General features: G+C 42.4%; 1 protein-coding gene across 1 annotated transcript; it reads right to left on the bottom strand.

Moving 5' to 3' along the window:
* Window positions 1–29,013: 29,013 nt before the first annotated feature.
* Window positions 29,014–142,293, bottom strand: trps1 (trichorhinophalangeal syndrome I). Its single transcript, XM_036555279.1, has 7 exons — window positions 142,271–142,293; window positions 110,786–111,774; window positions 104,991–106,066; window positions 96,423–96,718; window positions 96,061–96,380; window positions 41,176–41,298; window positions 29,014–30,268 (listed from the first exon to the last, which is right to left on the bottom strand). The coding sequence occupies exons 2-7, from the start codon at window positions 111,770–111,772 to the stop codon at window positions 29,096–29,098; spliced, it is 3,975 nt and encodes a 1,324-aa protein (XP_036411172.1). The 5' UTR covers window positions 111,773–111,774; window positions 142,271–142,293; the 3' UTR covers window positions 29,014–29,095.
* Between the last annotated feature and the right edge of the window lie 1,886 nt (window positions 142,294–144,179).

The following is a 144,179-nucleotide window of genomic DNA, read 5'->3' as shown; positions in this document are numbered from 1 at the left end:
TGGGAATATATTTGGTCAAATTTGATTATCACATCAAAAAAATCTTTCACACCAATTAATAAATTTTAAAACAATTCATAAAGCCTATGCTACGCCATACAAAAGATTTAAAATGAAGCTCATCCCAGACTACAGCTGTCATGTATGTCGAAGCACCTCATCTGGTACCTTTCTATACATGTTCTGGGATTGCCCCAATATATATCCACTTTCTGGACATACTGTATGTGAACACTGTTACAGCTGAACTTACAAAGATACAATTTGTACCAAGCCCCTATCTGTGTCTGCTTAATGATGACTCCTCTCTTGGGCTATCATTGATTCAAAAAAAAGAAAATATTTGCCTGTTTCACCTCTGCTATAAGAAAAACAATTCTGAGATTATGGATTATGCCTGACCTTCCAATGCAGAGGTACTGGATTCTGACTCTTCAAGAGGTAGTCAATTTGGAATACAGTACCACAAAATTTAACAGAGCTAAAGCTTCAACGGTGCAGGCATGGAAAGAGATGTCTTCAACCATCACAGACTTTTTGCCAGTAAGGTTTTAACTAAGAAATGATCTGTATATTAGGTAATATAACATGCTGGATTGCTGTTAATGTGCTGCCCTTTATTTATTTTATTTTATTTTTCTATTTCCTATTTATTTTCTTTTTATCCCTTCTCTCTTCTCATGCTATCCATGTTAGCATCCTTGCTGATGTTTCCTTAATAAAAAAAAAAAAAAAAAAAATTGATCAAAAAAAAAAAAAACGTGGCATGTATGGACTGCATTAGAGCAATCTTCCACTCTATTTAAAATGCACCTTTATTTAGCTGCTGCCATCTGTAATACAAATTGATCCAGACATTTCTTTCCACAGTAGAACACAAACCAGACACTTTTTAATTTTTCCATTTATCACTGTGCTGATGGAATATATCTCACATCTTATTACAGATGGCAGGAAACACAGCATGGGTACTCAATGTAAAAGGTGGTTAGTTTATACAGGAGAGATGTTAGAGATATATGTTAGCTTTCACAGAGAATATCAGAGATCCAGTTGAAAACACACAGCTATTCCCTGGTTCCTAGGGACACTGGTAATGCACAACTGTTCATAACTGAGGCAGGCAAAACTGCTGCACAAGTGTTAGAGTGAAACAGTGAAGTTAATGCATATACCAGTTATGAGAGAGCTGAGACTTCATGAGGCCCATAGTAGGTGGAGTTACCTCCATGACCGTAACCAGGGTTTGAAATATAGTGAGGTTCGGGGGGGGGGGTGGGCGGTAGCGTTTAGGTTTTGTCAGTGTTGTTGTTTGGGGGGGATGGGACACCTGTTGCTGATTCAAAGAAACAAATTTTATTTCTGTTTTAATTGTAAGGTGCACCATCTGAACTGCATTGTACTGAATAACCTCTCATGTGTGGAGCTTTCATATTAATATGCATTGCTGAATGAATAATAAATAAATCGTAAGAACATTACCTAGAACATCAAAATACATAGGTCTATGGTATGAACCATGATAATTAAGCTAAGGTTATTTGTAACCCTAGCTAGCTATAAAAATAAAAGACAAATGCTTGAGAGTAACACCATTACAAGCTAACACCATTATACACTTATATTCATTTCCAAATTTGGCTTTGAAATGTTTTGTAGGCCTACTATTATTGATTCCGTCACCTACATAAGCTGTTTATTAATCAATGGCGTTGTGTGAAACATTAGCTAGCCTACTAATATGAAGGAAATAGCCTAGCCTTCATCATGGCCAGAGTACGCATATTTAACATACTTCACACAACTGCCTTTACTCCAGACACTGTACCAGGTTACTGTTTTGAACGTTTCTTACAGATAATGGCATAATGATCACTGCTTTGTCTTACCGAATGGTATATTGCCAGTTCACACAAAAGCCACCTGCTGCTGCCAATGTGCGTAAATTCCAATTGCTGCTGTCAGTGGAAGTCAGCGTTGCCAGATGGGAAATGTTAAGGTATCATAGCAGAGGCTTAAAATTATTGTATTTTGAGGAAAATTATTGTATGCGACTCATAACCAAGAAAACAAATAGGCATAAATGTGTACTTTCAGAAAACATTGAGACAAATGACTTTTTGACAGCTCATTTAACTTGTAATATTATAACGATAACTGCATTGCACTGGGTAAACATAGTACTGGCCCATAAGTTACTGCATTCAATATAAAATACCTAAAATTTCTAATTTGTAAAGAGGATTTGATTAATAGTTTAGGTAACGACAGCCATGCTCACATTCATCATCACAACAAGCATGATTGGCTGGAAAGACGTCACGTGACGAGGTGCGTAAACACAGACGTGGGATCCATATTTCACTATCCTGATCATGTTGGGAAATGAATTAAAATGAGATAGCCTAGACTGATTACAGCTACCAATACTAAGTGTCACAAAATGTATGCAAGGGGCTGTGCTCGTGCCCTCTCTTAAACTCACAACTCTCCGTAACTCTGGTTACGGGCATAGTTACCACTACATGTGCTTTCAATCTTTGACTAGGAAGAACCAATAAAAAGACTTAGGTCAATACAGCAAAACTGTATAATTGGTTCAAATAATTCAACTGTTGGTAGCACGTTGGTAGCTCCGTGCATTTTGTGTTTCTCGAGGCCTTTTTCTTCAATAACAAGTGCTTGCCTATCTTTCTTCTGAATGTATCCTGTTAAAAAAAGTGTTGTGGTTTAATGCATACTCATTTTTGACCCAGTGTTGAACTTGCAATTATAGATTTTGTCTAATATTGTTTTCCAATTGTCTCATGTATTGTAAGTTGACACAGATAAGTATGTGCACTAAATTACATATAATTGTAACTGTCATCACCATCACAGTAATAATCACTTCCATCAAAATATGCACAGGTCCAGATGACATGCTCCCACGAATGCAGGAATAGGAAAAACAGCCTATTTTCAGTGTTATTATGAAACACAGGAAATCTGTTTTACCGTCCAACAATGGCCTCACAATCAGTGGCAATCAATCAGGTAACCTACCTGAAGACCCAGAAATGTTCCAGACTCAGCCCTCAGACACAATTCAAACGAGCAAGCACAACACACATCAGTTTCCTTTAAACATATGCTAATGCTACAAGGAAACATAAGCTGCCAGCCACAGTTACATGTGCACATTCTGCATAGACAGGTATGGAAACTCAAGGTCAAGTTATTTCAAGTAGTTTCCATTACTAAGAGAAGAAGTTAGCACAAGATCATTCCGGTTTTCAGAAAGCAACTTAACCAATTTGTGTTGTTCCCTGTAATTTAAGGCTTGATTCCCTCTGTCACAAATCATGAAAAAATAATGCACTCTTAATTATATTTTCTTGCAATGTAATTTTAAGGAAAAGGGGTCTCCTTAACTATTCAGGACACTCCCAAGAACAATGCAAACTTTGTGAGATGATCTTGTCTAAGTTCATGTTGATTTTTTTCCCTTACCACCAACAGATGGATCCAAGAAATGAATGGAAATCAAATGACTGCACTGAGGGGATTTGTGAGAGAGCTTTGTTGGGTTGCTTTAGATCTGGAAACATATCTGATCCCAAGTTTAACAAATCCAAGCTTTTGAATCCCCAGAAAAAAAGGAAGTAAAAAAAAACTTTCAGTTTTCAACATTTTTATTCCCAAACCAATTTTCTTGAAACCCAGACCATAAGAAAAGGGACTTTAATGTTAAACCAGAAAATCAGGAGTCAGGCAGCTGTAGCAGCTTTCTGCAAAATCTACCTGGGGATGAAAATAGTCAAATCAAAGATAAATTTGGTGTGGCATGTTTCTGCAGAAAAAGACACTCAGTGACATCGGTTGACATTTCAAATAACACACGTCTTCTCTAGCCATGATGCTCACCATCTAGTGTTCCTGAAATTACACTCAGTCTCTGTAAAAAAGCCATCAACTTGAAGGAGAATCATTTCTCACTGAGCATGTTGTATTTTACTCCATATCCACCTGAAATTGCTTCTAGTTCAAAGTCTTCAATGTGTGCATCATTTGAGTCTGTAAGCCTCTGCAGTTGCCTTTTTGAACTTGTGGAGCTTTCTGGCTTTGATTTAGTGTCATCCATGGGAGTGGACTGCCACAGTCTTAATGCTCTCTCATTCTGAAATGATTGACCCATTCCTGGCTCCAACATGCCCAGAGTCCCTGATGCATTACCGTCTGAAATAACACTAAAGTTGAGACATCCAGGTTTTACACCTCAGTCTTCTGTGAGGTGTTTCATTGTCTCAGTCCTCACTGGCAATTATTGGTCTCCTTCACTTCTTACATTCTCATACACACAGACAAGCCATATGATTGGTTGATTAATTGATTGATGAATTTAAGTCCGCAATTATTTCACATTGCCACATAGGGGTAGTGTATACACTTGCCTGTCAATTAAACTTTGATATATAAAATGGCAAAAAGTGTTCATTCTTTTACATCCATACACTTAGTGCACTATATAAATTGATGAGGGGGGTTTGTTGTACACAAGGCAAAAGCAAAAACTCCACTGTAAATGCATCATTGAAGGTTGAGAAATGCTGAATGCAGACTCCACATTTTAATAAAACATTCATGGTGCTGCTTTCCAAAACGCATGCATGATGCACCCTGCGTATTCCACAGCACGATTAAGTCAACAATATTTTTACTTTTGCCCTCCTTATTATCTGATGATGCTCTAAATTTTATGCATGACATCATGCTACAGTGTAACACCTCTATTTATGTAATGGCTCTGTACTGTCCGCGTGGAGGAGAAAAGGCATTTCCAATGTCTACTATGAGGCCATGGGTAGAAAAAAGCACTATAGATACAAAGATTCAACATCTTTACAACACTGTAATGAAAAAGCCTTTTGTTCATGAATTGTAATAACGGCTGAGTGAACTTTAAGTTTTAGAAGGAGCTATCATCCGAGCAGAACAAGTGGGTGATTTTAATTACTATTTATTAATGCTATTAATTAATGCTTAATCAGAGGTTATCATTGTTCTTCTCATTATGAGAAAAAAACCTCACACATCATGAGGCAAACTGCAATTATTTTGTAAATACTCTATGTTTACCAGGCAATCTATTTGGAACACGTGTCTGTGGCTCACTTAACTGTATGGATATTCTGAATAACTATAGCTTTAGCCATAACAATGTTCATATATGAGACCACTACTGCATCCTTAACTGAAAATGATCATTTCATTGACTTACATAGCAAGCTAGCTGCCTCAAAGAGGCACAAACACATTGATAGCTCACAAGATCTTTTTGCTCTTTGCTGAATTGGCCTTTTTTCTCATTTATTGTCGGCAAAATATTGCTGATGTCATTAAAATGTTAGCCTGTTAGCCAGCCACAAGACAGTGGAAGCATTTTATATGCAGTCACATTACACTTATAATGAAGGTGTTTGACCAATGCAGGTACTTTTGAAACTTTTGAAAGTGAAATATTACCAAAGTAGAATTTTCCTTCATTCTGTAGCGGAAAAAAACACTAGGCTACCAAATTAACAAGCATTTCTGAACCTCTTCTGCAGAGTGCACATTTGAATATAACAGGAATATTTTCCTATTAATATGTTAATGATCTGAAGCATGAGCTATGCCAAATGCCCTCTTCCGCTCATCACACCCAAAACTAATACAGTCCATCCACACAATTTCCTTGGACATCTATTATCAGGAATTTTGATAAAAGTTTTAGATGTTCAAAGTTGTCTTGATTGTCAAGCTAAGAATCATGTTAAGAGACAAAAACACTATAGAGCATCAGATATTAAGCATGGAGCAAAGCTGGTAGACAACTTGGAAAAAAAGGAGCAAGTCTGAGACCTCTCGACCATGCTCAGCTGTCAGAGGACTGGCACTTGTACACTGAATGTACTGTTTATGAACAGGGAAACAAACTGTTCAGGTGAAGCAGGACTTTGATTTAGAAATTTTGCATTTGCATAACTGAATTCACTAATGGCATGAATGTTGCAATAAAATGTCAGGCCATTATAACATTGTGAAAAGACGGTATGGCTCTGTGGTTGCCAAGCACCAAGTTTATTGTGAATTTCCGATTCACCATTTTAACCATGCAGGGAGAAGAAAAAACATTGATGCCAGCAGGGGAAGGAAAACACAATAACATGCAACTGGATAATCCTTGGAAGACCCCCCCCCCCCCCCCCTCCCCCCAAAGAAAGCAAACCGGGAGCAGAAGGCAGAAGGCAGATCTTTGATGACCATGCTCCCCAAGGAATGCTGGGGCTCAATTCAAGAATGCAAGTCAAAAGTCCTTGAGGGATGCCACATGTGGAGCATATTCAGCATTTTGTGACTAATCTAAACCACTGTCAGCTACCAGCATTGGGTGTGCCCCTTCCTGCCACCTCCCCCTACACGGAGAAATCACCACAGTCATAATCTGTCAAAGCACTTCACATTATCAATGTTGTAATGACTCTGAACCTTCGGAGGCAGGGCCACATGGCAGATTAATCACCCACAGTTATTTATTTATTTGCTTCCCTTCTCTCCAGCACCGAGCAGTTTTAATTAATGTTACTGAAGTGATCCCAGAGAGACACAGCATCCATTCAGGCCAGGCTGTTCAGGGTTTGGAGTCAAACTCCTACAGACAGCAGACAGCAGATTAAATCCCATCTACCCAACTGCCTTAATTTTTTCTCTTTCATTTCCTTTGTTCCTGCTGTCTTAACTAGCTGCTGGTGTTGCGTGCTCTGTACATAGTTGCCATCTAAAATGGGTGGTTGATGGAGCATGTTTGTGTCTATGAGAGAGGGAGATAATTCATAGTTTCCCTGGAGTCTAGATATCAATGAGCCACTGCAGATAGTGTGCAAGTAAAAGACATTTTGGTTCGGTCATCTGACAGTGTGAGAAAGAAGGCCCAGCCTGAGCAGTTGGATCTGGAGTTATAATCTGAGTTGTGTATACATCTGTGCTTTGATCTACATAAAAATGTCAAACCTGATGCCTCTATCTTTTCAATGTACTGTCCATTCACTGTGACAAAGGATATGTTTCAGGTTTGTTTTTTGTTAGATCTTTATTTTGCTCTCAGTAGTTTGATTTTTATGTTGATAAATACAAAAGGGTACAGAAATATCAAATTAAATTGGAAATGACCATCTTGTTTTAACTTACAGACATGTTATTAGTCTGTACCTCAAGCAAAAATGGCTGTTCAATTATTCAGTACTACTAGACAGCAGAGCACGCCATGGCATCTTTGAGGTTATCATTCATTTTAGACTGTTCATAACACAGAGGATATACTATCCATTATATGTTGCTCAAGGAAAACAAAACACTTCAAAACATCAATGAAAAACCACCTGAACATGCACTCTGGCTTTAGGCCATCTATTTCAGCCCTAACATCATGCCACTACTATAATTATTCAAAAACAAAATAATTGCATAGTTTCTGCTGTATGAATGTACCCCTGACCTTTCTTATGCAGCTCCCTCCGTTGTGCATGCATTTAGAATTAAATATTAAATATGGATGGAAGGGTCACATGATGCACATCCTCTCCTGTTTCATTTCACCAAAACAGTTATTTTGATCTAGGGGTATGCTTTTTAGTCATTTATCCATGTTTATGTAATGCTGTCATGCCACTGAGGCTAAAATCTCGTTTTCAGGTGATGCAAACTTTTGGTACACAGAAGCACAGCGTGCACTGCAGTCCAAGATAACAACTGCCTGCGTCTCACACAAGAGCCTCTGGCCCTTACATCCAGTGTCCCTCCTAGTGAGTGAAGGGGATTTGAAGCCCTTCCTTGACTCATTTCCATTCCAGTTTGGTTTCTGTGAGGGTAAGTCAAATATGAACCAGCAACTGTGAGGTCTGAAAGCCTCAGGATTATGGGAAAGAGGACACAGATGTCAACAGAAGCTTCCAGATGTAATTGAAACCTCTTGATCTATTTGGCATTAAAACAGACACAGGTTATAAATACAGAATACGGATCTGGATACATTTAGGCCTCAGGAAGGAGTGAAGACGCCTACAGATAGAGGTAGCACTAGCTTGAAAGGCAAATGCTACTCAATGTAAAAAATATCTCAGAGGCCTTGACTGAGCAGCACCACGACTCTTAAGTTTTTCCCACCAAATGTACTAGCCACCAAATATTGTTCATGTTTTTAATCACACGTTTGACGTCTTGTAACTATGAAAATCCAGCACTCCTGACAGTAATTCCTTTGCAGTGCAGTGTAGCATAGTGGTTAGGAGCAGGACTCATAACCGAAAGGCTGCTGGTTTGACTCCGTGCTGGGGCACTGCTGTTCTACCCTTGGGCAACATACTTAACCCAGAATTACCACAGTAAATATCCAGTTGTGTAAATGGGTTAACATGTAAAACCTATGTAAATTACTCTAGATAAGAGTGTCTGCTAAATGCTTATAATGTAATGTAATGTAGTGCAGGACTTGGTGTTTTCAGTCAAATTGACTGGTTACCAAATGTTTATTTACAAAACAAACCTGCAGAAAATACAGCACTGTATCATATGCCCACCATGTCCAGAAGTTGAAACTATGCTGCCCAACTGTCAGTGTTTTCTGAAAGTACTCAGCCAAATACTGTATTCTGTATTCTGTATAAAAAAGCCCAGATTTAGAACATAATTAAATCTGGCAAAAACAGAGACTTGCTTTTAGCAAGTCAAATTACTCACTCATTCCCCGACCATTTATTTGTTGTGGAAATCCAATTTTCTTTTTATTTAGGCCTGGTTAAATTTCATGAGTGCATTCTTATAAATGTTTAAAATGTATACCCAGTGTTATTCAATCACTGTGGAAAAAAAAATCTTTGGGGACAACAACAGCATGAAAAAGATTATAAACAAGAATTATAACTTGTTTATCATATCTGAAGTTGTCAATCACTTTCTGATAATTTGTCTGCCTCTTTGAGACCTTTCATCTACTCTCGTTATTGTTTATCCCCGTAACTTTTAGACAGGGACTGATGATCTCACGGAATTTGAGTCATTTTGTCAATCTTCAGAAAATTCATCTGTGATTTTTATTCCACATTGCAGGTGGATGACAATCGGCATGCTTCAGGAGAAATGTGAGGAAATGCATTGTAAATACTGAGTAACATTAAGTGCTTAATTATGTCTCAGCCTAGTGATGTAAGACATTAGTCAGGCCGCAGAGATGTCATGGAGATAAATGAGATGTGGATTTTTAAAACTTTGTCCATGATAACTTCTCATTAATATGGCTCAGAATTAATGTTGGCATCTAGTTCACAGGAGTAACTAATGACAGGGTGCATATCTATTCCAAAGTGATGGGAAAGTAAACATGAGTAGACTGCATAAAATATCACACTTTAAATATCATATGTTACTCATGGGAGGGGGGGTTCTTTTAATGGAGGGGACCTAAATCATCAGCTATTTATCTTCTGATATTTGAAAAAGTAAGTCGGTCGATATTTTAAATCATGAATTTCAGTCAAATACTATGTCCATGCTCAAGTGTTGTTTACTTTCCCTAATACCAGTCAGATAATCACACCACCAGCAAAAGTATACTCATCAGAGGATTTTCGGTGGATAACGGCCTGCCTATAGCCATAAACGGTATGCATAAGGGAAGCGTTTTAAATGACCTATGATTCCCTAAGCCATTAACACCTATTGATATTGTATCCCACAGTACATGCAGGGTAGTGGTTGGTGCAATGAGTGAAAGTGCATGAACACCATAATGGGTGAAACTAAAAAGTACTCTAAACCATTGACTTATATGAATCAATCAAAAGACTTTGCTCTCCACAACAAAACGCTATAACTGGTTCAAAATGGACAGATCCATGAAATTGACATGTTCACCCGTTCTAGGGTTCCTGAAACCTTGCTTTCCTTAATCTATTGCAGGGCCCTCCAGGTCCACATCCTTATTATCCTTAGGACGCACACAGAGGGTTAGAGTAGGCCACCACATCTCCACAGCTCTCAGCCTCAGCACTGGCTCCCGTCAGGGCTGTGTGCTGAGCCCCCTGCTCTATACCCTCTATACACATGACTGCACCCCTGTCCACTCCTTTGTCAAATTTGCCGACGACATCACAGTGGTGGGGCTCATCTTAGGGGGTGATGAGTCCGCCTACCGAGACGAGGTGGAGCGGCTGTCAGTGTGGTGCAGAGACAACAACCTGCTCCTGAACACGTCAAAGACAAAGGAGTTAGTCATCGATTTCAGGAAGGAAAAAACGGACATTCAACCCATAATCATCAGCGGGGACTGTGTGGAGAGGGTTACAGACTTCCGTTTTCTGGGAGTCTACATTGAGAAGGACCTGACATGGGGTAAGAACACCACTGAACTGGTAAAGAAGGCACAGCAGAGACTCTACTTTCTGAGGGTCCTCAGGAAGAACAACATCGCCCAGAGACTGCTGGTGTCCTTCTACCGCTCCACCATAGAGAGCATTCTCGCTTACTGCCTCTGTGTGTGGTTTTCCAGCTGCACTGTGGCACACAAAAAAGAGCTTTGCAGGGTCATCAAGACTGCTGAGGAAATCATCAGGTGCCCTCTCCCCACCTTGGAGGACCTACACAGTTCCCACTGCCTCAAGAGAGCCCATAACATCATAAAGGACACATCCTACCCCGGTCACTCTCTGTTCGAACTGCTACCTTCAGGCAGACGGTATAGAGCCATTAGAACGAGCTGTACAAGCTTTAAATGCCACAAAATAATGTTCACATTCACTGTGCAATAAGGGATCTGTGCAATTAATGCTCAGGGTTCTTCACTCTGCAACAAGGGATCTGTGCAATCTTTCTGATCCGTGCAATATTTCATTGTAGATATCTCTGTGTGTTTTTACTTGTGTTCTACCTTTTTTACTTGTTTATAGTCTACTTTTAAATTATTTTTATAGATTATTTTACTAGTTTTTTTTATTGATGTTTGCACTGTTGAGGATTGCACTCAAATTTCGTCGTACATGTTACAATGACAATAAAGAAATTCTGATTCTGATTCTGATTCTGATTATTACGGATAAGTAGCCACATCATACTGTCTGTAGTTACACAAGGAGGAAGTCTGATGGATGGCATGAATTACCCAGAGGATCTTGAATAATTTAATATTGACTGTCACAGGCCATTTCTTTTTGATTGTTTACTTAATACTGTATCCACAATCCACAGGTCAAGGTGGCTTCAGCCTCCCAGCACACATACAGATGGCAAAAAGAGAGAAAATGAGACATATTTCAGGCTGTGATTTCCTATGAGGTAATTATCCAGAAAAGTAACCATATTTGCCATTCTGATCCTAGTCTCAGTTTTAATTCAAGTGTGAGCAACTGGCTTCATGATGTGTTTTTGAAGTCAGCAATTAGAAGAGAAGACATCCAGAAGAATGAAGAGTTTGATTTTTAAGGACATCTTGATTTAACTCACCAGGAGGCTGGAGAAACAACCCTCAACACTGCAATGCATAGCCATATTTGCATTTTTCTACTGCAAAAAATTAATTTTGCACGGACACAAAGGAACTTAAAAAATTGTGAATGAGTGGAATTATCATGGAAGGCAGACCCTTTCTAATGGACCGACAATTATTTTCTGCAAACATAATTTATACCCCTGCTCCTCTCAAATGTCAAGCGTGTATACGGTGCAGTGGAAATGCATGTTTCCAGTCATTTTTCACAAGTGCGTTTGTGGCCTCTGGAAAGCCAGATAAACAGGTCAACACCACAGTACGGCTCTCCCCTTCATCACAGAGATCAGAAAACCCATTAACCATCCACAGCCAATAAATAAGAAGCTCACAAAAATTGATTTGTTTTAAATTTGAATGTAATTGCAAAAGAGAAGAAGGAGACATGGCCGTTCCCTGGAACGAGAGTGATAGGCCCTCCTTAATGATCTGCACACAGGCAGGGCTGACTGATTCAGCCAGATGAAAGACTTCTAATGACTTCAGCAATGATATTGCACAGGCCTGAACATATCTGACAGTCAATAAGGTAGTCTTGTAATCTAATTTAAGGATAGAGGTGAATGAGAGAGAGAGGCATATGGAGGAGGATGGTGGTGGAGAACAGGCAAAGTTTTGCCGCCTCTCTGTGGTTAATGGATATCGTCATGATTCCAAACATGAATACCATTAATATGAGGAAGAAAAAAGCAATAAAAGAAGGATTTGAAGAATGTCGTCAACAGAGCTGGCTTAATTACTGAATATTGGTTGAGATGTTAAAAAGCATTGTGGAGAGAGGATGCATTCAGATTAGAGAGCATGGGCTACCTCGGCTGACATTGTGATGCATAGAAACAATGCCACTACAATCTCTCACAGGAACAGAATCATTGCTTTGGTGACTTCATTTTAATATGCAATCTTAATCATAGTGAGAAGTGCGAAATTAGATTTTGTGCAATATACCTAGCATCACTGCTGACTTTGTATGGTGTAACAGTGCTGGCCAATGCACTGCACATTAAACAAACAAAAGGACCAAAAAAGTACAAGCAAGAAATCATTAAGTACAACACTAAATTAAAGAGCCAGGCAGAATAGTCACAGCAAAACTCACTGCTGAAAAAATTGGGCTCCTCTCCAGTCAAACACACGTATTAAATTAGGTGTTGATTGCACAGGTAAAGCTCATTAACCAATTGCTGGCTTACAGTTACAAAATTTAAAATATACCTCATACACATTGCTGAAACATCATAGTTTTGGGGGACTGGTGAAGGCTCCTTTGCAATGAAAACACAGTGCAATAACAGATGAACAGTCAAAATGGTGAGATGCAGCCCAAAACAGAATCCTCCTAGAGGTTTATAGAAAGGGACTCTTTATAGAAAGAGTCTGGTACTAAAGTCCTGCCACATTATTGTCATAGCCATCTTTAATCAGTATGTTCTTCAGCCTTTTCAACAATCATTTACCTTAGCTAAATGTAGTCTCCATTCAATCAGTGGGTAGGTTCTCAACCTTCATCATACAGCCAATATCCACACTGGGCAGGTTATTGGTGGTCCATCAATACTTGTGTTATCTAATCACACTGATAATGCTTTGAAGGTCCAACACATTAAACCAAAAAAAAATATTCTGTCTACACTCACCCAACTCTACTGTGAAAGAGAAATTCACATATAGTTGCCTAGTAGGGATGAGACCAACATATGTAAGGGTGTAGATTTTGTGATCTCTCCTTATGAAAACCTTGTGGAGATACACCACCCAGTTAAGCACTGACAATAAAATCTGTTGCTCATTTAAGAGAATAATGATGTCTGGCATTCTAATGGTATCCAGGTGTATAAAGCTCTAAGACATATTTAATTTGAATGGATGTTAAAGTCAATTTTAAAATAAATGTGGTTGGCTACGTCCAGCTAGTTTTATTGAAACAAACTGCTGAGCTGTTTCATGGTAATCGTAAGATAGCAAGCCAGCAAGGACAATCATGTTATTCTCCGCATGTCTTACAGATTTAATGCAAATCCCCTTCTTTCCAAACTCTTATCCTAACACTATCAAGAAATACAGCTCATTTTTTATGCATTATATTTTGCAAATCTTAATTTAGGGATGTTCAAAAAGTCCAGTCTTCCCCACATTTATACACCCTGTTTTAATCAACATGGATTTTTCTCCTTTTTTCAGTCTATAACTTAAAAAAAACAGGGTGCACAGATAAAGAGAATTTCAGTACTTATATTCATCCTCAGTCACTATGAAGAGGAGGCTGAAAGTTCAAATGTGTCAGCACATTGCCTTCATCAGTGAAAAGGTGTTATTCTGTTGGTGGCCTAACATAATTAACTCTAAAATGTTACAAACGTACACAATAATTAGAGAGGAATTGTCAGTCAGTGATGCTTGTACACCTGTGGTGGTATTGTATACTTAGGTATATACAGTTGCCATCGGAATAACAGCTTTTCACTGATGAAGGCAGTACACCAAGATGTTTGTATCTTGAGCCAGATCTTTACTGAAAAGCATTTCCTGCAGATATTATGAATAAAATTACACCCTGTTTTAATCAGGAGATTTACATGGTCTCTTGACTGGAACACAACCCTTCTGGCAAGGAAAAATCAATTCCTATAGACTCCCAACAAGACCTCCACTTCACCCTTTTAGCTCATTTAATAACTCCCCTCAATAACATACAAAACTTCTTTAAAAGCTGAATTTCTTTCTCCAGAATATGCTTGACATTGTTCATTCTGCTGGGGTACCAATCTCCATGGAGACCTGCCCACCTTGGAGGAATAGAGAGATATGTTGCATTAATGAGGAGAGAGCAAAGTGAAGTATTCAAATCAGCCTCAGACCCCTCATTAACTGAATCCACTGCTACGGTGATCTTTCCAGAGAAGTGCTCCCATTTTGCCACAAAGCTATTCCAACAGTCTACTCTCCTGGGGCCTGATTTATAAAAAAAAAAAAAAAAGTTGTGTAGAAACCATCCTACATTTCATCTAAGATCATTTCTGAAATGTGCGTACATGTGATTCAGAGAAAATGAACGCACGCACGCTCCCAGATGTGAAATCTATAAATCACAAATGATCTTGAAATTGTGCGCAGTTGAAGGGTTTAAATCTCCGCCTTATAAACGCCCCCTAATTAATTTCATTAGTTTATAAAGGAGCTCGAATCAGCTCGGCAAACGGTACTTGCTTATCAGCCGTTTGTCATCATGCGCATCAGACGTCTGCCCGATCTGTAAAAACTTGTTCCCTTCTTATTGTGCGATTGGCGATATCTTCAAGAAGTGCCAATGCTGCCATTCTTCCTCTTACAAACCACTGCATTATTAGACATTTTATAGCCTATAGATTGACCGAAATGTTTTACACGTCTGGAACCATAATATGTATATTAAATAAATTTCCTTCAAGGATGTGTCAATTATGCTAATAGGGGTAGTTTTGGAAAACCAATGTGTGTTTTTGTTTTGTTTTCCACAAGCAGCCTAGCTTATGTTGTTTTAATTTATTAATAACTTTATATTGTGCAAACCATTACATATAGCCTAAGCAATGTGTTCAATCTGGCAATACAACTACAACAGCATCTACTACTACTACTGCTACTACTACTAATACTAATAATAATAATAATACAGTAGTCCCCCCCTTATCTGCAGGGGATATTTTCCAAGACCCCCAGCGGATGCCTGAAACCGCGGAACCCTATATACTATGTTTTTTCCTATACACAAGTGACTAACGGGCAGGTAGCATATACAGCGTGGATACACTGGACAAACTGACTTTTCCACGTCAAAGACCGTTTTTATAATGTGAACTTTGGCGTGGATTTGAGCATACGCACATTCTAAGATCAAATCTGTGCATAAGAACGTTTTATAAATGAGGCCCCTGATCCCACTTGATTAAAGTTGTTGCTACTGAAGGTGCAAGACCCAAAAAAATGACCAACTTACACTTTGCAGACAAGATTGCCTCAGACCTGTGCCCTACCAGTGCAAAATGAAGGGCTCCTCCCATTGGTTAGTGGGTAACACTCCCCAGACAAGTGGTTTCTCACTTTGAAGTCACTACACCAGATAACTGTGTAACATTATGCTGAAGAGTTTCCCTGAAGGGTATGTGTACGAACAGACACAACAAAAGCACAACATGATACCTGGCATAAACAAAAACAGTCATCAACATTCATTGATATTTTGTCCAACTGATATGAGGTGACATGAAGGTCCAGTATGTCACTTTCCAAGGTAAATTGAGTTTATAATCTATCTCAGATGAATGGAGTTTCAATTGACTGTAATAGAGGCAATGTACAAAAAATTCAAAGTTAAACTCATGTGGCCCGTTCCTATCCTGATGTTTGTATCTTGCCAAAATAGCATGAAACCCTTTTATAGATGTAGTTCCCTTACATTTTCCTGAGCCCTTAAAGCAGTCTGTATATGGATGAATGTGTGGAGTAGATAGACAGATAAACATTAGCCTCCATGGCTACATTATGGAAATTGTTTTTATAATTGAAACAGCGAATTTCTTACTGCCCATAAAAATAGGTGGTGTATTGCTAAGGCGAAAAATAAATAATGCTGGACTTACGTTTTGTTCTTGTTCGCCCACTCTGTTCCATCTTACATCTTGCTAACCTTACCTGCAGTTTTCCCCCTGCCGCCACAGCCACCACCAGATCAGAGGGCCAGGTTTAATAAAGCATTGTGTTTCACAGTAAGTGGGGAAGGCCTGTAAATACACAGTATGTGTGGAATTTACAAACCAATCAAAATGGACTTTGTGATTATTACGGTTTTTCAGGCTCTCAAGTGGCTAAGTTAGCTAAGGCGCTCCTTCTGAGCAGAGGCAGTCCATCTTATCAGCCAATAATGAACGGGAGCCCTGGTGGGCAGAAAAAAATTGCCTTCACTGTGCTGGGGTAGAGGTGGGTTTGTCAGCAGGGTTTCTCTCCCTGCGCCTTGCCAGGTGCCTATGAACCTCTCAGATGATGTCAGTGGAGCTGTGCCTGTCCACTAATGGCCATTCGCTCCACTCTGTTACACTGTGGTATGTGTAGTGTGAAAACTAGTCAACTGTATAGGAGGATTGCTTTCATTAACCCTCACACTCCTGAGCAACTGCAGAGGTTGTCATGGTGAACAGGCCTAATGTGGAATTGCCAATTCCTTTCTCTTGGAAGGCACTATGAGGTTTGTGAGATTTGGGATACACATATATAAACCCTGCTTAGGTGTTTCCACAGAGAACAACAGTGACAAGCAATACAGTGGAATACAGTAGCAAACAAACAGCAACAAAAACCGGCCAGATAGCACAGAGTGCCAAGAGAGGTTTCAGAGAGGTCTCAAGAGAAGTGCAAAAAACTGTCTCAGAACAGAAAGTATTTAGGACCACTTTGCAGGCTAGCTAGCTAATCTACAGCAGAACACCCACAACCTCCTCCCTATCACTGTCCAGGTCCTTCAACCAGTTCCTTTGTGGGGTGCTATGGCACACAGATACCATCATAAAATTTCTCTACACTCAACTTTAAAGTGACAGTTTCATATAAAGAATTCAATAATAACAAATATTGTGATTCATACAGCTGTCATTCATGAACAAACATTTATATTTTCTACTGTTTTTGCTGTGTCACCTACCTGATGAATAATCTGAGAGAAAACTTCAATAATAATATGTTGTGGTGTTTTTTGCTGTTGGTCCTCTGTGTGCCGCCAGAACAGTGCCGACCCGCTTAGGCATGGACTCTACAAGACCCCTGAAGGTGTCCTGTGGTATCTCGCACCAAAACATTAGCAGCAGATCCTTCAGGTCCTGTAAGTTGCGAGGTGAAGCCACCGTGGATAGGACTTATAGGTCCAGCACATCCCACAGATGCTAAATCAGATTGAGATATGGAGAATCTGGAAGCCAGGGCAACACCTTGAACACTTCATCATGTTCCTCAAACCATTCCTGAACAATGTGTGCAGTGTGGCAGGGCGCATTATCCTGCTGAAAGAGGCCACTGCCATCAGGGAATACCATTGCCATGAAGGGGTGTACCTGGTCTGCAACAATGTTTAGATAGATGTCACATGTCAAATTGACGTCCACATGAATGGCCGGACCCAGGGTTTCCTATCAGAACATTGCCCAGAGCATCACACTCCCTCCACCGGCTTGTTGTCTTCCCACAGTACATCCTGGTGCCATCAGTTCCCCAGGTAAACAGCGCACACGTACACAGCCATCAATGTGACCTAAAAGAAAATGGGACTCATCAGACCAGGCGACCTTCTTCCACTGCTCCAAGGTCCAGTTCCGATGCTCACATGCTCATTGTAGGCACTTTTGATGGTGGACAGGGGTCATCATGGGCACTCTGACCGGTCTACGGCTACACAGCCCCATACGCAGCAGGGAGCGATGCACTGTGTGTTGTGACTTGTGCCACAGTAGATCTTCTGTCGGTTCAGACCAGACGGGATAGCCTTCGTTGCCTTCGTGCATCGATGAGCCTTGGGTGCCCAACACCCTGTCGCCAGTTTGTGCTATGTCCCTCCTCGGACCACTGTCGGTAGGTGCTCACCACTGCTGACCAGGAGCACCACACAAGCCTTGCCGTTTCAGAGATGCCCTGACCCAGTCATCTGGCCATAACTATTTAGCCCTTGTCAATATCGCTCAGGTCTTTACTCCTCACACTACAGCATATAACCTACAGTATAAAACAAGACACCTCTTACCTGGTTTCTGGATGATACTCCTCCTTTTCCTTCCTGTGGTACAACTAATTATGTGACTAATCAGAATGTGTCTGTGTCCAGAAAATCTTTCTCCTGGTAGGCATGCCTGACTCACAGCCTAATATCAAATTATTCAGGAATTATTCCGGTGGCATCCAACAATACAGACATAAGTGTACATATATGCTTCAAATTAAAATAAAAATGCATTTGTCTTCTTTGTGGACTTTATTCTGTGCATCATTACAAACAAACAAAACTAAAACAAACTACAATCCCTATCATACAAAAAGGGCTCACTACTAACCCCTTAGCAACAAGACTGACCCGCTGTCAGAATGGTCGTCAGGGAAAAAGAGCTCCTGGTGCTGTAATATATGTGGCAAGAACACATCAAAAGAACTCACACAACCTTCCATCCTGGGGCTAATGCAATGACCATTTCCATTCGCCAGATCAACATATTTGTAGCCATATGGCAAAGAGGGGTCCAAGTGTTTGGTGCTGCATAATACATATCCACCCAGACTATTTGCAAGGTTATTCCATTCCATCAAAGCACATCAGATCACAGACACATGGCTGTACTGTACTGGATAGAGCTGAATTTGTAACCTTTCAGGAAACAGACTCATCTCCAATACAAAGTTTACATATGATCTGTTCATACAAAAGGAAAGATTGCATGCCTCTGGTGGGTAGTTCTATAAAAGTCTAGAAACCTATTATTTTGTGGTCTTAATATCAGCTAATGGAGAAAGTATATGCTACAACCTGCCACTTACAAACGCACTGAAAGACACATTGTTCTGCCTTGATTAGGCACTCAGGAGCTCCGGGTCTGTAGGGGGTTCTGATTTTCACTCCTTGGCTCACAGCTCCTTCACCAAAGTCACTGTTTGGAGACAGATTCATACAGCCTGCTTTTAATGCATCTTAATGAGTTGTTAATTGAAAGCTAGCACCTGCGGGGAGATACGTGTCCCCCACGGAGATGAACGACACAAATGCGGCAAAACGGGGAAAGCTTTTCCGCCAACAAAGGGAAACTGCCAGACTGACAGACGGCGCTTTCAGTCAGGGCACCCAATCAATTGCAAATTAATGTTTCACACAAACCACAGCGCTACGCCACTTTGCACTTTGGCACCAAGTATCATGGTCGGTTGGGGTGAGCCATTTATATTAGGCAAACTTCAGCGGTACCTTCATAAGATAGCTTAAAGCTGCTGGAAGAGTTTCATTTTCCTGATTTCCAACAAGGAAACTCATTCTTCTGACAATTATCCTCCTCTTGTAAGAACTGTGTAATGTGACCAAATGCCTTGCTCTACACATTCCCTGCTGAAAGAAGTGTCAAGGTTTCCTCCAAAAGCTACAGTTGGATCTTAAAGAGCACCGGCGGTTGTTTATGTCTGTTATGTCAACAACCGTCGGTTGTTACTGTGGAGTCTATTATTTGTGTTGCGTCCCTCACCCATACCCCTGGACACCATTACACGCAAGAATCCCATTTACCAGATGCGTTGATTACAATGACTGTTAGACAATCAAAGAAGATTACAAAATAGACTACTTTACAGCACCTCTCTTTGCCTGCCCAGGGAGATGGTATAGGAAGTGGCAACAGATGCACTGCTGCAGATTTCATTTTCCCAAAATAAAGACATTTTCTAGACACAACACTGATCCAATGCAAAATTCTTAGCAGCAATTCCATTCCTGTATATTTTCTCCAATTTGATGTCATTTAGCTAGACTGTAATTAGGTGTTGGATAGTGATGTTGTTTGACTCCATACAGCTCACTAGTTTGAGCACTGTGTATTAGTTGGGAGCCAATACAGTGTTGTACCAAAGAAAATGTGGATAAGTCACAAAAACTTGACACTCCCAATAGTTGATTCATGGGAATCATTGGGACTGCTGTGCAGTAAAACTAAAGTGAAACTTTGTCACTGTAGCGAAGGGCAAGAGCAGTCACCCCACCTGGCCTCGTACCAGGTCTACGGGGTACCAAACATGCAACTTTGACCGTGACACCAAAGAGCCAGGCTCGTTGGTATGGCAGTTACAGTGCATACTCCGTCACACTGCCCTCCCCTTCGGGAAGCGCGCCCATGCGCTTCACGCATTCTCTTGCCGTATTTCTCCCATCCCAGGGTGCCCCATTCACCAATGCTTCACCCATCTCTGGGGTCCCTCACACCATGCTTCACCCATCTCTGGGGTCCCGCACACACCGGGGTCAACTGAACCTGGGGGTCCCTCATACAGCTCACACACCAGGCACATCTCTGATGGCCTCGCGGCAAGCCATCCCACTACTGACACCATTTGTAGCGAAGAGCAAGAGCAGTCACCCCACCCGGCCTCGAACCCGGGTCTACAGGGTACCAAACATGCAACTTTGACCGCGACGCCAAAGAGCCTGGCTCGTTGGTATGGCAGTCAGAGCGCATACTCAACCGTAGTGACGGCACTCTGTCACAGTCACCTAAATTACTACAATGTCACAGAATAACTCAGAGAGGTGGAAGAGTTCTAATCTAGAGACAACAAGCATGTATACTCATCGTCTATTACAGTGTCATTTAGTATAATAATCTTTCTAAAACATGCATTATCAATACACCAAAAGGAACATGCAAGAACATTGTAGATTCAGAAATCAAAAAGCAAAATTCAATAAATTTAAGGACTTAAGAAGTGCCATTGATTTATACATTTTTAATAATGCTGGAGCTGATAAAATTTCACTCTAAAGCATATCTTGGTTGATTGTGTCTTAATGGCTAAATGAACAGCACATCGCATAACAATATTCTTTGCAATTTGCTTGCTTAATATTTCAGCGAGTCATCCCAAATTAAATCACTTAGTTGATGACCACACCACTTCTTATACCAAGTTAAGTGTTAGTATGCCTGTCCAAGGTGATTCACACACTATGTTTCCAGGATTCCCATTTATCCAGCTGGATATTACTGAACCAAATGCACTTGAACCAAGGCTAAAACAGCAGTGTCCCAGTGAGAATTAAGAACCTGCTGACCCAATGACCTGCTGGCCCCACTTCACAGCACTGATGGGTCAGTGTGTTGCTTTGAGATGAAGTAGTTGTAATGCAGCACCCAAATGATGATGACCCTGACCATGCAGTGTAGGAGGTAAAAGGTCACTCATTTGTGATACCCTGCTCTGGTAAAATAAGTAAATAGTGCACCTTATAAAGTCCTGCCATAAAATTGTTACACAAAATAATATAAGGAGATGCTTGGCAAAAATATGAGTTGACATTGTATCACTCAGAATTTTTTGCCCATTTCATTTAGCCATACTGACAAATTGACTAAAGTTGTGAAGAAAAGGATATGGACAGTGACAGATATTAGCTGATTGGTTGTAGTCTTGTTTACATTTCTTTTGAGAATATACTTTGAAAAGGACCCATGCAGGACTCTCATTTGGTATTAGCGACTCACATGTGTATTAGCGACAATGCAGATTTTTAAAAATAGAAACGGCATATTTCATCGGCATTTTCATGTTTCATTTAGTGACGCCAATATGCCAATGTCTGTGTTTTGTTAACATCAACCTGATTTTATTATTTACGTTAAATTCAGAGAGCATCAAACCACTGAACTTGGCGTGGCATTCAGGCCCCTGAGGCAAAAAAAAAGACTCTGCAAATGCGCCTGAGATTATGTTTGAAGATCTACAATGAATTGCAGTATATTCATAGTTCCTTGAGAGAACTCATAATATAATCAGAAGCTTTTCAAGTCAAAACTGTTGAAATATACAGTATATAGGTATAATGTAAAAATGTGTATGTCTCCAACAGTCTAGAATCATTTGGCATGTGGATGTGACAAAAAGTTTGAAAGAGCATCTCCTGTCCTGATGGTAAGATACCAAAACTCAGGGCAAAGTTACATCTCAGGGATTTATGAGACATTTTGCAACATTGCTCTTGAGTGGCTGCCATGTTTTACACGAGCCACTGAAATGTCAATAAAGTATATTCAACTTATCATATCTGGGTGAATGGGGCTTGTCGGGTAAGTCTCGCAAAATGAAAGCCTGAGGGCATAAGTGATGGCTTTAGAGCACATCCTCATTTTAAGAAACCTTAACCTACTGTATATATGAGTAATAGGCTGGGAAAAGCAAAGTACAATTGTATACTAAAGGATTCTTTATTGCACTTTGCTAATTGTGAGCCATGATTAATCTCAAAATGAAAGGGCAATATGTGGCTATCACAAATTATATTGGGGTCATAGAGGCTGCAGAACTCCTTTGGAAAGCTTGTGTGTCAAAGTGGTTTATGACCAATTCAACCTCATGCTTTCAACCTCAAGAATATTATAGGTTAACTCTAGAAAGTATGAAAATACAGTTTTGTTTGCAAAAAGCATCCATTGCTTTGGGTACAAAATGATCACATAACAGCAACAGCATACGTCACCAATGGTGGTCATGAAAAAAGAGAATGGCTCTAGGGAAGACAAAAACACACTGTGGGGATTACATATTAATGTGATTTTAGTCACAAATCTAAGGAATTTCTGTAAAAAGCTCTTTAGTGTATGAGTTTCCTTAAGCTTCCCAGCAATCTAGTATTCCTTTCAATCATTAGCTCAAGCTCTGAACAGAATTACATGGCCAAGGTGGGGCTCATATCAACTAGAACATCCCCAAATGTGCCCACAACTGCAACGAGGTTATAGCAGCATGAATGTGCCCTCAAGATAACATTCTCCGGGTATATAATCAAAGCGGTTATGATAAAGAGGCCATTTGAATGAAACATCTCCGTAGTGTGTCATACTCTCTACAAATGAAAACTAAATAAAAAAATGAACAGAACACGTTCTTGGTGCCTTGTAAAGATGTTGGAGGACAAGAGTCTGAAAGTTGTTCTTTTCATTGTCAAGGAAAAGTGTTTTTGCCATCCTCATCATGAAACTTTCTAACCAGGACCTACGGTATGGTCTTTAATGAAAAATAAGACCACACATCTTCTCTCTTGTGACTGGGTAGCCATTAGCACGGGAATGATCTGGAGTACACATGTTTAAAAAGCAGATACAGGGATTCATAATGAGACTTTGGTAACTTCAGTAAATATGAATACAACTGAATTCTTCAGAATTTCCAGATGGTTTGAGTTGCTCTCACCTGGATTAGTTCACTGTAGCCTTTTCTATTAACCTGATGTTTATCATCTTTTTTTACATCAATTACATACAGTACACATAACACCATGATATATGTTCGACTTTATTTTTATGTCAATATGTGGCTGCTGCAGCCTACCTCAACATGACTCAACATACTGTATGATTGCGTTAACGTAGCCTTTGATTAATCAAGCAGCTAAACTGAATAGCTGTTCATCAATTTGCACGCACACAGTCACTGGAGCAGGAGTTGAAATTTCCCCCTAACATGTAAAGGACCCATCCCTACCCTCACCTAGCTTTTTCTCTATTTTCTCCACACATAATCATCAGTCCTGTCTAGTTGTTCCTGTTCTTCATTAAAAAAGTCAGTTGTCATGATTACTCTATTCAATCGAGCACTGAAATGATCAATTTATTGGCATGTTTCATTACTGAATATGTTTGTGTGTGTGTGTGTGTGTGTATTGGCGGGGGGAGATGTAGGGTGCTGGAGGTGAGGATATACTCAACTAAAGCTTTTCACAAGACGCAGATCTTACTTTGATCTCAGTCAAACCTTCGGAGATTAGTATAGCTGGCCCTAGCAGGCACTAGCCCCAGGAACAACGCAGCCACGCAAGCCAGTCCAGCTTCTTCTCAGATAACTAGGCCCAGGGACTCCCCTGGCCTCAGATAAGACTACAGGAGGGCAGAGGGGGAATTCAGCACTGACAGGACCAAGTAAGACGCTCAGGCGTTTCAGAGTGGAAACACTCTGGGATCATAAATGGTAAATGGAATCAAACACAATCTCTGATTATTCTCTTTACTGCAAGTCTGGGTCCACAAACTTAGTGCTCATTTCCCACTTCCTCATTCTTCTCAGTTATGTTCAGATATGAGTAGATTATTCATTACACAAGACGACATTTATTGATTAAAGCAGAATGTTTGCCTATGATCCCATTTTTGCCACTTGTGATGTGCTTACAAACAAAAACGAAAAACACCTGTGTTACAACTGTCCACAGTTACATCCAAATATGAGCAAATATGGGTTATTGATTATACAAGAAGACTGATTCATTGAGTAAAGCAGTACACTTGTTTATTGATTTAAATTTTGCCACTCGTGATTATTGTCTGTTAGCAATAAAAGCCTGAAAACCCTTGTAGGCAAAACAGAAGAAATTGGAAATTGTTCAAAAAATCTGTTTTTGTGTATGTCCAAGGTTGGGATTTAGAATGAAAGACATTGCGTGTACCAGATTAATTAGCATGAACATACGTGCACCTGCAAAAACATTTATAGCATTCAAGGTTTCAGTTTGCATCATTAACATGCACCAGTGACAAGTACCAGTGTTGACACATTCACGTCTTTTGGCAGTGAATGTGCACAGAAATGAATCACTGAATAAATATTCCAAAACTGACACGGATCCACACCAAACCGTGATGATACTTGTACTCTAGTGATGCTGCACAGACGCACCTCGGTCCAAGCATAACTGCATATGGTCATGCATCTGACATGGCCCACACCGGGTGGTGTTATTTGCAGGCTGTGGAAAAATAATGCAGCAAACACAGCCACTGAGATAAACCTTTTCAGGGTTTAACTCAGTGGGGCACATAACACTGGCAAAACAGCTTCAGGGTGCTTAAGTGAGAGAAGTCAATTGCAGTGACCCCAACCAGCTGTGTACCTCTGGACTTTTCTCACCTGACCAGTCTCTGACCAGATTAACCACCATACAGCCAAGGCCCACTCATGTATTTATGAAGACGAGATGCAGGCAGTCAGACAGCAATCAATGGGGATAGTCACAAGGTGAATTAAGAGGACGAGGGCTGAAGGTCAAGGGATTATTTAGCTGTTTGTGTCAAGTGGTCTGTTGCTCTTTGAAACACTCGACAACACCCCGCGCCCCCTTCCCTTAAGCGGCTCGGTTCATTAGGTTCAAACGTTTCCCGTCACTCCAAATTGAACAAAATGCGATCAATGGACCTGGGATCATCAGACTTGAACCATTAACCAGTGTGTTTGAACCTGTTCAAACCTCATTGTGGAAGTCAACTTAGTCGACCTTAGCAGGGAATTCCTAATTATGAAGGTGGTTCCACAAAGCTAATTAATAATTAATAATTAAGACAAAAAAGAATATGCATATGACATACATAGTATAACTGCAATCTTCATGGATGAAATGACAGTGTGAAATAAATCGGATTGAACAGATCCCCATATAGTCTCCATACAGGCATTCCAAATATATATAGAATGCTATTCTGCAGATCTCCTTTTGCAATATTCAATGATTTTCAAGTACAATCAATTCAATAAAATATGCAAATTGTCAAAAAAACTGTTTTATTATTACTTTATTATTATTCAAGTTTAGATGTAACAGACATCTTTGCTATCTTTGCTGATATTCGTTTATTTTTTGCATGTAGAACATACAAACACAATAATAATAAAAAAAAAGTTTAGGTGGCGGCAGGAAACAAATTAAGACAACCTAAAACCATTATCTATGCACTGTAAAGTGTAAAAAAAACAAAACAAAAAAAAAAAAACTAGATTTATGGTTAAAACATTTACATATTTTGCCTTTTGCCATGTTTGTTTCTTTACTGGCTTACAGTTCTCCGGAGTTCTTCATACAGATTCTTGTGTTTCTCGTTTATCAAGCCTTAAGGTAAGTCCGTTAAATATCACAATCACTTTTGCTAATTATGATGCAGTACCTGTATGTAGCATGCTAATTACACATTTAATCTTTCTTCCTTGGCAATACAAATGAATAACTGAAGTGCAAGCATTAACATAGTTTAAATTAAAACGTAATAGTTTGCAATTAAGAAAAAGAAAAAAAAAAGTTCCTTATGTTATTCGGTATCCTATAAATGCTCCTGTAAAATGCCGCTGTTGGTTTTATTGTTCAAGAGGGGACATTTGAGTATAAGCAGCATTATAAGGCTTTACTGAGTTTTGGGCTCTTCTCAGTGAATGCGACCCAGCAAATTTAGGAATCCCACAGTGCATTCTCTCCAGCATTTATGTTCATATACATATGAATGCATGCATGCAAACCTAGCCAGACCACAACTCCTACTGCTGTCTGCAATGAGGGGCAAAATCAGACCAAACAGAGGTCCCTCCGTGGTGGGTGGCATCAATCACTGACACACTGGGTATACGTGTATGCCATTTGGGATGTTAAACCCAAATAGTTCTTGCAAGAAAAAAAAAAAAAAACAAAGTAGCGGCACCCCTCTATACCCATGCTCAAGACTGTTCTCCGAAAATAAGGTCAGCCAAAGTGACAGGCTTGAAGGTATTTGCCTTCCTAAATGTTCTGCATTTACCATTCCCAGATAACAATACCCTATGATGCCATTCATATAAGAAGCCACCCAAAGGGAAAAGAATGGGCCTTGATAATGAAGGCTTTCTCTTCTGTCTGCTTTCAAAAAAATAGACCACTGCCTTCTACCCTCTGCACAATTTAGGGAAAGCATGGATTGCCATTTTTTCCTTGATAGGCCTCAGTTAAGTAAAGGCTTCTAGCATGGATGTCAACGAGGAGTCAAAATTACCAGTCAATAAGGAGCCCTATAACTCATCACAATGACTACAGAAGGGACCTCGGTGTTGACAGTCTACTCCACATCACACATTCCTCATGAGCTTGTAAGACATTTCAACCTGGCGTTTAGGGAGAGCCCCTAAGTCCAGCAACCTCTGAGATGTGGAAAGAACATCACCATCACCAAAACAGTTGGTCACCCAAGATTTGTGTTCAATCCCATCAGCAAAAAGAAATAATTGCAAATTTGATCATTGACGTGGAGTATCAAGCTGGTTGCAGTCTGGCCCTTGAAATAGTTGAAGTGTCGAATGCATGCGGCAAAGTGTCTGCTCTCTCTCCAAAGGCACCTGGATCACCTCTTGGTAATTGTTACCAGAACATTCTAGAGCACCAAAGGGTAGGAAGTGCACTGTATTCAGTTCAGAGTTGTAGTTCACTTCCAGTATGTATCATTCTTACACTGCCTTTTCAAATTCAGTGACGCATCCCCACATATAGGCAACTTTTAAAGTGAATATTAGAGTACTAAAACATTTGTCATGAGAAACAAAACGAATTTATAAGATTTTAAAAACCTGGACAACGAAATCGTGTCTGGTGTCAGAGAATGCTGTCGCTCAATGACAAGATGCAGAGGTAAAGGCAGAGGGGAAAAAAGGTGATTTGAGGTCGCAAAGCTAGGACTGCAGTCCTTGAATTCATTCTCAAATGTCATGTCAGAAAAAAATAAAATAAAAATAAATTCCATTACAATGAATATTGATACATACTATAAAGCATAACAATACGTACTGGGAGCTTAGGCATAAAGAAAGACATTGCTTGGAATGGATAGTGCGTTCACTTCCTCTGGCATAAAAAATATTTCTATTTCCTTCTTATCCTTCTTATAGACCTTTGACAAAGAAAAAAAGGCATCCATTTCTTGACAGCATCTCTCTCTCCTTTCTCCAAGAGGAGAGAAAAAAATAGTTTAAATTTTCAGAAATAGAAGTTTTGCTTCATCACCTTGCTTGCTACATTTGTAAATGTAAACAGTTACTCTGAGCCAAACATATGGCCCTTATTCAACAGATGTGTATTCATTGTTGCATATCAACATACCAAGTAGAAAATATTTAATACAATATATCAGGCACTGATATTAGGATTTCCTTATTAACAAATTAGAAAAAATACTTTTTTACGACTTCCTTTCCAAATTTCTTTAGTGATATAAGGTTTGTATCCCAGCAACTAAGGCAGCAGCTTAATGTCTACAATGAATTCTGTAACAAATGTCGTCCCTATGAGAGAAAGAAAACAAAACAAAAAAAAAAAAACACTGCAGACAAAATGAACACATCAATACACAAAAGCTTGGTTCAATGTTAACTTTCAACAGATACACAACTGAAATAGTGAATGCTTCTCATTCAGCTGTATGCATTCCCTGAGGGCGTTCTTACGACGAGAGTACTGAGTCATAATTAAGCCACTGTAATGGAGGTGTGAAAGCTGACAGCATGCCTACCCATCGCCACAACTACAAGCAGATGAACACATTCTCTCTCTCTCTCTCTCTCTCTTTTTTGTTTGGAACTACTCCATCAGTAACAGAAATGAAAATTTAATTGCCAAAGCAGGCGACCCGCTGAAATGTCTCTGGAACGGGGCGGATGTGCCTTGTTTTGCTGAACTGCCTTGTCAGAGTTAACATTTCAGACAAAAAAAAAAAAAAACATGAGCAATCACTTGTACCATTTCTTTCTCAAAAGCATATCCTTTTTTTTAAAAAAAGTGTAAATAGTCAATAGCTTTACATCAAACACCATATAAATGTTAAAAGGTCATTAGTTCCCTACCGTGGCAGCTACACAGCATAAGCCATCTATGCACTATTAGCAAACCTTTACACATTTGTTTATTTGTTCTGTTCTGCGTCATTTTTTGAGTTTTTGTTTGTCTTCTGTTCCTTTTGTTATGTTAGTTGTGCTAGGAGTGCTAATTCGTGTGGCTATGGTTCATTCCTTTGGGGTCTTGCCATTGGTGTCACCCGTGGCCCGGTGGAGCCCTCTCTGTATGTGCGTGGTGAAGTCGTATTTGTCCACGCAGGCATGCAGGCAGATGCTGCACTGGAAGGGCCCGCCGTCGCCATGGCAGCTCATGTGCAGGGCGTACATCACCTCGTCCAGGAAGACGATGCCACAGTGCGCACACTTGCTCGACAGCTCGTCCTGAGTGCTCCTGTCCGTCCTTTCTGGCAGGGGGGCGGCAGCCTCCGTTGCAGGCTCCTCCTCGTCTATGGCTGTCATCATCATTGGCAGTGGCAGCTCCCCGCCCTCCTTCTCCTTCTCAACCTCAGTGGACAGGGCTCGTTTTGTGGCGGCACCCTTCTCCTTAGCGGCGGCCGCCCCATTGGACGTGGGGCCTGGTTTGGAATGCCTAATGGCCAGGTCCAGGGGGATGTCGCTCTCTGGGCCTGGGGGGGGGAAGTGAGGGGGAAGGCCGAAGGCTGGATAAGGCACAAAGCTTTGGCAATGGTTTGGCAGGGCTGGGACGTGGCTTAGGTAGTGTGGGTTCCCCGGGACCGACATTTTGTACTTAGTCCAGAAGCGCAGCCAGTCTGCTTCACTCTGCAGGTCATTGTGGAGAAAAGGCAGGCTGAAGAAGGGGTACTGGTACTTCTCGATGGGGCTGCCTGGTGGGGAGTAGCTGGCTTGCTTGGCAGGCCGCATGTACTTCTCAATCGGGCTGCCTCGCTCTGAGCTGCCCTTGCCCTCGGTGGAGGCCAGGGCGCCTGCCCCATGCCCCACCCCATTACCCTCTGGCCCTCCGTCTGACGGGCTCTTGTGTATGTGCAAAGGCGGCATGCGCTTGTGGATCTCCAGGGTCTGGTTGACCAGGAAGGCGTGGGTGGAGTGTGGGCTCGGGTGGCCCTTGCCCCCAGAGGAGCTGTAGGCCTCATACTTGGCCAGAGAGGGTGGCAGCTCGGCCCGGGGGGCACCGTCGGTGCCGGGCTCCTCCGGCCTGCGCTCCAGGGGGCTCCCATTCACCTGTTCCTCACTGTTGACACGCTGTTGCTTGGAGCTCACGGGCTCGGCAGGGAGCGCATCCGGGTTCAGCCGCTTGCGGGTACGTCGGCGGATGATCTGCTCACCATTGTTCTGCTTAATGATGTTCAGCGGCCTGGGAGTCTGTGGGGGCGTGGGAGTGGGGGATGGGGGTGAGAAAGACAGAGAGGTTTAATTGGGGGGGCGGGGGGGGGGGGGGGGGGGGTTATTTGATGATGAAATCATTTCACTTTTGTTATTTCCTATTTATATTCCAACCTTGACTTTAGGGAGTAAAAATATATAATTACTGCAATGGTTAGAACTGTAATTCTATTGCAAATCTGTTGACATTATTATCATCATCAACCAATGGATGGCCACATTTTCTGCATCCAAAGCACTCGTCTGCCAAAATAGCAGCATAAAAAGGAAAACCCACAGACACTAAGGGGAAGGCAGTAATGGTCTACCAACATCCAGAAGAGCTCCATGACCCACCCAAAACAATCTCCATCCCCAAGCGGCCACTGCCAGGTAGATGGGATGCATGCCGGCTAGGGCCTTTGCCCTGAGCTTTGAGAGCAACGGACATTGGAGTGTTGTGGATTGCCTCTCATGGTTCAATTACAAAACAAATAAGAGCAGTATGTCATGCTCTCATGCTCGGGGAAATGCAGTGGGCAGAGATTGGTGGGCCGTTACATGCCAGTTTTTACAGTCCACCAGCAGCTCCCGGCTCAGAGCTGCAAACCCTGCTCTGGCTGGCTAACAAACCATGCTAACCATGCTAAGCAACCTGTGCCCTCTAAACCTGTGCTAATTTCCACTGCAAATACTTCAGGACACAGCTTATAACTCCAACCCCTGAAACCAGTGCCATGCTGACCCTCGTATCATTGTGTAATTAGTGCATCTCTTCACAGGTGGAAGCGTTTCAGAGATGTTAGGCCCTCCCTTTAATTAGGCCAGCTGCCTGTGCTGTGCTGTCACAGACATCTATCAATGCAGAAACAACACATTCTTTGTTTTCTCTTCATGTGTTTCCATTTTTATTTTTCCCTCATCCACTCAGAGCAGGACAGCAGTGACACTGACAACTCGGAGGCAGCTTTTCTCACAGTCCACAGACAGCGCGCGCATTCTCCTCTGCCTGGCCTTCTCTTTCTGCCAATTAACCCCTCGGAGGACAGCCGCTCAGAACAGGGGGCGCAGGTTCAGATGGGGCCCTCTCATTTTAAACAAGTCCTCCAGAAGAAGATGAGCTGTGCTTAATGCAAGCAACACTTCCCTTGCAAGGGCACCCAAATGAAGCCAGGCTTTTGAAGAAATTGGAAAAAAAATCCACTCTTAGATGCAGCAGTTGTACTTTTGTTTGTATCATAATGCTACTATCAGAAGCAGTATGAAGAAAGACTCAATGCTGTCCTTCTCATCTGTTTAAAAAAAAAAAAAACAAAAACACCTTTCATCATGTAAGCACTGTTTCTCCCTTGCTATGCGTGCACACAAAATAATCATTCTCAGCTTCACACAAATGTATGATTCACACTCACGTATACTGATTTTTGGATTAAAAAGCCTTTTTAACTAGCTAATCTTAAACCAAATCTGATCTGTAGAATTATTGCTGAATCACTTTTAGTTTTATATATACATTTTGAGGATGAGCGGAAGAGCATAGCAAAGACTTAAAAGGTGGAAGCCTGAGGCACAACTTTAATGGTTTGTTATCACCTTTCTACAAGATGCCTGGCATACCATTTCCTTACAAAACCATAGATACTTTCCAGATTATTCACTGCCACAAAGCTTTCACTGAAAACACACTGCAATGCCTTTCACGTCTAGAGTGGCAGCGGCAGCCATTGTTGCACTTGCTACATCACTAGTTGTTTTTCAATTCGACAAGTTCTGTCACCCTCTTAGGAGAGCTTTGGAAATGCTTCCGCAATGGCAGACAATGCAGCAGCAGAAGCAGAGCAGAATGCCGAACACGGAGCCTTCCTTTCGTTCTCTTGGTTCGTTTGGCTGTTCTCGTGCCGTCAGCCATTCCAAGTCGGCTTCCATCACATGACGCGGCCATCTGCTGCCACGCTCCTGCACCAGTCTGCCACCTTCGCAGACATTTTGCCTCTGCCGGGGGAATAAAAAAAACTCTAGAGATTTCTGTGGGAGCTGGCTGTAATGAGGAGAGCTGGGAAAGATGGAGGTGAAAACAGGATTTCACGTTGGGGAGGCACCGCTGTACGCGTACATGGGGAAAGAAGCAGGGAGAATCTGAATAAGAGACGCAGAGGCCTCGTCCCTGTGGGACCCTGAGGTGTAAGAAACGGCTCTGGAATCAATCCTGCACGGCTGCTCTCCTTGGCAATATGGAATTCGCTGACATATTTCTGAGCAAAAAGGAGACCAATTTTTTTTTTTTTTTTTTTTTTTTTTCAAAAAAGGGAGGGTGTGTGTGTGTGTGTGTGTGTGTGTGTGTGTGTGTGGAGGTGGGGCTGTGTAGCTCAGATAGGATGATGGGGATAAAAAAATCATTCTCAACCCCATCATAAAAATTGAACTGCAAAATAAAATCTGACTCCTTTTCATATTGAGAGTAAAAAGCATGTTATTAATAAAAAAAAAGTTTTCGAAGGATTAGTCTCATACTGTGTTATTGAAGCCCTCTGTTTGCTCTCGTGATTGAAGTGAAAATTCTTCCACAGCACAGCATAGGCGCTGAGCTGAGATTCTAGAAGAACCCTTTGAAAATGGGGAAAGAGCTCAGACCAAAAAGAAAGATCGCCCTCTACTGGTGGATCGCTCTGTCCTGCGCTTGCTGCTCTTCAGGTTTCTCCCTCCCTTCGTTCCTCTCTCCAGGGCCTGGTGCAGCACAACTTCACCCTCATTAGAGAAATGAAACCACAGCGAAGCCTCTCCCGGAGAGACAAAGGAAAAACTCCACATCCAGTGAGACAAGTTCTGTTAATACCTAGAAAACGAATGCGGGAACAACTGCCACGCTATCACTGAGCTGAGCAAACCCTAACCCAGAGGCAATCACATTGTTCCAGTGGCAATACATGGTGTATGCATGGTGTAGTGTGTAGGCTACAGAGAACATGCTGCAGCCTACTTTGTTCTATTCTTCAGCCATGGCAGTTACAGGAGATTATCTGACATGCTGCTGCAGTTCTGTCCTGGCAGAATCATTTCATTAGAACTTTACAATGTCATTCTTCCCCCCACCCCTCTCTCTCTCTCCTCAGTCTGAGCAGCATTTGTTGCTTCCAGATTTGAGAACTGAATAGTAAACTGGAAAATTACTTTGCATCCTCATTCCCTGACTGACAGGGAGAGCAGTGGGAAGCCAAGAGCGGACACAAGGAGGTGGCACAACACACCTGTGCACATGGCACACCTGCGCACACGGCACACACGCTCGCAAAAATTACGCTCCGGCTAAATTACGCTATGGCAAGCTATACACTATTGTGAATTATACACAAACAGGAACATTTGCTGGTCAGTTGCATTGTTCCTGGCGAATACTATGATTCTAGCTGGCAAATTAGCCAAACCATGATATGTCAAAAAAATCTGCCAGCTACCGGCACCAATGGCTCAACAGCAAGCTGTTCAGGTTTCAAGCAAAAACAACACAAAACCAACTTCAGCATGGCTGAAGCACAGGACTTTATTCAGTAATTTCAGGTTAACCCCCATTTCTTGCGTTTCAGAAAGGTGTGGAATAGCTTAATCATCCATTGTATTTCTGTTCAAACCAACAGATTTCCATCTGGGATGTCTGTCTCGAGTAGTCTGAGTCTGAGGCTGCTTCACACTGCCTCTGAATCACCCCTGCAAGTGGGAACCTGTGCATTTTCTTCTTTAGCGATCTACAGAATAATGCCCATGAAGGTCAGATAATCAGCTGATGCGTGGACCATGTATCACTGCAAATGGCTGCTTGAGAATTTGTGAATTGCCTTTTTGAAACCACTGCAGATGTGAGAGGCTCCCTACCCCCTGTCAGAGCCAGTGAAGCGCTGAGTCACTGAACACTAACAAAACATTTTAATGAAAACAACAATAGGAGAAGGCTGGGATTTGGTGCTAAAATATCCATGGGATAGTGTTAATGCAGTAAAGGCATTTTTGGGGGTGGGGGGGCAAGCCAGTTATTCAGAGGGCAGTGTGGTATAAACTACCAAAGACTTGGAAAATTGTGCAAGGCAAACGGATTCTAAACCAACTCTCATGTCAATTTCAGCATCAAAAAGCATCAAAATAGCCAATGTCAGTTTGGTGTGGTTGCAGGTGCAGATGCCATTAGCGATAGTATTGATTGATTTAACGCTCCTTAGTCTACAGTGTTCATATGACAGGCACAGGAAATGCCCAAACACTGAGGTAAATGAAATCTGTACTAATGTAATAAAGATGCAATCAGGGATGCTAGCTAACAACATCAGCTGGGCACTACAGGGACAGCAAGCTATTGCAAAAATGACCACCTGGGTTTACAGCCAGCTAATCTTGTCACTTGGCTAATTCAATAAATTGAGAACATATTTCTCTTTTCTTTTGAATTAAAACACAATGATTTGCTCACAATACCTTCAGCTCTGATAATGAAATGATTCAACCTTCTTCCCTTAAACTACAACACATAATTAGTGTTGCATGGAACTAACCCTGCATGCATAGCTCCACAATGCTTTGACATTAAATTCAAGCAAGATATAGACATCCCCATTGATAAAAAAAACTGTGTGCTGAACAGAGTACAAAGGGGGACGGGAATTACAGCTGAGTTCCCTCATCATTTCCTCTTAATCGCTGTTTTTAAATGGTATGTTATTGCCATACAGAAAGGAAAGATAATTGTAAATTTGGAATAAGCATAGCCTTTTGTCTTTAGTGGATCACTGACATTTCAATAATTCAAAGACCATGGTTTTATTCTGAATGTGCTGACATGTCTCTTGGAGCTATCTTTATTTACTGTATCTGTGTTGGCACACTATGCTAAGAGCTGTAATTAGTTCTTCAAGCAAAAGTTTACTGAAGTAAATCATTAAATCACTGACTGCCTCCTTCACCATGCTTTTCAACCCTTTTCACCACAAGTATAGTCGCCAGTTGTACTTTAATAAGCTCACCTCTCTCCCTACACTCATTATGCTTGCATAGGAGCCCTGAAGTGTCATGAATGTAATCCTCCAATACAGTCACACGCAGACAATGTCTGTTTTTCATACCACAAGTCCCACAATGCACCATAGTAAAGCAACTGCTGACTAGAGGACAAATGAAACTTCAGTGATGTCACCTGAACAACTCGCAGGTGCCTCAAAAGCCTGCCTAGATGGTGGCATAGCAGTGACTCAAATGGGCACTGGCTGATGAAATCCACCATACCCCAGAGCCACCATAGGCTCCTGATCATTGTCAGGGAATGACAGCTCAGACTTGAACCCAGGTCTCAGCTGAAGGGCTCAGCCTGCACTCTGGTACTCAGACTTCGTGAGTTCAATTGTTGGTTTGACAGCTATATATGCAGACCATGAGTTTCCTCTTACTAAATACTGATGAGGCTAAAGCTGTGACACTCTGAGAACACCTGCATTCCAAACTCAACTGCTTATCTCCTGATGTGGAGCCTGAAGTAAGGAACCTGGGACTATGGAGAAATGTATAGGGTTTGGGAGGTATCCTGGGTTCTCCTGATTTAGATACTTATCCAAAATCAGATCTTTTCTATTATCACTGAAGGCCACTAACAAAGTCATTTGTGCCTTCATTTCGTCTATTCTGAACAATTTCAATGCCATTTGTCCACATCTTGATAGCCATGCCCTGAATATCACCCCACTACCAACTGGAGTGTTGTATGGCGACCAGTTACATTTAGAGTATATGCATGCTCATATTCACAATTTTACAGCATGAGTGTGACTCTACATGCACCTCCAAGAATCCTCAGCACAACAGGAATGCTCTTCGGTTAAGGACCCCAGACCACGGGACTCCTTAGGGGCAGCACGTTTTATCGGTAGAAAGGGCATGGCTCAACACTGACCAAATTCTAGGAAAAAAAAATTATGACCCTGCCCCAAATGTTTACAAATGTGTTTTTTTTTTTTTTTTTTTTTTTTAATTTATGAACCTTGCTGTGTCATTGAAAAAGAAATGCATAACCCACCCTCCAGACACTCTACAGACAATATCATAACAATTGTGACCCCAGAAAACAGATAGCATTCCTCGATAAGGTTCAGACAACAATTATTTCACTGTAACCATGTGTAAGCGGTGATGTATTTCAAATGGAAAATACCAGAAGTAGAGACATACAAAATACACAAAGATTACAGCTGGCATATTCTGCCAGAGCAGCACACCTGAGGGGTAATTACCAAACCAGCAAATGAAATCAAAATAACATTTACTATAGTCAAAATTATCTTACCAAAACCCAATCCTTTCTAATAAAACTTGATACACTCAGTGAATAAACATCCATACAAAAGTAAATAAATGAAAGAATAAATAAATGGTATGTAATCGTCAGCAGTTTAATAAATGAACACAACAGTCTTTGTCCTTGTTGGGAAGACAATACAGTGAATAAAGTCTGTCCAAGTAAAGAAGTAAAAATTAGGAAAATTTAACACAACAGCTCAACAAGGGAATAGTTCTTTATGAGGGCTCTCAATCTAAAATAAGCTCTCTCTGTAAGTAAGTATGGAAATAAATGAATTCTCTGTTCGAGCTTGACATTTTTGGTAGTCTTAAAAATGTGAATTACCCTTTGTGTGTTCAAAATAAGATTTTAGAAAGCAGTATATTGAAAACCTAACAATGACCCTGACCTGACCAGAATCCAAATTCTATAATGCAACAATGGACCTGAATCTGACATGTTTTAAGGTCCTGCCAAGTTCATGTCGGGTGTCATGGCTTTGCTACCAGTGTATCACCCATGCACCATGGAATGGGACTATCGTTACATCATCCCAAAAGTCACTTATCACCCATGACAGCTGCACCATCACAGTCACCAGCAGCCAATACACTCCAATACAGACTTTCCCTGTCTGTGTCAAACAAATGCTTCCCACATAACGCATCTTCTATAGACAAACAGTGGGCATACATGGTGCTGATCAATCCATTTTCCTCAATTCTTTCTAACTTAATCTGTTTCACTTTTTTACAATAACTTTTTAATATTAAAAAGCAAAAAAATCCTTTGGATTACTTTTTGTAAGGCACTTACAGCATAACTGAAAGTACTGGACAAAGAAAGTATCCTTATTGTCACTGCAATGTTGCTTTAACCCGACGGACGCATTTAGTACCCTTAACTTTAAAGGGCTAAAGCACAATGCCAAACCTACGAAACTCCAGTCACAAGCCTAGTTCTCTGCCCCTGCTACTATTTGTTTGCATCCAGATGGCTTTACCATTGCTTATTTGAGTGTAAAATCTCTCCTTTCAACTTAACAGAGATGTCACTTGGACTCCATGTAAAATCTACTAATTAATGACCATGAAGACAAGGGGCCGCTTTGACAGACTCGAACACCACTGTTACATTGATTTTCACATACTGTATAAAGACACGCACACATGTGGTACACGCCTGTCAAGTTCTATTATTAGAAGATAAAATTTGAGAGACATTTATTGTCGCAATACGTTCTGGCATGGAGAGCGTAGGCCTCCATTAAGGACCCACTACAGCACAAAGTTTATGAGGTGCTATTATAAAATGATTTCTGTACAGAGTATAAAATTTTTATTTAATAGTATAAAAATACTTTCTGAATGTTTATTGCCAAGTCCTGAAGGATAGAGATCACTGGCCTGGTTTTTGCGGTGAAAGCTAGACCGAGGAAACGATCCCCCAGGGACCTCCGAAAGACAGTGATGTCATATCCTGTCTGGGAGAGTCAGGTGTCTTCCCATGACAGCACCTTCCCAGGTTGGAAAAAACTGCAGCACCATCTAACCTCTTCGACAATACCGAGCTTCCACTAAAGATGTACTAGCTTTGCCAAAATAACAAACAATAAATAGAAGACCCATAGCCTTGGAATCCCCTCTTTGTCTCATTTATTAGCTGCTAGTGGAGCATGAAGTGTATACAAACTGATGGTCTACTGCAGAGACTTTATCTTGTGGAAAACAAACACATAAGAAACAAGAACTAGGAGCAACAGCACATAAACAGGTCCCAGCAACAAGCAATATTTCTGGTCTTGCATGCAAAGGGAAATTAAGGGTTTATATACGCCAGAGGTTGTGGCATTTTTGAATATCAATGAGAAGATTGTTATATAAATGATTGCAAGTTATCTTGTTTCCTGCATTACTGTACATTGATGCACCTGGAAGAGCCTGAAACCATTACATATTGTCATTTATTTCAATCAGAAAAAGTTAACCACACTCACCAGATAAGCCAACTATTCAGGATCTGCTGAATGTAAGAGCAACACTGGGTTTCTAAAGGGTGAAGAGCTGTTCTAATTTTTATCTTTGACATTTTATAATAATGATAAATAAATATTAAATTCATTTTAATTCATTTTATTAAATTCATTTTATTTATTAAATAAATGAAATATGTGACTATGTAAGTAAAATGACTACATTTACATACTACATACTTAAGGGAGGTAAATCAAAACAACTTACCAAATAAATATGCGTGTATTGGATTTTTGCTCAAGTTTGTGGGCTCTCATAAATGCCAATGAAAATAAAGTGAATATTCAAAAATACAGAGATTAATCTTACAAACTGCATGACACAGAAACTCAGTTAACTCAAAGATGTGGCCATGTAAGTCCACAGTGTTCCCTTTCTGATAAAGTCCAAAGAATACAGGCTTCAGAACTGCGTGTGTTTTTGCTGTTGGTATCGGAGCCCTTGGTGCCCACATCTCGCTCTCTTCACAGGGGCCAAAGATGCTTTTAATCACCAGGTGGCTCAAACCCTCAAAGGGGCTCTTGTGGCAGAGCTGTCCGGGACTCGGCCCTCTTGCCTCATGACCACACGGGCTCAGGGAACCTTCTGTGCTTGGCCTTTGCCACCCAGGCAGAAAAATGCAGCCCATCCTCCACTCTGCCCGGTGGGAGACCAGAAAACTTATTTGTCCCAAAAAAAACACAAGAAACCACAAGCCTATTAAGATGCAATTATACACAGAAAAAAAACAAAAGTATGAAAGTGTAAAAGATGAACAAAATGACCCTTCTTTCTCTGCACGCAATGTATCAAAAGTTGTACAATTAGCGAGCCCATATTTTTATAATTTCTCCCAACAATATATCAAAGGAGAACTGAGACAACTTAGAGAAATGTGAATAGAAGGCCACATATCGTGAATTGCCAAATAACGCTACACACAAAATCCAATTTTAAAAGCCTTTCTGGGATTTGGACCATGAAGAATCTGGTTAAGAGGAAGAGCTCTTTTCAGCTTATTTCTTGAATTAAAATTTTATTTCTAACTACATACTATCAGGTTAAAGTGAAGTTTAGCTAGCATTGCCCAGTATTTTTTTCAAGTATTATATGACATAGCAAAATTTCAATTGTTTAAAATAGGGGCAGAGAGACTCAAACATTGTACATTTAATAAGTTACAAACATGCACTAGGCTAATACTTGAACTTACCATTAATATTTTAGCCATATTTTTGATTCAGAAAGTTGTATTAAAAAACATTTTTTTAATACTACATATTACCACTGTGCAAAGTGCAGCACAGTGGAATTCACTGAGGCATTTTTAGCAACATTATGATTCTATTTATTTGACATGTTCACTAAATACCCACAGTATTATCTCACTACATGCCATGCGAAAGTCTGCTGCAGACCATGTGAAACTGCACACCAGTCCTGTACAGCGATCCAGCCGCTCTGCGAGTCTGCATCATAGCCTCAGACCCCACAGGAGCACATCTGTAGACCAGCTGCTGGAGCCTTCACCTCCTCCTATGTGAGGACCGCTTTAAGAGAGTTGTGCATTGTCACGCGGCCCAAGAAACGTCATTCATTACAACACGACACAGCTACATCAGCCCTGCATCGTTTCTCACGGCAATGCAATAAAATAAAAGCTGAAATGTTTATTTACAGGAGGCACGTGTGAATAGAAACATCTTGATTCCAGTGGAGGTGCTCCCAGCATGCCGTATGGGCTACCGGACTGCTCTAAATAGCGCCCCCTGTCTTTGTGGCTCGGTACTGACTTGCCTGTGGTCTTTGGCTCTGTGCAAGCCCTAACTGGGTAGAGCAGTTAGTCAGCAGAAGGAACAATGGAACAGAGAAACAAAGGCTGGATTCACGAAAGGTTCATCAGACTGAAGTTCTTCGCATTTGCCATTTTTTTCCCCAACCTCAATTAAATTTCAGGAGGAACGTTACAAACCATCGGCTTTATCAAAAATGTTCTTGGCAACTTTTCCTTCCATTTTCCTCTAAGAAGAAAATTAACAACATATTTTTTCATGATTTTTTTTTTCTCAGAAATACCTTTGACATTTATGCCAGCTAAGTGCTTGCTGCAATAACAAATCATGGCATGGCATGACTGTGTATGTGTTTCATTAACAAATTACAATTTAATAAAAGCCTATGATATGAGCGTATAACACAGCTTGCACTCCAATAAAACAAGTGGGCTAACCTTGATTTTAATAATAAAAAAAAAAAAAAAAACATTTATCTTCTTTCGTACTTTAAACTTATTCTGAGACAAGATGTTTTGTCAACCAATGCTTAAGTCCCTTCAGTTAGGTGCCACTGAGATCCGGCAAGATTCTGGTGAGAGGCTGGGACCCAGGGGCTCCAAGCATGGGGGAGTATAGGCCCAACCCCAGAGGAAAAAGATGAACACATACTGTAACAGACATACCACCTCTTCCTTATGCACGTCAGCTTTTCTGGGAGAGACGGCAGGAAAGGAGAAAAGAGAGCCTGAAAAAATGACAAAGCAGCCCCTCTCCTCTCCTCCCTGTGGGTTTTTTTCTTTTTCCTCCTACCGAGTGAAGCTTCTGATAGAGGCCGCACGCGTTGCAGACGTATCCACCATTGGCGTTCTTCCTCCAGAGCGATGTCTTCGTGGTCAGGCAGTTGGCACAAAACACTCCTGAGCCCCGACGTCTCTGGAAGGAAAAAGAAACACAGGAAGGAGAAGTAAGGAGAAAGGTCAGTGATGGAGAGTCTGACCGCAAGGCCTGGCTTTCCAGCTTTGCTGGCTCAGCAGAGAGGCACCACGCTGACCAATCAGAAGGTCAGATCAAATGGTGATTAAGGGAACCCAGCTGCTTTTCATCAGAATTAACCTTAGAGTGATTAATGGTCCTTGTAAGATAGTGTTTTTCAAACTGAGTCAGATCAGGTTCCCTTTCAGCTTTCGATAATACACTACATGTATATTCGTTAATACATGATTACTGGCCATTTATCAGCGCCTTAAATATTCTGGAATCATCAGGCTGTTTGTTCCTTAACCTATGAATGAAAGGAAAGCCAAAAAGGAAAACGGATTAATGATGATCCCCCACATATAAAATAAAAGAAAATAGTATAAATAAACTGACAAGAAAAAACACTTGAGTATTCAAGTGCAGAGCACTAACCTCAATGGCAGAACAAGTGAATTTAACAAGCTGTTTTTGACTGGGAGGCCTGTAACATTGGAATTACCTAGATTATGCTCTATAAAACGTTTGGTGTAACAGAATTTGCACGATTTATTTAACTTCAGACGTCTGTGTAGGAGCATGCTCTCCTTGCCAAAAAAATACAATGCTTATAATTGTAGTCTGATACATTTAGGATGGAAAGCTTTCTGTAGACATAATTTTGGCTTCAAGGCCAGAGCGCTTTCTTGGCAGAGGAAGGGCATTTGATTCATCGGGTGTTTCACAATGTATCAGTAAAAACTTCTGGTGAGCAGCCAGTTCCCTATAGGGTAATTTTTCCATCCAGATGCAAGCTCTATTGGCGGCCCCTCGTCAGCTAAACTAATTATGATCCTGCATTTGCTGAAGCCTGCTCACTCTAACATTCGACATCGGCCATTAATCATTGATACAAGGAAAATGAAAGAAATGAAACGAAATGAGCGACGGTAGCCTGCACGGCCATAAAAATCCAAAACGACGGCGATAATTTAATGAGATTGGAGAAATGTTTTTAGTGAGCTATCAGCAAGTGCAAAGTTGGTCCGACAATTGCCCTTTTCAGCCAAGAGCGTAGCTGCCTGGGGTCCCATCAGCGGTGGCACAAACTCAGGGTCTTCCTCCCAGCGCTGTCTTGCCAGTTTGGTGGGGAAAGGTCCAGCCTCTCCCAGACTTTATTAATGTGCTCATATATTTATTTTCAAAAAGACACAGGCAACGTTTTCAAGCTTCTTTTTTTCCATGAATGGTAATTTGTCTGCCTCTACCTGTGATGATTAATTACTTAGTCTCCTTTTGCATTAAAAATGGAAAAAACAAAACAAAAAATAAACTTTCACAGTAAAAATAAAACAGGCTGTAGCTTTTACAAAATCACTGATAAATCATAAACTGATATTCTGTTGAAGTATAGATCAGTAATATTCTTTCAGTCACATAATACAAGTTCTTTTGCACAATTCTGCATGTGTAAAGCACCATCCTAATGTATCCCTTTACGCCTAGGTTAGAGTGACAGGCACGGAATGTGATTGATTTATTCTTTCCTATCCTCTTCTAGAATTACAGTCCAAACACTCCTATCGCTGGTGGCACTCCTTTCACTCTGACTCCAGAGGCAAATGACTACCACATGTTCCTTCTCTCCTTTAAAATACCAGACACACTGTCACACGTACTTGTCCAGAGCTCACAAACAGCTGGATACTGTAAATGTTTACAGGCTGAGCACAACACAATTAATAGTCCCTACTTGGCCCGTTAAACAAGACATTTACAAATGTAAATACAAGACACACACAACTTACCCAAAATAAGCAATTATCATTTGCATGCTGTGCTGTTAATCCCACAGACTAAAGATGCAAAGATGAACCTGAAATACCTGAACTCGGCTCAATTTTCTATTGATAAATCATGCTAACTGCACTTAACTGAAGCTGGAAGACTTCTCCCCCTCTCCAAGTTAAATATTCATTACACAGGTTTTTTATTTGTCTTCACAGCACTGTAAGTGAAGCTGTAATGATCTAAAGTGACAGATCATAGTTGCAGCATAGCTTGACTGTAATTAATAATGCGCCAAGCAGCAGTCGACGAGATGTAATCAATAAGACCCAACTCTCACTCAATAAAAACCAGAGGCGTTCCCAGCATGCCCGCACCCAATTATCACACACAATAAAGGCACAGGTGGTCAGGGAAAAAAAAAAAAAATATATATATATATATATATATATATATATATATATATATAATAATAATAAACAGAGAAAGACTTTACTGCCTGGATGTGCAAACTGTGAATCTGGGGTACTTTGTAAGATATTATCATGAGGAAAAGCACTTTGAATGTTAGGAGGAATCATTCCTCCAGCAAAGGAGGATCACCTTAGCTCTGATATTAGCTCTCAAACGCTGCTTCAGTACAGTTAAATTCTACTGCGTGGTAGGGAACTCCACAGAATACAACATAAGCAAACTCATCATCAACAGCCTGCTGCTAGTTTTGTAGTGTAGATTTAATCTGGATAGATTTGTAGGTCTGTACTGCATTTCCGCCAGGTTGTGGGGGGGCGGCATTTGCCGGTGGGGGGTTTTCTCAAGTTAGTTCAAGTGTCAATTACACAGGAAGGCACAGGAATAGTCTGTCCCTGTCGAAGAGCTCACGTTCCCCGACTTCCTTTTCAATTATCAACTGGTCTGCCCGACCATCTGTAAAAACGAATACATACCTCAGCTTGCCAGCTTCTGCTTTTTCAGTTCCATTAGAGAAAAGGGGAAAAAAAAAACACAGCAGGCTGGCTGCCTGCAGCTGCTCTCAGAATGAAAAAAGGAGGCAAAGAAAGCCCTGATTGTCTTTGTTTTCCCGAAGTGCGGGAAATTCTTCTCCCCTGCCACGTCCGCGTCAGCTCCAAGGTGATGTATTGTCTTTGCCAGACTACAGGCTACTGCGAGAGTGGGCCCTGTTCCTTTCTTGACCCGATTCAGTTCATCACTGTATCTCGTCCTCATGCCGCACCCGCTATCTAGCACCCGTCACTATCTGGGCTGTGCATAATGCATTATCCCCGGCATTCTACAGCCTTAGTTGCCACGAGATTGCCCCTACTCACACATCCCCAGCCCTAATTGTGCAGCGCTTGGGTCCACTTCCATCTTCAATCACAGCACTGACTAAAACTGTACGTAATGAATGCTTGGGCACATTATTCCAGACTTGAAATTCTTGGACGGTAACCTTGCGCTACAGATGTACAGGGTGGCTTCAGAAACAAGTGCTAACAGGACTTTTGCAGGACGCAGCACGCGGGCCGAATGCCCCGGCACTCTACAGATTGTAGCTACACTGCCGCATGATTGATTATTAATGGATTCGGCCCCACAGCCCAGGGACTCCCACTCGCGCTGTCCTGGTGTGAAGAAGCCGAGGTAATTAGAGGCGGGATCTAATTACACCTATTTATTTCGCACGCATGTTCCCACGTTCGCGTGAACCCCTTTATTGGGCCTGCCATTCCCAAGGTGAGGGAGGCAGCCGCCTGCACTTCTATCAGGTGACATTCATCAGGATCAGCCACGCACTTTAAAGAGCTTATGTAACTGAGACAGCCTGTATCAACCCAGTGTTAGAAGCTACTGACAATGCTCCTATTAGTCACACTGCTGCCCCTATTCCAAAAACAGCACTCTGAAGCAATTATATACATCTGAAAGCTGAAAAATTGCGAGAACAGAAATCCAACTGTCACCAGATGTTGGTGTACATTTTTAGAACTGCCATCACAGCATATATTCTATATATATATATATATATATATGTATCTATATTCTTTCATTTCTCAATGAAATTAAGTTCTTTATAAGCCCATAGAAGACAACAATTTAGAATTTAATATAATATAATAAAAAAAAATAAAAATATACAGTAACAAAAGAACTGCAATGAATATTGCATAGATTTTATTTTTACACATAACAACAAGAGATTTTTTTGTGACCAACATTAATAAACAAAATTTTAAAATTTAAAAATTGTCTCTTGGACTTTGGAACAGAACTGGGTGGAACTCTGCAAGTAACAAAAGTGACAAGAAACATGGGGAATGCTAGGATATGATAACCAAGCTCTGGTTATCACAAAGGGTGCTATGATGTGGTCTGCAAAAACAGAGGTCCTCCATAGAACCATAAGGTTTACTTTATGACCAGGGGCTGTGCCATTCTACAGTGAAGTCATTTATCTCACTGTGAATATGATAAATGTCACGATGAAGGTGCTAAGGAGCTTTCTGTTTCCAGTTTCCCCCAAAGTGGCGGGAAAGCCATGATGGGGCAGCATGATGCAATTCATTACGCGGCGCTCCCTGTCTCGCTCATGTTTTCCAAAACGGATGATAAACTCGCCTTGAGAGAAAGAGCTTATTCAGTTACTTCATGCCTATGTGATTTGTTGGCGGTTTTCTTTTTACTACTTACTTTGGCCGCCTGCATCTCGACCACGTCTTTGTGAGTATGCAGCGATTGTGTATTTTAATAGTGCCGATTCCAAAGCCCTTTCCAGTTCGCCGCTAGCACAAACAGTTCACGTTACACAAGAAAATGTACAAATTACTCACAAAAAACTGAAAATAAATTCATATTTGACAGAAGGAAAAGCAAAAGGCCTCTTTTTCTAACTTTCATTACCAGGCAACATCAAAAGATATCAAAGGAAAATGCAAATCATTATTTGATGGGGATAACAATTACAATGAAATCAAGCCTTCTGTTTTTGGGGGAGCAAATTAAAGTGCTCATATTTTGCCTGACTGACTAACCTACAATTGATGTAAAAGACTGGGAAGCATTTATCGTGATATCTACTACTTTCTGTGAGTCCATTTGCTGAAGATGCTCCTGTGGATCTTGTAGGTGGCCCTATGATTGAGGCAGACATATTGCAGCTAAATTTGTTCATGGCTGTGAGGGCACGGGTGTGTCCAGGCCTTCAATCTTGCAATTATCACTTGAATATGCATCTCTGATTCCATCTAAGTATGGAATTAAATTAAAGTACAAAAATGTACAAAAAATGTACAAAAATACAATATGAAAAAACAAAGCATTCGGGAAAGAGCTTGGGTGGAAATACATCCAGTTACCAGGCAGATTTTTTTTTTTTAAATACTCGATGAAGCCAAGCAAACACTTCTCCTGTCTTTTCTTTTTCCCCTGAAGAGAAGAGCCTAAGATGCCTTTTAAGGTGGTTCTGTCCTGGAGAGCACAGATACAGCTCCACTGGTCCATTCTAGCAGTGTGGACCATTCCATTCTGAATTCTGCCATGAAAATCTTACAGCATTTCTGCGCTGACAATTGTATACAAGACATAAATATGCAAAGGCTATAACATTTAACTAATGATGAATTACTTAGACATAATAAAACACAACATGGTGATCATCAAGAACAGTACTATGAAGAATTATAAACATGAATAATAAAGCATAAAATTCTTGCTGTAATTGTGGTAAAAAAGGTCAGGGTATAAAATTAGTACATATAAACAGAGCTATCGAAATGAAATTACATTTAATTCACTTAAGCAATCTGCAGGGGCACTTACATTAAATAAACAATTATTTAATCAGTGACGGGGAAATTAGGTGAACCCCTGCTGACAATTTCAATTTCAGAAATCTTGCATCAACATTTTGGGTTTGGGGCGCTAGCTTCTCGCCGCCCCGGGTGCACATCTGGTTGCAATTCGGGACATATCCAACCATCAAGCCCCATCTTAGACGGAGGTTACCCTGGGTTTACTCGAATCCAATGTCTCTGGCTAAATTGCCGCCCTAATTGTATAATTCGGTTTGAGGAGTTTAATTTGCTCACCCGAGATTTATTTTCTCCTGCATCTGAAAGGAAAAACTACACGAGGTCACAACACACTGGTGATAATGGGAACTTGTAGAAGGCTGCCTCCTCTTGCTGCCTCTAATTTGCTCAGAGCGTGCTTCACGGCCGGAGTCACGAGCCATTAAAGCGCGCGCGTACAGCCCTGCAAACGCATTTTCAAAAGGACCTGATGTGAAATGAGACTGAGAATGCTTAATCAGCCTCTAAATGCAGAACCAGACGCCTTTGTGTGAGGCGTACCAGGCTGCACATCTTCTGACATTTACGTGTGCCCTCCATGTTTAACACTCCCATTGCCTCTCTATGGATGACAAATATCATAAACGTCTTTGGACCGAATAATACACTTGGCTCTGCTAGAACTAAAACAAATGTAGACGAGTGAGAGCAAAATCTCACGGTTGGAGTTCTTACATCTGGAGTGCCCTCTGATTTTGGATGCATTTCCTCTCCCCTTACACTTGATCAGCTTTGCCGTTCGTGACTGAAAGAACACAGAGGCTTTGGCCTTGCTACGAGGACAGGACATCATTATAAGCTCTGAGTGCCTCATGCCATTGTATGGCACCCTGAAAACTAAAAGCCTGACCCCTGTTTTTGAAAAGCTTTCCAGAGACATCTTTGGTCTTGGCTTTTTGATTCCAGCCTTTAAATATGAAAGGAAAGATCAAGGTGCAGCGCTCATCCCACTGTGCAAATAACCCACACAAATCTAAGGGTACACATGGGCTGCAGCGTGAATTGATTAAGCATCCGTGCGTATTGATGATCAAGGCTGCACAGGGCTAAAAGTGAAGAACTTTTCCCTGTGCCATCACTGTCAAAGACGGTTCACACTAGGATGCGCCCTCTTATCCTAAATGACGTTACCCTTCCAGGGTATCAATGTCACATATCATTTACCAAAAGCCTCCCTAGGTTGTCAGTTTGCCATTTCCCATACCTGCTTGGTGCAAAATACCTTTGAGCCCCTAATGTACTTCCTACTTCTAGACCAGTACTTAAAGCAATGGGGGTTAAGACGTCTGAGCTGGCAGCTTGATTCCGTGTGATACCTTTCTGGTGACCAAAAACTCAGCACACACAGAAAGCCTAAACCACAACAATGGGAGCATCAGAACAATACTGCAACTGAACCAAGAACAGGAAATCCAGTGACATCATCTGGTCTTAAAAGAAGGTCATCCTACACAAATGTATCAAAAAATACAGTAGTGAAGTCACTGGCAGTTCTGGAGGTCTGAGTCAAATAAAGAGAGTCACCGCCCGTTTCCGATTCCTTTCTTCTTCTTTTTTTTCTCATGATCTTCGCTTCAATGTAGACGTGGTCTGTTACGGAAGATGACATCCCACACAAAATGCAGCCTCTTTTCTTTTTACTGTTATTTAGAATGAGTGAGATGAGACAATATGATGATCTAAGTACCTTTTCTGGGGGTCAGGGAATCATCTTCCAGATTTTCCTCAACTAGCCCTGGCTTTTCTTGTTTTTAAATTCCCTTTCAAAAAACAACTATATCTAACTATCTACATCTAACTATATCTGTATCTATTTGTGACAACGCTATACCACCTGTCAAAGTTTCCTGTAACAGACATTTTGATTTACTGATTGATTAAGGCTCTCTTCAAATATAATGCGTGTATATGTGTGCTTGTAGGGGTGTGTGACAGCTGCAAAGCTGTGTAAGAATGAAGCCAGCTGTGTTGCCTTGTGTGTGTACAGGTGGACTGCACATGTATGTGTGTGTGTGTCTGTGTGTGTGTATGCATGGGTACAGGTGGATTTCTACTGGATGTGTGTGTTTGTGTACATGATGGGTGTGTTTGTGTTCATGTTCATGCATATATCTACATGTATTTTTGTCTGAATGTGTTTGTGCATGCACATGTGTCCTTATGTATGTATACACTGCTCTGTGTGTGTGTGTGTGTGAGAGAGAGAGAACCACATTAAGGTCATCCGGCAGCTACCTCCGACAGCAGATTACAATGTACTGTCACTCTGCAACAGTGAGGACAAATGACAGGAAGGAAGGCTGGAAGGCATGTTTCAGGACCGTGTGAAACAGGGCATTCCACCGCTGCACTACACACATTTCAGTTCTGCAAATTCTCCAAACTTTCCCCTCCCTAGAAGCATCTCACAAAACTCATTTTCCAAGATGCAGGTAAAGCAGATGTCACTGTGTGTTCATTAGCAACAGGTCTTGCCTTGTGCCGGCCACATGCAGCTGTTCAGCGCACAGTAACCCTTCTCCTGCGCAGCACAGGAGAAACAGCGCATTGGAGAATTACCGTTAACATCGATCCGAAGGCTGCATTTGTAATGGATGCTTCCTTTAATGAACAGGTATGCTCTAGCAGAGACACCCATGACAGCTAAATCTGTGCAATAACAACATCCAAAAGGACTAAACAGCTTTTCTCTACATACAAATATTATTTTTAGTACGGCTGCTGTTATTACTGTAATTACTGTCGCCACAATCATTATGATAATTAATCCTTAACTAGTAAATTTATGGGTGTAAAAATACAATACAACCAAAACCAGGCCTGCTGTCATTCACAGATCACTGAGAACAAAAATAATGTAATTACAGTCTGAGGTGCTGGCAGTATTGTTTAAACACTGTTGTCCATCAGTCTTTACTCAGAGACCTGCTATGGGTCTAAATTACCATTATACTCATGTAACGGGTGGTATCTTGCGTTGTGTTTTTAACATGATGTTACGTGGGTCAGCGAGCGAGCGAGTTTCGAACTGAGGTTCTTACTGCTCGCTGCCAACCCCTTAAAGCCAGCGTCGTTGCCAGTTGAGCTAAAGGCAAATTGCCGTTAGCCTGTCGGCGACAACGCTACTTAACCAGGTCTCAGAGGGAGTGACGTAGCCGCTGCAACCACTCGGCTACCTGCTACCCGCTACCTAAGGCTTTACGCAGGACTCACACGAGCTAATCACTTCAGCTCCGCTACACTCACACACTGTGTGTGTTTTTTCCTTCAGCAATTATTGACATGCAAAGAAAACAGTGGAAAACAAATATGATCATCAATTTCTGAATAAAAAGAAAGAAAAATTCTTTCTATGTAGGGCATTCTGACATAGCTTGCAGTTACGTAGTTCTTATCCACGGGCAAAGTTCTAACTGTATTAAAAGCAGGGCTCTGCGATACATTTATGATCCATTACCCCATGGCAAGTGAAGTAATTTGTCAACAGAAGTAAAATGCTTTTCTAAACTACATCAGGAGAGACCCTGAGAATTGCCCAAAGGTAAATTCTAACATACTTTTATTAAATGTACTACACTGAAATGTTCTGTGGAAAACAGGACACAGAAGTCTCTATTCATATTACCCTGAAGGGAAAAGCACAGCCTCTGCTTTCATTAGCCTCTGTAAAGCCTGTACAGTGTGGGAACATGTGTGATCTCATACACACCAGCATGCTTAGCCCACACACCACGCAGAGCCACTGCCGTGTAGAGATGCCAAAAGGCAGCCACATCTTTCCCACTAAAGTGATTTAACAATTTTAAAAAATGCTTCCACGCAACTAGCACACTCAGGTTTCAGCGGGTGAGTACTTCCCTGTTTATGAGTCATGAGATGTAAGATGTTTGTTGCTAAATTTCTACCACGTACATGCAAGGACACCACCATGAAATCAGTATGCAACATGGCTCTGCTCTTCAGAAATCACACAACTGAACATAAATACATAATTAGTGTACCACATGCTGTTAATTAATTGTTTAAATGCTATAATTTTAAGTAAAATAAAAAAATAACTAAAAGTTGTTTCAACTGAGGATAAGTTTGTGAGCAGACTAATAACAATAACTATAATGCAATAATAATATATCACACTATCTGCATAGCATCCATTTATAGAGCCGGATGTATCCTGAAGCACTCTGGGTTCAGTACCTTACTCAACGACACAACAGCAGTACAGGGAACAGAACATAACTAGCTTTCACTGGGTTACAAGCCCTGCTCCTCTCCAATATTATCATTATGATCATTACCATTACCATCTAAAAATTTGTACTAAGAAAGACTGGATTCTCAACACAGTGGATAGGTGTACCAAAGACCAATCAACCCTGCAAAGACTATCTGCATGTCTATGCACAGCACAATCAGTGACTTTTCCAGGGCTTACACTTACACTTACATCAATGCTTCATGTGATTTCCCAGCTCTTTATACACATCTGTCAGCTGATGTCAGCATGTTAGGACTGACCATTTTAAGAAACCCTGGGAGCTCTCTACTGTCCTAATGCTTGTGTATGCTGGAGGGGAGGGAAGCACTGAGAGAGAGCCAAACCCAACCAATGAGAGCTGGATTTTATTATCACTGTCTTCAGAGCCAAAGGTTAAAAGACAATTGTCTCTTCGCAACTGACTCAACATCCCAGGATCAGTGGGGGGTGCTACACATGTTTTCAGAGACAGACAGACCTGACAACACACAGGTCTGGGATTAGGGAAGGGAAGGTAAACAAAGTTCCAGGTGTGATTGACCAAGGACCATCCATTCAACAGTGTTCAAAAAAATTAAATAAGAAAGAAAAAAGAAATCCATGCAGCTCTGAATGGAAATTTTGAAACCACACAGGGCAAAAGTACATGGGGTAATCAATCATTGCACCCCCACAAAACTACAAAAGGTTTCAATCTAGACATTTTTTATTGCTACTTTTTTTCCTAGTAATGTTAAGAGTTAAATGATATTTTGGTGGGCATGACTGCTCAAATTCGCGAGCGCTCAAAACATAAGCACTCAAACACACACACAAAAAAACGTCATTAGTGCTAGAATTATACTTCTTAAAAATGATTAACAAATAACAATAAAAAAATTGTTAGTGCTATTCATCTAAATAAACATTTACTCTTCAAAACTGGTGTCACACAAAGATCAACAAATCTGTATTCTCTAAACATGATACACATCTGGAGTCTGAAATCAGAATCACATTTGTTCACTGAATTGCTTGTTCTACCTCATCAGTAAGGAGGACGGTAATATTTTTGAGAAAGGGCAGAAAATGTGCACAAGTGCTTGATTGGAAAAGCTGAGCTGTTACATGCGCCACAGAAGATCCAACTTGTGACCCACCTTGAGCACAAGAAACATACAGATGAACTGCAGCCGACACAGGAAAGCAAATGCCACCAACTGTGGCTTCATTGAATGCAACAACAAAAATCTGTGAAATCCCAATCTGCTCATTAAGAAAACAGTACCCTAAAATGCCCTCTATGATTGTACTATAGCAGAATCTCACTGAAAGGTGTTTGGGAAGGCATGCACTCGTGCAGTCCAAACGGCACTGTTTATGCCACTAGGCTTCTCTCTGTAGAGGCGTTCTAACCAGACTGGCCACTCTAGCGAGGTTACTTATTCTTCACTCAGGACTAAAGTACAGCAAGGGGCCTTATTTCCCCAAGGCTGTTCAGCATTAGGCACAACCAATCGTACCTTATTGGTTACTTATGAAAGAAAATGATAAATCTTGTTCCTGATTGGCTGATAAGGATATTAAGTGATGCATTATTATAGTATAAACACCAACATTCTTCATCCTGACCTTCCTTCTGAAAGTTCCATCTCTACCATTACTGAAGTTATAGGCATTCTGATTGGCTGCCTCATTTTGATCATCCTTTAAGGGGCCGCGTGGTCTAGAGTAGAACACACACACCTAATACAGGCAGCAGCAGAGCTCTGTTACCCACCAAAATCCCCCCAGAGACAGGGAACAAAAGGAACATGTGAGCACAATATCTGCTCATACAATACAGAACTTCTGTACTGTAACCCAGTGGTAATAAAAAAAAAAAAAAAAAAAAAAAAGACGCTTCAGAGGTAAACACCTTTTACAAGCTTTTTATTGGTCTGGAGGCCTTTGGCCCCTGGGAGAGTAGTTATATGTATATAATACACACTCATATATGAGAGGCCCCTTAAGAGATAATTCATACTTGGTCTCACACACAGCATCATAATCTCACACATACACCACTATACTCTTACACAAACACTACTATACCCTCTTACATGCACAATCATGCTCTCTTTTATTTACTATCACACTCTCATACACACAGCACTGTTCTTTCTTTCACAGAGAACTATAGCTATTTATACACATATTTTATGCTTGCATGATAGTCTCTGTAACAAAGGATAATAGTATATGTATGTAAGTATGGTTGTAGCCTATATGTAAATGAAGTTAATAGTGTATGTGAAACAAAGGTCTAATATATATATGGGAGAATAATATTATATTTGAAACAAAATAGCATATGTAAGAGAAATAAATAGTACATGTGAATGCAAATAATCGTGTAAGTAACAAGTATTATAGTTAATGTGAGACAGAATGATAGGATATGTGAATGAGAATAGTTTGTGTGAGAGAGTTTGATTGAAACGGAAGCGGTTTGATTGAGACGGAAATAGTTCTAAATTCCAAATAAGTTCTGTCTACAACTGAGACTACCTGTTAATTAATTAATGTGCATGGACTTTACAAACGATTATATTCTTCTGAATATACGTCACGTAGCAAGTTTTATATCATCGCGTATCATATGCAGCTAGCTAGCTAGCTAGATACAACTTCGATATCAGCGGTCCTGAAGTTCCCTTTAACCCGCTAGGTAGCCAGCTAGCTAGCTTGCTTGCTTGCCTTGATAACGTCACACAGCTAACACTGAAAAATTGTCTCGTTTTATATAGCGTTGATAAAAAAAAAAACACTGGTGACAATGCAATATTTTACTTAGGTTAGATGAGTGCGTTGTTGGTAAGCTTGCGCAACTAAACTGTTTGAACTAATCGTGACGTAACTTTGTCAAAGTAAAGGATTACAAACGAACGTGTCATTGAAAACTGCTGTGCAACACGCCTTAACAGTGAAAGCATTCGTGAAATGATGGTATCTTGTTATTGAAATAAACGTTCATTTCTCAGTCCTCCCAGCTGAACCATTTCATGGCACACAGGGAGGGCCAGTATAAACTTAATGATTTTTTTTTTTTTGACGCTGATGCGGCGGCACACCGGAATTTGTCCCGGTATGCCCAATGGCCAGTACACCACTGATGGCTGTCGACTTTGATACAACATTTCTGACATTGTTGTGACAACGGTTGGAGAAGTTAAAATGTTATTTAAGAGGCCAATGGCTTCATTGAGTTGCTCCCGGTCCACCATCTTCTCATTTCATTCATGACTGGGAAGACGGGCCATGTCCGTGAAATCCCGCTTTAGAATTTAGAACCATTTCCGTTTCAATCAAACTCTCTCACACAAACAACTATTCTCATTCACATATCCTATCATTCTGTCTTACATTCACTATAATTTTGTTCCGTACACATGATTATTTGCATTCACATGTACTATTTCTCTTACATATGCTATTATTCTGTTTCAAATATAATATTATTCTCTCATACATATATTAGACCTTTGTTTTACATACACTATTAACTTCATTTACTTATACAACCATACTTACATACATATACTATTATCCTCTGCTACAGAGACTATCATGCAAGCATAAAATATGTGTATAAATAGCTATAGTTCTCTGTGAAAGAGAGAACAGTGCTGTGTGTATGAGAGTGTGATAGTAAATAAAAGAGTATGATTGTGCATGTAAGAGGGTATAGTAGTGTTGTGTAAGAGTATAGTGGTGTATGAGAGTATGATAGTAAATAAAAAAGAGTATGATTGTACACGTAAGTGAATATAGTAGTGTTTTTGTAAGAGTATAGTGGTGTACGTGTGAGATTATGATGCTGTGTGTAAGACCAAGTATGAATTATCTCTCAAGGGGCCTCTAATACCCATATTCTGCCTTATTGCGTACATTAAACAGATCACTATGTGTTATACAGATGAAAATATATACATTAAAATGTAAATACTTATAATCTTTTTTTTTTCGATGAAATTATTGCTGCACAAAAAAATTGTTCTCTGACAGTAACTGCTACAGTTGCAAGGATACAATGGCTATCATAGAATTTTAGATACACTGTCTGCAGAAACAGTTGTAATGTTGAAATTGCTGAGGTAATTTTTGCTTGTGAACACTGTTTACCTCTTGAATATCTTGGTACCTGTAGGTTACACTGTAAACTTGCATGAGCAGAACCCTTGGTCAGCCAATCAGATGATTTATCAGTCCACTTTAGAATTAACCTAACAAAGAAATAGATTCAGCCAAGTTAACAAAACATTGACATTAGCCGTGATGTTGAAAATTGTAGTCTTTGAGGCCCTGGAAAAAATGCTGTGTGGTTTATGCTGAGCTGAATTTCAGACTGACATTTCTACATAACACACACAAGGTGGCATCTATAATTTCTTCATGTCTGCAGTGAAAGACAGACAGTTCAGACAGTTCTTCAGCAGCTTGAGAACTGAAGGGAAGCATAATCAATCCCTTGATCACCAACGGTCCATCCTGTCATTGGAGGTGAGGGAGAGGAATCGATACTGGCATGCGCATGCGAGGCTATCAAGCAAAAATGAATCTGAAAGCCTTTTCCCCTATGCATGAGATCAATACTAATGCTAAAGTTTTAAAATGTTCCTAAAAGCAAATGGCGCATCTAGTGAAGACTACAACCAATGTCAAGAATCATCTTAATTCAATGATCTTGACAAGAATGTAGTGTCTGATATAAATATGTGTAAGAATGTGTTGCACTTCACGACCATGGAAGGAGCACGGCTTATAGGCAGGGCTACAATCTCTGCAGTGATGCTTCAAGACATTTTATAAAACTGGCCAAAGAGAGAAAATGAGAACCAATAATCGGCAAGTGGGGTGGAGCAAGCAGCTGCATTATCATGAGCCTCGCTTGCTCTTGCAAGTCGACCAGGGTTCCATCACATCAGTGGCATTCCACTAGGGGGCTTCCACTAAATCACACACCTGACAAGGCAACACGAGTGCTGGTTCTACAGTAAAAACGCCAGCTTGACAATGGAACAGGCTGAAACAAGCCCTCAGCTAAAGGGAAGGGTGTTGGCGTTTCTATAATTTTACTCTGAGTTTCTGTGCATCTGTTCAATTTGTGAAGGTTAACAATCCCGCTGGAGATCCCTGAACCTCAGAATGCTGATGCTGAAAGCCTAATAAGTTGCATTTATTGGAAGCAGAGCTGATACGGAGCATAATTTAACTGCAAGGGCAGTATTAAACACAATCACAGGCAGTTTTATTTGGAAGTAAGGGGGAGTTGCCACTCATCCCCTCCTCGTTTCCTCGCTCATATTTAGAAGGCACAAAGAGATCTGTGTGGGCACTAATGAAGTCTCTGCGGACCGGGCTCAGGTTTCCTATACCACCTGCCTTTGCCAAAACAAGCTAAGGCGAAAGCATACATGAATCAAAATCGTCACGTTATAACATAATAAAATGCAGGGCTGATCACAGCATGGGAGTAAAGATTAAAAAGCAACACGGGTCGAAAGAGCAACATTACAGATAAGGCAATTAGGCTGGCGAGAGATCTGAATCACATTTGGAATTGGAAAATGGCATCGGGCCCCAGCAGTTTGGATAAAATTTATGAAATCTATGGGACTCAATAAAAATTTTTAAAAAATCACTTTTTTTCGGTCTGTATAACTTTTTGCAGAAACACGCACTGCCTGAAAGCCTGTGCAAGCTAAATGAGACTTTGAATGTGACTTTTTTTTTTTTAATAACTGAGCAAGGCTGGACATCAACACCTGCCAAGTTGCAAAAGAAATTAAAGATTTCAGTAGCCCCAGTAGTTTCACCAAATGTCGTTGGCTGCGAGAACAGAGATCACAATACTCAATGTGCTTTTGTCTTATTGTCATTAACCCAGGACAAATCAAACGAGAGACAACACTCATCTTTGTTACACTTATTTATCCTCCTCTGAGAACAACTCAAACAAACCTTAGCTTAAACAGGCCATAGAGTTTTTAAACCACCATGTCTTTTCTCTAACATTACCATAAAAAAACGCAACAAATCTATTGTCAGAAGTTTTCAGTCAGATAATGATTTAATTAGGGAATCAGAACTTGTGTTAGGCCATGAACACCCTTTTAAGACTCAGCTTAACCCTGACAATGCTTTCTGAGTGCTGCCTGACAGGCTAATAAAGCCATGTTAGCAAAGAGCTAACATGGCTTTGGAACGCTCACCTTCCCCAAACTATCCCACTAAACCAAAACAGATTACGTAAATCATAAAGAAAATTATTTAGCCATAGAATACATGGTCTCCACAATGTGGAAAAAAAAAAAAAAACATATTACACAAGTCAATCATTGCTGTGTTGTTACTGAGCTGACAAAATAACTCTGAAAGCTTACATGACTGCATTTTATTTCTCTCAGTGAGTGGCTGGGGTAAGTCTCTGGCTGCCTGTTTTCAGCTGTCCCTACTTCCAGAGAATTCACAAAATTCACGTTATCATCATGGCATGTACCAGCAAATTCTGCTGCTGTTTTTGGGTCCATCAGCTCAGCGGGCATGTTCCACAGATAAATGCAGCCGTCACATTGCTTCAAAGGTCATGTTTCACTCACAGATATGTGAAAGGCTTGTTCCTTGCTGTGACTCCGTGATCATTTTTAAAGACACAACAAGAAACACCACTATCAAAATATCTGTCTACCTCTAGTCTCAGCTGTGCTGTCAGACAGTATCTGTCAGTGCTTATGTATGGCACTGTATAAGGTCACACATATACATAACCCCCAAACTTGGTAGCCATTTTACTCTTGAGGTTGGAATAGGTAAACAAACTACTTAGAATCAAGCAGTTACCAGGTGCTGCAAACACAGAACAAAGTGAGACCCCTGCAATAGATCCGAATTGTTTGACCAGCATGCATAAGTTTGACCTCCATATAGGAGGTAGAATTTCTCCCACACCAAGCCCACTCGTCAGAGTGTTTAATTCAGTTGATTATGTGGGTTTTCAGACAGATGGGTAATGAACGTCACTTTATTGCATTAAATCCTCACTAAATGACTGCCATATGGAAAAAGCACTTAGGCTACAAAGCTATCACTTCCAATATGAAAGACAAAGGGACGCATCACTCAGAATGACTTTCCAAATGGTGAATGCACCCGATCAAATCTAATTAACACAAGACATCAATCCCGGGGGTGGGTGGCACACCACACCAGGGGTCAAACCACGCCATGCGGGGAACTGTCCACGCATGCCCAGTGGAACTGTGGGTCAGAAGACCAGGAGCTGTTACGCCTGGGGGGGGGGGGGGAGGTGGTGATGGGGGGACAAATGAGCGTGGATGACATTATTCCTGAGGCCCATCACGTCGGTCGCTTTCATTTCGCAGTCACCTTCACATCTCCTCCGCTGACCTTGCTAGGCTACATTCCCATGGCACCTGACTTTTGCTGGGATCATTTGGGTGAGAAGAAAGCCAGGCCAGCGCAAGGCAAAACAGAAAGGGGAGGAGATCTACTGTAGGATTTTGAGGGAAAAAAACAAGAAGTAAACAGATGCTGCAGGTGTATATTGTAACGACAAAAAGTTTACCATTTTAAACCCCCATCCAGATCAATCCCCCTTGAAACACCTGAGTCTCTAGGCCATGACCAGATTAGCCTGGGGGAAACCAAATCAAACTCTACCAAAACTAGAGGTGGGTGGATTCGGTGGAGAAACAGTGGTCACTTTTTACCCCTCACATATCTGGGTAATACAGCTCTGTTGATCTTCTCACAGTGCTCAGAGCTAGTGACAGAACTTCCCATTAAAGCATCCCTTCTCTGCCTCTAGAAATGCGCTGTTTGTTCCTTTTCCTGTACAACTGCACTTTTAGAAATTATTTTGATGCAGGGCAGGACACAATATGCCACCTGCTGTCAGCTCACCTGAGTGAAAGACTGAGATTTATTGCCAGCATGCCAGTAGTAGCAACATTCATATTACACCATCAAACCTCAGCAAGACTACTCCTTGGAGTCTGCAGACTACCGCTGTCATTGCAATGTGTTTTTTTTTCCACGTAGGCTGACAATTACAAGGCACAATGGAGGAATGTGAAAGCAAAGTGTTTACATTTTGTCACTCAGCCAATGCTCTCATCCCAAATGACTTACAAAGCAAGAGCACCAAAATGCACCTAACGAGAAATGACATGCAGAGCAGCACTTCCGAGTGGCGATTCAAAATGAAATATTCCCGTTGGCCACGTCGTTTCCATAGCGTTCCCCCAGGACATACGCCAGGATTGGTACACTGGGAGATGCATTGCGTTCTGGTCTGGGCTTGCTGCCGACTCGACACCAGGGACTAAGCACAGAGCAGTGGGGGATATCATGGGCATGATGTAACTGGAGCGATTGGAACGTGAGGACGACACAGCCAAAGGAGATCGAACCATAATAAGCCATGCACTCTCTGGATGAGTGTTAGCAGACCCTGTTAACAGGATGGGGTGGAGGGAGGGGGTGGAGTCCAGCTGTGTAAAACTGGACTGGACTGGACTCTCATTGAATTGTTTTGGGAATATACTCCTTTTTTTCTATACACAATATTATAAATTCCCACAAAGCACTGCTTTTCCACCGAGAGGCAATTTTTGTCAAGGACCCCTCTGCAGTAACAGGAACAAGCACTGCTCAGACTTATTACTGATTCAATTCAGAGGTACAGTGACCTGCCTACTCCCTGCACCCCCCACCTCCTGCCCCTCAGTAAATTGAATAACCAGCCTGTTTCCAATTTTGGTGAACTCTCATTCTTAAAGATAGCCCCCAGTACAGTTTAAGCCTTGACCCTTTTAGCAGCGAAACAACATGTTCTCTGATTTTTTCCCTCCTTCCCCAACAATGGCTGCTTATTGACCCCCTGCTAAAGAGTGGACTCAGAGACCATAGTTAATTAGCCCTCCATCCTTTAAATATAGTAGGCGCAGACATTTAATTACCACTGCTACTGTAAATCTCTACAGAGAGGACAGGGTGGAGAGCCTGATTCCAGTGGCGACTGCTGACATTACCAGGCACTTCAATATTAATGATCTGAGCGAAAGGCATACACACTTCTGTGGGTGAGTATGTGTGTGCTTGTGTGTGTTTGTATGTATGTGCATGTGCGAAAGATGAAGAAACTGTGTTTTTGTGTGCCTTCGTTCCTGCAGAAGTATGTGCATATACCCATGTATGAGTGTGTGTATATGTGTGTGTGTGTACAGAGAGAGAGAGAGAAAGAGAGAGAGTATTTTTTTTTTACCACATTAATCCATGACTACTGTTCCCTGTGAGGAGGAGTTCAGCCACAGCAGCAATGGAGACAGTTGAGTGTAAGATTCCACAAATCCATTTGCAATTCAATACCTACTCCAGACAAATTCCTTTAATTAAGTTCCACACCAACTGCATTTACAATTCCATAATTCTCAATCCTAATCAACAGAAATACAGGCAAGAGTGCAATTTGGTACTTTGGTAATTGCCCCAGTAAATGGAATTACACCATGTTTAATTTTTCTTATTAGGTAATAATGGATATGGCCCATATTATTAAATTACATTTAATTACAATTACAGTTAACAACAGGGAGGCATGAGAGAGTAGGAATTTCATATCAAGAGGTTCAAAGTTGTTGTGATGCTCCGAAAACAAATTTTTGCCAATTTCAAGGATTAGTCTTTCAAGCCAGAATGACTGAAAGCCTTATATTTCAGTCTGATCCTGTTTTATGTATAACTTGACAGCATCACCTGTGGTGTTACACCTGTGACACAATCCACTGGCGTGTGAATTGTACTTTGCCTCACATCAATGCAGCTGGGGTTGTCATTTCAGACAATAATGCAAATGATGTTTCAAATTCTTTTGTGGTGTCTTTTAATGCCATGCGAAGCGCAAAGACTCGTCATTACACACATCTGACCTGGAGCTGGCCACTTACGAGTTGGAAGTCAGTGACGTTTGGACTGAGCTGGAACGCTTGTGGTTCAGACTGCTGTTCTTTCTGACGGTTACTCGCAGCTGTACGCTTGCAGCGTAGCTGTTCCAGCCACTGCGTTATTATGGCCAGTGTGGGAGAATGGCTTGAATGATTGCCCAGCGCAGCTGTCGTCTGACCTCAGACTGTGGAACTATCAGTGACATATGCTATAAAATAAAAAAGATACTGAGGAACTGAATTAGCTATACCAAGTGTGTGAGTTTAACTGTTTTATTCCCAATAATGGTCAAATGGGAATTAATAAGATGATGTTACGCTGTCATTGAAAACCTTTAAATATGCTGACAAGTGTTTCATTCATTTTTTGAAGTTCGCTACCTAACAATGGATGCTCTGGTCCCCGCATTATATTGCACCATATTGGATTCCTAATTAGCATGACACAATATCGACGAGTGTGTGACCTGGCCACCAAATAAACAGGTATTTATGAGCCTGTTTAAAGGCCCCTGGCTGACCTGTTGGTTTCACAAAGCACTGCTCTGATTAGGGTCCTGGCTGTGTGTCTTGCATGGCTTTCCTTTAGAGGAGTAGAGAGGGAGGATTCTGACCTCAGCTTAGACTGAAGAATCTAGACCAGGTTTACATCATGAAGGCAATACTGATACAGCCTTGCTCTACCATACATCAAAACCTAACTCTTCTACTGTGACTTGCATGCTAAGATCCCCTCAGTCAGAGGGGACCTTAGCCAGAGATCCAAAAAATTCGCTCATATTCCATGGGGTTTGTACAGAGGTATCGAGCACTGAATTTCTCCTAGACAGTGGAAGGCTGAAGGGAGTCTCTGTGAGGGCTTCAGCATCTTCTCCTTTGTGGTCAACATGCCCAGTGCACAGGAGGCTGGACCAAGAAGGAAAGCACTGTGAAGACCAATGCCATGCGCAATAAGCACATTACTGAAGGAACATGCACAGGTGTGTGTGTGTGTTACCTGCCACAGTGTCAGTCTCCTGGTGGACTGCAACCAAATTCCACAATTCCACTGGACACAACCACAACCACATAGAACAGTTTTTTTGTTTTTGTTTTTAAGGGGGGAGGCACTGAACCTATTCTTCTTTTTTCTATTAAATCTACAAGGGCAGATAGAGAGGGTAGCAAAAATGGGCGATGTCTCAAATAAATGAAAACCCCAGGCTGAAAAAAACATGTTGTACAGTGTACAATGTGTACTATGTGTAGACTGCACTCTCAAATCCTGTTTAAACAAAGGGGGACACTCCTCTACTTGCGGAGACTATTCAATTTACAAAGCAACATCCGAAGGTCGGGCCACACGGTGCTGCTTTGGCTCCTCTAATGACAGCTTGCACAGTGAAAGATACATCAGTCATCATTACTTTCTCCATACAGGGCTTATTAAGGGTACAGTGGCGGCCTCCTCATCTGGTGACAAAATTTCATTGGACAAAATTATTTATCTGAAGCACAACTGTGACCTGCAGCGCAGCTGGTGTCACTGTGGCATTTCAGGATAAGAGGTTAATCAATATGTACTTATGACTCATTTAGGGAGATCCTGTCCATTAAAGCAAGTGCACCCCCTTCCGGACCCCTTCCATCCCCTGTCCCGATCAACGGGGGGGATTGATGGTACGAGAGGAGCATGTGGATAATCAAACATTGCAGTCTAAGAGGGCAGAAAGCCACGTGAGCTTTGCTGCAATTAGCAGAGCTCCTCATGTGACGACAAGTCCTGTCTCCCAAAGTGATGGAGTAAAACTAGTCAATATGGAGCAAAGGGAATATTCATTGAATCGAGCATTTTACAACTCCTGAGATCGCTGAGAGTGCTAGGAGAGGATCACAAGGGGACATTAATGGCAACTTGACATTTCAGTTGAGCACATTTTATTTTCGTTTTTTTTTTTTTTTGATGTTGATGTCTGAATTTCATGGAAATGCCCAAAATACAGGGTGACAAACTTAATAGAGGCTTCTGAGCCCATTAGGGTGCATTCTTCACTGAAGAGAGGCCCAAGAAGATGAGTAACCACCAGTACTCTTAAAAGTATCGATAAAATCTTTTCTGCCTTTTTTTAACGTTATGGGACTGCACAGCTACAGACCTCAGGGGAAGCCGCCGGCATTTTTCCACTGCAAACATCATGGCAACTACACCATGTCACCCCTATGACTCCCAGCTTCCAGCTTCCAAAGGATAAAGACGCATGAACACCACCAAAAGAATCATTATCACACCTGAATGTGTTGAACCCCTTGCTAGACCCACGGCACTGACACTGTCTGGCCATAGCCTTCCTTCCACAACTTCATCCACCCACTTCCTATAGCTTATGGAAGCTGCACCACAGTCACTTTCACAGATACGCCGTAGCCCAGTGCTTTTAGTGGATTTGATTCCTTCACCAATTCATTTGCCAGTCACCCACAGGTGATGGATTTACGTGAGAATTTTTATGACACTTGGCAAACTGACTAGGCGACAAAAATTCCTTTTTCGGTTTTACTGACCCTAAATTCTTCAGAAACGCTACAGTGAATTTCAAGCTTCTGTAATGTTCAGCCAAAGACATATTTGCAATAGTGTGTGAGACACTGGCAAGTGAAACTGCATGGCAGCCATACCAAGTGATATGCTGTAAAGACCAGCTAATGTCTAACGGTTTCAAAGGCCCCTAACTTATAGGTGATCCATGTTAAATTTTAAGACATTTTCCATTTAGGAGGAGAAAATACACTGGTGCTGAGACCTTACGGTTGTCTTTACTATGCTTTTTCCCCTTTAAGTGGAACTGTTTGGAATCACCAATTAAGCTTGTCTCACCCTGACGGCCGCTGCACTGAAGCGAGATGAACGGAATTCTCAGCCACCTCTGCAGCCAAAATTAACTGTCATACTTCAAGCCACACAGGTCACAATGATGAAGGGGGAACCATCTGAAGGACAGTCACCATTCCACAAGCCAGCTTGCAGGTGACGGACAAATTATAGAGTGCCTGCGAGAGGTGAGACAAGCACACCCTGCATATCCGCCCCTATGCCAAATGAATAAAATCCCTGGTGGTGCAAAGCAAATGTCCTCCATCACTGTGGACTTCCAGTTATTACTGGCAGATGGCACAGCCGGTTTCAAAACCAAGCTGTAAAGCTCAAGATGAGTGCCTTGACCAATGAGTTGCTCAGGAGCTCTTGCCTGCCATTTTAGAAATAACAAATAACTGACTTCTCCAAAACAAGTACTGTGCCTATCTTCATTCTTTGGCAGACAAGTCTGCAAAGGTTTCAGGGGTGGTCAATGTTTTGGCCGGGTTTTGCCATAGAGAATAAAAGCCAATAGTAGAAAAACAAGACAGAGGGAAGGACTGTGAGTTAGCCTTCTTTCATGCTCAGAGGACAAGCCTAGGGTTTGTTCTGTGTTTTTCTTTCACATACAGAGAACAGTAAAGCATCACCATTCCTTACCTACAGTTTCACCAATTTCATTTTTTTTTTCTGGCAGGGGCAGCAGTGTGGTTTACAGGTAAGGAGCAGGACTCATAATACAAAAGCTGCTGGTTTGATTCCCAGGTGGGGCACTGCTGTTGTACCTTTGGGCAAGGAACTTGATTTGAACTGCCTCAGCAAACACAGCTAAATAACTGGATGACATGTAAAGATTGTATGCTATGTTATTTGCACTGGGTAAGAGTGTAATGGGATGTACTGTAGACCTTCTCTTTAAAGCTAAACCTTAAAGGTAACTTCTACATGGGGGCTACTCTCACCTATGACAGTCATGCATGAGGATGCTGCTGGCCCACGTTCTTCTTGACTTAATTGTTTTGCAGTCGGTTATTGCACCTGCAGTGTTGTGCAGTGGAAAAAGTACACTCTCTCAGCTCTTTACAAGCACGTTGTGAAAACTTGTACATTGTTAACAAGCCCATGGGAGAGGGCCCATGTCGGTGACTCAGCGTGGCAACCTCTTGATGCTGACAATGCTCCAAAGCTGGGGCCAGGCCAGCAGAGGCTTCTAGGACCTCATTGGATGGAGACTGACTAAACTAAACCAATCAAAACCCCTGCGAATGAACAGCCTCAGGGAGTGGCTGATGAAACGTTATGGCTCCACTCAACGATCAGTTCAGGATGCCTCCCTCACCCATCCTTTAATAAAAAACCTTACATACACACAAGGCTGGGAGGGTAAATTTCAAAGAAAAAGTGTTTTTTAAGTATGATAACCTTTAAATCCAAAGGCCTTTCCATCAAAAGTTTAATTTTGATATATAAAGTGATAAAGTTTTACATACCACATCCTGATTTCTGAAGCTATGTTCTAAGTGTTTGTTATCAAAGGCAGCAACATGCAATTTAAAAAAAAAAAAAATTTAAGGAAGAGTTGCATATAAACCTACTAATTCAAACAGCTAAAGGGATTTATGTGTTTATAAAAGTATTTTTAGATCTTTGACATATCATGTGGCCAACACACAGACCACTGCTTTTCCTGTAATTCTTTGTTAGCAAAATTGTCTGCAAGAATCCTACAATTCTGAAGTCTTAAGCAAGGTGGAACTGAGAATGTAGAATGGCAAGCACATCTTTAAATCAGTTCTGAATAAAAGTTATAGTAGAAATTAAGTGAACTTACAACCAATCCTGAGTCACTCTCTGTGGTAGAGTAACCATGTTTTTTGGGTGATTATGGCTTAAGGGGACTTCTTAAAGTTGGCCTTTACAAAAACGGACCTACCTTTGCAGAAAAACGACAGCCCTTACAATTCCCAGCTCACCACTATCAAACGCATGACAGCAATGGCAGCAAAATACAAAAGCAAAGGAAAAAAACGAGCATGTCAAAATGTCAAAATCAATCTATTAATAAGAAGTCAAAACTCCTCATGTGAACACTGCTCATTAATTATGCCTAAGAGCGACACAGCATGAATGAGTTAAATTAGTGTGAGTAAACTGTGCTGTGAGGATGCCACTGCCCACCCTGACCTGTCCTGCGCAATGCCTGTGCGCGCGTAGAAGTGGTGGGCTGAGGAACACGCTATAAAAAAAAAAAAAAAAAAAAAACCTTACGCCTACACTCTCACAGGGGGATCACCGCACTGCTTATAAACACCGCACTCCTCCACACCGCAACACAGACCACATCACCAACGACTGACTACAATTTGCTGTGGGGATAAAAAAAAAAATCCAACATGGCACCGGTGAGAGGGACTGGGTTTAATGCCAATGAGTGCGGGCTGCATCCATCTTGGAGAAATCAATGTTCATCCGGCCAAGGTCACTATCAGCTATGGAGATACAAAGGTGTGTGTGCGTGTGTGCGTGTGTGTGTGTGTGTGTGTGTGTGTGCGCATGCATGCATGTGTGTGTTTGGTGGGGGGGGCATAGTTGTTCAGCGTAACAGTGACCATTCTGACATTTATTGTGATTCACAAATTGTCCTGTAGGCCCATGGGATCTGCTGATCATCATACATACGCATACCTTGCTTAAAACCCACAAATCTTCAGGAAGTAAAAAAAACTATCCCATGCAACTCCTGAGCAGAGTTGCAGCACCTGAATGGAGAAGGCAGGTTTTCTTTCTCTACAGCCAGAGAGAGTAAGGGAGAGAGGGAGAGAGAGATAGAGAGAGGAAAAAAGAAGGGAGAGAGAGAGAAGAAAGAGAGAGAGGGAGAGAGAGAGAGAGGGTGGGAACGAGACAGGGAGAATGAGAGAAGGAAAGTGAAAGGGAGGTGGGAGGGGGTATCCCCGTTCAGTCTTCTGGCAATCTTCCAGCATCTCCAGATTTCAATTCCATTGTCTTATTCCCTGCAATATATTTCTCTAGAAAAGAAGGAGAGCGACAAGACACTGAAGGATGAAGAAAAAGAGTAGAATAGAAAAAACAAGAGAAAAAACTAGCAAATTAGACCTGGCCCTCCACAGCTGCAGCCAAGCTATTTAGAAAGGCGCGCGTCAGTGGGAGCAGGAGCTTAAAGACTTTCAGACTGAGTAAGCCCATCCAATATTAATGCCTTCTTCATTCAATGCAACTGCACTGGGGTGAAAAGCAGCAGGAACGGGCACAGTATGCATGCTGCTGCGTGACCCTCCGCTCTGTGCTCTGATACATGCACACACACGTGCATGCATTCAGAAAGGCGTTGGCCAGCAAAACAGGTTGTCAGGCGGGTGGACTGACAGATTGCTCAGAGATTAAACAACACCCAGTTCGTAAAATAGTTGCAACTCCCATTGTCCTAAGGGGCAATACCCACAATAGATCAGTGACAAAACTGTGTGGAACTCCGATCCAGCTGATAGTTGCAGTAATTGCAAACTAAGCCAGCAATTTAGCAGGCCGTTAGCATCAGACTGCTAATAGGGTCCTTGTATTCACCTCCATGCAGCTGAAACAAATCTGGAATATCTTGTACCCGTGGATCAGGATGCTGTCATTAGGCTCAATGCCACAAGCTAAAGTCTGGGGTGTGAAATCTTAACTTTTGTACTGGCTGCACTAAGGACTTTTAAGAGTTCTGTTACAGAGTGACTGAGCCAGCTACAGGACGGTCTCACACAGCAATACAACCTGTAACTATACTCCACTATTGCAAAAAGATTTCAAATCAAAAACCAAGAATTGAAACAAGTGACTTACACCTGCTGGGCACAATTGGATACAAGCAGAGAGGCTTTCTCAGTTTGGCCTCAGACACAGACACAGACACACGCACAAGCACGCGCGCACGCGCGCACGCGCATAGCTCCCCACTTGGCATAGTATGTGGTATTAGCGCACACAGTAAGTTGACTACAGCGGGGGGTTTTTTTTTTTTTTTGGATCATCCGGCCCACGCCAGTCACTCCCCTCTCTTGCCTGTGCCCTTTCATAATTAATCAGCAGCGTGTCTGACGGGGAAACCCCTGGTTATTTTTTTGTTTACCTTGTTTGTTTTTATTCTGCAAACGCATCATGATTCATTTATGAAGATTTGTTTTCCTGGCAAATTGAGTTTCCCCGAGCCCCGTTCTGCTCTCCGAAACAAACAAACACTCGCTCGAGCAGGGCGCTGCTGATCCCCGGATTCTTCATCGGCTTTCAGCACTTTCTGTGGCTGCCATGGAAACCGTCCGCTGTTTACCAAATGGAAATTCAAGGCACGATAAAGCGGTGACTAACGGAAAAGTGAATATGTGCAGCACATACATGGACGTCTTCACAGGAATTACAGTGAAACCACACACTACACAAGCTTCTCATGAAAATGGCTGACCTCTCTCCTGCTCACTGTGGGGTTGCAAGGCAAGCGCAGTCTCTCTATTTTAACTGCACACATTTGCTTAAACCAAAACTCCCTTTTAGACTAATCTTTTAATGCCAACACTCAGTGCTTTACCTACTACAGTGTCTTAATATATTGTATTTGGAAGTGCAAGCAATGACCTACAGTCTGAGAGAGGGGGAAAAAGTATAAAAGATGATTATAATAAATCTATGCCTCCATCACACAACTCAGAGGTTATCATCCATATTACATGATTAAGCTGAACCAGATGTTTTGCAATTCACCTTTTCTATTTGTCTGGCAGAATTCTCACAGAATCTGTCCAATGTATCACTCAGCTTCTCTAAGGATGTGTCCATGCATGCTTTATCAGGGAAGAACCGAAGCATGCAACAGTTATGGTTGTAGTGCTGATTTAATGGAGAACTCTTTAAAGGTGGAATTGTATGTGTGAATCCTTTTTTTCCCCCTCTCCGTCTGGTGTGGGCCCTTGCGTCTGAGGCAGCGGGCCAACTCTTGACCGAGTGTCGACCATCTGAGCCAGGGAGAGGCCGAGGAACGATTGCTCTCAGAAGCCCAAGGAGAAAGAAAGGCCCTTTCTCTCTTGTCTGGGGACTGTATCTTACACAGGAAATGAACACAAGCTTTCTGTAACCCGTCCAGCTCCTGAATCAGCTGTCCCCCCCCATCCCCCCCCCCCCCCCCACCCAGCCCAAGCTTTTCCATTTCAACATTTTTAAAGCCAGTAGCTTAACTCGAAAAGAAAGAACAGGCACCCTTTTTTACTCTCCACCTCACCACCTCAATTTTTTTTTCCTCTCCCCCCCAGATTTCCCTCTCCTGAAAGTAGTGGGGGGATGGGGCATGGAGACAGGACGGGGAAAAAAAAAAAGAGGCATGGGCTTCCAAAACGTTGTTTTAAAAAATAAGATTGCCCTATCAAAGTGGAGCGGGGAGGAGAGCAAGGCGCGAGCCGGCAGCCTGGGGAAGGAAAACAGAGGGGATTCTCTATCCGCGCCTCTCCGCACCTGGACGCGTGCCAAAATTAGTAATAAAGTGCTAAGCAGAAGACAGGAAATACTGGAGAAGTCGAACAATGTTATGACAATACTTATAACTTTTACAGTCAGGCCTGGATGCACATCTGCACTGCATCAGGCGCTCGGCGGGCCCAGCGAGAGGAAACCATTTTTATTCCTGGCACACAGAGGCTCCCGCCAGATGTTATCACTTTGCCAATATCTTTTTTCAGCAAACAACAAAAAAATAAATATACATTTTTCAAAAGAGGAAATGGGAGTCTCTTGTTTGGAAGAAGTGGTACAATAAATTAATAACGGAGCTGTAATTGATTTAGCATGAAGGAATCTGAGACAGAACCCCCCCCACCCTCAATGCCGGGCGGTGTTGCGCGGCCGCCTTTAATGCCGCGAGGCCTGGCTTGGCCTCGTCCTCGCGACAGGAAGTAGCCCGGTTCGAGAGGTTGTAAAACAACTTGTTATGGATATACCGATCACCGTGCCCCCCCCCCCCCCCCCCCCCCGCGTGACTGAGTGACACCCAACTGTCTGTAAATTGCAAGGTCACCTGACAGGTATCCACATAAACGATGAACCTCTCCCCTAAACTTTTATTTATTTATTTTTTTCTTGTTTTATTTTTTTAATTATCCTTTTTGCTGTTGGTTTCCTCTTGTGCAGGGGCCAGAGGTAGCTCATTACACATTATCCTTCATATTAAATGCATGAGACTCTTGTCTCCTTTAGAGGTGACTGAGTCCTGTTTTAACCTGGCAATACAGCTGCCGTTTGACATAAAAAATAGGTAGGGTAAGTGACTCACTGACACTCTAACGTCTCAAACAGTCCCCTGATTACAATGACAGAATGGCTGGCTAAAAGGACCTTAACTCCACAAAACTCCTGTTATCAACAGGTGGGTAATCTTCAGCTGACAGTTGCTTTAGCTCTTCTGTCAAAAAAAGCTACGTTCAGATATAAACACCTGCTGGAATATCAGACAAGCACATAGAAACTAAAAGTTAATTAGAGATAATTATCTGGGGGCCTGAAAGTAAAACGCATTGTTTTCAACTCAGAAGAATAAAGTGCTCACTGGTGTTCTGTAATAATGAGCCTTTATTAGCTAAGCGTGCCTAATTGTGGCAGACGCAGCAACATTGTTTAAGAAACTCTTTTGTTTAGCCTTTAAAGGCATTAATTCTCCATGCTGCAAAAGACTGCAGTCTGATCCCCATTTTAATTATAATAACCCATTGAAAAGATTTTTTTCAGGTTTCATCATTAAATACAGATCTAACTTACATTCACCAGGGATTAAAGTCAATTCTCGCTGAACAGCCCTCTCTCTGATCGCCAGTGTGCCCTTCTCGAAACAAACAACAGAAATCTCATTTAATTCATGGAACATAAATAAATAAACGGCTCTCATTTCCCAGAAGTGCACCTTCCAACACTGGTGCTGAGCCAGGCTGCACGAGATCCATGCGGCCCTCTGAGAATAACTTTCAGCTCCTTCCCATCAAGAGCACAGAAAGAGCGGTGATCTCTGGGAAACAGTATGGAGATGGTCAATCTGAAAGTTGCTGTCAAAACCCCCACCTCCCCTAAATCCCTTCACCTTTCCACAGCACCATAATGCATAACCCTCCCCGACGATTTCAATTCCAGGCCAAAGCCATTTCATTTGAACCCTTTTCTCCTTCACGTGTTCTATAGATTGACATGGGAGTGAGGAACAAAACAGCCATGGCAAAATGGAGCTGTAGCGAAGCGAGTGTTACTGCGGTGAGCCTCACCGGGCTCAGAAACGGCAAAGAGCTACACTCCTGGTGTGCCACCGCCCATAAGAGGGGAGGACGCAGCTGCTGGACGGAAGGCGGGATGCACTTCAAAGTGAAAGGGGGCCAGGGGCGGTCAGGCATGGCGTCAAAATGCCACGCTGATAAACGTGAAGAGGAGGCCTCGAGCTGATCTGTCATGTGTCCAGTCACGATCAAAGCTGCACCTCCAAATGCAATCATGGACTGCGACAGCAGCTCCACCTTTTATATTTTCATACTGAGCATAAAAACCCAGCCGCAGCCCTTACACCCAAATGCAAACATGGCAACCGAGGCCAAAACAGAGAGGAGTGGGACAAACGCATCCAAGCACACCACTTCTCTCATCATGATCAGTAAATGCCAAACCTTTGCCGATTTGCTCTCATTTGGTTGTTTTTTGGCAACAAAGTGACCAGGGCTGTGAGAGTGGGATATGGCCCGTTCCTGTTTTCCTTCACTCACAGACGGATGGTGACTCACACCTGTGGCCTGGCCGTCTCTGGGAGACGGGCGCCTTGCGCACGCTGTCAGGGGCAGAAACATAGATGATTGATGAGGCTTTTCCTCCAAATTCTGGCTGCCACTGAGTCACACGTGACTTGCCACCTTGTTACTCTTTAAAGCTCCAACTTGAGCCCTGTGAACACCAGAAACACACATTGCATACCACTGATTTCCGTTGCCATAGCAATAGAAGAGCTCAAAATAACCTTAAAGATGCAAGTACATTACATTCTACATTACATTATTGTCATTTAGCAGATGCTGTTATCCAGAGCAACTTACAAGTTTATCCAAGTATGCAACTGGATATTTACTGAGGCATTTGTGGGTTAGGTATCTTTCCCAAAGGTAGAACAGCAGTGCTCCAGCAGGGAACTGAACCAGCAACCTTCTGAAGCCCTGCTCCTTTCCACTGCACCACACTGCTGCCACGGGCTGAGAGCGCTGTGTCTACTACCGAATGACATATTCTGATTTACTGTCACTCTGATTTATGTCACAAACATAACAAACTTTTAGCCTTGGCGACCAGTCAGGTAATCAGGTAAGCCCTGCTCTGTGTGAGTATGTGCAGTTTGTTTGGTAGCATGAATTCATAGATAACAGTAAACGACACAACTCCAGTATTGCCCAATGGCAGAACAATCATCACTGTCATGGCTGTGTATTTTTGTGCGTGGATGCCGATGCTTGTTTGCTGTTCTTACGTGCTAGGTGCATGTAAATGACTAATACAAGCAAGCAGGCAGTGGGGAAAACATTGCATATATGATGTGTGTGGCTTCAGCCACAGCTCCAGATGTCCCCCTGAGATGGCACTGACCCAGGCGACCACTTCATATGATGCAGCACAGCTGTTCCACAGGAGCACAAAACTCCTGGCAATCCCTGACAGTCCTCTACCCCTGTCCATAAGCAAAATCACAGCACTCTTCACAGCTGATGGAAAGTCTCTGGAACGCACCTGCACACCTGTTTACACCTGTACACTTGTGTATACACAGATATCGTATGATGTCCAGATATTAGCCAATCAGAAAGCTTACGTCTTCAACAATGGCACAGACAGAACCACCCATGCAACTACCTAGTCAACATATGGAAAGTCTGGTGTGTGTGTGTGTGTTTATATTTATTTTAGGCATGCAGTATGCCAGTTCTGTAAGAAATAAACCATGTCTGTGCACATATTCTGCTTCTTTGTGGATGTGGAGCTGTGAGAGCTCCTGATTAGAAATGCAGGGCACCTTGCAACCTTCATACTGACAGAAGGCAACAGAAGGTAATATGTAGGCTTGTTTGCTTCCACTAACCCACAGGGTATAAACTAGCCTTCTCTGCCCTACAGACATGGGAACCAGAGGGGAAATGAGTGTCGAATGTGCTGTCCCCATAGTCAGGAACTGGAGCTGAGGTGTTCCCACACCGCGAGATCCTCACCACTATCATTCCACCACGATAAAAGAGCACCCCATTCACACTGGAGCATTTGAGCCCCACTCAGGCTCCAGCTGGAACGCGATAAGCAACGATAAAAAATGTTGAAACATGTTGTCCTTTTGTTTTAATCTGCTCGTTTCTGTACTAGAACAGTGCTTACAGGGATTCTGCCTCCCAGCTTTATTCAAAACACATGTTCAAAGCTCTGCCTTCGAGACAAGCTTTATCGCAACATCAATCTGGAGACACTAACTGATCCATGTGGGGGGAGGCAGGGGTCTGGAAAGGAGTGTGCGTGTGTGTGTCTGTGTGTGTGGTGGAACATCTAATGAAGGCACTCCTTATACTTATGGTGAGTGTATGCACACAACATAATACATTATGCGTCTAAAACACAGTTCCAGAACTGATGTAACAGATAATTACAGAGGGGCTCTAACCTAAGCTGGACATATGGAATACTGGTGCGCAAAGTTTTTTTTTTTTTTTTTTTGGTACTACTACAAAAGTGCAGTATTGTTTCCCTAAAAAAGTGAGGTGCAGAGCCTGATGATAACTTGCTCCATTTGATGAGCACTGTTGAACATACTCGACATTCACACTGCCTTCTACAGAGCAAGCTGTGTGCATACATAAACACTGGAGAAGCACAAAAATCTGTGCCACAATCCACTACTGCACTGTATTCTGCAGTCACAGCCTGCTGAGATATGGGGGCAGCTTGATGGTTGATGAATCTGAGAAAAGCCAAGGATTTTACTCAGCTCCAGGCTAGGATGAGAAAATTATATATATATATATATATATATATATATATATATATATATATATATATATATATATATATATATATATATATATATACATACATACACACACACACTTTTGCATTCAATTATTCATCAATTCATTAACTCTTTGGAACATACAAAGGTACACAATCTTGCACAGGTTCTGTACTGAACTTCAAAACTATCTTAGGATGCTAGCCTGTGTGGTATACTCTAATTGATGGTGATGATGACAATAACTCAGTGTTTAGTGATGCTTACGTTCATTCTAGCGGTGTGAAGTGTGAAATAAAACAAAAACAAGGCCAACTTCATCATAGGTGGAATTCAAACTACTGAGTTTCCATATTAGGAGTTTAGGAGATTCAGGAGATTTTATGTGACCATGAATAAAAGATAAATCATTATGAAAGCCGGCCTATTCACTACCCCAGCCCTGATGTGAATGAATTCATTTAGTCTGATTATAGATTTTCAAAACTCGTTGTCACATGCTATAATTGACTTAGCCAATTCTAATTACAGAGGTCAGAGATAGATTAAGACAATCAAGTCCAAGATTGAATAAAATGCTGTGGTTAAATGCACCAGGAAGGAGAAGGGTGTATTGACTGGCTGAAAAACATGCATGATGATTTGAATATATCCAGAAACAATAAAAAAGATTCTTTCTTCATTTGCTGCGAGTAATGGGGAAAATTGTCTATTTATTTATTTTTTTATATATTTAAAAGAGACAGACTCACAGAACAGCAGGAAACAAGGCCTGTTTTCATTGCACCCCCTCTAAGACATAAAAATATAAATTAAAAAATAGAAATATAAATATATATATGAATTTAAAAATAGAGAAATATAAAAATATGAACTGTACATACGTAATAATCTGATGTTAATAGTGAAAAACCCCATCCATTTTAGTGTTTCTGAATAAAAACAAATATAAATCAGTTCCTTTTCCAAGATAATAATACCTGTGACAGGCATACGATCTGTGTAGGTACTGTGCAGTGTAGCATAGTGGTTAAGAACTTGTAACCAAAAGGTTGCCGGTTTGATTCTCTACTGGGGCACTGCTGCTGTACCTTTGGGCAAGGTACATAACTGACTTTTGCCTCAGTAAATATCCAGCTGTATAAATGGATAACATTGTAAAAAAACTGTAACTGATGTACGTCGCTCTGGATAAGATCGTCTGGTAAATGCCAATAATGTAATAAGAATGACCAGGCCTGAACGTTGTTTGAAATGCCACTGTTGGGCCAGTAGGGGGAACTCTTCCTTCTGATCAAATAAACCCAAATACAGCGATGGGGATGCAGAACTGTAGGAGAGTCCCCGTTCCAGCGGGGACAAACTGCCAAGATACCGGTTCACTGTGGTGCAGCACTGTGAGTGCGTGTTTACCCCTTTGAATCACCGGAACACAGTGCCAATGAAGGCTGTTCGGACGTCAACCTCATTTAGGTGGAAGGTGGGAACCTGACTGATTGCCCCAGCCACTGCCCTGTAACACGGAGGGCAAGTTTTGCCAATAACCTCCAGTAGGTGGCCTCCAGCACAGCAATTTGGGCCACCATTTTGGTGAGAAATAGTTCCTTTTTAATGAAAGGAAGGCAAACGCTGAGAAGCCAGCGGCGTCTGGTACCCATCATCCCTGTTCCCTGACCACATGCCCCTTTCCCCCACCCATCGTTAATAAATTCCCCTGCAACTTAATGTAATCTGTGCACCAGCCACCATTAGGAGGGGGGGGAGAGAAACATTTGTTTCCGAGGCTAATTGGACACAGGTACGCGAGTGCGGGACTGGGAGAGCAGCCGGATCTACCTATAATGAGCGCAGCTTCCACTTTAGCTCCGCCCGCCGCCCCCAGTGGCCAGAGTGGGAGCGCGTCCTGCCACCTCGTAATCCAGTCTGTTGTCATGGAAACGGGCCTCCGAGGCCACCATTGTTAGCTCTCTGGATCAAGAATGTCCCCGCCCCACGGAATTTCGCGCCAGCATGTGCGTTTTCAAAATGCAATTGCAACAGAAATGCGGGAAGAGGGGGCGGGAAAATGGCCTTTAAACGCAGTCTCTCCCAGCCTCCTCAAAACAGGATGCACCTTTGATCTGGGCAACGTGCACAGACAGGAAAAAGCTTGGTGAGGGAGTGAAGGAGAGAGGGCAGATGAACCCATTCACACCACTGAAAGCTGCTGACATTACAACTCACAAACCAAATTTATTATTGACCCATCTGTTTATACGGCAACAGCCATGCATGGTAAAAATACTCCCTCTGAGCTATTAAACATGCCCTCTGAGCCAGGAGGAGGCGATAGCAGTGGTCACCAGGACCGAGCATGGGAAATGACCCTTCCGAGAGAAGCTGCACAGGCACACGCCAGCCTCACCAAATTCCGACCCCATGGGAGCTTGGATCAAGCACTTTCTGAACCTGGACACACTTGACCTGTCGAAAGGTCTCACTGACCTGAAGGGAGACTAGAGGACCCTGATTAGAATTAAACCTATTTCCCATCCTTTCAGGCTAAATATTGCCCCCTCGCTCTCCTGTTAAATGAGATGGAATGAGTGCACTCTGCAGATCTGTGATCATGGCGTGGCTCTGTCAGAGTGCTCGGTGGTTGCATGGAAGCCCCGTCTTAATCAAACAGATTTTTTTCGTTTGTTTTTGGGATCCTGTCCGTCAATGTGTCACTTCATGAGGACAGCCTGGCTGTACGAATGCACTTGTCATTACTGAACCTGTGCTGTGACGTGTGATCCATGATTTTGGCTCATCCTCCCCTTGTCATCCATGTCTGACTGACATTCATTAGGCCAGGTCCTCGTTAATTATTTTCTGTCTGACAACCAATTCATGCTCAAATCTAAACCTATCAATCTGAAATGTTCTTCTCTGCTTGGAGTGAGATCCTTAATCTTAGGGTAGCGGCTACTGTAAAACAGAGTGGCCAAAACCATGCATCTGCCTGTGTTCTGCTTTTCAGCTTCATCATGAATGGTGTCGACTGCATGGGTCTGAATGTGGTGTGCTTGTGTGAGGATACGTGTGCCTGTGTGTGTGTGACTACACCACAGGGAGCATAGCAACCATGACGGTCTACTGTATGAAGCAGTCAACTGAACTCTGCCCACCCAAAGGAATTGAAGCCTCATCAAGAAAAAAGCTACCACAGTGATAACAGATTTGAATTTTGAGGAAAAGGCCCTGTGTGTGTGTGTGTGTGTGTGTGTGTGTGTGTGTGTGTTTTGTGGAGAGGCTACAAACAGTAAACTGGCAGCAGCCTTTATTGACAACAGTTCATATTGATGAACTGTTATAATCATATGATTATAATTAGATTCAAAATTACACTTAAGTGGAATAGGGACAGAGGCCCTAACACAATACTTAATACTCCTATCCTTTTCTCAATGTGACAACTACATGTTATCTGCGTAAATGGAATTTCTCCGCAAGCTCAAGTCTAAGGCTTCTTTTTTTCAAATTCATCAAACCATGAGATCTTTCCCACATGGTCGTGGAGCTCTGTAATGTTTACTTTCACACAGATTTCCTGCTTGGAACTAAATGATCATGTGGATTTCTCATCTGATCCCTCCTTTTCAGAGGACCTTTAGTGGATGTAAGAGCTAAAGACACAGCAGAGGGGAGGGGAACTCATTTATGTACTGACTGATCTTTAGAAATTAGCAATGTTCTGAAATACATAAGGTTGAATACAATAAAGTATTCGGTTCTTCCAATGGTGAGGCTTGTGCCACTGTAGAAGCAGGAGTTAGCGGGCCTCTTGAACTGTTTTTTTTTTTTCTTCCTGAAAGTCCTGTCAGAGAAAGTGAGAGGCACTGGTTGGCAGGGCACCAGCACTGATCCCTCCTCTCTCCAACAGTGAAGTTAAATAAGGCCTCTGTCTGGTGAAGCCTACTGCCTCTGCTTATTTTCTCCTGCCAGATTATCATGGGTCCATTAACTCAAAATCCTCACACACATCTGTGCCCACAACGTTCCAACAGCCCCTAATCTTTGACACACAAACACTACGCCAGCTGGAGGAGCAAACCTGGACTCCCCTTCAGTCACCCCGCTCAGACTTCCATAAATTGCCACCCTGACTGGCTCTTAAGGGGTTGAATGGGCGTTCGTTTGCATCTTGTAAAAAAGCAAAAGCGAAACCACCAAGGTGATCTCAAACCAGAGGATGCTCCGGAACGCACAGGGACTGCAAGACGCAAATGAAACCCAAAGTGCAATGGCTGCAGCACTCCACGTGGGACTTGGTTGTCGTTTGCAATCTGTGCCAGCCTCAAGGGGTGACAGGCGTGTGCTTCTTCATGGGAAAAGAGGTACAGCCAAACCCACAGTGGGAAGAATCCTCCGTCTGTCATTGACATCAGCGTCGACCCCTGCTGTTTGCTTAATGAAAGCTCTTCTCCAGTGGACCATGGCTCTTGGAGGTGGACAACAGACACGTGTTAGCAGGCACCCCGAGCAAGAGCCTACGTGTCCATCCAGCCCCACCCCTCCTCCACCCGGCACAACACGAGCCGGGTTAATAACTGTCTGCCTGTCACATGATCAGTGGAGGTGACATTCCAAACACGGATGCCGTCCGGCCAGAACACGCTCTGACATGCGGCACTGAGGGGGAAGTTAGTGCCAGGAAAAAGGGACAGCCCATGTTTAACACTCTTAATATTGCATAAAACAGGGTCTGGCGGACAGAACCCTCTGTTGTTGGCACATATTTAATAAATGAAAACATTTTTACAGCTTTAACTAGATATAAATATGTGTACAGCTCCTCTCCAGGCAAAATGTGAAACATTACCTACACTACTATCGCACAATGCATTACCATAGTCACACACACACTGCTATACAAATGGACTAAAAAATTAAAAGAGAGATTTAATGGGGTGAATCCTACCAATAGGCAGTGAGAAAATGGAGTGATATGCAAGGCCTGCGGTAGTCCTGACCTTTGAGCCAAGCTCCATGAGTAACGGGAAAGCACAACATGTGCTGTGATTAATAACCTGTTTGTAAAAACATACATGTCCCTAATGAGGCTTTAATAAAATGAAAATTAACACCACGTTTAGAACCTTTACACCATCCAAGTCGGCGCGCCGGCAAGAAAGAATGCTGGGAAATATGTGCACATTTGTTTAGGCACGGCTTTAACAAGCTTCTAGCAACTTCTGTGGGGGCTTGTTTTGGCTCTGTGGAGTCTGAAGTTCTGAAATATTGAACTGATTTGACAGTGTCAGCTGGGTGCGAACAAGAGAGCTATACGCATTGAAACACACGCTTTTGATAAGCTTTATGCTCTGTAAAACTGTGTGCGCACTGGGGAAACCATAGTCGATATCCCTAATAATGATTCCAACAGCTGTTTTCTGTTTTGTTTTTTCCCCTCCATTTTTCAGTCCTGTTTTGGTTGTTTTTTTCCCCTCCATTTTTTGAGTTCTGATGGAACTCAAATATTACAAAATTCAGAGTAGCCAGAAATGCAGGATGACGCTAAAAATATACAAACCCTGGCCACAATATTTCACCTGATTACAATTACCTCAGCAGTTTTTATGAACAATTTTGACAATGTATTGTAGGCACGATCTGTTGATTCACTATGAACAGCAAGTATTTGCATTGGAAGAACTTGGTCTATTGTACTGAAAGTAACAGTTTGACATCTCACTGACAAATCCCCTCCTTTTGAATTAGGCCTAAATAAAAAGAAGGCGGAAAATTTTCTGCAAACATAAAACTGTAGGGAAAAAAAGCAGCAAATTACAGAGAAATTACAGACAGACAGATCTAAAAAAAAAAAAAAAAAACTGAATTCATAATCTGAAAGTTTCATACAGGAAGACGCTGGGCTCTTTGGCGCCACTGGAAAGAGGAGCACAACACAACTGTGAGTGACAAGCAACTAGGGTGACTATCGAACTTTGAGCCAGCAACAAGCCCGTGAGGGAAACCCCATTAAAAGTGTTTTACCAAACTGCCCGTACTAGTCACCACACAATGTACCCACTCAGCTCCACCTACACCGTGTTCCTCTTCCTTCTTTTCTTTTTTTTTTTTTTTTAAGTGCGGCAAATGACAAACACATGCCAACGAGCGTGGAATGTCTGTGACCCCCTCATTACCGGGGATCTCTTAAAACCAAGTGCCCGGAATGTTGTTGCCTTTGTGCCTCTCAAGGCCCAATCCCGCCCCCCCGTGTCGTGTGTATGACAGAATGGCCGTGCTCCTGTGTCACGGCCACGCTCATGGAGGGCTCTGGGTTGCCATGGCAGCGGCGGCCCATTCTCCGGGGGCCCCCGCTCAAGCGCAACCTCGATCCCATGGAGTTCCAAAACAAAAACACCAGGCTGGGACCTGCCTCGGGCCTACAGCCTCACAGCTAAGCCTCTAATAGGAAACAATCTACCGCTAATGCACACATTCCTGCACAAGAGCATCTTTTAATAATAATAAGACCAATTCCCTCCCCCTTTCTGATATCGGGGCCCCTCTCCAAACAAAGCCAAGCCAAAGGGAGGCTGGAGGGGGGCTGGAGGTTGCACGGTCGTAGAGGGCAAGAGTAGAATCGTCTAACAGAATAACGAGAGCTTTTCCTGCCATCTCGGTAAACAATGCAATAAAGCATGCTAGTACCTGTGGAGATATCAAAGGCCAGGAGCAAGAGAGGGTGTAGTCCAAAGGAGAGCAGGATAAAGAGCTTAAATTATCAACAAAAGAAGGAAAACGATATGTCAGCGCACTGTGACATATTTTGAGGCGTTGACATTGATGTTGCGCAAGGCCCCCCGGCCAATCAGGAAGTACCAGGGTCAGTATCTGATGAGAGGCTTGATTTGGAGATCTTGTTTGTTTAACGCTGTTATGCCACTCTTCATGCAAAGCCACAATGCACAATGCAGCCACAATGCAGCTAGAATGCCAATCCCATCACCTTCCACTGCATGGCTGGCAGTAAGCAACACAGTTAACAAAGTGAACATAAGTGAACTCTCAACATCTCCCTTGGAAACCCAACAAGGGACATGATGTTTGTAGGCTTGGGTTGCCAGGTTTTTATTCATCAATAATGACTACTGTAGGTTTATTAAAGCTCAAAACCAGTTTTCTCCCCAGAAACACATCTGCAAATGTGATGGATATGGTTGTCAAGATAGCCCCTCAACAAACGCAATTTCTTGGATAAATCCACTTTCAACCCTCACTGTCGATAGCTGTCTGTAAATCTGTACTAACATCAGCACGTAAAAACATGAGCGGGGGGAAGGGAAATTATGCCTTCCATCAACATCCTGAACATAAACTTCAGAAACAAAGTTATAGCAAAGTAAACACTGAAAAATTCATGTTTATATTAATGTCTGTTTGGTACCAGTTGTAAAAATACATACTGAAGACATCGGCCTTGTCGATTCCTGCATCGCATTTAATCAGCATTCTGGAGGCACAGCAAACTCTGCCTTTTTTCTCTTGCTTTCTACCCCTTCTCAAGTGGCAGAAAAACCTTGCAAAATTAACTGGTTTTCAGGCAGGCACAGTTGTTCCACTGTCTGTCTGCAAATAAATCTCCTCTGTAAATAGCTCCAAGGCTCTGCTAAGGAATATTGTATGGATCAAAGAATTCATGTCTTCCTGTATAAAACGACTAGGCCACAAGCTTGCTTGTTTGTCTAAAACAATTAAGGCTGGTAGGAGAGGGGGGTCCTGACAAATAGCTTACAGCTGATAGTGCTTTACCAAATATTCGAGGGGGACGGAGGGGGCAAAGAAGAGGGGTCCAAATTAATGATTGGTCAGGGTCCGAAGCTCGTCTAATCTCGGCCAATTGCTCCCTAATTATGGAAGGTGCTGCCAATTTCAGCTGTCTAACAAATCAAGACCAGTCTGCATTAGTCTTACGTTCAGGTCTGATTGAATCTGGTCATTATTTGTGCTGATCTCATTTTCACACATGGAACCGATATGCCGTCCAGATGTTCATTTGCAATTGGGCACTGAATACAAGTACTCATCTACACGCAAGCCTGTGTTTGGACTACAGCACTGAGGATTGAATGCTCCACCCCTTAGACAGCATAAAGTTAAATTCAATATGAGCCTAAAAGAAATAGGGTGGGAGGGGTGTGCATTCTAACCAGCCCATGCTTGTCAGGTCAGTGACTTGTACAGTACTCAGTAAGGAGAAAGGACGTCTGTAGCCAACCAGTTGTGGCCATTCCTCAGTGTTCAAACACGCAGCTAACAATGTTCTTTCTTCACCAAATCAAAACTGTAATTTAAATAAACGTTCAAATCACTCTGAGAGGGCAGGGAAAATACGTACACATTCTTTTTCTCTCTCTAAAATTTCCAGACTATAAATGAGGTGGCAGGGATACTGGTTTCTGGTTTTGATTACGAGGCCCACCTGCCCGTCTCTCGCATGGGCCGAGAGGGCGACATTATCGCAGAGATGCGATCAAAAGTGACAAGCTTCCGTGGTCCGATGTTGGCCTGTGCCCCTACCTGCTCCTTGAATGCTGATTTTTCGGCGTGAATGAAGGACATCAGGAACAATTAAACATACTGCCCCCATGTTTTCCCATGGCATTAACAGACAGCTAGGTTCGTTCTGTGCGAAAACGAAACAGGAAGGAACACATACAGTCAGACATACTGAGGGCTTGAAAATCAACTTGGTATTTGCTTAGTGCATCAATCCCCTCTCTTTCCCTGGAGCGCCTTCTCAAATGACTGACCATATCCAGAAAACTTGGAATCATTTTAAGACTGGCTAGATTACATTATGCAGGATAATTGTAAGAGAATCTACTGGTCTTTTCTCTGAGGACATTCTGAGGTGCCCTTTAAACTGCTAACCCATCTCATGCCCTGGCTTAGATCTACCTTGCTAGACATGTAGATGGAACAGTGATCCTTAAAGACAAACTTAAAATAAGAATGACATGGCGCCTCGGCTGTTCAAGAGGCTTGATCCACAGAGAATGGTCATCGATCTCCAAGTACAGCAATCGGTCATGTAAGACCAGACAGGACACAGAGAATATAGCATGCATAATTCAGGTTCACAACGTCAAAACATTGACCAATGTTTACATTTCCCTAATCCCAATGCTTTCAACGCAGAAACACCCACCCCCCAACCCCCCAACACACACACACACACACACACACACACACACCGATTCAATGAGGGAACATGAGCGAAACTAGAGAACCAGAGACAACTAAAGAACTGTTCTGTGCCAGCTATATTGAAACAGTATAATGTGGCTAAGCTAACTGTACTACTAACATATAAAAACAACATTAAAATCGAGAACTAATCATGGTCAGAAACAATTCCAGTGAGGCTTATTTTCTGTGGGATTCCACTATCAAAATAATTTTTTTTTTCCCTAAGGGTGAAATAACAGAGTTAAGCTCATGGTGAATGGTCATGGCAGGGATGTGCATGAGTGAAAAAGTATGGGAGGGGGAGAGGAGACGGATTTCCGAATGCACCAACCGTTGCACACCTGGTACTGATATTGTCCTCCCAGCGCCTGAATCAATTTTTCGGCCGTATTTCAGAGTCTGTTTAATTCAGCAAGCAGGATGGATTCCGGGTTAATGAATTCAAATGGAAAACGTGCTGCCAGTTGTTCTTCCCGTTTGGAAAGAACAGACTAAGAAGGAGAAGAGTGGGGATGGGCAGGCCAGACTTTAAGCACACACAAGCCATTATGAGCTTCAGGGGGAAAAAAGCCAAACTGGACCACAGGAAGTGACCACGCTCTCCGTGGTGATGTCAGAAATTCACAAAATGTACGTTGTGAGGGATCTTTTCCATCTCACCACTCATGCAGGTTGCTAGTGTTTCTTATCCTGGCAGCACATCAGCAAGCGTTAGCCCAGCCCCCCTCACCAGCCTGGCAGGGGCAGCGGTCAATTTTCCCATCAATTCACAGACAAAAAATAAATAAATATGTCCTGGAAAGTTTCTGAAACGACCCAGTGTACTCCTCCTCCTCAGACAGCAGAAACCAGCCAGTGAGGTCATCGCCATCATTTCCAGGAGCAATAGCAACCGACAGGGGCAACTACTGAAGTCCCTCTTTTTTTCTTTTGGTGCCCATAAAATGTGGCACTCTGCTACGAAATTCAGCTGCAAGCCGTGGAGGAACGCTTCCCATTTCCTGACTCCACAACAGACATAGCCCACTATTAGCACAACCATCACACACACACACACACACACACACACACACACACACACACACACACAAACACAAACACACACTGGGACGTGTCTGCACAGGGCTGTGCGGCTGTGATGCTCAGTGCAGTGCAGTTCAGTGGCACTTGAGCAGATTTATGGCTCCACATAGGTGCATTGTTGACAGACTTTAGTACTTCGGAGGAGTGCGTTGACAGCAGCCTGATCGCACAACGCCACACTTGAACCACAATCTAATCAGTGCACTACAAAGCCACTCCACACCCATCATTTTTCCATCAGAGCGCTCCGGGTGCCAGGCCTGAACCGGGACTCTCCCTGGAGGGGGGTACCCCAGGCCGGCAGCAACATGCCCATCTAATCAATACCGCCTTTATAAACACATGATGAGGGGGGGAGGGGCACATTGAAAAGGAAACACAGGGGACACGTGCAGACATATTCTCTGCCTTGGTGCAGCTCAGAAAAACTGAACATTTTGGACTTCAGAGACTAGCTGCTTTATGTCTCAGTTGTCTGAGAAAACAAACTGAGATCAACTGTCCGATAGGGTGTTGCACCTCTTTTACCATACAATGAATGGAAAATGTGACAGGTAATGGCTACCTGCATGGACGAAGGACGCAGAGTGCATTTTTTTTATTCATCATTGTTTAATAAGCAGCCAGGGCCAGGGCCAGGCCAGGAGGACAGACATTGGTGTCTCAGGGTCAAGCAGACCCGGAGGAGGACAACATCAGAGCAGTACTGTCACTGCAATCCAGCCACTACCGTCACAGAGAGGGGACCCACTTAAGAGTCCTCCAGCGAGCCACCCCCCTCCTTAAAATGGCCTCCACAGCCATTTTAAGTGCCGTCCCATGGCAGCTCAAGGCCAAAACTCAGCACCTGAATGGATGACACCCACCATCCTCTCAGGCAGACGGGCTGGAAGTGGGGGGCGGGGTACACCCCAAGTTACACCAAGGAGGACACAAAGTACAATGAGCCCCCAACAGCCACATAAAGGGCGGGGGGGTCAAGAGGATGAAAGAGAAGGCATGGCCTTCCACTTTGTGTATCTTATTAAACCTGATTTCTTCACTGACTGAGAGAAAAAGGACAAAAATCTTTGGACTGAGCTGGATGCTGACTGAGGTCTTCTCTGACTAGCTGGGCCATGCTTCCTGGGAAATAGGTCTGGCCAGGCCCTGGTGTTTGGGTTTGTCTCTGACTGTCTTTTTTCTCATCTGGTCTGCTATCCAAAAGGGACAGATTTGTCCTCACCCGCGTGATTTTTATTCAGACTGAAACGACAACAATGAAAACTCTGCATCACACTAATTTTCCCCTTCTTACGCCTTTTTGCTGTTTTTTTTTTCATCCAATGGAATACTGGAAAAACTCCATTCATTGAGGAAATGACAAACTCTGACATCAATCAATGAAAACACGCCTGCTGGAAACCGCTCAAAAGAAACAACCGAGTGACTGCGCCGTATGACTGATAAGGCTGCTGAAAGGAGCCGCAGAGGCGTCGGCAAATTATCAAAGGAAGGATGGATTTCTGGCAATAAAAACCCTCTCCTTCCTAACATGCCAAATTGACTCATTTCAGTACAGGGCTGTGGCTGGGGGGGAAAGCTGTCTGGACTAGTCTGGCAGAGGCTCACCTGCAGCGCTCTCCCGTACGTAGGTCTGATCTCCAGCACGCGCACAGCATTTTGGGAAAAGGCCATAAAGGAAGTGTAACCCTGCTAGGCAGAAACAGGAAAGTGTCAAATTTATATAAATATTCAGGCAACTGGATCTGAGCACTGTGATTTTTTTTTTACTGTTCTCTGATCAGATGGAAGTACTCCTTTCATCATCACCAGGGAAAATGGCCAAGTCAGAGCCTGGCAACCACCCCACTTCCTCAAAGGACCACCTGGCCTGACCCAGAGACTGCCCGGGGTCCAGACGTTCATAAACCAAATCCAGTGCCTTCTGATAAGACACGTGTGGCTGGAGTTCTCAGCCTCATTTTCATCGTGTTCATACCTGAGGAATACACTCATGCGCCTGAAAAAAAATTAATTGATGGAACATCCTTCTTACTGGCTTACTTCTGATGGGAATGCTTCCATTAACCACTTCTTTGTGGACCAGGATGTGGGCTTTGGATCACTGTCATGCTTAAACGTTTCAGCTTATAGAACCATGGTTTGCAGTCAAAATACGCCATTATACATTTGAAAACATGCAAATATTCCCCTCAGTTTCAACAAGGACAACAAGATCAGGGGACACATGACAGCCACAGTTTAAAACCAATCTACCTTCTGGTGCCAACTGCACTGTGGATGAGCATGTCTGAGAAGCTCAACACCTAGCTTCAGGCATCACCAAAGATGGACACACACACACCAGTCAATTGAGCTTCCCAAATAGTTTATTCAGTCAGAGTCTGACAGCATCCTTTAATAAATGCTCCCACCAACAGCTGATGCAGATTCTTCAAGTCAAGAATAGGGAACAACAACCATCAACGGTAGCGACTACAGGCTATGTGAGGAACAATTACAGGTGATGGACAGCCACCAATGGTTTTTGACTGATCATGAGGTGTGTGTATCCTCAGCTTAAGACATGCAAGGTACAGCTTCTCTCTGTGTTGTGGGTTCTGGCGTCTTCTTTGAAAAGCCTGCCATGAATTACAGGGTCATACAGCCAAAGTCCATCAGTTACATTTGAGACATTAGGTTATCCTGTGGACAGCTGACAGTCTTGATGAAAGAAACTATTCTGATCCTTGCCTTTCCCCAAGGCACTTTTTGCACAGCACCCTTTGATAAAACTGTCCCCCATTCCTAACCCCTGGCAAGATGAACCCACCCCCGGGCCATGACCGTGGTGATAATAGATTGTTGAATCTAGCAGGTTCAGCTCCACATGACCATTTTTACAGCCTTCAGCTGACTTGTAGAGGCTAATGACCCCGAAATCCGCGGACAGCTATCAGACTTTAACTGCAATGGCGAATGCTTCTAATGGATTACTCCTGTGCATACCCTTCTTTTACAGCCAGTGTTAACACAGGTGTTGGAAGATTCTATAAAGTTTCAGAAGCTTCCATTAGCTTTCAGGCAATGGAAACTTGATCCTGGATTACATCTGTCACATTTTATTTTTGATAATTATGAGGTATGTATAAAGCTGAAGGATTTACTGTTTGCAAACTGTGCAGTCTGTTGAAAAACAAATGCAGCTGCCTTGTATAAAGCAGACAGTATTAAAATTACACTTATTTTCATTTATCATGCAAAAACACTGTTTGCATACTTGCAATTCGTCTGTTAAATCATATTTTACAGTTTATCAAGAGCATGCATAAGCAAGTGGACTGTATAGTATTTTCAAGAAATCCTCCCCGGATCCACAACAATATGAAGAAAAGAAGCAAAACAGTCGAACACGGGGGCAAAAAAAAAAAGAATCAGGTAGTAATTCAATACATTACTGTCCAGGCTACAAACAGTGCAGCTTATCAAAATGGCTGTCACTAAATATAATTAGAAGCTACATGTGAAAATGTAAACTGTGGCAAGTTTAATGAATTTCATTTCAGATCCTACTTAACCGGACATTTTGTTTACCGCTGCCGTCTCTGCTGTAATTCATTTACATTGTGCTCACATTCGCTCCTGCTTTGAAGCCCAAGACCTTTCCAAATTAATTGTGTGTTCACGGTAAAGACCTTAATAAAAGTACATATACTTCCCTCTCCAGAGAACGAAGCAGGCAGTGCAGGGCAATAAAGCCAGAATGCGGTGAAGCCCTGATTACAGCTGCTTACACATGAAATATAGCGACAAACCCTCCAAGGCACTGAGATACAAAAAAAGCCGCCATAAAAATGAACATCAAAACTGTAACTATTATAACATGAGATCATTTTTTTTCGGCTTAGCAGACACTGTTAGAGGCAATAGTGTTTGCCCAATTAATGCTGAAATACTTTCAGAGTGTATAAAAGCCAGACACAGGTTTTGTCACACGGGACACACCTCATGGCATCACCATTTGGTTTCATTCACCTGACAACCATCCTGGCTCCATCCGCTTCAGTCTCAGCCAAGCTCCTCTACACTTTACACTCTCTGTCCTTTGTTTTCTGGAACATTCCCACACTGTGCCCACATCCCTCTCCAGGCTTGGCCATTACACACAACAGGAAAAAAAAATACTTAGCATCACGCAACAAATGGTAGGCAGTTTCATCATACGCCATCGCATGACATAACTAGCAAGGACAGGGACTGGTTTTGCCCCTTTAAGACAAGCCTCAAGTTTACTATATGGCCTTCAACCCCTGAAATTGCACCTCTCCACCTGCGTAAATTCACTCATAGACAAATAAACACACTCTGAAGGCCATCCTATGAATACTGATAGGTGGTTTACCATACAAATGTATATTTCATTGGAGCTTGAAATTAATTTCAAATTTTTGAGAGGAAGTTGGTAAGTGTTTGAACATTAACCCCGGGGAAATTGTTTTATCGTGACGTTCCCAGCGCACACTACACACGGCAAGGCAATGGTCCATACGAGACAGGCTGATGGATGTTGGATTTCGTCTGACCAAACACACTCAGTGTTTCAGTTCTCAGAGAGCCAAACCAGGTGTTTTTTGCAGCACTGTTAGATTTACTTTGACCTAGTCCAGAGGATTCTGAACAGGGGGTTGGGAGCCCAGACAGACTGGACCGATGGCGGACAGCGGAGGTTTAATCGTCAGACACTATAGCATGGCCAAGCACAGCTGTTGATCACACCGGCCAGGATGCTGATGACCATCTATACTTACATTCCTTCTGCATTTCATACAGCAGTCAAGGTCAAACAGCACAGACTCAGCAGGGACAACATTTGCAAAACAGATTACTAAATGAACCCATGAAACAAAAAGAAACTGAAGGACTCCAAGTCTGTCAGACCATATACCAGTTCATATATAATTATACCTCTTTGGGGCCAGGGGCCTGCGGCTAGCCCATACTTATAGATGTTGATGTTGCCTTATCCAGCAATTCATTCTATATTTAGCCTAGAATCGACTCCAAATCTAATCTATATCAAAGTTCTCTGTTCTTAACCTGAATTGTAAAACATAGGAAGTGTTGCTTATTTTTGTTATGAGCAAGAATTCCATGATTTTCAAAATTATTCATACCAACTTTAAATAATTTTAAGTAACAAAAACTTCCCAAACACTTTCAGTCAAACTGAATATGTAGCTAAAAAAATCTGCATTATGTTTGCTGTAGAATGGTGTAGACCTGATCAATATTTTTAATTCAATATGTCACAGTATTACATCAGAGTTGCATTTAAGTATTCCTTCATTAAAAAACTATTATTACTTCCTCCCCCCAGGGTTTGACCCCCTGGTAATTAAAAGGCATCTGCAAACACTGTGTGGGGCCCATAACCATGGAGCCCAAGTGCGGTCATGTGTGACTACAACCAAGAGTGATCATATGTGGTCACGTGTAACTATGGCCAACAGTCACTGTGTGCAATCGTACGTAACTACAGCCAACAGTTACCATGTGTGGTCACATACAGCTATGACCAACAGTTAACATGTGCAGTTGTGTGTAACTATGACCGACAGATATGCTCAGAGACTGACACAGGGTTAGAAACTTTGGCGGTTTACCACCAGGGAATAAAATTATAGAGGTCATCCTGCCTCCTGAAAACAAAGCAGCATTGTTCTGTTTGCTGAATGTGTCTGACTATATCTGTCTAACCTGATGCTTTAGGAGTTTCAGCTAAAATACATCATAGCTGTCCAACTATTATTATCATTCAAACTGTCAAACTAGTCAAACTATTATTATTAGTAGCATTAATAGTGGTAGTAGTAGCAGTGGTAGTTATTGTAACACTACAGTAATTGCTATTATTAGTAGAAGTATTATTCTTTAATGTGTGTTGCATTATTCAGCAAAAAATCTGCCTATATCCACTCAGACAGGGAAACTTTTTTATTTATTAGCTGATGTATTCTTGTTTTTGAGGGAAGTGAATGAACTTAGCTTGGTCATGGGTGATGGAAAGCAAGTGTGTGAGTGTGCCGGGATGGGGGCGAGGGTACAGAGGCAGCGGCCCCCTGTTCTAGCCGATTCTTACGTTTAGTCGTGGGCCCAAGCTCCCTTCACCGCCCCTGCCCTGCGTCACCTTGGCAGACCTTCATCCGTAAATGCATCACCAGTCAACTCCACTCAGAGCCCACCTACAGTGCTCGCTCAAGTATCACTGTTAGTCGATATGTATATTTTCACAAGAACGACAGACCTAAAAAACCCATCTCACTTCAACAGACAGTGAGGTCAAAACAGGACAAGGCCACCATGTGTATTCTCTTGCATATAACCTCATTTAAGGTTGAGGCAAAATATGTGTCCAGCCAGAATGTGACAATACACCATTTAGCTATGGTGGACCATGGCAGGTTCTTACTTATTGTTTTCTGTTGTCTTTCTCTCTGAGGACAACCTCTCACTGCAACAACATGCTGGCATGCCCTATGCAGACACTCTATGCTCTCATCATCGCACAACTTCAATAAGGTCATTCATTCACATTGTGGCATTGCAGAGTGGTGTCTAAAATCACTGCATTCTCTTACGCTCAGAGCCAGCCACCGTGTGTAAGCTCATATGGGGTGGGGTCTCTGAGGGGCACATGGCATTAATGCTGACAGGAAACTAACCACTGAACGTTTTTCCTGATGGCTTTGTTCTGTTAATCTCCCAAATCAGTCACACAAGTCTGATTCAAACTGATTCAAATAATTAGGGCTCTGATTTCAGACGTAACACAGAGGCAGTTCATATCCAGAGTGATTGCTGATTCGTTCAGCTCTGTGGATGGGACATGATCACCATCATTGATATTCAGTTACAGGGAGGAGCTGAATGATCTCTTTTGCTTGTTATGAAACAATATACACCAGCAGCTAAACTCATTGTGAATTATAGTTTTAAGATTGAGAATGCATTCACAGACTACATGTATGTATATGCATATGGAAAGACTGTAAATTCAAATTTACAATTAACTGCAAGCAAGGAAATGGGGCTGCACATTCTCTCTTATGAAGCCTGGAGGATTTTTTCAACAGCTGTGCGGCTAAACAGGGGTCCAACTTAAAAGGGCAAGAGATATATATAAGAGATATATAAGAGCTGTGGTGTAATGTTTTTTGTTTGTTACACATAGGGCATGTAAGAGGGCTTCAAGACAGACTGGCCCAAAGACACAGAGGTCATGTTTACAACACATAAGTATTGATATGTAAAGTACAATGAAAAGTATGATGCAATGCAATGCTCTCAGAGTTCAGTGCAGAGATGGGGAAATGAGGGGAGCCACCCTCACTAGGCCTTGCTGTGGACTGTTCCTGATGCGTCCAGTAGGGCATCCATGCCACGACTCTCTGCAAGGACTGCCATGCACCTCTCTCATGTAAGCTGACGGTTTTTAATAGGTTGCCATCTGACCAGTGGGTTAGAGACTTCATCAGGAGATATGCAAGCTGTCGGGAGAGAGGTTGGGGTTAGGCGCCTCCAGTGCATCGCGGCAACTAAAGCAGCACTTGGACAGAGCCTGAAGGCTCTGCAGAGGAATGGGCCAGGCAGTGGTGTGTGTGTGTGTGTGTGTGTGTGTGTGGGGGGGGGGGGGGTCAGCCTGATCTAACAACTCACAGACACACACTCCTTCCCCCCCTTGGCCATGGCACTAAGGGCAGATTAAATCAATTCTGGTTTGCCCTGGTCAGCTTACACACTCCCGGACATGTGTCTCACTTACGTTTGCTTTAGCACGTCTCTCCCTGGGAACCTCATTCCCAAAGACCCGGAGCCCCTCCCAGATGACCCGCCTGACAGGTGAAGGAGCGAGGCCTAACTGATTACTGCAGCTTTTTCAGTGCGAGACACACTTTAGCACTCCTCGCGGATTACCTTATGTCTTACACAGGAATTATTGATTACAAGAAACAGCCTGGACTCTTTTCCTTTTCTCATGCCTGCAGGAAGATGTCTAGAGAATTTCATTCTTTTTTTTCATGAGTGCAGTAAAATGTCTTGAGAACCTGGGGAAATATGTGAGGAGAATAGCCCAAGGCAGGATTCTGTTAGTGGAGCAAAGCCGATCGCTTCCCGTCTCCTCTCTGAAAGAGGGCGATACACGCTGCTATCCCTAATCACATCCTTGAAGGAAGCAGCATGCGAGTAGACAGATCACTTCTGTTGAATGGGCAGCAGATGTGCATTCAAGTGGTTTTCTGTGTAGTTTTACAAATATGCTACCAAGTTGTCTAAAAAAGTCTTTGTTAAAACTCAGCTTTTTATTTTTCTTTCTTTACTTTTTAAAGCCATCTAAAAGATGTCCCCTTACGAATATAAAATTCAGTGCACAAAAAACATAACGGACCCTGTCAACTGTCCAGTATTTGTACTAATGTTTTTGTATAGGGAGCTGTAAATACATAAATATTGTTGCCTCTTTTTAATCTCAAAGGGACTATTAGGTTACATAAATGTTAAAAATGACACACTAGGTGCCTGCTCCTGAAATTAGGGTTGCTCCAGTTGGGAAAAACACTTACAGAGTTGTCCTGTGTCCATATGAATCGAGCTCAGCAGTAACTCAACTACTATTTAAAGCAACCACCAATGCTCTGATGTCAGCAGCCCTTTCTGATGTCATCAGTCATCTCTGCGCCCTGTGTTGACCATTCTGAGGATCACAGGTGATGGTGTGGGCACGTTTCACACCAGCAGAGGGTCTAGCTGGGGAGTGTCAGTGAGACAGAAGAGTCGCCCAAGACTAGCTGGAGGCAGGCAAGTAGAATCCAGAACTTAACCGCTGCTGATGGTAGATCATTTCCCAAGATCATGCACAATTTGGCAAGCTCACTAGCACTAACACAGATTTATACAGAGAGCAGCACAGAGACTCTCACAGAAGCGCTCACACCAATAGCATCACAGAGACTCAGCTGCACAGAGACACAGGGACAGTTACACAGAAACTCATAGGGACTAAGAGCAGCACAAGATTCACAGACAGCAGTACAGAGACTCACAGGGGCTCAGAGCAGCCAGATATTCACAGACACAGACTCCCAGGGACAGAGGGAAGCTGAGCTTCAGATTCGCTGTGTGTGAGCACCAAGGCACACTATGCTTCAGGCAATTACACATGCAATAAAGAGGTTCACACAGAACAATGGCAACATACTCTTTGTGCAGAGTGCATTTCACTGCTGTTTGTTTCCCCAACCAGGTCATGCAGCACACCTCTGCCTTTGCTGAACATCTGTGCACTTTCATGACAAACCCCAGCCCTTTTTAAATGAGTTTGTGGACTGGTTGTGAGTTTGCTTAAATTATTTTCCCCAGCATTAGTGCCTTGGCAAATCAGCAGAAACTACACTTCACTTCAAAGCAGAAAGACATTGCACCTAAAATCTAAAGTGAACCTTTTTGTTGTTTTCTTGTTTACACTGGACATATTGGACATGTATCTCAACAGAACTACACAGCTCAGATCTGTGCTTTTGAGCACAATATTAAGCAACACTTTGTGCGTGATAAGATTCCATACCATCTGAGCACAAGACTGGCTTTCAGGAGTCCAGCTCCCACCCCTCCCTGCCTTGCCCACATTATTTTTCTAGCCATGAATCATCAGCATGATCTTAGTAACTTGAAAAATATTGTGACGAAGGACATAGAAACCTCAGAGCTTTCCTGCGTCTTAGCGCGTAGGGCCGTCCCAAGATCTGATTCAACATTTCCTGAAGGTTATACCATAATCTCCACCTCCACCCCGACGTTTCTCACACTCCCAGGCACGCCTTAGATAATGACTTAACCACGCAAGGCGCCACTCCTACAGCCTTCTCCTGCCAGGGTCTCCCAGAATGCCGTGGGAGAGAGGAGATGCACCAGACACTGAGAGGCACAGCCACGGAGGCAGATTCATGTGACGATCACAAATCCATTTTTATTACACTTTGGCTTCAGTCATTCCTGGATCCACGGTCATGAGGGAAGTGAGCAGTCCTAATGCTTGTTGTATCTACACATTCTTAGTGTAAGTGATTTAGCACAATGTGACCAGACTAGGAAACAGTCACAGCACATACAATACACCAAGCCTTGATCTTTGTGTCAAAACAGTCTTAATTAAGTCTATTTCAAGAAGAGATTATCAATAAGCCTCCTTTAAAGGTTAACCTTTAAGGAAGCATGTGCCGCAAAGGCATACATGTATGGATGTTTGTGAAAATATTCTTCAATTCCTTGCAAATGCGGCACAACCCTCCTCTGTTCTGAAAGCAAACTAACCTATAAGAACTAAGGCAGCCCAGAAATAAACCACATCTCCAATCGAATCATGCTGACACTTTAAACACGGCTTGGACATTTTTAAACTCACGAAACTCTTGACTTAATGAGGCAAGTCAGCCTTCCATGTCTGTTGTTTCTTAACTTCAAACCTAGGAGCCAGCTGTAGCTCTTCTACAGAGTTTAGGCACTCTTCTTTCTGACAGGCTGCTGCAGCAGCCTCCAACTCCACCAATCACAGGAAACCCTGGAGAAGATGGACAGGTTTGTTCTCCAGTCATCCTCACAGTGGTGGCTAACCAGTGACAGGCCACACTTCACTGCTATTATAATGCTATACTGACGTATACGTATCATTGTTCTGACCGCAACCACAAAATACATCACAAAATACATCATACTGCAAAACTGCACTGCCATTTCCACAGCCAGATAAATTGTGGTGTTGCTCATTCCATTAAAAATGTATGATCTTTTGTGTGCAGAGCCCAGTCACCTGGCCCCACCTGAATCATATTGCTTATTATTACCTTGTGTTGTGTGTGTGGCTATGCAGACAGGCCGAGTTATGGGCAGGCATGGCAGCACATAAAATCACCCCGCCGGACACTTGGACGAACACAAACTCTGTAACCCAACACAAGTACCATCCAATACCCCTACGTCCCAAACCGCACAGAGTCAGCTTTCGATGCAGGGTTATTCGTGTGCAGACGCGATCTGTATTCTTTGAGCCGAGGGGTTGTTTTTTTCAAATTATTCTTCCTTGTTCCCCATCAGAAAGATGTGTACACAGCTATGGCTGCACTACTGGGAGGCTAGAGACAATGTCTCAATTAGATCGGTCTGGCTGGTGACGTACCTCCATGCCCCTGTGTGTTCCTGCACCGCCATTGTAACAGTGTGATGGAACAGCCAGAAACTTCAGCTTTGGGGAACGCATACAAAAAGTCTGAAATACCTTCGACAAGACAGACGGGGAGATAGAAGGAAAAAAGCTCTCCCGTCAAGGCACCCAAAGATGTTCATTCGGGGGAAGCGCAGGTGGAACACAGTTGTTTTCAGTGAGGATAAAACACCCCAGATTTTGAACTCTCTGTGCCACTGTGACCACAACCACACCTGAATTTCTATGATAAGACTTTTTAACCACTCACATGCATGCTTGATTAAAATGACCCTAGTAATGAGAGTGTTCCAAAACCTAACTGCTGTTATTCTTTGTAATGGAGAATACCAAAACAGGCAAAAAAACCCTCTGAGCTATAAGGAAAGAACATTGAGTGAACAGTGGAGAGGATGTAAAAGGAAGAGTGTCCTACCCGCAGGAGTGACTGCGACTCCTCCTTGTTGGACTTGCTGTCTGTTGTGGTGGTGTACTGCTGTGTCATGTGACTGGGCTTCTCGGCTCCACCCGGGGGTGCCCCCTGCAGGAAGCCCTTGGCATCAGTGCCCAGGCCAAACACCAGGCCGGGGGACTCCCTCGGCACGGTGGCCTTCGGTTGGTGCGTCTCCTGAGAGACAGCCACAGCATTGAGCAAGCCTAAGGCACCCTGGCCATACTGCAGCGGGCTTCCCCTCAGGATATCCACGGCCCTGTCCTTGGGGACCCACAGCAGGCCCCGTGCCTGCTCTCCGCCCCCTCCTCCTGCTCCTCCTCCTGCCCCCGCCGCCTCCCCCCAGCCCTTCTCCCTGAGTGGCTCCTTCTCGTCGAGCGCCTCCCTCTTTACTATCTCCAGACCCGCCCCGCCCTCGGCTGGTCGCGCCTCCGGGGGCACCAGGCTGTAGAGCTTCAGGTCTCCCTTGCTCTCCTCCTTGATGCTGACGTTGGAGGGGGCAGAGCATCCGTTGGTGGGGGCAGAGGAAGCAGAGGGGTCCAGCGCGTCCTGGCAGTGCGCGGTATTGAAGTGCTCCAGCAGGGCAGCGGTGTCCGCTGCGGTGAAGCTGCAGTGACGGCACCTGCAGCAGCCGTGGACCCTCCTGCAGATCAGAGCAGTGGGGGAGAGGTTAGCAGCCCCGCCTCTAGCAGGTACAAGGCCAAAGGAGACGATCACAGAGAGCATGTGCTCACGCACACATGCACACACGCATGCACGTGCACATAAGCACACACGCACACACACACACACACACACACACACACACAAAATACAATAATGGAAACTGTAGCATGAAGAAAAATCTGCATTACAACCCAGTCTCACAACAGCCTATTAACAAGAGAAATATGCATGATCTCAGTAATGACATTTGGTCAACTGCACCATATACACTTAATAAATGATCAGTCTTCAATTTCCCTTAGAAACCACCTTTCTGTTTTTGTTCTCTTCAACTTGCATGGAGCACAAATCCATTTTAGAGTTAAGAGAAAACAAATGAGATGTTCAAGAATTAAAGAACTGTACTCTTAGGACAGCAGGAGGGGAAAATGCCAAAGTTCCCAGCTTGTGGTCCTGCACATTATGGGCTCATGGCCATTCTAGCACAGTGAATCCCTGAGTATGGCCCTCTTTGAAAAGAAAAAAACGGTTACATTACATATGACTAACAATTCCCACAGCAAAATGGAAGACAGAAGCACGGGTCTCACAGTACACAATGCCCGTGTCACAATTATCAGGCTGGTGGAGGAAATTTTCCAAGCTCAAAAAAATAATGGTAAATAACTGTTGCATGCAATGGGCTGACATCGGGAAAGAGCAGGTCGTGGAGAATGAAACCCTGCACTTCACCTTTGCATAGCATTGCCTTTTTCAACTTGCAGAAGACATGGGACATGTTGAGCCATTACAAACACCCTCAGAATTCCACTGTTTGGTGCCTGAACACTGTATCAGCTGGTTGGTTTCTACCATAGCTGCTGTGCTGGACTTAAGGCATAGAGACCAGTCCTGATTATCATTAGGTGAGGCTACACTTTTCAAACTGTTTCACAAATAAGCTAACATGTTGCAGGCATGACTCTCAAATACCATCACAAGAAATGGTGTAATTTCCTCTCCTCTGTGCCACCTTATTATCAGACAAATTCTTAGATACTGTACACTGTGATGGAAAATGATTCGCACAAATCCTTCAGTAACCTGTACATATATCAGGAAGCAGCACAAAATTGAAAAAGTGCAATCATTTGCTAAAATCCCAACTAAATCTTGAGAGATGATCACAGCACAGGATATTAGAAATCATGTCCCCCACATACGCATTCTAACAGGACTGTTTATGGAGAACTAAAAATATTCATGATTCCAGTTTATGACTTTGAGTGACAGGCAAGGTCTTGCTTGACTTAAAGGGAATATATTTCCTTCTAGAAATACAAAAACAAATAACTAAACTCTACTCTAATTTCCATCTTAATTTTAGCCATGTCGCTGTAACAAGAGTATAAAACTGAATTTCCAAACAAATACAACCACTACAAAACAAATTATTCAAATGACATCCAGGCTGAAACGAACAGGCTCATTGTTTATTTTGCCAGCGTCCACATGAAGATTAGAGCCCTGCCTTTGATCGATGCACTGTAACAATTCAAATTCTAGAGCTAAGCATTGTGCGGACAACGACCGGAATACAATTACAATATCATTACGCTGGGTTATTTCAATGGAATGCACACACTTGCCACTCTAATTTGATTTACGGACGGCTATTTTGAATGAAAGGGAGAGAAACGACGGCTTTTGGATTAAAGTCAGAAAAGCAGAGATGTTTAGACAAAGAAAAAACATTTAAGTAAATAAGACATTCATTTCCACCAGTCTCCAAAAGTTTAGCTTTGCTTTTGCTTGGTTCCAGCCAGGATTTCCACGGATCTGCCACACGTTACCCTGAAAAAGCAGAATTTTCCCTTAGGAAACAAGTAATGAAGTGTTCTTTTTTCGGAAACTCTGATTCCCCTTACTGTAACAATGCAGGTATACATTTATGGATCAACTATAACTGTCAACATTTAGAGATGATCTACGAAGGTATATTCACATATTAGCTATGCACGGAGGCATTTATGGATTAACTAAGAAGGTATAGATTAATGTATTAACTATCATTAACTACATTTTCAGGTCTAACCATGCAGGGATACATTTAAAAATTAACTATGTTTAACTACACTTACAAGTTAACTGTGCCGGAATATATTTACTTATTAACAATGCAGGTATACATTGAGGGATGCTTAAATATATTTTGGCACACACTTAGAGATTTACCACACAGGCATACCAGAAGCACTTCAGATACTTCCATCAAAGTGGATTTCAGACGTACAAAAGCTATGGGCTTTCCACTCCTGAAACAGTGAAAAAACTGAGGAGGAATTGTCTGGGCTACTGCAAACATCATGTGCCATTAACACATTCTATTCTTCAGAGGCAACCCTACCTCTGCACAAGCTGTGGCATGCACAATCTACAGACTGTGTAATTAACACAAATTCTCTCATAACGCTCCTGTTAATAAACTATCTCAGCATTTAAAAGCACTCTAAGGGAGAAGTGGTAAGGCGATATGAGCATGCTAAAACCATTATTGTCATGTGATTTTCTGCACTGTGAGAGCTTCTGACAAACAATAACAACAAATAAATTACAATAATAATGTAAAATGTCACTATTGTATGAACACGCTCTCATGGCTAAAAGCTATATGGTTACTTGAAGCAGAAGGAAGTTCATACTCCCTACGATAGTCTCTGCTGGTGGGTGGCATTGCACGACCCCATTTCCTGCTTGGAGTTTTCCTGCCCAGAATTGTGAATAGGGGGAACAGGGGTTCATTAAATGTGAAACACAGGCAGCTGAGTGCAGCTAAGAGCTATGCAGCCACGGGCATTTTATAGTCCAGCCCCATGCAGGATACAGAGTGCCCTGGCCTAGGGCAGCACCAGATTAGGCAAAACTGTGGAACCACACAACAGAGGGAAAGGATGGCCGTCCCGCAACCCAATCAGGTCTCGCCATTCCTTCCATTTCCTCTGTGCTCAGTATTTTGAGGAACGAGGTTCGGGCAGGATATGTCATCAACTCTACACGGCCCACTGTCCCCCGCAGCCAGGCGTACGGAGCCATAGCCTGAGCAGTCACCTTTGCACCTGCGCTCGTAGGCTGCCGGCATTGCCGAGAGGCACCGAAAAGTTGACGACGCAAGCGGCAAGCGGCTCTCTCATCCATTCCTGCGCAGGTCCTGCCTGCTGCACCAAGCCGTCCCCTCCACACAAGCGTGCCCTTGCCGTCCACAACTGGCCCCAGACACGCCGGCATTAGTTTCATCACTCACCGCGCACACCGGGGCCTGCTTTCCGCTGGCAGCACGCTCACCAGGCGTAATATATAAAACAACAAGAGCCCTCTTTTCCCTGAAAACAGACATCATTACACACAAACTCAATTAGGGCTTTATGGGAGTGAGTGGAAAAGTGCGCAATGCGAGACGCGGCCGATATTTTTAGTGGTTTATTACCGCGAGTTGCCATGAGCAATAGGGACGCGGGTTCCTGGAACGGTGAGTCCTCCGGCCGCAGACACTTTCGCTTATCGTTACGGCTTTAAACTGAGCAGACGGAGAGGCCGCTCGCGCACAGGGGCAGGAAGCGTTCCAGCGGCTGCTGTCCTCTCTTGACCTCGCTGACAAGCTAGCGTGCGCAACACTTCTAGAAACGACTGAGGGAACCAAAAAAAAAAAAAACACAATCGCTATCCTCTGGCTTTGGCGCACGCCCTTACATCCCACCTCACTGGTAAAACCACCGGTTGGTCTGGAATGACGGGACCGGACGGGTAGCGCATTTGAATCATTTACAGTGAGATATATGGGTGTGCTGATGTGTTTGCTTGCACACGGGTCAGATTTATATTGCATAATTTATATTGCTGCATAATGTGCACTGACGGCATATAACATTTCAGCTAAGTCATTCATAAAACAATAACTGTCGCGTATCAGTTTTCTTCCCTCCGAAGCCCCTAACAGATGGACAATGTGTGAGAAGCCAAGCTGCCATACACATTGTTTTTAACTGTTTTATAATTTTATATGCGTGTTCCTTTGGACATAACTGAAATGTTTCAGACATGCCAGGGCATTTGAACCGCACAGCCCTACAAACACCAATGCAAAGTGAGCATTTCAAATTTTCAGTTCGTAATGCCACTTTAGCCGACACCAGACACTCCGTGCCACTAGAGTCAGATTGTGAATATGACATGCGTCAGAGGTCACGTGTACTTTATTTCACTGTGTCAGGGGTTCAGTGCTCCCTCATAGTTTTTAAAATAAGATCACATAAGACGATTTGCTGGCACAGATTAGCTCTCTCAGCCACTCATTCCACTGCCATGCCCTTTCCATTCAGTCAGTTAGTTTCTTCAGGAGAGCAAGGCTTAAACCTCATTAGCTACAATGAAGTATGGGTATGGATATATTTTCTCATTTATTACTCTTTGAAAAATAAAAAATGTGCAAATTATGAATGCTGGCAGTGGAAATTGCAATTCACACTTAATTAATTGAAAAACATTAATTTTAGGGAAAGGAAGAGCACTCGAGCTGTACAGCTGAAAGCTTTTTTCATTTTCCATGTTGATCTTTTGCACAGGAAAAATACTACATTTTAGTGACATTTGTTCTCAGCAAACACCACAGCAAAATACAGTTAATTTAAGAGCCCGCATTTAAAACTACAAGGTAAGCACAGATCAGACAAGAGCCTAATATTTTTCAATAAAGGTTTTAAATGTTTGAGAACTATGAAAATAAATGAGTATTTAGACTAAAGCAGACAGACACTGTGTTTCTGGTCATGTCTGAATAAATCTCAATGTTGGCCTCTTGTAGTTTGGATAATACAAATGCATTTTTTATTATTTTAAGTTTACTGCTGGCAATGTCATTTTAACCATCTGGAGGATTTCTATTTACTCTCACACTGATGAAGAGACATGCACATTACAATATTGGTTTATGATCCACCAGCATTTTCCCACACAATCCTGACATGAAACAGTTTAAACATGACCTCTGTTGCTACATCTGCCACCAGCTACTCGTATGGTCCTTCTGCGCTAAAATACAGTGTAAAAACTGACATTGTAGAAAACAGCTTGTGGAGGAAAAACAGCTTCTTTTGCAATAATTCAGTCAGAAATATCTTGCCACGATCTGCGCTTGACCACGTCATGTTCTGCTTGAACTTTCCCGAATGCGAGTGTATGCTCTTGGTGTACAAAAAGACTGCACAGAAGGGAAAGAAAAGAGTGTCTACTCCTTAGTATCGGGGAAGGACCAAGTAGAGGAAAAGCGGAGGACTGCAAGAGGGAAAGCTAATCAGCAGCTGAGCCAGCCGAGATTTATCCCGCAAATGCAGATGGAGCAGCGTTCAGGTGGCTTGATTTAGCGGGGGGGCAGGCAGGGTGGGCAGGCGTGCCGTGCCAGGCCTCTCTGCGGACCTGGAGGCATTCTGGTGCGAAAAGCAGGCGATTAATAACAGAACACACGTCAGGCCTGCAGCACGTGGAGGTGAGGGGGAAATACAAGAGACGTGCCATGCAGCCAGCAATGCTATGCAGCTCCACCACTGACAGCACCCATCCATCAGCATCGGTCCAATGGCAAGCTGGCAGAGGCGCTTCCAGGAAACCAGGGGTCAAAGTGCATGCTAATGCAGATGGCTACTGCAAACTCTTAAACAAGCTGAGTGAATGCTCTCTGTGATATGCCTCAATTAATAAGCATACTGTAAAAATGTAACACTCTAACATTTGTTGATTAGAAAGCATTGGCAGTTTCTGCTTCCTCCCTCTTCACCCTAATCGAATCCCCTTCCTCTATCCGCTCACCCCCCCACATCACCATAATACTCCTATTATGATTATTGATTTAAAAAATGAAAATGGGCTGGAGTCCCAGACCAATATTCATGTCAATGAAGGTATTGAGCAGCAGTAATTTGTATTTTATGAAGTGGAATTCCCTCAACTATGCATCACTAAACACACTCAATGCCACCATTTACTAACAGGCCCAAGGAGCGGCTGGCCACCTGAATCGGCTGAGTGTGACACACGCACCCCTATAACGTCAGACAGGAAATGGAAATTACACCACATCCTGACTGGGACTCACCAGACAGCTACCCGTCTGTCACGTGACAGAAGGCCGCAGGAGTGTCGGGGGCGAAACGGGGTGGGGTAGGAAACCACACAGGACAGCAGCACAGGTCTGTGGTACATTAGCAGAACGTTAGCAGTATATTAGCAGGGGAGGAGATAACCCAGGGATGACTGAGTGAGCACTGGGGATATACAGCGACACTGTGTGTGGGACACAAGTTACCTTAAAAGTACAGAACAAAAAAAAAAGGAAATGGGGCACTGAAGAGCCCCTATTCCCTTCCTGCAGTCACAACACATGCTGGCGTAGTTTCCATTTATTGTGGCTGTTCGGCAACCAGTGAGGAGCGGGCCACAGCAGCATGGCCAACGAGAGAGGTGGCGGTAGTGCAGTCCAGTTATGGCATGGCAGCGGGCCGATGGCTCTCCGGGGACAGGCAGCAGCGGCTCCATCCCCGTTCCCCTCGCTCTGCATGCCAGGGCGGGAGTCCGGCACACAAAAAGCGCCTTATTCCGGCATACAGCGAGCCAAACCCCGCCCTAGAGTAAATAAATGCTGCCACGCCGGACCCGCTGACAGATGTCACGCAATAAGAGACACATTTACACACGCACGCTTGCATGCAGTGCTACGGCACAGAGAGGCATTCCCAGTGAAGCCCCACCGCACCTTCCACATGCCCAAAGCAACAGCCACTGAGGCCCAAAAAGACAAAGAGCTGCAAATCATCAAAGTCAATCTGGCTGTTAAACACACAGATACAGGCCATTTTCTAGAGTTGTCTCTGAAAAAAAAAAATATATAAAGGCAGGTCAGTCATCTTTGTGAGGGATTTCAGAGCTTGACAGCCCAGCACGGCTCAAAAGAGGCCTAATTTGGTTCTGTGAGCAATCGAATCCCAGGAAGAGTACTTGGTTGGGCTTGACCCGCATCTTTAAATGAATCCTGTGAGAGTTTCAGGTTAGCTGCATGCTTATTCCATCCAAATAAACACCTTCACTTCTTTGTCAACTACTTTGTCTACTTTTCTCCTTTTTCTGCTACTTCTACATGACATTTTCCCAGTTGGAGGGTAAGAAACAAAAGGAGTTTACAAGCAGTTTTCCCTCCAGAGTTGCTGCAATGTGTATAGCTCTCTGTGAGAAAAATGAAAAGAAAAAATAATCTAGCAGACAAGCCCAAAAAATATGAAAACCATAATATCATGAGTGTACATTAAAAGTAAGTGGTGCTTGCTACTGCTGAGGCCATTGAGCTGAGGCCAATGCTTACCTCATTCAGTCTAATTACATTTAGTCATATGCAATCTAACATGTATACTGCAGGCCTGTGGGAAAATTAGCGGTTGTCATGGTGCTCGTTCAGATTTTGCCACCGCTAGATTTCTTTGTCTCTACCACTTGGTAAATTGCTTTAACATCTATGAATGTGCACCCCCTCCCTAACAAATATTAATTCCTCAAAAACCTTCTGAACTTCTCAGAATTTTTTATTCCAACAGCTATAGGAATATATATGCTTACTATATTGTACCTCATCTCTGACAATCTTCCAACATGACATTCTCAAAGCCTACATGGCTAGCTATTTTGCTGCTGCATGTGAATCCTTTCTGCCAATAAAATGTATTTCTGAAAATAAAGATGCCTAGAAGAAATAACAGAAAAAGTAAATGTTGGATAAAAAGTGAAAAGTAATTGATAGCTACAATGAAGTAATGCAGTTTCCAAAAAAAAAAATGCACAGATACGCTACACGCACACGCTACACTCACACGCTACACGCTACACGTTACACGCTACACGCTACATGCTACACGCTACACGCACACACACACACACACACACACACAGACACACACAGACACACACACACAGGAGCCAGTTTGAATAATGTGGTGAAGCAGGGATGAACTGAATTATTCCAGATTTAATACTGTCTCAGTTTATTCATAAGGATTGCCTACAACCAGTAGCTCAGCTAAATATGAGCAGTGTACCTGAGAAAGACCTGCAGTGCATTACAGAACTGTTTCCATTTCATTCATTTCTACCCAGTGACGGGCCTTCTTACTGCATGAGAAATGTGAGTCAAAACTAACAGGAGGATCCTTTGTGGATCGTATGGGGGGGCTCACCTGTAGTGACGAAAGATCTCCTCCTCGACCTCGGTGACAAAGTCACACTTGGTGCAGGAGTGGTCACTGGGCTCCTTGGCAGGCGTGGCCCCGCCCTCAGTCCGTGATGGCTCCTCCTCCGGCTTGACCTCCAGGACCAGGTGTCCGGCGTGGACGCTGTCATAGTGCAGCAGGAGCAGGTCGATGTCAGCGGCTGAGAAGGGGCACTGGTCACACAGGTGCTGGACCTTGGCGCGTGGCGGGCCCCCAGGGGGTGCCTCCAGCAGCAGCAGGGCACAGTGCGAGCAGCTGCCCTTCCGGCAGGCAAAGGGGTATGAGATCTCGCCCAGGTGCTTCTCAGGGCTGCAGAGGCCACGTGGGCAGAAGGGGCAGTGCTTGATGGTGCACTTGTGGATGCTGTGTGCCTGCTGGTAGTGCCGGAGCAGCGGCGCCACCACGATAACGTCAGCGCTGTGGCTCATGGAGTAGCGGAAGTCGCAGAACTGGCAGTTGTAGCTGGTGACCACCGTCTCCGTTTCGCCCGCCGCCTCCTTCCGCCTGGGGGGTGGGTCAGCCTCACTGCGGGTGGACCCTTCGTCCCGGGGGGCAGCCAGCTGGCAGTGCTTCCGCTCGTAGTGCTCCAGCAGCCGCAGGGAGGAGGGCGCCTCGCAGCTAAAGCTGCAGTACTTGCACCAGTAGTAGCCAGCCCCGACTCCGGCCCCAGCCTCACCGCCACTGTTCTGGACAGGGGGGTCAACCGCCGGGATCGGGACTGAGTAGCCGGCGATGGCATCGTCCTCCGCCCGCACGGCCACCCGGTCGGCCCACTTCCCCGCCTCAGCTGGGTCGCCACCGCCGCCACGGGGCAGCCCGTTGCCTTTACCAGGGGCGGCATCGTGCTTCTCGGGCAGCTTGCCCTCAGGGGGCGGATGCGTCTTCATCTTGTTAGGGTGGGTGGCAAGGAAGTGCTGCTCCAGTTCACTTGAGGAGCTGCCCATGTAGGTGAAGTTGCAGAACTTGCACCTGAAGTACTTTGTGTTCCCCTGGCAATCCGGGGTCTTCCGCCCAATCCCGATGAGGGTGCCTCCCAGCATCACCTGTGACGAACGAGGAAAGCATTAGCACGGAACAAGCCTCATTTCACTCCCATACAATAGCCATATTACTTCCACTAATGTTGCAAGTCCCACAGAAGGCGCCATCTACACAAACAGAGACAAACCCGAGTTTGTTTTGCATTTCAGATGAATCTCAGTGCTCAGAATTCATAGGCGTCTCAATGATAAACCAGTACTTTGAGGAGAGTGGAGGTCCAGGAGCTGAGCAGCCTGAAACATAGCCTGGAGAAAGTGCAGTAATGCACTTATTATTATACATAATCACAGAACCATTCTCTGAAATTAATGTACAAGGGAATGTTAAAATTAAGCAGTCTTTCGCTATCCCAGAAAGCAGGATTTAAAAGTACTAGACATGACTGCAGAAGGAACGTGAGAGGGAAAAAAATCCATTACAGTGTAGGTGAGCTTTTTTTCTTAAACAAAACAAGTTTGAGGAACCAATAAAAGGCCTGGACCCTATTAAAAGTTGATAGAATGGTATCAACGAAACAAAGCAAAACAAAGGGGAGGATGAAGGATATCCTTGAGGGTTATCTCATAGAGGCTGTGGGAAAGCCTTCACCTCTCCATCTGTCCTGTTTACAGAAGACGCACAGATCATCTCTTCATGCAGCATAAAAGGAACACAGCTCGCGTGCTCTGCTACAGGGGTAGGCCAATGTACAGTTGTGCCCCTGCACCCGCCCCGCCCCCTCCCGTCCCGTCCCCGTCCCAGACCCGGATGCCCTGGAGCAGACACCCAATACGCGAGGCGACGTCAACGGCTGGAACATGTACGTCTCACGTACTGGTGTGTGAACCTGTCACAGACGCGGCAGCCGACCCCCTCGCGAGGGCCCGAGGGCTGGGAATCTCATCTTAAGGCCAGACAGTGAGCCCGTAAAAAACATCACAACACCGAAAGCGCAGACGAAGACAGATCCTTGGCTCTCGCGGCGGACCAGGGAGCGGTCCGAGCCAACCCAGAGGAGCAGCGGGATCGGAGCGAGGACGTGATTAACGTGCAATCCTGCTGCAGGCGGCTGCTCCGACGGCTCTGCTTTCCTTTAGGAGTTCTAGTAAGCGTAGAATATCAACACGATGTTGCATTGATGTACGACTGTAAAATGTCAAACTTCTCAATCTGGAAAATCAGCTTCGCACTCAAATACCAATGTCTCATCAATGTACTATATACGTGTGTGTGTGTGTATGTGTGTCTGTGTATGTAATTTTATGACACAGTATAGTCTTTGTTATACAGGCATTAGCATCCTAAATGAGAAAATCAGCAGAACAGCCTAAATGTACATACTGTACATCTCATAAGAAACCTGATCGAATCTGTGGTGCGATCTAAATGGATTGGCGCACACTGTACAGTAAAGCAATGGCTTTAGTAACAAAACATACCATTGATTCATACCATTGTAGTCACTGAACTCATCTAAATGAAAATTATATTACACAACAGAAGTCACTCTGAAGGAGACAGACATTCACTATCCAAATAGCCATGTATATTATAAAAAGCAGTGGGAATATTTCTGATATTTTCAGAATGAACTCAACAGTAAGGAATGTGCACATTCATGTATCCATACTTGTTCTATATAAAAGCAACTTTGCGACATACATCTAACAATCCACACAATTTTTGGTATTTGCTAAACAGATTGTATTGTGCCAGCCATATGTTGCACTCGGGTGTGGACTGATGACTTTGGAGTCTGCTTGGTCCACACATTGGTACAAAGACTGAAGGTCCAAAATAACATTAACAAAAATAGCCCTTTCTGTTCATCATCGCCTAGACTTTCCACCCAAACACATTTAGACGTCAGAGGTACACCAAAAAATATCTATCAGAGTATGACAGCCATTCTCTTAAGTAGAAAACCAGAGTGGGCCGGCTGGACTGTTTAATTTAAGGAGGAAAAAGAAATTAGAGCAATTATGCGACAGTGTAGGATAAACTGTCAAATAGCTCTGTGTCATATAAAGAAGCAGTCTAAATGCACCTCATTTTCAAGGAGCACCGGCGTTAAATACACCACTTGAATTGTAAACACGACATTGTTGAATTCAAGGCGAAACCGCGGTGAAAATTGTGCCGATAAATTTATCCAACATCTGGTCATTACCTCTTGTCGTTTAAAATAAACTGAGTTCCTTGTTTTCACTGGCTTAAAGTGGACTCTAGGCTGTTTTTTCCCAAATTTTCATTGGGTAATGAGAAATCGGTTTGAGCTATTACTGCATGGAAAATTCCACTATGGACAAATACCGAATGTATTCTTTTAAACCACCCCCCACCCCCCCACCCCCCCATATTTCCTCATGTCACAGTGACACCACAACAGGTTTCACTAGTTAGTTCTTGAAGGAATAAATCATATTTATTGGAGGAATAAATTATATAATCTTGATGATGACGGTGAGTCATGTGTATTTTATGTTTTCTTTATTTTTTGCTTTTAGTAGCTCAAGTGTTACACCCTACAGACAAATAACATACAGGTGTGCAATGCAGGCTGCTGTGTGTCTGCGCGTGTGTGCGTGATGCCTTTGCATACCTTTAGAGGAGGATTACAAGGAGAAATCAAGTGTAGCAGCACAAATGGAAAGAGGATTAGAATAGTCATGAAATGGGTATGTAAGACTAACCCTGTATCACTGCTCTCTGGCATTTTCAATGGCAGAATTATCTCATTTAAAGGCAAATGGCACACAGGTGAGCGGGTGTGTGTGTATGGCCGCGTGCATGTTTTTTCTCAGCTCAAAACCAGTCAATCTACGTGCTTTGTATTAAATGCTTACAAAAACTCCCACAAATTGAGGTCAGCATAGCAATGAAGCATAGTCTGATTGGCCATCACTTACACTTTTGACTTGGGCACTACTGCGTATTACAGGACAATTACGAAAAGTGATGCATTTTTAATTGAACAAGCTGGGTTCTCCAGGATTCAAAATGGAGCTAGCAGTGCTTCTGCTGTTTGCAGCCGTTGGCCAGGACTACCTCGACAAAATGCGAATGAACTGATCTCATTCATGAAAAAAACACACACACACAAGCTATACAATCTAATGGTGAGAGAAAGGAAGCATTTTACACAGGGATTACAGTATTGATTGGGGAGAGCCTCAGCGTCAGCGCACTAAGTGTACGTGTGGGGGGGGGGGGGGTGGCTGGTTAGCTGTTTGTGTTGGAACTACACAATGACTCATCCCGAGAGAAGGAGGCCCTGGAATCCTGACAGAGCTGGGCTTACTGAGGAGACAAAGAGGCCGCTGCCTCGATGTCAGCCACCCGGGGCTGTGAAGAGATTAGCGACAGCTCGCATCAAGGAGCCTGTCCAGAGGCACAAACATGGAGCTATGGGCTAAGGGGAGGAGCCACAGAGACGCTGCATGGATGAACACCAGGGCCTTAAACTGAAAGGCTATAGGATGGCCGGAGAGGGAACTACTTATAGATTTGTGGTGGTGGTGGTGGTGAAGGGGGGAGGAGGGTTGGTGTTAAGCACAGATTTCAGAGTTCAGCTAAGGATGTGATTTCAAGGAGATGCGCAAACTCCTTTACAGGGCCATGTCAGTCGCTAGTGAGCAACAAAGGAGGATGACAGGAAGTATCAAAGAAACAATGACCAGAGAGAGACCTGTCAACAGGGTATAAACAGAAGAGGCCACCCCAACAGCTCTGCCCACCAGCTAAAACTGGAGACAGCATAAAAAAGGTTATCATTACAGCATTAACACCACCTGTAAATTAAGTTGACGACATTTCAACTGATAATTTTCTGTTGCACGCAGGTGTGAATATTCATCAGTTTTCTTTATAGCAGAAGCTCTGTATGGATTACAATACCATAACATCTGTCAAAGATATAGTCTAAAGCAAATGTGAATGTTTAAAACTCCTTTAAAGCTCCTTTCTATGAATGAAATATCTCTTATTATCTAGAAAATATTCCCTTATTTTCTCTGTTTGCTAGTTGGAGGTTGTTATTGCCACACCATAAGAAACATGAAGGATTCATTCATGTTGCTGACTTCCTTTACCTCAGGTACATGTTTTTATCTACTCAAATAAGCCAATAAGAACCAAGAAGGCCAAACCCTCACTGTACTGAGTGTGTGCATGAATGACTGGCTGAAGAGAAACACAGGATGATGCAGAGAGGTGAGTCTGGCTGGCAGAGGGGGAGATGCTTCTGAACGATCACCTCTTGCAAGGCTGTGGGAGGCTAGCTGCTGTCCAGCGTCAGCCTCAAGAGCTCAGTGTGTGGTTGGTGTGGGAACATGCCTGCACCTCCCTCAGTGAGCGGTAAACTCTCATTGTCCATTAAGTGCTAAATCACAACGCGTGTGTGTCTATGTGTGTGTGTGTGCTTGTGCCCTGTGTGTCGAAGCACCCATCTATGCTGATTATTCTGACATGAACATGTGAGTGTGCGAGCATGAGTGAGTATACCTGCACATGCGTATTTGTGTGCGTGTGTGTTTTCTGTGTGTGTGTGAGAGAGTTGGAGCAACCATCAGCACATGACTACGCTGACATGAATGTGAGCGTACGCCTGGGAGTGCATATATGCATATACACATAGCGCATGTGTGTGTGTATGTGTGTGTGCACGTGTGTTCCACCACACATGTGCACGCACCCAGTTGGATGTGCTTGTTCCGACACATGTGGCCGGGGGACAAGTTTACCTGCACGTCATAGGTGCCGTTGAGCAGCAGGGGTCGAGGGGAGCCCATGTCCGACAGCACCCCGGTCAGGACACTGTGGGGGGGAAGGCGGGGCAGGTCTTTGGCATGGGCCTGGTTGGAGAACTGCACCATGTTGTGCAGAGCCAGGATCTTGGTGTCCAGTTCCGCGTCCTGCCTCGTGCGGTTGTGCAGGCCCAAGTGGTACTTGCGGAAGTGTTTGATCAGGTCTGTGGGGTCGTTGCCATAGTAGCCGTACCCACAGATGTTGCACTTGAAGTCCTGCAGCTTGGGGGAGGAGGGTGGGCGAGAGCCCGCATCAAGGTCCTCATGGCCCTCGCTGTTCCTGCGTGGGCAGAGCAGGTGAGGCGGGGCTTTCGGCCGGGCCGCCCCACCCCCACCCTCCCCACCCGGGTCCAAGGGGCTCCGGGGGAGGCTCCGGTCCTCGCCGGCACCGCCACCATCGGGGCAGCCCTGGACAATGACGCCACAGCTGCTGGCACTAAGCGGCGAGCGGCGCAGCACCTCCCCCTCGTCCCCACCCTCCCCCACGCCAGCAACCGGGCTGTGGGCCCCGCCCCCGCCTTCATCTGGTTCTGATCTCGCCGGAGACTCGGCCTCGTCGCAGACGCCCGTGGCAGCTGGGGATGAGAGCGCCAGCATATTTCTGTCTGTCACCTCATCACCGGGGAAGGACGGAACATTTCCGCCCTTCTTGTGGCTTTCATAATTGAAGCCAGGCCTCTCGCTCCCCGCCGCCGCCGCGGCGCTCCTCGAGTCCCTTTTGATGCCGGCAGAGGGCTCGGAGGCAAGCAGGCGCGGATCCTCCCTCCTGTCTGGCGCGGGCACGTCACCCAGGCTGGGCTCCTCGAGCATGGGCTCCGCACCGAGGTCCTCGCCCCCGCTGCGAGTCGACTCCACGGCTGCCTCTTCTCCCTCGGCCTCCTCACCGCCAAAGCTCCTCAAAGGGGGATTCTTTTTCCGGACCATATCTGCCACAGAAACGGCCAAGAAAAGGCGTGAAAAGCAGGCACGCTGCACTTCACAGGAAAAAAAAAATAAAATAAAGAATGCTGGGTAACTGCTAGTTGCTGCAACAAACGGCTAAGAAAAAAACCCACTCTGTTCTCACTCTAATTTACAGTGCGCCGATATACAAAACTCGCCTCAGAAATGCAGCCACTGTAGCAGAGGACACGAAAAGAAAAGCTGAAAAAAGAGAGGGTGTTTTACCCTCCTCTTTACAAGTCACCCATGCCAAGTTTTAAAATGTACCTCTATTGAATTTCATGCTAGAAAGCAGCCATTTGCTCATACCACAAAACAATCACAACCTAACAGCCCACTCCATAAACTATGTTGAAGTTCTAATATCAGTGACAATTAGGGCCGTCTGGCTTTGTTCATAATAATTTAATGAATAAAATCTGTGCACTCAAGTTACTGATCTGGCTGATAGTCTCCTTTTAACCCAATTCAAAAAAAATGTGTTTGGACATGATTCTAGTTCCCTCGCACTCAGTTTATTAGCAAACCCATGATTAAAGTTCAAAGAGGCTATTCATCTGAGCTTAGGTTTCAGCGATACGCAATAATCTCAATAATGTATATTCTTGCACACAAAATAAACTGATCTTTTTTCCAGTAAAGTAGGATCTGCTGCAAACTATAATCAAGTGAAAGTTTTAACAAAGGCGTTAACAGCAAAGGAACTTTTCAGTGTTTATTCTCAACTCCGTTCGCAAATCTCACCATCTTAACGTACTTAAAATTTAGAAAGAATAATTACTCTTGATAAGTTAAAAAAAACTGAAAGCAATTTCCTACATTCTGTTGTAAAGCAAAAGATATTAAATAAGCCAATTTATGTTTGCCAAGACAACGCCTAAAAGCTGGTTATGCTAATAAAAGCCTTCGGAAAATCTAATCTGAACCGAGAGATCCCAATTCTGACCACACCCTGCCGACACGTGTTGGTTCCCTGTTATGTTCCTCACTTTGAGAACTCGCCAAAACCAGCATTTTGTGATTGTTGCTTGCAATGTACACAAAGGAACGGGGATTGAGAATACATCAAAATGGCTCTGCGATGTTTTACAAAACACATTTGCCATTGTTAAAACAAAAACACTGCTTGCACACCACAAGATCAGGGAAATATTGTTCCTTCTGGTGTTTTGCGCTAGACACATCTTCAACCAAGGCGTCTCCAAAGCTCAGAACGTCTCTTAAGCTCTGAAGCATCACATTAATCATTATGAAAAGAAAGGCTGAGTTTGCAATGGGACACACAACCAGTGCATTTCAGTGTTATAATTTCTGGCTATCTATTAGTAAATCCTTACTATGTTCTACTCAGTGTCAAACTTCAATTCCTTTACTTACTTATGTATGGGCATAAAATGTATGGATTCCTTTTAAATTACTGTCAAGCGTTTTCAATGGATCATTTTGAATATAACTCTGTTATATTTTATTAGTGGAAGAAAACCAGAACGTGAAAAAGCTGTATTTTTTTTAGTCCAGTTTCTTACAACCATCCCCAAGTTTTTGCCCATCACCTCTCCAGAATTTCTTGTGGGATTATATGACAGCTGTCAGTGCATATCAAGAGAGATCGGGTTTTTCTTTTTTATCAAGTATTGCAAAAAATCTCCAAGTTGTCACTCAATGTAAACCAAGTGGGTACATGAATTTTCCGATGCCGCCAGCAATCTGGAGTACATTTTCCTTGTTACTGAGATTCGTTTCTAGCCCAGATAAGAGGGACTGTTACAATCAGAAAGGCCTGATTATTTAGTTGCAATCAGAGCACAATATCCCCTCCATGTGCCCCATTTGAAAGGCCTGCTCAGAACAGCGATGGAAACAGGTAAAAATGTACCTATCACAATCAAACCCAGACGTCGGCATGCCACTGCTTCACCTAAGGGAAAAATATCTACATTAAGCGCAAAAGAAAAATTTAAAAAACAAAGTTATCCTGGGCCTCTCGACTCCATCGAGCATATATATATATATATATGTCATAAAACTACACTAAGGAAAACTCTACAAGAACAGGCGAGCATAAAGAGTCTGGAAAGGCCTGACTTAAACACACAAATCAGGTTGCAGACATGCGTCTTGTGGTCATATAACCGTACAGTTTGCCCGTGGGATCAATTTGCCACTTAAAGGATAGAGTACGCCATTTGCAATTGCAATTACTGTAAAACTTTACACAAGTAGGTTTTGCACAGGCAGTTTGCACAAGAAATACGTCATGAACAGAAGAAAACCGTGGATCTTATACAGCATCTTGGAGCTGCTCACTGAAATGAACACAGGTATTTTATATCGCATACCATATATGGAGTAGTCTCTCACTGAAATGTTTAACACAATGCAAAGAGCAGTAAGACATAGTCATTTAAGAACTGGATGAGATACTTTATGCACAATTGAGGCTATGAGGAAATGCTCGGCAGAATTAAGTCATAAAAATAACTGTGCAGCTCACATATAAAGATGATTCATTACCAGGGAGGGGGGGACAGGAAACACCGAGCAGGAGTTATATTAAAAACATACCTGGCCACAACAACACAGAAAGGGGAAAAAAATGTTGAATGTTTGGAGACAAAAGGAATCTGTGTTCAATGGGCTGAAATGAAGCAGAGCAGTAATCTTGCAATAAGTAGAAGAGGAGCTGGGATTTGCATTTTTAATAAACTAGGGATAAAAGTAACCCCTTCCAAAATCGACATTTTCAAAATCTCTTTCACATGATACAATAAACCACCACCCCGGCTTCCTTTTTTCCGTGTGCGATTGGCGAGATGGGCCACGCGCCCACCACGCCAAAGCAGCACCCAAGCAGATGAGGTGACGTAGCAGGAAGTGTGCTCACTGACTTAAAGGACATTTTGTCACCCCCACCACTGCTGCCGCCAGATGATCGCACCTAAACCTCAGACTAGGAGCGAGACGCCTCGCTTCCAGTCCTCATGGAGGGAGGGGAACGATGGGGCTGCCCAACTCTGAGACCTGCACACAGCTCCTTCTCCAGTCACCTCATTCCTTCCTGTAGCACCCCACATCTGCCATCCACATTCATTTAAGGACTTTCTGGAAGTATAGCACGTCTTTCGAAATGGAAAGGACAATTAATTTCCTTAATTAAAAAAAAAAAAAAGTTTGTTGCAGGGGGATGGTGCAGAACAAGACAAATCACATATGCCCTTTTCTCCTCGATACTCTGCAGTTTGGAGGAAACATCTGACCAAAACAAAGAGATGCCACTCCATGAGGGCTGTGAATGGCCAGTGTTTCTCAACTTCAAACCTGACCCTCTCCTGGGGGCATGTGAGGCGGCAGAGACAGCAGGATTAAGCAGCATGGGGAGGCCGGTTACATCCCAGCTGCCCCTTACCAGGCCGCTGTCACATTTTTGGCGGTAATAAACAACACTCTTTATTACGGGGAAAATATTCAGCTTGACAGATGTTTCACCACTGAGGAGGGGATGGCGGGACCAGGGGAAAAGGTGCTTGGTGGTTTACCTACGACAGAAACGTGTAGGCGTGCATTGAGCCCGACATTGAAATGTTCCATGCCGGCCACGAGCATCAACACATTGGAAGGAGAGCTGAAATCAGCAGCACTGTCTCCTAGACTCCCCCTAAAGTCAAACCACTCTGTGAATACTTATTAAGGGGGCAAAGTCTGCAAGACGTTTCATATTATTCAGCTTTACACCAGACAGCGAAAGTGAATAATGCTCTGAAACACAATCAATCGTAGGCGATTTCCCCTAAGATTCAGGACACCAGGAAGACCAAAATGACAATGTCGTTTATTGGCACAGAGCAATAGCCCTTCTCCAAAGTAATCACATATACAATTCCGCCGTTTTCCTAAAACCTAAGCTCTTTTCAATATGCTTGGTCCCCTGCTGGGAAAAGCCACTTGCTCACACTTTTTTTTGTGTCCAGGTAATTTGTTTCAGTATCGCTTTCATTGAAGGCACTTCTTCAATCCCCCTGACAAACATGCCGCGGCAGAGCACGATCCGAGCAGCCTCGACACGTATCAGCTTGATATCAGCCTTAAGTCTAATGTCGATATGTGAATCTGTGAATGGAAATGAATTTTACACAGTTTTTCCCCTGTTGCAGGTAAACTGCTTTAATTAAATTAAGGTGTGGACTGCATCAAGAGTTGAAGTTAAAAAGGGTGGAAAGTCTGCTCCCACACTTTCTTATAACCTACCAACGTACTCCACTGTTTATTCTGAACCCCAACACGACTGTCATGCCAACACATGCAGCTAGGAGCACCCTGCTGATCCCTGTGCGGTCCAGCTTCAATTTCTCTATAGGTGGGATTTGTTGGAAGCATTTTTATTCAAATTACACTACCAGCCTGACCCCTACTATTTCAGATGCACATTTGCAATGCATGGTGGGAATCCCTGACTCTTCCACAAAATGGCAGCAATACCCATATTAACTTCCCTCACTCTGATCAGTGAGGCGGAAGATTGGGTTGTCAGAACCAGCCCCCCAATGAGGTGGCTCTACTAGCCCTCCTCGATGGCAGTTTTTAAAAAGCAAACAGCAAAGGGAAAAACAGGTAAATCTCAGCTCTAATCAAATAACGCCAACGTGCTTGGTTTGAGCAACACAGACGATCTGTAACGGATTGAGACAGACACATTTTTGTTTTTGAACCATAAGTTTGTTGGAACCATAAGTTTGTTGTTCTACTTATGGTTCCACTGTCTGCATTTAAACAATTCTGAAAGGGAAAAGAGGATCCAAAAGATGACAAAAATCACACTTGGCTAAAAAATGAGCACTTTATTTTTTTCTTCCCCCTGGACTACAATATATTCACCAGTGCAGATGGAGTCTGCTTCAGTGTCAGTCTATATAACATACCATGTGTGTGTGGTCATGTCTAAGAAAGAGCTCCTTTATATATGAACTTTTTCCTTGCTTTTCTTCACTCTTTTTGTACTGTTTATGATATCACCACCACAGACTTTGTAGCAGGAGAAGAGGAATATCCTGGCCACAAGCTTTCTTTCTCTGGCATTTAATCTCATTTGTCTCATTAAAAATAAATCACAATATTGTCTGAGGAGTAATGTTACAAGTGCGCGAGGAGCCTATGAAAAACACGTATGCATGTTTGTAAGATAAAGTGTTCACCATTAATTATCATTAGCCAAACGTCAAAAGAATGAAATCAAGCACAGAGGCAATTCCCTCCAGTAAGAAGACCACACTCGGCAAGTTGCAATGTGTCACATTAATTCATCCTTGGGCAAATACCAGCTTCCACATATAGAATAATTATGCTTTAATCCAAGATAACTACTTTGCCTCAACAAGATGCATGCTTATTCTTTTTATTTTGTACTCTTTTAGTTTTGTACTCACAGGGATTCTGGCATTACCATAGATCCATGATACTCTGAGAGGCAAATTTCTAGAAAAATAACAATTAAAAAAAACAATCAATCAAATAAAGAGTAAAATTATTAAAGAATGGCACATTTCTAGCTGCCTGCTGGCCCCTGCTTCATTCTCTAAATGCAGACTTCTTTCAGACTTTAAAATGATGGCCATGCTTGCACCAGCGTTACTGTATCTGGCTGGTGCACAGCGATCTACCACAAACCGGTGTCGCTGAGACGATAGCGCCAAGCTAACACCAGCCGCCCAAACCCAGCACTCTGGCCTCCAAAGCCAGTGGAAAACTGCACGAAAAACTGTTTTTCCAAAAAAGATTTTCAGAATGATTAACATAAGCCATTTTTAAGAAAACAGCCAGGGAAAAAAGATCTACTTTCGGGGGCTGCACTGATCATTTCAGCTCAAAAGCATTATAGTAACATATCTGTAGATTTGGTTACCGCGGGAGACAGGTACTGGACTCATGAGTAATCAGTACCAATTCTAACGGATTTCTCTGGGCTTGAAAATAATTGTTACTGGATAAAAATTGTATATATTAAACACAGCCATCGATCAGCAAGTGGTTAGCATGATGTTTATGTATACAGAAAATATTTTTGTAGTTATTTTCCAACACTCCCACCAAACAGTACAAGACATCCAGGCATGTGTTCTGAGGTAACTTAAGTAGTTGTTTTTCAAACATCAATTAGTTTAGGAAAATAAATTATACTGTGGTCCCCAGCACCTGTGGAAGACTGTCAAGGTAAAACTTTATGAGTTCATCTTAATTAAGCTACACAGTCGTGGCATGTGGATATCAGACCTCATCAGCTGAACATTTCTGTAGTTTCATCTTTACTTTCCTGACTGACAGCTAAACAAAACATATTTAACAATATTTAATATTCTACAAAACATATTTATAGGCTTTATCTTTCTTCATAATTTATATTTTATACCAAACATATGTATGTGCATAAAAAACACTCCTTTATCAAAGTGTTAGATAAGATACAAGCTGTTCCATCTCTCACAAGGATATATTTCAAACTAAAATGCAAACGTTCAAAAAGAGATCCCTCTTGTCTGCAAATGTTAAAAAAAGGTTTTTTTTCTCTTTTTTTTTTTTTGCAAACATGAACACTAGACATGGGAAAGTCTCGTGTGATTTTTGCAAAATTGCACACATTTGCTTTATGGATATTCAATGACTCGTGGACAGTTACTAAACACACCAGACTTTTCAAACAGCTTTCCTGCCTTTTCCCTGACGGCTGTACCACTCATCCACATTAACAACTATATGTGACTCAAACCTAAACCTGCAACCCCATGACCCTATGGGGTGTTATGGCACACCCTTTCAGCTGCTCGGTAGCATTGTCTACCTCTACATCTGCAGTCAGATCCTTTACAGACCCTTCACAAAAATTTACCACAAGAAAGAAAAAAAAGAGGCAAATGCAGAAGAATGACAGCTAAAGCAAAGTGGTTTTTCTTCCTGCTTCCAGAACTTGATATTTAAAAGAGTAGGAATTTAAAAATATAACCAGCTCCTTGAGAAGCTCCACCTTCAGAAGTAAACAGGCAAGGAAGAGACATCACTTTCAGGCAAAAATAACTCCTACTCTTTCCCTCCACAGGCCTCAGAAGAAGCAGGCTTTATTCACAAAGGGAAAAAAAGAGTGAAAGGAACACAGAACGGCATGCTAATCTCCTCCCGTCCGAGGAAAAAGTACAACACTCGCTCCTTTGAAGAAGATCTGGATTTGCTGAAATCTGTCAGTGTACAGATGTCCAAGAATGTCAGTCTACAATGCACTCAATATTCCACAGATTCTGAATTAAAGAAAGAAAGAAAGAATAAGAAAAAACGACCGAAAAGCACTCGTACAAAAAGTCTGTCGTGTGGCTCCGTTTGAATTTCAACAGCCCCTCCGAGATACAAGGACTTCAGCTTGGCTCAACCGCCCGAGAGGAAAATAGATTTGTAAGGCCATACGCAACACCAGATGCATTTACTTCCAGGGAAACACGTCTCTGGAAATGCACAACTGCTCATTTAAATTTTATAGGTAAAAATATTCTGAGATTATGTTATGTCATGGGTCATAAGCGAACACTCCACGGCCACAGAAGATGACTCGCTCATCAGAAAATGTTAAATAATTCTGAACAAAATATTTTCTTTTACCAAATATGTTGTACTTAAAAGCCTCCTCACACTTGTACAGTATATTAAATTCAGCTAATGGCATACATATTACATTTTTATTATTATTATTTCATAGATTCATACACTGATGTGAAGATAAGACAAACTCCTCTTGGGGCATAATTGAGATTCTGTTTGTGTTTGCTCTCAGCGCAATCTGTTAATACATGCCTTTTTAATTCCACAAAAAGTGAATATGTTAGGTTGCATTACAGAGCACAGCTCTGGAAGGAGCCAGATCCACAGATTTGCATGCTAAGCTCACGAACACAGCCAGTTCCAGTTTTGCCAGAGAGGGAAAGTACATATCAAAATTTAAGAAAAGCTTTCACAGAAATTCCATTCATCCCACTGTTTTTCAGAGAGGGGGAATCATGAAAGGGGGTCGGCCTGAAAAGGGAACGGCCGTGACTAACGGCCTCACCCCAACTTTTTTACGTGGCATGTTGCTGGAGCACAATGCAACAAATACAACTCTCTCCTGAGTCACACACCGAGCTCATGTTTATTCATGAGGGCTTCCACTTCAAAGAGTTACAGCTCTAAAGGAGCCCACAGTTGCAGGCAAGATGATTGGCCACGCTCCTTTTGAAACAATGGCATTCAAAGTTTCATCTGACTTAACTGCTCCTTTAATCTTTATATTTTGTGCGTTTTGCCATGGTTATGCACTTATGACATTTTTTTTTTATCAAAAAATCAGTTCCATCCATCCAAGAACATTTCAGACTGCACACTCCTGTATCATAGGGTGGATGATTCTAGCTCTGAGTTTGCAGGTTTCACACTGTTGAGTAACAGCATCTCAGCTGAGAGGTGTCTGAGCGTGCTGCCAGACTTAAAAACAATGTCACCGTGGCTGTTTGTTGCAATGACAGCATTGCCGGCCGCTGTACTGCAATATGAGAGCTAATAAGTTCTGTAAACCTGGATGGTCAGTTGTATCGTCAGAAAGCACAGCTCACTCAGATAATGGGCTGCTACTTGTGTGGCTTTCTCACACAATTTACCACACAATTTACCACTCATATGGATTTTCCAAGCTGCATTAGGAGACTATTGTCCTTTGCCAGCCTTAGCCTTGCCAGTTGTCTGTTGTTGGCAAGATTTCTTTTTTTAACTCTTTTTTTTCTTTCCCTACTGAGCTCCCTCGCTAGCACATTCAACTGTCAACATAATGCAGCAAGAGAAAGAACCCAGCTTCTCCTGTGGCCTGCAGACCAATCCAGCAGACAAGGGCTGCAGGTTCTTCTCAGGTATCTGTTCAGGTGAGCTACAGAGAGATGCCAAACCTTTTCACCTGCCAGTGATCTTGCAGCTACCCCATCGGACATCTCTCTCTCTCTCTCTCTCTCTCTCTGCCCCCTCACCCTCTCCCTCCTCTCTCTTCCTCTCCCTTCCCCCACACTCCCTGCCCCCATTGAGGGGGGGGGGGGGGGGGGGGGGGGTCTCTGCCTGAATGACCTGCCCTCAGTGCACTCAATCAGCACACGCTGGAACCGGAGACAACAGAGAACAACTGCTTCCCCTGACATTTCCTGTGATCACAGGCCACATGGTGTCTGAGCAGGGCAGGGATCACAGCTCTGGAGAGGAGGCCGAGATAAGCAGTTCCTGCGAGCACGGCTAGCTCTATGTCTTCGCGTGTGTGTTGCGCCCTCTTCTGAACCCCACGTGACTTCCCTGATTTAAACAAGCCGCTCTGTCGTCACTACTGCCCCTGACGTGTTGCAGCTTTTCGCCACTCGAGTGAAAGGGAGCACTTCCCATTTGTTCCTCCGATCGCTCAGTGTCTATTAAACGTCTCCGTTTGCACCGACTGGAAATAAAAGCGATAGGAACCAGGCCCTGACCAGCTAAACACTTTTCCACACCCTGCGCACCACAGCCATGACGACAATTACATTTTCAGGAGCCCGGCCACCTCCATTTATTGGTTTGATGTGCCCGGCTCATTTTTCTGTCTCTGTAAAAATTCGACAGCCATGCACGCCTCAAGGCTCAGCGCACTCCTAAAAATACAAAACATTTAGCAACAGGAAGGGGCTGTCATGCTGGAAGCGCACAGCACGTTGCGACAACATTTTTATGACACTGCCGCGAGATCTGAAGTCACTTCTTGCACACTGATTGGGGGCTCTAAAGGGCGTTCACTTTTTGACACACTTAAGTATACGCGGGCAGACCTGTTTGTGCTCGGCAATGTTTTTGAACCATCCCATGAAAGACTTTCAGACAGCTAAACTCGCCTGGGGCAGGACTGTAAATTTAATTTCCTTTCTCCTGCTCGGTAATTGAAATTTCTATTACAGGGTCTTTACGACTGCCAGTTGTCCGTCTCCTTTGTGTCCTACACTAAATGATGGCAACAGTAGCTAATTGCAGGACAAGACACAATCTATACAAGAGTTTTGGGAACTAAGGAGTATCACACAGAGAAGTTTTTTTTCTTGTTCTCCTTTTTTTTAGAATCTGACCAATCAGGGAAGAGGTAAAAAAAAAAAATTGCAAAACACAACAGCAGCGGAAAGAAAAAAAAACCCTCAACGGCAATGATGAGTCCACTTTAAAAATCACGCTGACTTCCTTCTGAATTTTCCTGCAATGCAAAGCACACTCTTTGAGCTACAGTGTGAAACCTGAGGAAACCACAGTCTCTTCCCCCTCTGTAGAAAGTTGCATATCGCTGCAACATGATGGCCCCTTCAACCTTTCCACTGTTAGCTTGTGTTTTGCCCCAAGTATAAAGGTGACAAATATGTTCAGAAACAAAGGGGGCACTAAACATATGAGCCAGTGAGGAACAAAATGTCCTTAAGTGAGGTGTCAGAATTTCTACCAAAATGCTTTATCAGAGATCATTGATAGCATTATCCACATACAGCCTCCCAAACACATGGGAATTGCTCAGGTTATGGCAGTGAACATTACAGGGAATAACTCACCTTGGTAACAGCACCAGCAGTCTCTGTAATATTGCAGAGAACTGGGCATGGAATATGTGCTAGTGTTATTTGAAGGCCTAAAGAATGCTTTGAGAAAGAAAACGACTTTCAAACATTCTTCAAACAATGCCCCAAAATTTACCTCCTTGAGTTCTTCATTTCCCAACCCTCCTCAACAAAAAAGAACAATGTATTTTAAATTATTAACACACAACATGTTTGCACACATGCATGAATAAAGCATGAATGTGAAACAATGCACATTGCATGTGCCATGGCATTCAGCACAGAACCATTCGAGTAAAACCCTATCTGGAGTTAAGAGGAAAGAAAAACCATCAGTGGCCAAATAATGTTTCTTTTTCTGCCGTTTAACCCAAAGGAGGGCTCAACTAGGGAGAGTGAGCTGAATAGAGGACAACGTGTGTGAAGAGATAAGAGAAACAAACGCACTGGATATGAATGATCTGCCACTTGCCCATTGTATTCACACTTTTATATCGTTCTCTGAAGGATTCTCCAGTTGTATCACACGGCTCTATACTCTTCAGGGTCTCTCTCACAATGCGCCAGGGAAAGAAATTTATGTGGCACCAAGCTTTTGGCAGTACTGTTTGAACTGTATGAGAATTCTATTACTTGAAAATTCCTCCCTCTTGCAGCTTCCTGCTTGTTGCTGTTTATAAATGACTTTTTCATGTTTTACAGTTCCTACAGCAATCATTTCAAGTGAGGAGACCACACCTCAGACAATTTGAAGGAAGAGAGCAACCTGTTGAAATAACGTGTTTGCACATGCTTGTATTGACGCTCAGTGATGTAACTGACGCTGAGACAAAGCCAGTGGCATCGTGTGCCTTCGAACCACACTCATTCTGAGAGTGCGTTTGAAACAGATCCTGGAATACGCAGCTACTGTTGCCCTGGTTCCCTCCTTAGTTTCAGCTTCCCTCACCTGCAGCCCTGACATTACTGTTAGTACTGCCCCCTAATAGTCGACCAAACGTTAGTCGATGAGAAGAGTTTTCTCGACCAAGTTTTCATTGGTTGGTTAGTCGTAGAAAGTAACACGCCGATTTTCTCCGAGCCCATACAAATCTGATATGCCTGACTGCGTCAGCATGTACAGCATGCAACACTTACCAGAACCCCGAAAAATAGCGTGGATACATCATACTTTCGCGGAGTTATACCCGAGAAGCTTTCGATATTCGATCATGGAAAGTAAAATCACTGAAGCAGTAATTTTTTTTGACAATGACAAGTTGTGTCTATTGTTTCATGTGTCATAGTCATGCTCATTTCACAGATTAATTAGTACTTTAACACATCCTGAAGTTTGCCATGTCAGAGTTTCTCAGTTTAGAAGCAAGTCAAGTTTAACTGTCAGGAGTCATTGTCGTGACGATTGTAACAGTTGTTTCTTTCATCCCTCTACAATAACTATACTTTTGTACAAAATAGCACCTAGCGAAAATTAGTTTATCTTTTAAAATAACCTTTATCTGAAAAGTGTTACTTTCGTCCCAGCTCTCCCCTAAGCGGCCTAACGTTATTATCCCTTTTGCACACAAATTATTTTTATGCAATGTAGAGCGCTGTTACGTTACATGGTTCGTTATGTTTTCATTATGTTTCATTCACATAGTTTCAGTTAAATCACTGTTTCCTCAACGCTAAAATTAGCTAATCGCACCGGTTTTAGCATACGTGCTAAACAGCTAATCACACCGGTGTGATTGTACGCGCGAAAGGGTTATTCCATTATGCTAAATAATTATTGGCCTAATTAACATTAACGAATTGCAAAGTTAAGGCTATATGCAACTAAATAAATATATTGTCATATGCGCTATTAGGCTTACCCAAGTGTTCGTGGGGACTGGGGAAGCTAAATTACCTCACTTACTGCATGTTTAACCTCATGTTCTATTTTTTATTTATCATTTGTTTGTAAGTTATTGTGTTCGTGTTACAAGTTCATAAGTTGTATTATGCTATACTGTGTTGAAATAAATTAACAAAATGTTCAGTTTCCTTGCTGGTTGTTCCGACACATTCAGAATCATTACCGCTTTTGCCATTAGCATTACCATTAACAGGCAGCTCGCTTCATGCATGCGCTTGTAAAATTTATATTTTAAAGGCTCATTATTACGGTTTTGCATTTCTCTGTAACGTAGCACAGTGTTAACAATGTTACTTATAACATTCTTCCTCAGCCCTGGAACTCAAACCATTTTCTGATGCCCCAAAAAATATATATTTAAATAGTTAATGTCATAAACGTGCGACGGCTAGTCGACTAATGGCTTGAACTAATGACTACTAGTTGACTAGGAAAATCCTTGGTCGGGGGCAGCCCTAATTACTGTAGTCTACTGCACAAACCCTCTGGAACAGAGCCACATACGGCAGAGATGACTCATTTTGCATCAGAGCCATTGTCAGGCTTTACAGTCTTCACTCGAGAGACCAGTACTGGTTCATCAGTGTTACCTCAGCTGTGTTAAAGAACCCCCTTGTTACAGTGCACACCAGGTCATAGTTTAACAATTGCTCAGGTTCACAGAGTCTAGCACAGAGGAGTTAGGTCTCTGCAGTTATACTTTAATGATACAGCCATGTGGGAATCCTCATTTAAAAGGTGAATGCTGAATGGCTTTGTATGGGGTTTACAAAAACACAACAGAACAACGGTTCTCCATAGTATTATGCGCTTTATGGTAGATACGCTGTTTCTCTTAACAGGACATGATGTGGACAAGATGTGAATTAGTACAGTACTGTAACACCACTGTTTCCCTGGATCAAATCTGCATCAAAATGTCTGGGTTCAGACATTAAATACTACATATACATCTGTAGCTCCAACCTCTAATCTGAAAACAGACAATATTGTTCATATCCTTAGCCATTACTACTAATCTGGAAACAAATATTAAATATTAGTCATATCCTAAGTAGTTATCTCTAATATGATAGCAGACATTGAATACTGCACATAACTTTAGCCCCAATCTCTAAATTGGAAACAGACATCAGATATTACTAATATTCTTTGCCACTGTCTCTTCCATTATCTCACTGTCTGGTCATATTCTTAACCATTGCTAAAGCCTTTATCTTTAATCGGAAATGGAGTAGAGATGTCTGAGTTAACACTTTGAAGCAGATGTCTGTGTTTAGGAAAGTGAGTTTCTGAACACCCCAAAACCAAGGGACTATTCAACAAGATCTTGTTGAACACACACATTCAATGACAAATGCAGTCTGAGAGACCTCTCTCTCTTTGTCTCTCTATGCATTGCCCATAAGCACGTGGCCTGATAAAGGAGGTGGTTACAGAGGAAGTAGAAGGGATTTGACAGATTAACATGCAGGAAGGTTCTCTTTTGGTCTAGTTTTCTGAAAACAGCCTGATGATAAATTACTAGGAACAATCACACTACAATATGACCAAGAGGAAGCTTTGTTCCTTTCAGTTTTAAAAAGATGCTTTCCTCAGTCTTCACTTAATGCACTCGATCTGCAGTCCACAATTATGTTGAAAAGTCAAGTGCAAAACTGATCGGCCTGAAGTCTCAAACTACACACACACACACACACACACACACACACACACACGTGTGTGTATATAACAGTGTACAATGTTGGAAGATGTGAGAAATGTTATTCCTCATTTCTTCTGAAACATGTACACACTATATTTTAAGTACTTGTGTTTTTTTCCTGTTTGTATGGGTTTATATAAATGTATGTGTGTGCACTTGTGTATGTGCAATGCCTGTGTATATCAAGGATACCCCCATCTCTTTTGTCAAGTTTCAGAGTCCCCCATGGACCACTCAATTTGTATATAGTTAACACAACATACATACACAGTGGTATTTTTCTACAGTATGTAAAAATAATAAAAAGCGTTGACAAAAAAGCTTTGCTTAGCTGGGTCTTTTCCATCACATCAGACAGGAAAAGACATACCTAGCCAACAATACTCAGATGCCCTCTGTAACCAAATCTTTTGAAGTGGTGGAAACACATCTTTACCTGATCTGACCTTTTTATATTTACACATCACATAAAATTTTGAAAATCTGTCTTTTCCAGCAGGCAAAACTGCTGACATCAAGAAGTAGGAAACACAGCTCAAGAAGGAAGAGCTGTGGGCATCACAAAATGCACAATGTTTTTCACACAACCGAGGCAACCCTGGGGGACCCACACAAGGACTACAGTTAAAGAGCAGTCCAAGGGAGCTTAGGTTTTCCCTACCCTCTTTGTTCGGGTTAGGGTTAGGGTTAGGGTTGTGACGTGGCTTGGTCAGATACAGGCCTGTGCCGACTTGTCTGAACGAGATGTGTGGCAGCAAACATGCAGCTAAAGCCTGCAGCCCACACAAGAGTGCCTCTGTCAACTCACAGGCTCCCTCTTTCCATCCACCCTCACACAGGTGCTTTCAGCAAATTACGCTCAAAAGCCAAACACATTTTCATACACATTTTTTTCACCATAACAAAATTAAAAAGCCTTCACATGTTATTTAGCGATAAAAAAGCACTGAGTGGCTGTAGGGTTTTGTGGCCAGAGTTGAGCCTTTTTGTGATGTCACAAACACAAGATGAAGGTGTTCCTTCTCCGTTGGATGAAGGGGCTGGTTTTGGGGAAGGTCTCTTGATGACATGTTGCTGCAAAACAGTGATGTTCTAAAAATGTCACCATACAGACCTTGATAAAATCACCCAGTAAGACGCATTGAAAGGTTATTGCGTTCATGCAGTTTACCAATGCTTAGAGAAATCTACATTTCTCCCATTCTGGAGATAAGAAGCACACAAGAGTTTTTTTTTTGGGGGGGGGGTTGTGTCATCCCAACATTCTTTCCAGCCCAGTGTTTGCTCCTAACTGCTCTAGCAGCCCAATTGTCACCTTAAATCTTCCCTTCAGCCCCGGCTTTGCCAGACTTCTCCTCTGCCGCTAAAAGCGTTTGGCTGGCCTTCGGTGGCAGAGGCGATTCAGGGAATGCATGGATGTATAAATAAGAACAATATCAGATAAGTCTCGCAGGAAGTCTATAAACATTTACATTCTCCTTCAAGTACTGTTTATAGATATTTTATCTCCTATCTCGGAGCGAGGAACACGTTGAAAAGAGGCGCAAGAAGAATTTGGGCAAGTGGTGAATCAGAGCAGTGCCCTGACAGGAGCTCGGGCTGTTTACCATAATAGGTGCGGAGGGCGCTGGGAACTGCAGCCGAAAAAACGTACCCTCCACTCCATCCAAAGGAGCAGCAAAAGAATTATGCAAAGGTACAGGGAGAGAGAGAGAGAGAGACAGAGAGATGAGAAAGGAACATAGTCCAGGTCCCTCTCTCTTTTGAGACAAAGGGGGAAAACAGCAGCTGCAAGACTGGTTTAAAATGAATGTAAAGCTCAACAAACACACCTTGTTTACCGCTGGGATGAGCTAACTCTACTTTTCCCTCTGGTTTCTCTTTTTTAATCCCTCAGCCTCTCTCTCCCATGGCTCTACTTGCCCAGTGGGGTGTGCTCTCTGAGACTCCCCTAAGAGAAGGCCTCCTCACTGCATTGACCTTCACGTGTCTCTTCTTCTCTTGGAATTATCACTGTAAACAAGGAGAACTTAGGAAAAATGGCTTCCTTCTGCATTCATAATCCATTTATTCCATGGCTTCATTTAACACCTGCACCTCCATGAATAACCCAGCACAGGCAGACCTAAAAGGACATAAATGGACAGTTTCATTTGTTTTTTGGCTTTAATATGCACGCAATGTAATTTAATATGTTGGTGCAATGTACATAATGCAAAATGCATGCACGCATACGCTTTGTCTAATTTTTTCTCAAATCGATTTTGATTTCAATGAGAATTAATGAAATTGTGGCCATCATGATATCTTGACTGACTTAAATATCAGAAACACTTTTTCACCATTCCATCTTCCCTGTCCTACACCGACACCTACACTTATTTGATTAAGAAGCAAACCTGCAAACTGGACTAACAGACTGGGAGAGGAAATCTGATGCTGGGCACGTACTTCAGAACCAAATACCATTAGCGACATCACTCTGTGTTTAATGTACGAAAAAGGTACAATCAGGTACAATCTTTAATGTAAAAAGACCCCAAAGCTGAGGCTGAATGGTAATTACAGCTGCCAAGTCAGAAGAGTAGTTTCACAACTCATGCCTCTAGCCCATCCCACGAATTAAGAATTTTCCCAGTATCTTTAAATGCCACTTTAGGACATACTTCATGCCGTTTTTGCCATGACAGTCATATTGGGGCCGCCTTCTGCATTTCCGACATAATTTTTGGATATGAGTAACTGCTGCTTTGACCCACAGACACTATGTTGTTATTGAAAGGGGCAGGAGGGGAGAGAGAGACAAAACAATTTAAAGGTGGTTTGGGCTGGGGGTGTAAACCAAGCTAGCTTGGTGCATTGTGCCAGACAAACATAGATCATGTTGCCGCATCAGGACAATATGATGCATGGATGCAAGGGGAGCTGGCACACAACTGCGTTGGTGTGGGTCAAACCTATATTTAAGAGGGAAAAACACTGCCACGCATTAAGCATTTTGGTGCAGTTTGCCACTCAGTTAAAGCGTAAATAAAAGCTACCACCCACATATGATCGACAACTTAGTTAGCCTGCTACTCTTATGATTCAGATAAATACACAGTGGACGTTACCCTGCAATTTAGTTACATTGTTAAATGTTGATGACACTTTTTTAAATAGTGAGCACAGCTAGCAGCTGAGTGCTTGGGCAAATGGAAAAGCTTTAGTCAGGGGAGAAACGAAGTGCACAAAGTGTACTCAATACAGGATGAAGGCAGAGGAACTATGCTGGAGAGTGGAGAGCAAAGGAGAGAGCAAAGCCATCACAGCACCATGTTCTTTCAAAGGGGGAGATGTCCCAGCACAGGAGTGGCAATGTCAGTGAATCAGTGTGTGAAAACATCCTTCCAGGAAATCACCCAAACAAGGCAGCTTAAGTGTAGTGGGAGCACCCTGAAGAAGCCCCACACAGCTTATTTGGGGTTTCACTGTTTTTGTGTGTGCATGTGTCACACTAGCTCTGACTTTGGTGTTCTGAGAAAAACAAACAAAAAAAGATGCACTCTAACACCCAATGGTCTCTGAGCATTAAGCACACCTGCCAGTAAAACTGAAAATCCGAATGAGCCTTCCCCCCCAAAGTCCCAACTTTTATCTCTCTGGGCCTCTGTTAAGTTCTACTGGTCAACACTTCACATGGAAGGAGCAATCCTGTCACCTGGCAACCTAATGCCAGCTCGCTTCCTAGGTTTGCGTACCTGGGGGGTTTGAACCCGAGGCGTACTGACACCGTCCAAAATTACCTCTACATGTGAACAATGCGGTCAAAATCACTTTGTCAAGGCTGCTTCTGGATTGGCAACTGCAAAAAAATGAAAAAAGAAACACCCCAGCCACCAAAGACGATGATGAAGACATTGATTAATGTGGCTTGGCTTTTTTAAATAAACAACTCCTGAGTATGCGGCACTTCTGACATTACACTTTAATTTAACAGCTTTTACTTCAGTGCTTTGTTTTTGCTACGTCTCTGCAGCACCAAGTCTAAAATGCCCCCCCAACACCCTCAGCCCTTTTGAGGCCAGTTCCCGACCATATGGTGCAGGCCTTGCGGAAACAATCCACTAAAAACAACAGCCTCGCACTTAACCATTTCTTTTTTAACGGCACATGGGAATGAATTGCCCCTTTGTTTGTATCCTGTGAGCAGCCAGACGATTTCTTGTTCTCAATTTAATTAGATTAGTTCAGTGGAGTTTGTGGTTGCTGCAATAAGGTACACCACAAGGAGGGGAACCATGCACAACCCAACGAATGAGTTCCAAGACATCACCTTTTCACTCACAGGTTGCTTCTGAATTAACCTATTCTAATCAATGTGGGCTTTTTAACAGGTGTGTCTGTTGACTGTTAACAACAACAAAATTATCTATGCGTTCCTTGTTCCATCCATCCTTTGTGATGTATTTTAAGTAAAATAAAAAAGCGCCAGGTCATCTATAATCACTCCACCCAACTTTACAATGACATGTTCAGCATCTATGCGTGATAGCAATCACCATGATGAACTACACCAGAGAGAGCAGGAACACCATATCCCACTCCCCAACATGCCCTGCAATGTCACTGCTGAACCCGAAAGTATCATACGTGCACAATTCTAAGAGACTCTGAATTAAAACACGTGCTCTCACCGCTGCATTCCTAACCCAGTGACTCTCCTTCCCAAAGGGCTGAGCACCGTGCTCTCACAGCCATGGGAGAGTTCAGGACACATAAATTCTGGGAGCAAAGACATGGCAGGACTGATGTAAACCGTACCTGCAATAAACACGGGCTGAAGCAGAACAATGATTCCATCTCAGAGGGAGAACACCACAGAACTATTCGCCCCATTAATAATCAACAGAAAAGGAAAAAGTTAGCTGGAGCACATATACATACACATGCAGTGCCCGCAATGCCAGTGCAGCTCAAAACAGGTCAAATATATGTGGCCCCTTTCAAATGCTTTTTTGGTACGCCTTTCTTTGACAACTGAAAGCCTGTAAAAGCAGAACTGGAATAATTAGCCTCTTAAACAGGTACTCAAAAATGATTTCACACAGAAAACCTTGACTGAACCATGTCCATTACATACATAGAATTCTGTCACCTTTATATACATATAATACCAGATGTTTCAGTCATTTCAAGCATTGAGATGTTTCACAATTTACAGATAAACAGACTTACTGCTTGCGTTGGCCTTCATATTAATGCATGAGGATCAAGCCATGGCTCTCTCTTATTCAGCTAAAGCGGAGGCAAACTTGTTGCAATATCTAAGCCTCTGACAAGGTTAAACTTTCTTTTTGTAGTTTACACAATTGCCTCTCTCACATAAAATGGAGCAATTAATTTTGATACTGGCAGAAACCTGAGAGCATGTGAAGAAAATACCCTACTGGCAGACACGTGGCTGCATCCGAGATACTCAGAGGCCTACAGAAGAGATGACAAATTTCTTGCCATCCTTCCTCCAAAAATGCATAAATTCATCTTTAAAACATTTATATGATCTTTGAACTGAAAAAAGCTGCATTAAAACATGTGGTGGAAAAAATTTTATTTAGAGTGTCTCAAAAAGTGGGGATTTAGAGTGTCTCAAAGAGAAGGGTTTCCTCTGACTCATTCAGTGTGCTCAGTGGCAAACGGCAGTTACAGTAAGTTCTTTCACTTCCTGTGCCTGCCTAGGTGATAAGCACACACATTGTCATCACCTTTGAACATCTTTAGCCTAGCCTCCCATATATGGGTCACTTCTCACAACAGCAATGCACATCTGGGGCAGGTGGCATCAGCAATTAGGGAAAAGTTTACACCTGGAGCCAAGCACCCACATAGCTACACAAGAAGCTAAACGCCATGCCTAGGTGATGGAGCAGGGCTGTCACCTTGTTTCAGGATAGGTTTAGCCTAACTCACAAAGGCCTGCAGGGAGCAGAGTTAAGCCTGTCCTGCACCTCACGCACAGACTCTTGGAATTAACAGCTCCATAATTATGCATTTACATAAGTTCTTTATAATTACAGAAATATAGCTGCCCCGCATCTCAGCCTCACTCTCTCCCTCTTAGAAGAAAGAAAAACTACTTTCAGCCCCAATGAGTTTGTTTTCCATAATCACACACTGAGATAGTCTAGCCTAATCTATGAAAAAGTCCTCGATACCACATCTGACGGGGCCAAACACAACCCGACTGCCACCGCTCAGTAACCGTTTCACACTGTGAGGCTGAGCTCTGTTCACATCCTTCTTATCAGCTTCATCAATCTGTACCATGGATGCCAGTTCATAACCGTTCAGCATGAAGTAGGCTGTTGAGGCAAAAACTAACAAAATAACAAAATAAATTTTAACAATTTTGAGGACAATGCTCAAATTGTTCTTGGGCTTCAGTTCTTGATTGCTATAAACTGGGTAGAATACACTAATATAGTGGTATTTTTCCCTAAGTATTCCCCTCTGCTTTCTCAGAACCATGAAAAGGAAAAAAAAAAAGTCAAATGCCACTGATGTCTGTCAAACATTTTGTTTTAGTATCACATACAAATTAGTACTGCCATAAAACAACACACTATAAAGAACACTAGATACAATGGAAACTATACAAAGCCTAAACCTATAATAATAATAATAATAATAATAAATTCATTTGATTGCTGTACAGTATATACTGCAGACCTCAATAACACAATCGCCTAATAATGTGTCACAATGGCAGATCCTTTTGCTTTGCTAATTCAATGCTTACATTTTATTCGTTTTTACCACTGAGGCAATTTGATTGCATACCAGTTTTTGACCTCCTTGTTGGCTATTTAGATAGTCTGGTTTAAAAAATAAATAAATAAATAATAAAACTCTTGGCAAGGACCACTTTGAAGGTAAGCGCTCCTCTACAAGCTGGTCCCAGAGCCTTAAATGGTTAATTTTTTAATTCTGACATCTCTGCTGTGTTTGCTTCATACCTCACAGGACAAACTGCAAAGACAACACACGTTGAGGTAGGGGAAGTGATTTTGAGCAGAAGTACGGTTGCACTTCTTAAGGGCCTGGAAAAAAGTTGCTGTATAATTGGTATTACATAAATCTGCTGAACTGACAGGACTGCGTACAAGAACGCTACTTTCAGCAGTGTCAACGAGGAAAAGACCTCATAACTACTTATCATTATGAGGGACATTTGCATGTCTGCATGACATAGTTACTAAATGAAGTCCAAACAAGTCTACACAATGTGTGTATTTCACTGAGATATCTCATAAGATCATAATATATCCTGGGTCACTGTGTTATTACAAACACTCACAAATCTAATCATATGCAATATCTAATCTAATAATACGTCTGACATAAATAATTTCTGCACTGCTGAGAAAAGTGAAAGCACCAAAAATTCACTTCTGGAAGTGAAAAAGAAATTCAAAAGTTGACAAACTACATAAATTCAATATAGAACTACATTCTCTACCCTGAAGTACATTTGGGAATTGCGCATAGTTGTACCTTTAAAATGGTATAAAAAATCCACATAAAAATACAAGAGGCACACAAATTCAATTTCATAACGCATAGGTTACTGCATTTCGAGAAACTGCTTGGTTATTTGCTCCTACAATATTGTGTTCATGTTCATAATAAATATCTTTATTATGTTTATTACAAAATAATTAATTCAATAGTCACCCATTCAGTACACTGAACGGATACATCTTATAAAAAAAGCCCTTTACTTCCCTCCATATACTTATATGTTCTGTTCTATCAGTAGTGCAAAAAACCCATTTTCTTTCTTTTTGAATTATAAGTATGATCAAGATCCCGTTGGTATCAGAGAAAAGTTTCATTCTCTTTACAGTGTAACCTCACGGAAACAATTTCTCACTGGAAAGAGGTCATAAAAGAAACACAAACAGGCAGAGAATTATCTTTCAGGTCGCCCATATGGGGAAAGGAGTTTACCAAACCGCAAAAAAAACTGAAGACGCTTTCCATTTTCTGACAAATGCGGACGAGGGAATTGCAGTCGAGTCGAGGCGCCACATCCAGCGAAAAAGCTGAGCCTACTCCCGTAACAGGGAACACATTAAAGTCAACACAGGCAAGCACAACGCTCCAAGATCACCCACGCTCACCACTGCAGCGCGGGCCTTCCTTTCTGATCTGAGATGGAAATATCAAGCAACCGGAGACAAGCAAGAGTCTCTCGACACTTTAACCACAAGATGTGGAAATCCAAGACTGAGAAGACAGGCGATGTTAAAATAGATGCAAATATCGGGGCATAGAGCAAACATTAAGTATTAAGTACAGCAACAAAACCAGACTTCTGGATACATGCTATCAGCAATACTAAAAGAATACTGTCCAACCATGCTTTCCAGTAATGTGCTGGTTTCTATATGATGAAGCAAAATTCCCAGGTGAAATCCTTTTTAATTTCCAACCCATAACAAAGCATACATACCTCTGCCGAGCAACTGGATTACAGCATTATTTCTAATGACTCCACGGGGAATGAGGTATCAGTGAGCTCACACAAGATCCAAAGCTCTTGTGCAGGATTTCAAGCATCCCTTATTCCATGTCCAGGCTGGGTTTAAATGTATTCCTTTTGCTTTTTTCCTTTTATTTTGTTTGGTCGATTTCTTCAATTCGGTTCTTCAAGGGAGATCACAGGTATGAATGGTCCAAGGGTTCGATTGGTGTACACATCACGAAAGCTTCTCCCATGGCAACCACACCCAATTCGAAGCAGAAATAAACAAATACGAAACAAAAAATAAATATCAAGGCAACTAATAAATCCATACATACAGTTCATGCAAAACAGATTTATTTACACAACAAGCAGGGTTTGAAAAACTCTGCCATGGCACAAATTAACAATGTAGAGAACCAAGTGCGGCCTATCAGAGGCTTTTGATATCTGAAGCCAGTGACAGGTAAATAGCGTTATTAATACCACCAAACAGCGGTGAAAGAGGTCCAGTAACGTGTTCTCCCAACATCAGAAAGCAGATTGCTGATTAATGAAAGAGTGCATTAACGGGATGGTCTTCAGGCAAATTGGAAGCAGGCAAATAAACATTCCCTAGGAAAAGTTTTTTTTTTCTCCTCTCTCCCTCTCTCTCTCTCAGAGCGATCCTGTCCAACCTGTCTCGATACCACAGCCGACATTAAACCCACTTCACTGGGCTTAGACCACACAGATAGAGAGTAAGAACTTAGGCCCCTATGAGAGAGAAAACAAAAAAAAAAAGAAAGGAAAACCCGCACATGCACACACGTATGCACACGTGCACACACACACACACACACACACACACACACACACACACACACACACACACACACACACACACACACATAGACTCACAGGGGAAAAAGCCAAACTGACTCATCAAAGACCTCGTGGAACAAACAGATAGGGCAAGGACAGCTACAGCCTTCAGGTCTCCCTTCTCTCTCTCAGACACTCTCACATGCACACACACCCACACACAGACTTTGACAAGACACAACTGGAACCCACTGTACTTCACCCTGACGGAAAATGAGGGGGTGACTGTGCGTGTGCGTGTGTGTGAGCACATGTGTGTATGTGCAGGGGGGGTGTTCTGAGTAGCACAGTGATTCAATGATTACTTTATGTATCAGTTACTTTAAAAGTTTCATGGAATTTTGATTCTGTACTGTTGAGAATGCATGAATCTTCTGCTTATCTAACCCTGTATGAAATCCCTACAAGCACAACACCTTCATAGTCAGATTCTGCTGAGTCTCACACAGAAGAGCAAACCCTTTTATTGGGCCTCAAATGTAAAAATAATGATGTGTTCCCTTTACAAGAAAGGATGCTGTCCTACTATTAATCACATTTATAAATGACGGGCCAGACAGCTGCTGAACACGGACAGCTTCTCTCTCACCCAGATCACTATAGGGATCGTAGAAGAGAGCTCCTAAATTACCATTGTCATCTGTAATAATAAAACAAAACATTTAACAACAAGTTAACGGACTACAGAGCCCTCGCCTTACCAGACGTTACAAACTCCACCCAGGCCCTCTGAAGCCCCGAGTCTCCAAGAACCTTTTCCGGAACGTCCTCTGGTAAGATGAAATACATTCATAAAGCAGCCAAGCGAGGCCAGCAACAAGAGAGTGAGAAGCAGACCTGCTCTCTGGAAGTTTTGATAGCTCGTGACAAATCGCTGCTCTGGCTGGAACCAGCGTATGAAACCGTGTACGTCTGCCCTTCTGTCTCCCCCCCCAAACAGACAGCCTGCCTCTCTCTGACTCCAACAGAGGTCAAAACACTCTGTGACTGTTTGTTTATTATTTTACATAAAAAACACTGAGTTCCACTCAAGTTTTTTTAAACACTTTTTCCCTACTCATACAAACAGGCTTCCCCTTCACTTAGAATGCAAACTATCAGCAATTCCATCAATCACCGTTTTTGCAGTTGGAAGGGTACAACCAATTTAGTCAAAACCAAGCCAAAACCTGGAAGACACAGCAGAGTTAAAAAAAAAAAGTAAGGAAATGTATGACCATGTATGTCGTGGTGCAAGCTGGCAATGATTTCTTTCTGTGGGATCTTCAGGGCTAACACACTACCCAAGACAAGTCAACCAGGAAGTTGCAGTGTATGTCGATTCCCATGGATCAAATGAACACTCCATTTCATGCCACAGCGTAGTGTGCTTTTCATAGACTGCTTCTGTCCAGATGGAATTATGCCTTGCTACTCAACTATTGTTGCCATCATCTCTTTTCACTGCCATGGCCCTTTTGCTGTCTCTTTGTTGTTGTGATAGGACAGGAAACAGTGGCTGGGACATCACACTGATGAATGACTTTTCATTGGTTAGCAGGTGTGTTTCACCTAAACTTGGTTTGTGAAATCTGACACCCAATTCTATTCTGGCAAGAATTTTCTACCTTGCCAGAAACTGAACTGCAGCTCCAAGGTTTTCGCAATCTACTCTGTTAAGGGTACTGTACACAAGCCTGCATCCATGTGTGACGATAATCACACACAAACTCATATTGTTTATTAACAGTGCTAAAATCATACAGTGTGTACTACAATAGAGGAACCTCTAAAAAACCAGCTGTGATTAATCGGTCACTCTAGAATTTAATTTGTGGGACAACTCTTCTCCAGAAAAGGCTATGGCAGTACAGGTACACCTGAGACAGCCTTCTGCCTATCTGCACAATCCCTTATCACCATTTATGCATCTCTTAATAAACACACTTCTGTAAATAATGCCTGTGTTCAGTATATCTGTCTAAGAACACATGACAATTTTTCTAAATATTCTTGCAGATATTGTTCAAAGTATCCTTTTTAATCTGACCACTGTTTAATACCTTGCATATCGGATGCATTATTTATAAAGATTAATGCTTTGAATATTTGTGTTTTTTCTCCATATTTTCTTTGTTGAGGTGCTGTAATTATTTAATGCAGTTCAAGCCATCCAAGATGAGGGAGGTATGGCCAATGCTGTCACTCTTGCAAAAACCAATAATAATAATATTAGAAGTAGTAGTAGTAGTAATAATAATAATAATAATGATAATGATAATGATAATGATAATAATGTGTGTTGGCAGAATCATTAAAATCCACAACATTCCCAAGCTTCCCTGATGTCCCAGCCGAAAAGTCTCAGTTCCCTTTCCTACACTGGCCTATCTGTCTTTTCCGTTCCCAAAGCCAGTGCTTATAAAACCAAGGCAAAGCATCTGGGAGATGTTTTCCAACAGAAGGACTGGTTCTGCTTTTGGGTGGCTTTGTGTGGGTCTATCCCTTTCACAGCAAGAACGGCATCATTAGAAGCAACAACAGAAGACGCTACAGTTGTAAAATCTATCAACCAGCAGCTGTCTGAAATGCACCAACAATCACAAAGAGTCTTCAGACAGATCCCACTCTGCTGAGTGAGGCAGAATCTAAATAACAGACGTAAAAACAAGAATAAAAATAACTGCATCAACCAGGGCCTTCTTGCTCTGACCACAGTCCCCTTCTTCCTAATCTGAAAAACAACCCATTCAGTTGCCAGAGTGAATCCGAGGCGTTATTAAAAGTTTAAGGCTACCAATTACTGCTGTCTGTTCCTTCAAAGTAAACTTTGGCATTACGTCAGACGGCATTAAAAAATCGAAAGTTTCCTGCTCTCCTGGTTGGATGGATAAAACCACCAGGGAAGGTGTCTAGCCACTTGCAAAAACTTTTTAATGGAACCTTTTTTTTTTTTTAAAGATACAGTAATACCTCCCCCCACCCCCACCCACAAGATCTTTGGTCTGTTTTTTCAAGCATTAACTTTAAATCAAACAATGAGTACCGATATGCAGAACTTTAATTTTATGAAAAGACAAAGACTCTTTAGTTACGTTCCCATCAGAGGGCACTTTCCTTAAGTACAGAAGCTCTGAACATACAAGTTTCAAACCTAATTATTTATGTACAAGGAATCAAAACATCCTTTCTGTATGTTCTTGGCTCAACACAGTGAGCAACATGCAAACAAGTCATCTCACATGACTATAACGGGATGCCCTAAATGTTAATGTTGGCTATTCTTGAACCATTGAGATTACATCTTAAAAAACCATACACCATGGCACTAAAGTAACCAACTACTGTCATTTCAAAAAATCTTTATCTAAAATCTATACCCATGTGCATTAACCATATTTTAGTATACATATTACTTTTTGTATGTACTATGATAAGAACATTAGTTTGTTTTTTTTAAAGATTACTTTCTCAACAATCCAGTCATTTTAAATTAAGACAAATTTATTTGCAATCTTAACATGAATATAAACAAAATATTAATCAAAAGCCAAAAGAAAATCAGAGACAAAAATTTCTCTAAAGTCTAAGTTGTCCCGTTCCCAGGAAAATTTTGAAACGATTGTGACTCTGTTCTGCTCTGTATTGCAAATGGTCTGTAATTACTTGGTACTGAATTTCCCTACTTGCTGTTATTTTTTAGAAATAAAAAAACTGTATTAAACAAGCTCAAACACATAATGGAGATCATCTACAGTAATGAATTTATAAAGGAAAAGTGTTTTATCGTACATTCCACAGTTTTACCTATTTACAGTTAAGGAGAAAATGTGTCTTACCTTAACACATTTTAGTGGAAGGAAAGTACTTCGCATTTACACAAATTACACGTACATACTTTTCAGTCTTGCAAAATTTAGACTTGGAAAGTCTACCACTTTACTCAAGCTTCAATTATTCAAGAAGTCAGAAATTCTAGTTTAAAGGAAATATTATTTAAACTCAAATGGTTTAACTAAACGGCACTTCCCTTCTTCCAAACTCAATGCAAGGATTTATAATTTTTTTCTTTTTTTCCCCCTCACAGTGATGTATTCACTATTCTTACATGATGAATCTAGTGCAAAAAAAATGTCATTAGAAAGACGGGCAATGGTGTGATTAAAAGTTATTCTAAAAGAAGTTGTGCAAACTATTAAGAGAAGTATAACAAATGCACACTCCCCTACTGGAGCATTCTCCTGGAACTGAGATGCAAATTAATTTGTCAGCCATAAAACAACTGCTACAAAGCACTGATCTATAGCTTGTAAGTCTGTTTACATTTCAGATATACCTAACACTGTTCAATAACCTCAAATATGGAGAATCATACCCCTATGATTTTTTTTCTTTTCTGAAGGAAGCAAAACACCATTTTCTTAATACTTAATTATCCTTTCTTACCCAGAAACTTCAGAAAAGCTGCTTTCTTCTAAGATTTGAAATGACCTACATCATGCCGACCTAATTGATCCTCTAAAAATTCCATTAAGTATTACCAGTATATCAACCACATCTTTGTAAACAATGATTGCTTCAGCAAGTGAAGTTCTGTTACACTGTACTCTGTTATAAATTATGTATATTTACCCTTTATAAAGGATGCATTAAACTACACGAATATTTAGGATTTCAAATTATCTACACTGTAAGGCTGGAAACAGATGCATTTAGTTATTTGGCATAAACCAGCCACCATATTATCTGAGTAGGAGGTGTACCGACTGAAAGCGTCATTTATACCCATACGTGCCTATAGCTGCATGTTTAGAAACTTTTGTTTTCACTGCACTCTTTTCCATTTTTTCTCTAAATGATGAGCAGCGTTTGTTTGCTTTGGCCACGTCATTAAAAAACTTTCACCGACAAGAAAGAAGGCTTTCACAGGCAGAGGACGTAGCTATCATTTCCAGACAGTGCGTGCAGTCGGTTTCACAGTTTACAGGAAATACTGCAATTCATCTACTGGAACCAGCATGGGAATTTTGTGTCACAATAATAAGCTATACAAACCACTACAGTAAGCACGGATAGGAAACCGGTGACTTCTGTTGTCAGGTTTTAACAAAGTGATACTTTCCACCTCTTAAGAACAGTCAAGTGTTAAAAGACAAAAAGATTATTTTAGGAACATTTCTGAAATACAAGCACTTGCTAGCAACTTTGCTAAGGGGACACCATTATCACGGGAAAGTTTCATTACGGTCGAATAAACTCGTATATTCACCCATAGCAACAAGTTTACTTTCCTTCTTGCTACTAATACACAGACTATGAACAATCAAAAGTGGCAGTCGCGCTAAGGACCTGGAAACAAAACAGCCAGTTTCACGTCACCCCCGCCCCTAATCTTCAAATAAATTAACCCGGCAAATGCATAATAGTGTACATTAACTAAAAATCAGACTGTACCTATTAGTAAATAACTGCGGTTGTATTTTGTATTCAAAACGTGACAGGGTAATTAGGTTTTGTTGAATAAGCTGCCTACATCGTGTTGCATAGTCACCCTACAAAACACTTTCCCTGGTCTGCAGCAGTACAGTTCGCCGATTTGCTTGCTCGTCTCCATTAAATGACGAGTGAAACATTAAAAACATTAAAGGGAATCGCATTTGATGGTTTTTAAATGTCCACAAACTTTGGGTCGTCCATTGTTTTGCCAAAGTCCGTCCATCTTCCTTCGGGTGGTAGTAGCAATGAACAATCAGACGTATCCGCTAGCTACCAACTTTAGAGAGACACAAAACTTTGCACGTTCCGTCTCATTTGATAACCTAAGACGTGACTGGCGCATCTCTCAATTCCGAAAGACAAAGTAAGTTTGCGGCTCTCAGACTTGTTAGGGTTATCTATCGGATATCGGATCATTGTGCGTTACTTCTCAAAACACAAACACAAATGTAACACCACACAGCATCAAGCTTGGTTAACTAGCAGTAAAGTTGGTGGACCCAAAAACGACTCCAAAGTGCATCCGATCGGTATTTCATATATATATACACATTATATATATATATATATACACACACACACATATACATATATATATATATATATATATATTATATATACATATGTATATATATATTCGATCGATACACACATACACCCACTCCAGCACTTAACACGTAACGTGTACCTACCTATACATATGACATTATTTGATTCTTAATCTTTACGGAACATTAAACTAACACAAACTGTTAGTTTTCAGTTTTCAAACTTCGGTGGAAACGCTAGCCTGTTCATGTTAGCTACGCATCATTACGTTACCACAAAAGCTAGTCAATTTAAATAAAGTTTTGAATAGTTCAGAAGGAACTTTAACTTGTCCTCTCAACCATGCTTTTTCGCTGCAACAATGTAAATAAATGCATGTGATGCGGCGAATACTGCCACCATATCTTTTCTAGCTAGTTACACATTTAAATGTACTGAATTAAACACGCTGATTCGTTTACTTAAATCAAACTACTTCATCCGTTACAGGCGAACGTTTCACGGCAGCTTCAAAGAAGAGGATTTACCGAGAAGGGAAGGAAAAAGTAAGCCACAAACCTACTGGAAATCATGTTTTTCCTCCACGTCTCAGAACGTGACCCCTCGATTAAGGCTACTGCTTCTAGCTAGTAGCCAATTTCAATTTCTCATGCATTTGACCCAACAAAACCTAAATGCCATGTGAAATCCGAGAAGCCCTGCTCCTTTTTCATAGCAAAGTAGCTCACAACTGATTCACGAAATCCCTTAGCTCTCCCAACATTACATAACATTAGCTACTAAAGAGATCAGCATTCAGGAACTACTAGAAATTCACATCACATTGTTTGCTGCCTTCCTTCTAACGTCCATTGATTGTCTTTCTCCTTACCTGTTGATTAAATTGCAATAGTCTTTGCAGTCTGAAAGATGGAGGAGCTTTGGCGTAAGCCATGAACCGTCTTTGTGTTTGTTTGTTGATCTCGGGGTATTATTTCTCTTTTTTGTTTGAGGGGATTTAAGATTTCGAATTTCTCCTATGCAAGTGAAATCGGGGTGGACTGTGTTTAATTTTAAAAACGCCTGTGTCTGGATGGAAAAAAAATAGAAGGTTAGTTTGCAGTGATCTCAGTTCTTTATCAGAAATGTTATCGCTTGTCAGGACCTCAGACTCCAAGCATTACGTCAGTTTCAAGACACCAACACTATTAATATCAAGAAGCCCTTGCAGAGGAAAGCGCCACCCTAGACTCAACGTTCTTAAAGGGACAGGGGCACGCGTTCACCGCACTGCACTGCATGGGGAGATCACGTTGGAAACGCTACAGGTTGACTGCGTTTATACCTTTCATTCCAGGTTGTGACACCTTCAGCGCATCTTTCCTTTATGAAAAAGGGCCACTAATCTCAATATTCCTGAATAAGTAGAGCATTCAGTATTGTTAATATATTCGGCTACGTTTAACAAGCACCTAAAACTGTAAGTACAATAGTTATGCAGCGCCTGTGTTTTGGCGATTAAAAACAGAAAATACGTTTCTTTTAATTACTGTTGGATATGTCGCTAGGTCACATCCAAGACGTTGTCTGATGGCAGCTGATCAGAATATACTGATTTATATGTTGTTTCTGTTGTATCTGTCTGCTATATAATGTACAATTCTATGTTCATATTACATCTGAGTTATACTGTGCAAAATTCAGTGAAATTTGCTATCAATAAAATCAGCGTCAACAAATTGTGGACCAGTTGCCACACAGTCACATGTATGGCATGATACATGACAGTAAGTGTAAACTCAGATGTATGGTTATATTTTCATTGTTGACAGCCCTTCAGTATTTCAGAAGTTCCTACATTAATTCAAAGTTATTTTAACTTCTGGTTAAAGTGTAAGCAGAAGCTTTTAAATATTCTTTTTGTTGAAGTAATTATGATGAATTCAAGTGCTTTGAACAATTTATGTATATATTTGGTGATGACCTTTTCAAAGATGGGTTTGTGATCACCGCAGACTAAGAAACCCTTACATCTCAGACCTGATCCCACAGAACCAGTTATTTCCCCTCACATCTCAAACTGGTGTAATTTGCCATCATTGTAGAGCATTATATGTTAGTAAATAACAGATGTCTTTGATACACTGATAAATGTAAAGCTAGGGGTGTTTCCACATGCTAAAGGAAATATAAAGGGGAACTATAATTGACAAGCCATTTTTTTCCTTTGAACACTTACCGGAAAAAAAACTAAATATAGTGGTTATTTTTTTCTCCATTGTGCAGGCTTTCTGGCTGTTTTGCCCAGATACCCAGCTCAATGTTAACTTAAAAAATCCATCGGCTAGTTTTATATTTAAGTTGAAGAAACATTTATATTTTCACAATATGTCCTGGCAAGAACATGTTTTAATTATTTGTGCTTCCTCTGAACTGAAAACTCCAACATAATTTTTTTTTTTTTAAAACTTACACTGAAAAAGCTTGACAATGGCAGTAGAGTGTTTTTTAACGTTGGCAGTGGAGCTTTGGAGCAGGGCTGTTAAATTAGCAGTCTGGGGCTATACACAACATTCAGTGGTCTTCCAGATAGTTCTTTTACGTCATTAATATGCATCAAAAATATGAATATTAATATCACTGTTACATCATTAATATGACTGCTTGGAACTCTAGCAGAACATTATTATGTATATCCAACATAATTACACCATGAGTTAATATAATCACCTGTTTTCTCATGTTCATATGTGCTGTTATTCCTGTCAGTTTATTTTCCTAATTGTTATTTATTGGGAACC

The sequence above is a fragment of the Megalops cyprinoides genome, chromosome 21 (genome assembly GCF_013368585.1).
Source record: "Megalops cyprinoides isolate fMegCyp1 chromosome 21, fMegCyp1.pri, whole genome shotgun sequence".
Taxonomy (NCBI): Eukaryota; Metazoa; Chordata; class Actinopteri; order Elopiformes; family Megalopidae; genus Megalops; species Megalops cyprinoides.
Note: the sequence above shows the minus strand (reverse complement) of the source record. Positions and strands in the feature narration are given on the sequence as shown.

What these genes read in the sequence shown, in the direction of transcription:
- trps1 (XM_036555279.1), bottom strand. Translation starts at nt 111,772, where the DNA reads ATGGTCCGGAAAAAGAATCCCCCTTTGAGGAGCTTTGGCGGTGAGGAG. An exon ending in ACGGCACCTATGACGTGCAG is followed by an intron (nt 106,067 to 110,785) that starts GTAAACTTGTCC and finishes CGTTCGTCACAG; the next exon opens with GTGATGCTGGGAGGCACCCT. An exon ending in GAGATCTTTCGTCACTACAG is followed by an intron (nt 96,719 to 104,990) that starts GTGAGCCCCCCC and finishes TCTGATCTGCAG; the next exon opens with GAGGGTCCACGGCTGCTGCA.